This window comes from Mixophyes fleayi, chromosome 10 (assembly GCF_038048845.1).
Source record: "Mixophyes fleayi isolate aMixFle1 chromosome 10, aMixFle1.hap1, whole genome shotgun sequence".
Classification (NCBI taxonomy): Eukaryota; Metazoa; Chordata; class Amphibia; order Anura; family Limnodynastidae; genus Mixophyes; species Mixophyes fleayi.
In genome coordinates, this window is record NC_134411.1 from 39,632,370 (window position 1) to 39,754,265 (window position 121,896).

At 36.5% G+C, this 121,896-nt stretch overlaps 4 protein-coding genes and 1 pseudogene across 4 annotated transcripts; 3 read left to right on the top strand and 2 right to left on the bottom strand.

Annotated features, from left to right (window-relative positions):
* LOC142104175 (vomeronasal type-2 receptor 26-like) overlaps positions 1–3,673 on the top strand; it is a 4,859-nt pseudogene extending 1,186 nt beyond the window's left edge.
* Positions 3,674–13,057: 9,384 nt separating this feature from the next.
* Positions 13,058–23,335, top strand: LOC142104176 (vomeronasal type-2 receptor 26-like). The gene is made up of 6 exons (XM_075188699.1): positions 13,058–13,077; positions 13,702–13,993; positions 16,742–17,303; positions 19,103–19,215; positions 20,843–20,966; positions 22,428–23,335. Exons 1-6 carry the CDS (start codon positions 13,058–13,060, stop codon positions 23,333–23,335), a joined length of 2,019 nt encoding a protein of 672 aa, XP_075044800.1.
* A 14,205-nt stretch (positions 23,336–37,540) lies between these two features.
* On the top strand, positions 37,541–48,726 carry LOC142104178 (vomeronasal type-2 receptor 26-like). The gene is made up of 6 exons (XM_075188702.1): positions 37,541–37,569; positions 38,570–38,861; positions 41,043–41,520; positions 45,835–46,022; positions 46,561–46,684; positions 47,819–48,726. Exons 1-6 carry the CDS (start codon positions 37,541–37,543, stop codon positions 48,724–48,726), a joined length of 2,019 nt encoding a protein of 672 aa, XP_075044803.1.
* An 8,026-nt stretch (positions 48,727–56,752) lies between these two features.
* Positions 56,753–69,699, bottom strand: LOC142104180 (vomeronasal type-2 receptor 26-like). Its single transcript, XM_075188705.1, has 7 exons — positions 69,614–69,699; positions 67,460–67,748; positions 64,836–65,657; positions 62,787–63,014; positions 62,569–62,701; positions 59,640–59,777; positions 56,753–57,660 (listed from the first exon to the last, which is right to left on the bottom strand). The coding sequence occupies exons 1-7, from the start codon at positions 69,697–69,699 to the stop codon at positions 56,753–56,755; spliced, it is 2,604 nt and encodes an 867-aa protein (XP_075044806.1).
* Positions 69,700–83,404: 13,705 nt separating this feature from the next.
* Positions 83,405–105,829, bottom strand: LOC142104181 (vomeronasal type-2 receptor 26-like). Its single transcript, XM_075188706.1, has 8 exons — positions 105,717–105,829; positions 95,637–95,925; positions 93,601–94,059; positions 91,197–91,424; positions 90,942–91,090; positions 89,520–89,688; positions 87,765–87,888; positions 83,405–84,312 (listed from the first exon to the last, which is right to left on the bottom strand). Exons 1-8 carry the CDS (start codon positions 105,827–105,829, stop codon positions 83,405–83,407), a joined length of 2,439 nt encoding a protein of 812 aa, XP_075044807.1.
* Between the last annotated feature and the right edge of the window lie 16,067 nt (positions 105,830–121,896).

The following is a 121,896-nucleotide window of genomic DNA, read 5'->3' on the forward strand; positions in this document are numbered from 1 at the left end:
CCAATTTGCAGTATAGATGATTAGTACGAAGGCGAGACAGAACTTCTTTGACATGATCTCGATGAGAGGTGATGTTCTGGGAGAAGACCAGGATATCATCAAGATAAACGACTGCATATAGATACAAAAGATCTCTGAAGATTTCGTTGATGAATTCTTGAAAAACGGCAGGGGCATTACAAAGCCCAAAGGGCATCACGAGGTACTCATAATGTCCGTCTTTCGTATTAAAAGCGGTTTTCCACTCATCACCTCTAAGATCCAGTTTGGTGAAAATCTGTGCTCCATGAATCCGATCAAAGAGTTCTGATATGAGAGGTAACGGGTAACGGTTCTTCACCATAATAGCATTCAGCTTCCGGTAGTCAATACAGGGTCTAAGAAGTCTTTCTTTTTGACAAAAAAGAACCCTGCACCCGCCGGAGAGGAAGACTAAGTAAACAGAAAACATGAATGAAAAATGTAATAAGGTTTTATTGATGTATTTCCATGGTAAAGGCTGAAGACAATGAGTCATCCTTTGGCTGGAGCTTAAGGATAAGTGAGTATGAGAGTCAAGTATGATGACAGCCCCCCCCTCCACCTTTATGCCTTGACCCTCAGTAACCCTCATTCATTTCTCCATTTTGCAACACAGTGTAGATTTGAATGACCATGAAATGAGTGACATATTATCATGACCTGTTTGAATAGCCAAGCGGAGCATGGTTTCTAAAATGCGCAAATGTAAACATTGGTGGGGGGTGAAGATTTTAAAATAAGGATGAACTTGTTTCTGCCTTCTGCGTCTTTACCTGGCATGGAAAGTTAGGGGGTGCTGCGAACATATTGGCATAGGGTGGCCTGTACCCTTATTAAAGCCTTGCTTGTGACACTATTGTTCATTCATTTGTTTTATTACATTGGTCAAAGATACATGTATAAATTAAATATCTTAAAGTGTGCTTTTCCACTTTTGTAAATGTCCTGTACAGTGTAAATTAAATGTCCATAAAATTTTCAAAAATTTTCATCAAATAAATATATTGTCTCCATCACAGATTCCAGTCTCTCGCTGCTCAGAAATGTGTTTACCTGGGAGCAGAAAGATCCCAAAACCCGGAATACATCCCTGCTGTTATGACTGTGCTCCGTGTTCCGTTGGAGAAATAGCCAATACAACTGGTACTTTTTGTACTATATAAACCTGCAAATAAATATGTATAATGTATATAGCATATAATTACATTAAGTTCAGAAGTTTATAAATAGTGGTTAACCCCTTCAGTGCTAAGAATGAGTGGAACTTGTCTTTGGCAACACAGGTGTTCAAAGAAGTTAAAATTATACTTGCATGCCCCCCCAAAGCTATTTCCTGTTGATGGGGGATGGAATGGGGCTTAATGTTATAGATTTTCAGTCTCCAATGTTTTCTCCCAAATATTTCCATATCTTTCTACTGTAGGTTGTAGCCCATAATAAATGGAGGTGAAAATATTTGTTTTTTTCTTTGAGAGGAGTAAATCTTCTCTTCTGATGTTGGTTACTACAATTAAAGACTTATTTACCTTCTCCCTCCAGATCATATCCATTGTTGATGTCAAATTCCTTCACCTCTGAAACCTGATTTAAAAATAGTTATTGTCAATTCCTTCTAATTTATTATATTCTCATATAATCACTGCTGTAGTCATGTATATAGGCACTGCAATCCATCAGTTTAATATAATTTCAAATGGAATGATTCCCATTATAAAAGGTCAAATCTGAAAAAAAATCATTTTTCCTTACTAATATAAAATGTCAGATCAATCTGCATTTCATTGTTAAGATATGCAGAACTGATCTAATTGCTCCCTATCATCATCCCAGATAAGTATCATGTCTTTAATATAGAGAAACCAGATTACTAGGTTCACCTCATACCCATGACCATTCCATACATGCATGTCCTCCCAATGGCCTATGAATATATTGGCATAATTTGTGGCAAACCTGGTCCCCATCGTAGTTCTGACCTTTTGGGTGTAATATTTATTAAAACAAAAATAATAGTTGTTCAAAATGAAGTATATGCTATCTATAATGAAGTACTTCAAATCCTCACTCATTGTTCCCTTATCTAGAAAACTTCTCACAGCCTGTAAATCCAAATTGTGTCTAATAATGCCATAGCGGGAACTAACATCAGCAATAAGTAAGAAATAACACTTTTCAAACTCTAAGCTTATTTATAATGTCAATGGTGACTTTCAAATAGGCCTTAATTTCCAGATTATATACATGCACATGGTGATCTGTAAAGTGAGATAAATTGGAGGTGGCTGAGTATGTGACTGTCATATGTAGTCTTCCTGGAGGGTTTTCCTTATTTTTAAGTACTTTGCAAAGAATTAATAATATTGGTATAACGCCAAATATTTTCTCTTTATCAGATAAGAACCACTTTTTCGTAATTATTAATAATCTCCATTAATTTATTCTGGATTTTAATGGTTGGATTAAACTTAATCAATTTATAAGTGGTCTTCTCATTAAATTGTGTAAGTGCTTCCTCATTTTATTTGTTGTACATAACTAAAATACCCCTATTTTCTTATTTAAATCTGTTGAGTGGTTGGGGTAGAACTGGGAACATTGAAAGCCAAAATTAATACTTTTCCTTTATTTGTCAAGTTGCTATCCAAACTTTCTGAACTCTTTCTGAAGTTTTGCTATTCTTTTATTGTTGGAAAGTGCACAAAACTGGACCTGAGGTCAATAGTTTGACTTTATTATTTGTCATTTTTCAGACAGTGGAAATTGCATTAAATATGAGGATGATGAATGGCCAAAAGAGGGATTTGTGCATTCTCAAAAGTGTAGATTTTCTGTCCTACACAAATGATGAGATCTTTGCAGTTTTCATTTGTCTCAATTTTCTTCTGTTTTATAACTCGGCTAATACTGGTAATTTTTATATCACATCAGGATACACCTATTGTAAAAGCTTAATAACAAGAACCTCCGCTTCCTTCTCCTGGTCTCCATCATGCTGAGCTTCCTATGTGTGTTTCTGTTCCTCGGTCGTCCTGTAGATATAACCTGCATGCTGCGTCAGATCTCTTTTGGAATCCTCTTCTCCATAGCTGTCTCCTCTGTGTTGGTCAAGACTATCATGGTTTGCATCGCTTTCAAAGCCACCAAACCCAGCAGTGTGTGGAGGAAATGGATGGGAGTGAAACTGCCGAATTGTGTAGTCTTTATCTGCTCATCTGTCCAAGTTATGATCTGTATTAGTTGGTTGTCTATCTCTCCCCCCTTCCAGGAGCTGGACACACACTCTTATCAGGGACAGATCATCGTTCAGTGTAATGAAGGTTCAGTTATTGGGTTGTACTCTGTCCTGGGTTATATGGGGGTTCTGACAGCTGTGAGTTTTATTACAGCCTTTATAGCCCGGACATTACCGGACAGTTTTAATGAGGCCAAATACATCACCTTCAGCATGCTGGTGTTCTGCAGTGTCTGGATTGCAATGATCCCGGCTTATCTGAGCACCAAAGGGAAATACATGGTGGCTGTGGAGATCTTTTCCATATTGACCTCAAACGCTGGACTTTTAGGCTGTATATTTTTTCCCAAATGTTATATTATATTATGTAGACCTGCATTAAATACAAAATTGCATTTGCTTGACAACAGAAAAACATGATGTTCTGCAATAAAACTGCATATGTTTGAAGATATAACATACATACTTTGTGATAATAATTATTGACTGTAATTAACGTAAATACAGAGAAAAATAATATGGTGTTTCACTTTTTCACTTTAAGCAAGAACAAATACAATGGTATGACCAAGCCAACGTTATCAACTCAAATGATAAACATATCAGTGTCTACGGAACAGTAGTTTTAATAGTAGTAGTCAAAGTTTCATGTAGCACACAAATATCAACTTTAAATTTTAGTGTACAAATAAGCTATCAAGTATTTCTGTGCTACATGAAAAAACAGTCAGTATTTAACTTATGTGCAAAACAGAATACTAATTTGCACCCCTTGCATTGTAACATGGTTTTGTCCATGAGACTGAAATAAGAAGTTTCTTAAGTTAAGATCCTTAATGAATCAGGCCCACTGACATTAAATCAGCAATACCTTTGGGTCCGGCGGTTATAAAGATACTGGAGCCACCAGCAGTAGACAGTATAAAAAAATTATGAAAGCTTTGCCCCCACCTTCCCGATCACCAATGGTGACTTTTTTTTATACTCCTTTTCTGTGCTTAGTATAACCAGAATTTATTACATCTCACCTACTGTTTGCATCTAGCTATTCTAATGCAATGTTGTTCATTTAATGAGCTAGAAAACATATAAACTGAACTGGACATTTCAACTGAAGTTAACGTTATGAACTTGCTTAGTTTACTAATTTGCAGTCCTGATCACGTCACTACATCAGAGGTGTGCAAACTGAGGTCATAGCTAAGAAATGGCTGAGCATCACTGCCCTACAACCCTAAAGACTGACAGCACCCATAGTCAGTTGCCAGGCTTTATTTCATTTCAAAATCCTGGATATTGTGGTACTTTTTAGCTCACTATACAATGGTTGAATGTAAGACATTGATATAAAAAATAAGGACTACTGCCTCCCCAGGTTACATCACCACTTAGTGGACCACAGGTCACATATACAACATGTACATGCAATAGAGGTAACAGCTTTGTTTTTGAGAGTAAATTTCTTATAGGGATTTATAAATGTTTGTGTGTGCCATTGAATATAAAATCCTTCAAAATTCAAATAGAAATGTTATTTTGAATCATGTTTTCAAATGTCAGCTTTATCTGCTGTGCATGTGTTTTATTTTAAGAGCAGGACAGAAAAAAGTCAAACACCTGTCACTAAATTCAGGAGATCTGTTATAAAAGGCAGTGAGATGATTCAGCGTCATTACACTAACAGACAGATGCATCAGGTTTCAGAGCCCTGTGTGACATATTTCACCTCTTACATTCATGGTTTGATGATCAACAAAATATTGGAACAATGGCTACAACAACAGTGGTCACTTATTTATTTACAGTGCTGTTGTGTTTAATACTACTGTGTGTGACATTCTCTAGACTTGTTACCCAAAACTCGTTACCAGCATGTCATCTACAATTAAGAAAAACATTTGAAGACTATGAATATTTTCAAGATGGAGACATTATGATTGGAGGAGTGTTCACTGTGAATCAGTATATGCTACAAATTCCACAAAACCCAATAGTCAAACAAATGATGTGTTTAACGTAAGTAATATAGGATTTATACAATTTACACCATTTATTTAAAATTTAAAACTTTGAAAATTTAGCAAATTATTTGCTACATTTGAAAGGGAGCAAATGTTTGCACATTGATAAATAGCACATATGCAAATTATTCTGCCATTCACATGGCAATAGGAGAAAATATCAGAGAAAAAAATGTATCATTGAGTTCACAGCAACCTCATGTCAGTGGAAATAAATTTCAACAAACTGTCACCAAGACAGAGAAAATCTATTTGCACCATTTGCAGAGGAGCCATTAAATTCTACAACATATAGGCAGATGGTGGAAGCACCTAAAGTGCCCTATAGTTGGCAGATTTACCAGTGGCCAGAATGATCAAAATATATCACTAAAACGCTTTCCTGCACATGTGTTACTGCACTGTCTGAATGTGTGTTCAGTGCTGTCGGTTTAATATTACATTGTAAGGAATCGTTTGTAGGAACAGAATTATTTTCAAGTAATTATTAAAGGAGTCTGCTACCTACAACTTTATTTTGTTCTGTTACATATAACCGTCAGTAATTTCACTGTTTAATATCTTCCAGCCATGTATATTTTCTAACGATATAATCAGGGAAAGATGATCAATATTTTTGTTTCAAGTTATTATTCAAACATCGTTCTCTGCTGCAGATTTCCTCCATATGTTAATAAACTAATTTTTATGAAATTATAGTTAAAAAGTGTTATGGAAGGTAAAAGTTATACAATTTGATGGTGGGAGGTGTACAGTACCTGCTAGAAAAACAAATGACATACTACATGCACATCAGTCCCTAATTGATGTCATATCAGCAGTAAGATAGTGTACATTACATTTGTCTTAAAATAAGCATTTTTTTCTATGGATATATAATATTTGTTTATTTGCATTTCATACTTGTAATCTTTACCACCATCTTTAGAAAGAAGATTAACATTGCACTCATACAGTGGTAAGGAGACAGTTGTGGGGTGTTAATTGCAATTTAAATTCTAAGGGGTATATGTACAAAACTGCAGGTTTGAACAAGTGGAGATGTTGCCTATAGCAAGCAAACAGATTCTAGTTATGATTTATTTAGTACATTTTACAAAATGACAGTTAGAATCTGATTGGTTGCTATAGGCAACATCTACACTTTTTTAAACCCACAGTTTAGTAAATATACCACTAAGTGTGATTGTTGTATTTTTCTCCTTACACTAAGTACACACTATACTGGTTCATTATTATCAACTATGCAGTTAATAATTTATGGGTCCTTCAAGAGACATGACAATGTGGTTAAACATACAGTTTTTAGATAATTTACTATAGACACATTATGGAATGATAAATGTAGGTTGTGTCTACAACATAAGTCCCCTGCATATTTTTATAGTTTTATCAAATGAGGCTTACATAGTCAATACACATAACATCATTCATCTGCTCTTTATGTTCATGTGTTTATTTGATCAGATGTTTGTGCTATGTTCAATAGCAGCTTTGTGGACATCTGCATATGCACTCTTTAGGATAGTTGACCCAGAAGTGAAAACCCAGTTCAGGCTCTGGCCTCAGGCCATCCTGGAAATTCTGAAGATTGAGCAGATTGAACATGAGCAATTCCACTGTCGATTAAATTGCTGGCTGTACTACATTTCTGTGCATCAGGGTTATTCCAGACCACAGTAACTGTTGCGGCAGGGATGTCACATACTGCTTTTAGTCATGTACTAAAATATTCCTTTTTTGCGCATCATTTTATTAAATTGGATGAGAACTCTCTTTTGTGGATCAAAGAACAATTGTATCACATTGTTTATTTTTTGCATGTTATAGGGGCAGTGGACACAACATAAGTAGCACTTGTTGCAATTGAAGTTCTTAATTGTGTGTTTCTCATTATATTTGTCCCATTTTTCAAGTGTCTTTTTTCCTGTATACACATGCTTTGCAATTGCTACATCTAAAGGATACAAGGTTCTTAGTTGGTGTCTGTCTTTCGGAAACAAAGTGGCCATTCACTAGTCTATCCTTTAGGTTTTTAGCTCTTCTCCAATGTATGGAGACCTCAAGTTCTAAAATCTCAGACATTTCATCATTCTGTGTTTCTGTAAAATATACTTTACAAGTTTCCATTCATTGCAAAAATACCCAATGAATGTGAATGTATTCTTATTGTTTGATTTTGGCTTTAAATAAATCAGTGTAAAACTTATGTTTAACTTCTATGAGTGTTTTTTTATTAGATGATTACTATATCCTCTGTTTTTTAGTCGTTCACTTAGTTCTTCTTCCTTTCTTTCAGTGTGAAAGGGTTGGTACGGTTTTATTTGGAAATACTTTTTATTTTCTGTTGGGAAAGGTTTTGAATATTGGTGAGAAGTGAAATCTGCTATTATGTAGTAAGCTATTTGTTGTCGAATATATTCCATACATGTCAGTTTCCATGCTTACCCCTATTTTTCACCTTAATTCGGAGGTCAAGGAAATGGATTTTCCATGTATTTCAGCTGTCAATTTTAACTTGATATTCTTGATATTAGGAATTGTATAAATTCCGCCAATAGTTGGGAAGAGAACATACATTGCAAATTGTATAATATATACCCCACACTGTAATCTTCTGCAATTGGCTTAAATCAATACAAGATAGTTTGTTTTAAATTATAGAGACCAGATAATTATTTAGAAATTGTGTATTTATGTTGAGAGTCTAATCCACATAGCATATATTATGTGCCGAGTTTAAAATGGAGAGCAACAAAATTATACTAATATGTGGCTTGGAATTTTCTGAATCATAATATAATAAATAGTTAATAGTCCAAAATAATATTATATACATGTAATAAGGATGTTATAAATTAGGGAGAACAAACATAATAAGTCCCGATTTACAGGGATTATGAATTAATTAATAAGAAAATATGTAATAAAGTTACATGCATTTGGAATTATTCTGCATAATAAAACTTTAGGTAATGAAATCAAATGCGTGCACCCATAAGAGAATACTACTTTTTTCAGTTTTTTGCCGTTATACACGACATTGGTATTAGGATAGCACCCGCCTAACTTAATATGGACTAATGAAGATGAGTAATTTTGAAGGTGTTATGGGAAGATCCCAAACACATGAAGCTTAAGTTTTTCTAGATCTAAGTATTACAAGTACATAATTTATTGTCTAATTCCCACAATGGTCAATTTCATAAATATAATAGACAGATTTTGTGGGATCGAAGGAAATACCAGTGTGGACATTTTTTTTTAGGTTTTGGATTTGAACAACATTATTAGAGAGCAGCTGAACATGAGTGGTTATTAGGTAAGTGTGTAAGTCCATGCTGTCTGTATTGTCTTCTTGTCTTTGTATGTATTAATGTACATAGAGCCCAAATGCTGCAACATTGCACCATGTGTGAAATCAATTTTTTACCTTAAGACAATTGGGCTACATTAGGAGTGCTGGTGATGTTCACAAAAAAAACAATAAAATTAGTCCCAGCACACGGAAGTACAGAAATCGGTAAGATAAATTTAATGTGTTGTTTCAAATCATTCATGCCAGCTGTGTTAAAGGTGAGTGTGCCAAGCACAGAATGTATGTTTTTACAAACACAATGATATCAACATGTGGGTCATAAAAGAATGTTACTTTATATTGCAACCCACTTCACCAAGTATTGATTTTAAAACATTTTTATATTGCACCCATTTGCATTATTAATGGGGGAAGCTTTACAAACATACTTATTAAACAATCTCACAATTTACACATCTAGGATATAAGGAACACACATTGGCCCTTTGTCTCAAAATATGTTATTCTAATTGCAGGAGATAGCAATTACCTCTGCAACCATGACTCCTTACTTCTCTATTACATCTAGTCACAGAGCAAAAATCAACAGTTCCCTTCAATCCTAATGTTATAAAAGTATGATGTAGCCAATTTCTCATTCTTTGGTTGTATGGAAAGAAAAACGTCTCAGTAGAGCTCATTTGCTAACAGCGCATTTAGAAGAAAAATTTGCACTAAACCCCAGGAACCAGTCAGTAATTATCTTCCATATGTCTAGTACTAGTCAAACATTAAATCCATGAGTCTGACTAGCTATTCTGGTTGCAGGGTCTGCTGAACTAAAAGGCCCAGCCACCACATGTACAAGATACAAGAGAGTGATAGAGTGGAGCAGATAGCAGATAGTGGTCACCAGTTCCACAAGTGTTCTAACATTCCGGTAACACCATCTCAGAGACCTGACTAGATTGCGTAATGGCTGGATCTCCAGATGCACCCAAAAATGTCTGCAGCAACCAGAAGCCCCTCATATGAGATATCATTGTTAGGTAAAACTCTGCCGGGTATCTTGTAAATGTTTGATGGACTGTGACTGAGCTCAGTGATTTGAAGTGTGGAAGCTGATATCCCACAGACAGTACAGATTGCTACAATGACAGACTGTGATGGACCCAGCCTGGCAAGAGGTCTGAAGGTAATCCTAGTGTCATTGAGTTCATGTGTACCACCTCGGCCATAATATTGCTGTACTGATCCTGTACTGTTAGCTAATCTTCATGTTGGTGTGTTTTGATGTAATGTTATTGTTAGCTCTTTCTTCACAAATTATATGTTTACATAGGTACCATTATTGAGCTTATCATGTTTGTATATTACACAGCTCTGTTACTCTGTTTCACCACAACATTTACACTGCATTTATTGGTTACTTTTTCTTGCTCCCAAACCTCTTGATTAAAACTAAATAAAAACACCATTTTGCCTTGTTTTTTCCTTACCATTTATATTGTTACTTGGTGTGGTGAGTAGGAGGCACTCGGGTGACTATATGAGAGGTGAAACATACCAGTCAGGTGTGCACCTCCTGTGGAGAGACCATCCAAAGCTGACATCTGAAGTTGTTAAAAATAAATGAACATCACATCACAACCCCTGGGTCCTGTCTTCTTATAGGTTACATAAATACCATAAAAAGTGTGGATCAGATTATTGGGATATACTTAGTACTAATTGTGACATAAAATTATCTCTAATATAAATGCTTCATTTTCACTTTGTTTAAATGTCCTGCAACCACTTTTGCAAAGCATAAATCCCAAAGTACCATAACTTGGTTGGGATGTGAGTATTAGTATATGCTACTTGCACATTGCTGGAATATCATGTGCTTAGCTGAATATTATTACTCATATGTATTTTATATTGAGCAACTAAATGTATTTGGTGCAGACCCAATAATATTGCAGACCAAGAAGTATTGCAAGTAGATAAAAACAGGATGGGAATCCTGAATAACAGTGGGTTTTTACCATCATTATGTTCCTCAATTTCTCAGGAGTCAAGAAACAGACTAAGTTGCCAAGATACATTTTCTTTATGACTTATTAGATGTGCAAAGGGGTGCCAGTGTATAAGTGATAGCAAAAATATTGCCTTACACTTCTCAAGACAATTAATGATGTAGTCAATATACACTGGCTGCAGCCATGAACTAGACATCTCCCATGTTAGTAAGTTATGTTGGGCCTAATGCTCAGTTGAACTTACACAAGTGCATAGCATAAAGGACAAAAACATGCCCACAAGGACAGCATACGCATGCAGAATTAGGGGTGTGCACCGGCCACTTTTGGTGTTTTGGGTTTTGGGTTATGATTAGCTTGAGGTTTTGGGTTCTGATTTGTTTTGCCAAAACACCCCACGAAAGGTTTTGGTTCCGATTTTGGGTTTTGGGTTCTGATTTTTTTTTTAAAAAGCATTGAAAGTGCTACAATCCATATTTTTTGTTTTTTTTCACTCCTACACTATTATTAACCTCAATAACATTCAATAACATTCATTTCCACTCATTTCCAGTCTATTCTGAACACCTCATACCTCACACCTCACAATATTGTTTTTAGGCCAAAAGGTTGCACCGAGGTAGCTGGATGTCTAAGCTGAGCGACACAAGTGGGGGGCACAAACACGTGGCCCATCTAGGAGTGGCACTGCAGTAGCAGACAGGATGGCAGTTTCAAAAGCTAGGCCCCAAAGAGTACATAATGCCAAAAAAAGAGGTGCAAGATGGAATTGTCCTTGGGCCCTCCCACCCACCCTTATGTTGGTGAAATAGGACATGCGCACTTTAACAATTTTTGACTGCAGGAACAGTGAACGTAGTTAAATATTGCAGTACTAATTCTTTTATACTGCAGGAACAGTGAACGTAGTTTAATATTGCAGTAATAATATTTCTGGACAGCAGGAACAGTGAACGTAGTTTAATATCGAAGTAATAATATTTCTGGACTGCAGGAACAGTGAACGTAGTTTAATATCGAAGTAATAATATTTCTGGACTGCAGGAACAGAGAACGTAGTTAAATATTGCAGTACTAATATTTCTGGACTGCAGGAACAGTGAACGTAGTTTAATATTGCAGTAGAAATTCCTTTTTACTGCAGGAACAGTGAACGTAGTTAGATATTGCAGTAGAATTTTTTTTTTACTTTTTTTATAATTCTTTTATAAAAATGTTTTATAATTTTTTTATAATTTTTTATAATTTTTTTATAACAATGGACTTAGCAGGACAGAAATTTCTCAGCATCTAGCAATAAGATACTGGACCAATAGTTTGCACATGTACATTTTACTCTTCCATTCCCTGCTTACTTATGTGCAAAGTTGCATTCATTGCAACACTGATTATCTCCTATTCTTTTTATTTTGTATGGTAGTAATCATCATTAATTCTTAATATATACTGGATAGGTAGATGGCACAATAACACTTCTGGTCTTCAGTTTGCAATTCATAGACTACTGACTTATTGTGTGTGTCTGCGCAAATGGGCATTACGATTTATTTTGCTCAGTACACTGGAGTGCAGTATTTATCTACCTTTTAAATATGAGGGCTCCATCATTAATCTTGCCATGGGCCTCAGCTAGTGTAACAGATAGTGAAGTGTAATGTAATATCTGCAGGATAACATCCAATTAGCAAGACAATATATGCAGTGTAAGGGCAAACTGAGGCTGGGCTGCTGCAAACTATTACAGAAGTATATAATCTATTTGATCCTATGTACAACTGAGTATCGACAAATCTTTTGTTAATAAGACCATAGTGCTCTTTTGACTTGCTCATTTCTCATATATATTCAGCTACCTTTAAGGATTTGCCACTTAACACAAAAAAGTACAACTCTTTTCCCTTTTAATCTACTGCATTAAATTTCATCTTTCAATTTTTAATGACATTCGAATATTCTTAAAATACAAATGACGTTTTAATAAGCATCATTCATACCCATTCTTACCTCCTGACCATTTAGGTCTATTTCAATGATGTATATATAATCAAATTACATTTGTAAAGTGACATTTCATTCCTTGTGGCTGCTGTAGGGCATACTGAGGCATATGTGACTCTTTCAAAACCTATGCATGCACCCTTATATAAATATTCCACACACAATACAAGCAGTCTTTAAAATAAATTTGTGTCATAATAAACCCAACCTCCCTCTTCCCTGATCTGAGCCCGACTGAAGATGGCGGCGGCAGGCGGGGAATTTATAAAATCCGAGTCTCGCGAGAATCCGACGGCGGGATTTGGAGCTCAGCCTCGCTTTCAGTGTTCCTCCCCGCCGGAAATACCCGAACAGTGCTCGGATCGCCCTCGGATCCACACTGTTCGGGTGGGCTCGGATTGCGATAATCCGAGCCCGCTCATCTCTATGCAGAATTGTACACATCTGACACATGCACCACGTTATGACTGGAGAGGCTGATCGGTGAAGGGAAGGGACAGTTTAATGTAAGCTAAGTAGAGTAAGGGCATGTTCATGTAAATGCATCTGAGGTAGACCTGTATGGGGGCACATAAACACCTGTCAAGGGGCGTACCTTTTGCATGTGCAACTACACACTGATGATGGTCACCTGTAGTAGCTAGATGATTGGCTGATTACAAATTACCCCCTGGTAGGTGCTCTCTTCATTATTTGCACAAATATTATAGGATTACATTTGTACTGGAAAAGTGCAACTGTATCTGTTGTATTATATAACCTTATTACTGATTGTATATTTACAAAAAACAAAAAAAATTTACTTTTCTTGTACTTATTACCTGTTTGTGTGTATGACTTATGTAAACCTGGCGCATATTCTACAGGTGGAGAGCACTTATTAGGTGACTCATAAGGGCATAAATACGCCATTTTACAGATGGTTTATTAATGTACCAACATGCGTCCCATTGTGTGAAGTTCTCTCTGGTTTTGTTCCGTGATACGTGTGACTGAAAACAGGGCTACATGTCTTCTTTCTTTGTCTACTGTTTTTACATCAGCTACTTATAAACTATTTAAAAGTAAACATATAATTGGACGATGTATCATGTTTTCATTTCACAGGCCTTCACCTCTATATTACAAAAATTTTCTGACTTTCCGATTTGCCATTGAGCAGTTTAACAAAAATTCTTTAATTTTACCTAATATAACACTAGGATATCATGTGTATGACTCATGTTCTTATGGGATTAAGGCAATAAAAAGCGTATTACAGATATTATCTGGACCAGGACGGATGGTGCCTAATTATTCCTGTACAGAGCGACAAAAGATAATTGGTTTTATTGGAGATCACTATTCGGTAACGACTGTACCAATAGCCCAATTATTAGGAGTATATCGGTACTCACAGGTAAGGAAAATGTGATTTTCATAAAACAACAAAATGTTTCATGAGGTATTGACAGAAATGGAGGAATTTATAAGATTTATAGAAAATAGTAGAAAGACAGTGATTGTGTTTGGAACTAATGTGTGCCACCTTCTTACTAATGTGACTGCAGGATGTCATCCATCAAACTCTCAGACATGGTCATATTTACGAAATAACAATGAGCAGTGTGAGGTCCCTTTTGGCTTTTTAATCACAAGATCTCATAGCAGCACTGGAAACATAAGAAGACCCAGAGATAGTTCTTCAGTTCCCACAGAAAAAGAGAAGCACTTAAATAGTTATGAAATAAAGAGTGGCATTAGGAGAGCGGTTAGAGATCATTAATCCAGCTCTCTGCCTTACGTTCCACATTATCGTATTCTCAGAAGAATAAAGCATCAGAAACTGTTGATAAATGACAAAGTAACGCTGAGGACTGTCTTCACCCCAAAACAAGGCTGTTTCAAGCGTTTACTGGACTACCATCTCTATAGAGATGTTGGACCCACTGAGCCCAGAGCTTATGGCACAGGAGCCTCCATCTCCTTCACTGCTTTGTACTACCTCTATCAATTGTTCCTTCCCACTCTCTCAATGCTTGAGGATATGTGAGTAGGAGAGACAGGGATGGTGACAGGCACAGACATGTTACCCCCCTCCACCTCCACATCATCACCCTCTGTAGCGCTCGTTTATGCCTCGGTTCTGCTATATAGTTCTGATTTTAATGAAAATGACATAAGTGATAAAGATTGCTGTGACCTTTTTAAAAAGCCAAGTAGTGATGTGTTTGAAAACAAGGAAACATAAACATTGTTGGGTGGGTGAAGGGGGATGGATTTTAAATTAAATATGAGTCCATTTTTATCTACCACATTACCTGGCATTTAAGGTAAGGGGGGGCTACGAGCATTTTAGCCTAGGATGGCATGAACACTTAATCATTCAATGTTCACCATACTTTTATCCAAACTTCTCCTTACTTCAAAGAATCCTATTTTTCTTCCCTCTCTATAATTTCTTCTTCACTGCTTCCCACATGGACACAACACTTAAATACTCCTAAACCAATTCCCTTCTCACCTTCACTAACACTAACTGCTCTCTCCCAAATTATCCTGCCCAGTCTTTCTCTCTCTAACTGCCAACCTATTTCTCTCCTCCTCTTTGTCCTCATACTACTTAAGCAACTTCGCAAAACCACCTATCTCACCTTCTTTTCTCCTAATTCTCTCTCAACTCTCAGCAATCAGGTTCCGACTCCAACATTCCACTGAGACAACCCTCACAAAATTGATCAATAATTAGTTTTACAGCAAAGCCTAAAGGTCACTTCTACAAACTCGTCCTCCTGGACATTTTTGCTGCCTTCGACAATGCTGATCACCCTCTACCACTGCACACTACATTGGCGTTATTGACACATCTCTCCTTCAGTGTCTCTACCTCTGACACATCATCCCCTCCACTCCAAGCATTCTAGCTCTCAATTTAAAAATACCTGACTGTATGACTCAGTATATGGGGACTATCATTGTTTAGAGTTAATACCACAATATTAGCAGAAGCGCCTTGACGGAGCGGGTGACTTACCATACATTTGCAGCAAATGTGTGTAATTTAGAATTATGCATTTTATGTACAAGTAGAATAGCAGCTCCATTACTATTACTGGTTCACAACAATGTTGCTGGAGGATTTTTCTCTGTATTTTTCCTTTCTGGATAACCTCACCCTTTCAAGCACCTGCTGACAACCTATAAACCTAACATTTGTACATTTGTACATTACATTATCATAGCGCCGATGAATTCTTTATTTATACTATTGTCTCTAGGGATAGGGGTTTCCCTACTTTCCTCTGGCAGCTCTATCCACATTAGGAGCACTGCACTCTATTCTATATTTTTACCCTTTTTCCATTAGTTTGCAAGATTTTTCATGAGCAAAGCCCTCCCTACCCTTTTTTAATATCTGCATTTATTTTTTTGCATGTCTCTATTTTATGTATAGCCTGCTTTACCCACTGTTAGAACTGCACGGTAGCATCTGGCAAATTAATAATAATAATAATAATATTAATAATAATAATAATAATAATAATAATAATAATACTCTAAGGGACTGCTATACAATTGTTATTATATAAATTAGGTAATGAAAGATTCTTTCAAAAAATAATATCAAACATAATATGGATGCATCAGATTAGAGGGGAACTTGAAGTTGCTATGAAAATCAGTTTTTCATTCCTGGTTAATTAATTCTTGAAAGACTAGCCAGAAAATGTTTTTGGAATTCAGAACAGAATTATCTTTAAGAAATCTTTATTAAACACAATTGTGTTTTAAAATATTGTTTCAAAGCAACACATTTTATAAAAATATCAAACATAGCAACAAATTAAACAAATGCACTAAAACAAATGGCTAAAACTGTTGGAGTTTTAGCCATCTCTAGTAGAGATATTTACAGTTATTATGTAGCAGGACAATTTGTCTTCTAAAATATAATTTTGAGATAAGACTGGTTTTATAATTATTGTCATTAACTTTTAATAAAAGATTTAGTAAATTAATACTGTGACTAATGTGGTCCAATATTATGAATGGCCACATGTGCCTAAGGATATATTCAAAATGTTTAATAAACAGTCTAACTTTAAACTGTTTATACTACTTTATTTATTTTTTGTACTTCTTCAAAGTATTTATTTTGTCCTTGTAGATCAGTTACGGTGCAACAAATTCTATGTTAGGTGACAGACGTTTTTATCCTACTTTTATCCAAACTCTTCAAAATGATCAAAGTATCTATCCAATGCTATATAAAGTTTTAGAATGTTTTGGATGGACATGGATTGGAATTTTAGCCTCAAATGATGACAGCGGAGATACAGAAACTGCCCTACTGAAAAAATACCTAACCACAAGAGGCATCTGTGTCGCATTCACAATAAAAATGAGTTTTGATACATACAATAATAAAGACTGGATAAATGAAATGAATGCTGAAATAGTTAGACAATCGACTGCCAAAGTTATATTATTTTCTGGAACGTTGTCTCAGAGTTTCATACAATGTCTAGGAGAAATGAAGGATGTGCTCAGTGACCGGACCATAGTCCTAAATCCACACTGGGCAAATAACAAGTTTCTAATGGACCAGTTTGTCAATATATTTAATGGCAGTTTAGTACTTGACAATTTACCAATACATTTACCAGATATTTTGAGATTCTTTAATAAAATTAAACCTGAAAATTACCCTGAAGATAAGTTGCTTGAAGGTATTTACATTTTATACCATCAATGCTGCTCAGCAAACCAATCATTGTGTCGCTATTATGGCTCCTTATACAATATACGTCCTCATAAATGCTCCGGAAAAGAGCTGATTATACAAATTCGTAGTTTTCACTACAATGGGATTTTCCCACAAGTATTCTTAGCGGTCTATGCTACTGCTTGTGCTCTAAATACTATGCGCTTATTTCTGTACAATAATCATCAAAAAATGGAAACTAACGTCTATTATTTTAAACAGCAGGTAATAAAATAACATAAAATAATGGTGGCACCAGATTAAGCCATTTATTATAAAGAAATATGCTCCATCTGTACATAGAAAAATCACCTTCAACAGGTGATAAGGGTCTATCTGTATGTCTCTACTCATTGCTCCTCAGTGTAGACTTTTAATTCTGTAATTTTGCTTTCATTTGTGATGATGTTTAATTAGCATGAAGAGTATGGAGGATAGTTTAACATGAGAAGGTCATGCAACAGTGTATTAATTAATATCAATTTAAATCTGTAAATAAAGTCCATAATTGATTGTGATATAAGCGCTGGGAAACTGATTAAGGCCAGATATGTATCTCACAGCCTTCTGTCTTGCACATTTTAAAACCCCAGGGAGATTGCTGTGTTTGGGAAAACTTGCTCAAAGTTTGTTTTCAGCATTAGGAAAAACAGGTCAGGGTCCCTGGGGTTATGAATGGAGAGAGATGGGACGGAGCCTGTCACGTGGTGCGCATCCCATGTGACATATTCTCTTACGAGGATAGGAGGAGGAGGCTGCACATAGGAGATATAAGATGGGAGATAGGGAAAGTTAGATAAGAACCGCGATCAAATGATAGAAGGTCAGCAACAGAAGCAACAGTTGGAAATTTAAGACCCATCATCCCCGTGGCATTGTTGGACTTATTACTGAACATACAAACTTTATTAGCAGGTGACACAAACACATTGGCGATAATATTAGAGGCAGGTTGGTTAGCAAAGTCTTGGGATTCAACTACTTTTGCGATGGGGCTGCCATCAGCTTTCCACCGCTGGGCCAGTGAAGATAAGCTCAGAGTCATTGTAGGGCCTCCTGGTGAGTCCGGGACCATTACATTAGTACTCCCTGTACCCATCTGATGATGGCCCTGTCTGTAAGGTTGACCTAGTTTCACATTTAAAAGGCTTGTGGAAAAAAAATCAGTACAAAGAAAAGAATGGACATCAGCTTGTCTTGATAATTACATATTACTGTACTCCAAATTCCACAGTACTCCACATTCTATAAAGTACAAAAAAATTACTTTATAGAATTATATAGGTAAAAGAGATTTTTGCCAAATTATTTGCTACAAATAATTATAAAATATGTAATAACATACATATTTAAACAACTCAATTATTGTATAGAATATTTTATCCAGATTATGGATAAACATTTATTTCTGCCATTTGGAACAGTGCGTCACTGGTCCACCCCTCTCCCTCACTTCCCCTTATTTCCCCCTTCCCTCTCGGCAGTTCTCTATGTTTGTTATACTATTATTATATACACACTTCATCTGTGACTTTACATTACCTGAATCTACATCCCTGAAATCTTGTTTTATCTATCAGATAGTCTATGTTATCTGTATATTGTACACTATATTATGCTCTAGGTTCACTTACTCTTTTGTTTTAAAGTTACATCGTTATTTGAAGACTATAACACTTACATTTCAAGATGGATCACCTATAAGTTTTGATAAAAATGGCGATTTTGTCAGTTCCTATCGTATTTTAAATTGGATAATGACAGGAGACTTCAATGTGATAACAAGAGATGTTGGTGATTTAAATCCATCAGCTAAAGAAGATCAGCAGCTTTTAATCAATGAAAGTGCAATAATATGGAAGAACGGTGTAAATCAGGTTAGCTGAAGTCAGGGTTTACTTAATATTTATATATCTTATATTTAAAATTCATTGGTCTGTTTGTTTGTTTGTCTGTCTGGTTATGTATTCGGGCACCCCTGAACCAATTTAGATTAAACCAACACAAGGTGGTCCAGTTAGATTCTGGCCAGGTTTTAGGGGGTTCGGGTCCCGATGGGACGGCCCATTGGTGTATGCTGGGCAGAACTTTGACTCGAGCAGCCTGTTCTAAGCCTTCCACTGGGTGGATTTGGACAAAAACTTCATAGACTGGTAACATTGCATCCCAGAAGACATACTAAGGGGTTAAGGTCCCAGGTGGACCACCCATTGGTGTATGCAGGGCAGAATTTTGACCTGGAGTGCCCATCAACTGTGAAACTAAATATTCCAGCATTATTATGATGATTATTATTATTATCATTTATTTATAATGCACCTAGATATTATACAGTGCTGTTCATTGAGGGGATCTTGATAGAAATGAATTACAATCACATCAAAGAGTAAAAATGGACACACAAGCTTACAATTTAAAAGACATGGGGTACACTTGATACAAAATATACCAGGATAACAATTTTAGCAGTTGTGGGTGATACATATTCAGGGATACAGGAACTGTGTTAGTTATACACTCTGAGCAGTTGATAATTATAGTTATAAGGCCAGTCCCTGACTCCAGGCAGTTGGTGATTACAGCTATTGTGCTAGTTCCTGACTCCAGGCAGTTGGTGATTACAGCTATTGTGCTAGTTCCTGACTCCAGGCAGAAGGTGATTACAGCTATTGTGCTAGTTCCTGACTCCAGGCAGTTGGTGATTACAGCTATTGTGCTAGTTCCTGACTCCAGGCAGAAGGTGATTACAGTTATTGTGTTAGTTCCTGGTTCCAGGCAGAAGGTGATTACAGCTATTGTGCTAGTTCCTGGCTCCAGGCAGATGGTGATTACAGTTATTGTGCTAGTTCCTGGCTCCAGGCAGTTGCCGATTATAGCTATTGTGTTTGTTCCTGGCTCCAGGCAATTGGTGATCACAGTTATTGTGCTAGTTCCTGGCTCCAGGCAGATGGTGATTACAGCTATTGTGTTTGTTCCTGGCTCCAGGCAATTGGTGATCACAGCTTTTGTGCTAGTTCCTGGCTCCAGGCATTTGGTGTCTGGAATGTGCAAAATTCATAATACAGTAAAGAAAATGTTCAAACATGCAAACACATAATGAAGACAGTCCACATGTCCCATAATTTTCGTGATGATTTTAGGACATAAATAAGACTAAACAGAATAGAAATGTAGGTAAAAAAGCAGAAAAGCTGAAATTAATGAAGGGGTGAGCAAAAAGTGAGCGTAAGAAGGATTGAATTGAGATTTTCATTTTCCTCCATGTACTTTTCCATTCAAACCAGGAATTCCACAAAATTAGGTGTAAATTGGTTTTCTGGGACATATTCGAACACTAGGATGTGGACTTCAAGTTTTGAATGTGTGGACAATTAGGTACATTTATGCGAATAAAGAGGCTATGCTTTGTCCACTTTGCACTTTTGTTAATGTCCTGTACTGTGCAAATAGGAGAAAATCATTCTCAAAAATGACTATCACATAAACATATTGTCTCCATTTCAGATTCCAGTATCTCGCTGCTCAGAAAAGTGTTTACCTGGGAGCAGAAAAATCCCAAGATCTGGAATCCATTCCTGCTGCTATGACTGTGTTCACTGCTCTGAAGGAGAAATATCCAATACAACTGGTACATTTTATGTGCTGTATAAACATGCAAATAAATAAGGATAGCTATTCCATATAATAATAGATGTTTGAAAATAATAGTGTTTTAGAAATATTTTATTAATGAAATTGAAGTAATAAACATTGAATACTTCTATTAAGTAACTGAAAAATGTAGCTGAAACATAACAGCATATATATTTAAACTTAAGAACTTTTAAGTCATAAACAAGTGCAGAGATAAGTCTTACTTTTGTCTATTGGTCTCAAAAGGCTCAAACAGTCCAATGGTGTTCTCCTCTCTGCCCTACAGCCGACTTGTTGACAATACGCCCATGATGTGAAGGGGCATTGACAACATCTCAAGTAGTAGCAGAGAGAAGATCAGTGCCGAACTGTTGGTGGGCTTTGCAGGGCCCATTAGATCGGAGGAAGAGGGCATCACGGTAGGTCATAACATAATACTACATGCAAAACTACATTTTTGGAAGGAGTTTCCTTTAAGATTAATTTTGTGAATCTCTGATGTTTTATTAGATAGCCTTCATTATCCTTCTACTTTATTTTGTTTTTTAAATGATGATATACCAAACAATCAAATTAGCAAGATGCAAAGATCATCAATACATTTTAAAATAATATTTGTAAATATTTTTTTTACAATATTGCAACAATGTATTAACATGAGTGGAATTACTTAGTAACACCCATTAATATTAAAATCAACTTAGGACTGCTAAATTAACAATTTCAAAATACATCTACCCTAAGCTTTACATTTCCATACAGCCACAGAGCCAGTGTTATGTTCAATAAATCAATTCAACTGAGAATTAAAAAGGACATTTACATGGGGGGACTATTCATGTGTGTTCTTGTAAATTTTGGCATAACTGGGGGTAAATTTGGTTCCAATAGATGTCCTTTGCGTATATAGGTCACATATGTCTTGTAATCTAAAATCAATTGTTATGTAGTAGAATGTATTTATTGCTTTTTATGATGTAATCTATTTGATCTTTGTCAAGCTCTACATCCCCTCCTAGTGCTCTGCAGTTGACTAGTTTTACATTGTTGTGTTAGGATGTTTGTGTACAGTGAGCTATATCTTTTGTGCCCAATAAACATATTGGAACTTCTAATAGCTCCTAATAACTCTAGCAACTGCAGGCACCAAAGCTCCTGCTATTATTGGTCCTTCAGGTAGAATTTCTTTAATTTATGTCTATAGGACTTTACCCTCCTCATTACATTGTGCAGTAGTGCTCTGTATTTTACTAAACACAAATTAAACTTTAATTTTACTCCTATGATGTGTATTTTAATTAATTAATTAGTTAATTTCTACAACTAAAGATTTGCATTGATATAACCTTAGCATATCTGGACATATTAGTTTGGATATATATTTATATATTTGAAAAATGCCCAGACATGTACCTAATATCAAAGATTTCACTTTATAATTTATGTATTTTTGCAGACAGTGAAAAATGCTTTAAATGTCAGGATGATGAATGGCCGAATGAAAAGAGGGATTTGTGCATTCCCAAAAGTGAAGACTTTCTGTCCTACACAAATGATGAGTTCTCTGCAGTTTTCATTTCTGTCTCAATTTTCTTGTGTTTTATAACTCAGCTAATATTGGGAATTTTTATATCACATCGGGATACACCTATTGTGAAAGCTAATAACAAGAACCTCAGCTTTCTTCTCCTGATCTCCATCATGCTGAGCTTCCTCTGTGTGTTCCTGTTCCTCGGTCGTCCTGTGGATATAACCTGCATGCTGCGTCAGATCTCTTTTGGAATCCTCTTCTCCATAGCTGTCTCCTCTGTGTTGGCCAAGACTATCATGGTTTGCATCGCTTTCAGAGCCACCAAACCCGGAAGTGTGTGGAGAAAATGGATGGGAGTGAAACTGCCCAATTGTGTAGTCTGTATCTGCTCATCTGTCCAAGTTGTAATATCTATTAGTTGGTTGTCTATCTCTCCCCCCTTCCAGGAGCTGGACACACACTCTTATCAGGGACAGATCATTGTTCAGTGTAATGAAGGCTCAGTTATTGGGTTCTACTCTGTCCTGGGTTATATGGGGGTTCTGGCAGCTGTGAGTTTTATTACAGCCTTTATAGCCCGGACATTACCGGACAGTTTTAATGAGGCCAAATACATCACCTTCAGCATGCTGGTGTTCTGCAGTGTCTGGATTGCAATGATCCCGGCTTATCTGAGCACCAAAGGGAAATACATGGTGGCTGTAGAGATCTTTTCCATATTGACCTCAAACGCTGGACTTTTAGGCTGTATATTTTTTCCCAAATGTTATATTATATTATGTGGACCTGAACTGAATACAAAATTGCATTTGCTTGACAACAGAAAAACATGATGTTCTGCAATAAAACTGCATATGTTTCCTGATATAATAAACTTGCATTGTGATAATAATTATTGACTGTAATTAATGTAAATACAGGGAAAATAATAATAATGTGTTTCTCTTTTTCACTTTAAACAAAAACAAATACAATGGTATGACCAAGCCAACTTTTTTTAACTCAAATGATAAACATATCAGAATCTACGGGACAGTAGTTTTAATAGTAGTAGTCAAAGATTTTGCACCAGTGGTGGTGATATTGGCTCTACTCATAGTAATAATAATACTTGTAGTGGTGGTGGTAGTAGTAGCAGCAATAATAGTGGTGATGAAAGCAGTAATTATAGTAGTAGTACAAATAGTAATAATAATATTGGTGGTGGTGGTGGTATTACTAGTAATATGAGGATGGTGATATAATTAGTATTTATACATGATACAGATTACACTGCTGTCCAAATATTAGGTGTATCTCTGAACTGCGAGCTGAAATCCAGCGAGTAAATTACTGTATTAACAGTATTTACGCGCAGGATTACCGTGTTAACGGTAATATTCTTTGAGCGCTGGATTTTTGGATATCCCGCCATCAATTGAATACCCCCCTAGGAGTAAGCATTCACTAACGACAGGGCCTATAATTGTGCAAGGTAATCAAACATTCTACAAAGCTTGGTTAGTGTCATACTTAACACTAGGGCTTTAGTGGGGATCGGGGCAAATCCTTCAGTTCTATGCCACCAGTGCTATGAATCCAGTAGCCTCACTGGGTCTGAGTGATTAAGGAAAGTAAGGCAAAAAAAGGAGTATATGTTCTCAGGGACAAACCATGTTACAACAGAAGGGGTGCAAATTAGTTTATTATTTTGCACATAAGCTAAACACTGACTGTTTTTTCATGTAGCACACAAATACTTGATAGCTTTATTATTACACTGAAATTAAAATTGATCTAGAACATGCCCTACCCAAACTATAAATCTGTACCCACATTTTAAATTTACCCCCCCCCCCCTCCAATGCACCATGGTTTTGCCCAGGTGCAAAGTTACTCTTTTTTTAAGTTTTGCTCTCCTTAATGACTCAGGCCCTTTGACTTATGGGTGTTCCAGGAGGCAAATGCTATACTGGAGCTTTGTAGCTTCAGTAAGAACAGGGAGACTGTGGCTCCAGGACCTAACTGACTACTCCCACAAAACTTATCCAGAAAGACTAAAATATATTATTATGTATAGTTTGAAGCAGAGAAGGGAAAGGGGGACATGATAGAAACTTTCAAATATATCAAGGGTCATAACAAGGTGCAGGAGGGAAACATTCTACAAAGGAAGAGAAGTATTAGAACATGAGGACATGTACTGACACTGGGGGGAAGGAGGTTCAGAGGAAATGTGAGGAAAAACTACTTCACAGAGAGGGTAGTGGATTAGTGGAATAGCCTCCCATCAGAGGTGGTAGAGGGTAATACAGTAGAGCAGTTTAAACATGCTTGGAATAAACAAAAGGATAATGAACTAAGAATGATCAAATAGGGTTGGAGGTTACCATAGGTTATAAAATGAGCAGACTAGATGGGCCAAGAGGTTCTTATCTGCCGTCAAACTCTTTGGGCCTGATTCATTAATGAACTTAGGCAAGAAATTTCTTACTTAAGCTTCCTGGACATAACCATGTTAAAATGCAAGTGGTGAAAATTAGTTTTCTGTGTAATATCAAAAAACAGCCAGTATTTAACTTATGTGCAAAATAGAAAACTAATGCATGTTTAACCAAATTTTCTGGTAGTCCACTCTTGGTTTTTAAAAGAACAAAAGGAGTATAGGTGTAATGTGGTAAGATGAGAGTTATTCAACACCTGGGGGCATATTTACTAAACTACGGATTTGAAAAAGGGGAGATGTTGTCTATAGCAACCAATTAGATGCTAGTTATCATTTATTTAGCAAATATACAGAATGACAGCTAGAATCTGATTGGTTGCTATAGGCAACATCTCCATTTTTTCACACTAGCAGTTTAGTAAATATACTCCTTAGAAATGCATTATCAGCACGTACATATATACGTTTCAGTTGATAAGGATGTCAGTGAGTGCCAGTGTACTTAAATAGCTCAGGAAGTAGATCCCCATATTCTATAATGGACCCACTCATGAGATTTGGCTAGAGGAATGCAGAAGTCTGTTTGAGCCACAAACGCTTTCAGTGATTAAACTTAAGTGTTTATATAAACATTGACACCTCAGATTTTTAATGTATGAATTAATGGATTAAAGTGCATACATCTCTTATGCCACAATGAGGATTGCACATATGATGCCATTATGAACAGCTGTTATAATCATAATATAAACTAAAATATGAACATAATTATGTAAGTATTAATGTCCAATAATATCTAAGAAAATATAGCAATCTAACTAGTAGCTCTCCAATAAAAACGAACATATAGCAAATCTGAAATGTCTTAAATATACAGTGCTTATGTAAAACTTGGTATTGTCATTAAGTTACCGCAAATATCACTTTCATCCTGATAGGATCGCAATAATAATATTATGATATGACAATAAACAGTTGTTTGTATCACAATATACATATATAGGAATTATTGTAATCAGGGCCATCTTTACAACATTATGGGCCCCCGGGCAAAGCAATGCACCGGGGCCCCTAGATATAAATATATAGATGTATACAGATACAGATATAGATATAGATATATAGAGATAGATAGTTGTACTTGCTCAGTGGCCCTTGTAGGTTTTTTTCTCAGTAAGAGCCGTGCCTATGGGGCCCCCTTGCCCGTGGGGCCCCCGGGCAGCTGCCCATTGTGCCTAATGAAAAAGATGGCCCTGATTGTAATCTAGTATAGATGAAATGCCCATAAATGAACTAAGTGTAGTCAAAGGGAATCACAAATACAAATGACATTATATGATGATAAACAGCTGTTTATGTCTAAAAGTTATATTAGATATACAATGTACAATCATATTTATTTTACAAATAGCAGTGTCCATAGTTTATAGTCCATAATGATATGTATGGAAACTCCATCTCCGATGTCCAATCGAAAAAGATATAGCTTTCAAACACAGGAAAAAATCATGTTTTTTAGATTAGAAACTTGTGATTAATATTGGACAATCATCTATAGAAACCACCTCAGTTCATAGTCAGAGCTTAAGTCTCTTGGGGTTAGAGTCTTAAATTTATAGATCCAATGCATTTCAGTTTAAGCCGATCTACTTTCAATGGGCCTGAGTCACTAAGGAGAGCAAAGCAAAAAAAAAGGAGCAAGTTTGCTCCATATTACAATACAAGAGGTGCAAATTTGTTTATTATTTTGCACATAAGAAAAATACTGGCTGCTTTTTCATGTAGCACACAAATACTTGGTAGCTTTATTTTTACACTGAAATTTAAATTTCATCTAGGACATGCCAGACTATAAATCTGTCCCCACATTTTAAATTTACCTCTCCATCCGAAGCAACATGGTTTTGCCCAGGTACAAAGTTACTATTTTTTTATGCTTTGCTCTCCTTAATGACTCAGGCCCAATATGTTTATTCCTCCAATGATTCTATATATTTTAAATAGTAAAAAATAAATCCTTATTTGGCTCATATTGCAATCATGTTTATCTTTAAAGTATGCAGATAAAGAATGGGTTTCTAAACATTTCCTAATGTTTCATATGTGTTCCCTAACCCGAACTTTTAATAGACGGGATGTACGTCCAATATGCAAAAAAACTGCAACTGCAAATCAAGTAGATATACAAATGGAAAGAAAGATAGAAGTGAAAATTGAACGGGATTCTAAGGAAATTATAAATAGAAAAAAAAGAAAATTTAATAGAAACCAAATGACCAATAGAGAAGAGAGACCATCCATCAAAAATATTGATTTATATATGAGGAAAGAAACTTATAATAAGAAATTAAACTACCTTGCAAGATGCAATGATGAATTATGATACTAAGAAAAATATTTTACTTCAACTAAAGCATACACTGGTGCAGAGGACTAGTAACCTGGCTCTTTGTTTGCAGAGATGATTGTGTGTCCTAGTTCAGATCCACAAAGAGCTATAGATATTGTACCTTAGATTTTACACCTGGCTTGTTGAAGATATTGAGAAAACTCTCCCTCTTGCTTCCACCAAACATTGGCTCAAATGACTAGTAGTCAGGTGCTCTCCTGTCAATAGATGGCAGTACCATCGTAGTACATTGGTTGGTGCACCTGGTTGACGACATTTAGAAGAGTCTTTCTATTTACTAGAAGGATGTGGTGGTCATATTTCCAATGCAAGAATTAACGATACCTATCCTGCTGACATGGTAAATGGTGATATTTCAATTTGCCCGACACTGATAAAATGCCGACAATGAGAATGCTGACATTAAATCAGCAATACCTGTGGGTCTGGCAGCTATAAAGATACTGGAGCCGCCAGCAGTAGATAGTATAAAAAATTATGAAAAACTTTGCCCCCCCCCTTCCCTATCACCAATGGTGACTTTTTTCATACTCCATTGCTGTGCTTAGTATGACCAGAATTTATTACATCTCACCCTATATGAAATTATGGATGTAAAACTTACATTATCTTCATGCATTAAATGTTTTTGTTCTTTTTTAAAAAAATACTACTGTACTGTGGATATGACTTTAAGAGTCATGGTGGGCTACAGGAGGGCAAATGTGAAATGTTTATTCTCATCTAGTTTTTGCGATAGCAGACTATGCCTACCTTTAGTTTAGAGTACTTAATTGGATGAGTTTTTCACATGACCTACTCTTTGCAGGCAGCTATTCTAATCAAATGTTGTTCAAATAATGAGCTGGAAAACATATAAACTGAACTGAAAATGTCAACTGAAGTTAACGTTATGAACTTGCTTAGTTTACTAATTTGTAGTTCTGATGACTTCCACTACATCAGAGGTGTGCAAACTGAGGTCATAGCTAAGAAATGGCTGAGCATCACTGCCCTACATCCCTAAAGACTGACAGCACCCATAGTCAGTTGCCAGGCTTTATTTCATTTCAAAATCCTGGATATTGTGGTACTTTCTAGCTCACTATACAATGGTTGAATGTAAGACATTAATTTAAAAAATAAGGACTTCTGCCTTTCAGGTTGCATCACCACTTAGTGGACCACAGGTCACATATACAACATGTGCATACAATAGAGGTAATAGCTTTATTTTTGAGAGTACATTTCTTACAGGGATTTATAAACCTTTGTGCCATTGTATACAAAATCTTGAAAAATACAAATAGAATTATTATTTTGAATCATGTTTTCAATTGTCAGCTTTATCTGCTGTGCATGTGTTTTATTTTAAGAGCAGGACAGAAAAAAGTCAAACACCTGTCACTAAATTCAGGAGATCTGTTATAAAAGGCAGTGAGATGATTCAGCGTCATTACACTAACAGACAGATGCATCAGGTTTCAGTGCCCTGTGTGACATATTTCACCTCTTACATTTATGGTTTGATGATCAACAAAATATTGGAACAATGGCTACAACAACAGTGGTCACTTATTTATATAAAGTGCTGTTATGTTTAGTACTACTGTGTGTGACATTCTCTAGACTTGTTACCCAAAACTCGTTACCAGCATGTCATCTACAATTAAGAAAAACATTTGAAGACTATGAATATTTTCAAGATGGAGACATTATAATTGGAGGAGTGTTCACTGTGAATCAGTATATGCTACAAATTCCACAAAACCCAATAGTCAAACAAATGATGTGTTTAACGTAAGTAGTATAGGATTTATACACTCTACACTATTTATTTAAGATTCCAAATATTGGAAAATGAGCAAAATGTTTGCTGCATTTGAAAGGGAACAAATGTTTGCACATTAATAAATAGCACATATGCTTATTATTCAGCCATTCACATAGCAAGAGGAGAAAATATCAGAGAAAAAAAAATGTGTCAGTGAGTTCACAGCAACTTCATGTCAGTGGAAATAAACTTCAACAAACTGTCACCAAGACAGAGAAAATCTATTAGCACCATTTGCAGATGAGCCATTAAATTACTACAATATATAGGCAGATGGTGGAAGCACCTAAAGTGCCCTATAGTTGACAGATTTACCAGTTGCCAGAATGATCAAAATGTATCACTGAAACACTTTCCTGCCCATGTTTAACTGCATTGTCTGAATGTGTGTTCAGTGCTGTCGGTTTAACGTTACATTGTAAGGAATCGTTTGTAGGAACAGAATTATTTTCAAATAATTATTAAAGGAGTCTGCTACCTACAACTTTATTTTGTTCTGTTGCACATGAACTTCAGTAATTTCACTGTTTCATTTATTGCAGTCTTTTATATTTTCTAATATTCTAATCTATTTCTAATCATATAATCAGGGGAAGATGATCAATATTTTTCCTTCAAGTTATTATTCAAACATCGTTCTGTGCTGCAGATTTCCTCCATATGTTAGTAAACTCATATTTATGAAATTATTGTGTTATGGAAGGTGAAAGTTATACAATTTGATGGTGGGAGGTGTACAGTACCTGCTAGAAAAACAAATTACATACTACATGCACATCAGTCCCTGATTGATGTCATATCAGCAGTAAGATAGTGTTTGTGTAAAATAAGCATTTTTTTGTATTGAGGATTTATAATATTTGTCTGTTTGCAATTCATACTTGCAATCTTTACCACCATCTTTAGAAAGAAGATTAACATTGCACTCATACAGTGGTAAGGAGACAGTTGTGGGGTGTTAATTGCAATTTAAATTCTAAGGGGTATATATTTACAAAACTGCAGGTTTGAAAAAGTGGAGATGTTTCCTATAGCAGCCTATCAGATTTTAGTTATCATTTATTTAGTACATTTTACAAAATGACAGCTATAATCTGATTGGTATCTATAGGCAACAACTACACTTTTTCAAACCCACAGTTTAGTAAATATACCCCTAAGTGTGATTGTTGTATTTTTCTCCTAACACTCTAAGTATACACTATACTGGTTCATTATTATCAACTGTGCAGTTAATAATTTATGGATCCTTTAAGAGATATGACATTGCGGTTAAACATACTGTTTTTAGACAATTTATTATAGACACATTATGCAATGATCAATGTAGATTGTGTCGACAATAGTTTTATCCCATGAGGCTTACATAGTAAATACACAAAATATGATTCATCTGTTCTTTATGTTCATATGTAACATAGGTTTATTTGATTAGATGTTTGTGCTATGTTCAAAAGCAGCTTTGTTGACACCAGCATATGCACTTTTTAGGATGGTTGACCCAGAAGTGACCCAGGCTCTGGCCTCAGGTCATCCTGGATACTCTGAAGATTGAACAGATTGAGCATGAGCATTTCTCCTGCTGATTAAATTGTTGGTTGCGCTACATTTCTGTGCATCAAGGTTATTCCAGACCACAGTAACTGTTGCGGCAGGGATGTCACATACTGATTTTAGTCATGTACTAAAATATTCCTATTGCGCATCAGTCATTTATTAAATTGGATGAGAACTCTCTTTTGTGGATCAAAGAACAATTGTGTCACATCGTTTATTTTTTGCATGTTATAGGGGAAGTGAATACAAAATAAGCAGCACTTGTTGCAATTGAAGTTCTTAATTGTGTGTTTCTCATTATATCTGTCCCATATTTCAAGTGTCTATTTCCTATATACACATGCTTTGCAATTGCTACATCTAAGGGATCCAAGCTTCTTAGTTGCTGTATGTCTTTCTGAAACAAAGTGGCTATTCACATGTCTATCCTTTAGGTTTTTAGCTCTTCTCCAATGTATAGAGACCTCAAGTTCTAAAATTTCTGCCTTTTTATCATTCTGTGTTTCTGTAAAATATCCTTTAATGTGAAAGGGTTGGTACAGTTTTATTTGGAAATACTTTTTTTCCGTTGGGAAAGGTTTTGAATATTGGTGGAAAGTGAAAAGTGCTATTATGTAGTAAGTTATTTGTTGTCGAATATATTCTATACATGTCAGTTTCCATCTTACCCTTATTTTTCACCTTAATTCGGAGGTCATGTAAATGTATTTTCATGTTTTTCAACTGTCAATTTTAAGTTGATATTGTTGATACTAAGAATTGCCGCCAATCGTTGGGAAGAGAACATACATTGCAAATTGCATAATATACACCCCACACGGCAATCTTCTGGAATTGGCTTAAATCAATACAAGATAGTTTGTCTTACATTATAGAGACCACTCAGAGGACAGAGAATTATTTAGAAATTGCATATTTATGTTGTGAGTCTAATCCAAATAGCATATATTATAATAATGCCTGGCTTTGGAATTTTCTTAATCATAATATAATAAATGGATAATATAAGAGTCCAAAAGAATATTACATACATGTATTAAGAATGTTATAAATTGGGGAGAACAAACCTAAAAGTCCTGATTTACAGGGATTGTGGATTATTTAATGAGAAAATATGTAATAAAACGTTAAGTGCATTTGGAATTATCCTGCATAATAAAACTTTCATAGGATCTGTCTATAAAAATTAAATAACCAGAGTACAATTTGAAATTATTGTAATGATGCATTAATATGTAAAAGTTGAGCACACAAATTATTTGCTACGATTTTAAGATTTGTTGGTGCTGGTGATGTTGACAAAAAAAAAATCACAAAAAAATTAGTCCCAGCACACGGAAGTACAGAGATCAGTTAGGTAAGTTTAATGTGTTGTTTCAAATCCTTCATGCCAGCTGTCCTAAAGGTCAGTGTGCCAAGCAAAGAATGTATACAGTGATATCAACATGTGGGTCATAACAGAATGTTACTTTATATTGCAACCCACTTGTCTCAGTGTTAAAATCTTTATATTGCATTCATTTCCATTTTTATTGGGGGAAGCTTTACAAACATACTTATTAAAAAATCTCACAATTTACACATTTAGGATATAAGGACCACATACTGGTAAATATACCTTAAAATGACATCAAAGGAAATGTGTATCCAATAAAGATCCAACGTTTTAAAAAACACAACACATTTGCCACATATATGGGCATAACATGATTGTTTAGCAGCATACCTCTAAAATACTAATACATTACTTAATATATAGCACACATATATGACTTAAAAATACAGTTTCACTGTGTCAGCAGTACCCATCACAGCAGAGACCCTTCACTTTCATTCAAATGAGGTCAATTGTGAACTGCTACTAATTAACACTGTGGATTTAGTTTTATCGGGCATCCTGTGCCGCGGCCATGTCCGTATTGTTTGAGATGCTATAATGGTTTTACTGCAATGTTTCTTGAGGTTAATTACAATGTATCTGGAAAAATTTCCTGCATGCTACTATTCTGTCCCATAATGATCTTAATATAATATAACTGTTTGTGGGAAGAGGTAATAATATTTATGGTGGGTAGAGATGAAAAACCGAATAATTTAGCATATTGACCTTGATTTGTATGAGATTTTGCAGATGAAACCAACCCAGTACAATCAACCCATTTACTGGCAAACAAAAGAAAAGGAGCCAATCACTAGTCAACAGTCCCGTTCAACCCTAATGTTATAAAAGTATGATGTAGCCAGTTACTCATTCTTTAGTTGTGTGGAAATATAAACGTCTCATTAGAGCTCATTTACTAACATTGCCTTTAGAATAAAACTTTGCACTGAACCCCAGGAAACAATCAGCAATTATCTTTCATCTGTCTAGTACTAGACAACCAATAAATCCATTTGTCTGGCTGGCTGTTCTGGTTTACTGCAATTTTTTAACCTGAATACAGTGAGAGTTATTCAGCTTTACAGTATATCAGGTGATTTTTTTGTGCATTCTTTTTTTTTGAAGGAGAAAATATCAGTTTACAGAAAATAATTGGCAACATGACAGCCGTAACTATTGATACAGATTAGGCAATGACATAAGATGATGAGCACTCAGCACAGATAGAAATAGCAGTACAGGAAAAAATCGTTCATATCCTAAGGGGCATATTCAATTGTCCGTGTTACTTGCAAAAGTAATGCGGCGTTAAGAGAATTACTGTTATTACGGTAATGCTAAGCCGGATTTCAGCTCGCAGCTCCCTGAGTTGTTTTAAGATATCTTTTGGTCCATCAAGTGATGGACAAGTGTTTTGGAAGGGATGTGTATCACTAAAATCCGACCTACTTGAGTTATGTGTGTGATTAGGACATTGGGAATCAAATGGTGGCTTAAAGAACAAGATATATCTCAGGAAATCATATAACTGCTGAAGGCTTTATGAGCGTCAAGCAGAGTCATCAGAATAAACAGTATAGGTCTGCAGTGGATAAAGTTTTTTGCCATCAGATTCTTTATAGTCTATCCAACCATACCACGTGGCTATGAATTCAGAATATTTGTCAGTGGCCAAGTATGTTAATTCTTCCATAGCCGTATAAAGATTGATTCTTGAACCACTGAGAGATGGTTGGAGGAGATGTAGATTTCAAGTTACATGGGATTATAGCTCTGACTCCATTCATAAGGTGATTTCAAAGTGACTTTTTAAATTTAGAGATAGACGGAGCCATTGAGTTAAAGAGACAGAATTCAGAGGTAAAGGGGGTCGGGAGATCCGTTTTATACTCGGAGATGCGCCTCACGTCCTGACAATAACTCATCAACTTGGAACAGTGCCACCATAGAGAAGGTGTACCATATTGCACAGATCAGAGGTGCCAGGTACCATTTTCTTGAAGAAACTCAGGTATATATAACACCTTGTTAGCACATCTTAAGCTGTGTTTCTAGGACCGCAAACAATGTTGAATTTGAGTAAGCAAATTGAAAGATCTGATGCCATTGATCTATGTCTAAGTTCCCTTCCACTTCCCGGTCAAGGATAAAGCATAGTTGGAGACTCAGGAACAAATCATCTCCAAGCATAGTTTATATATTTATGAAATTAGAATTTTTGGAGGAATATTAGAGAGGCAAACACTCTCAAACAGTGATGGTCCTCTATGGACAATTCAGTTATTATATAATAACTGAATTGTCCTTAGAGGCTTAGATTAAAGTGCCCCAGTTGAAGATAAACCCAGCAAGTTTGGTTTGGCAAATTAAGAGTAGTTTTACTGATGAACAGGCTGTAAGTAGTTTTATGAGCAAACTCCGGGGTAAACTCCAGATTGTGTGTTAATGGGGTGAGTGGAGACATCCTAGGAGCAAACTGTCAGAGAGACCTAAACATTTTCCAGAATTGTAACATAGGTTGAAATGAGGAATGTCGAATCCTTACTATTTTAGAGAGCCAGTGAAGAACGTGGAACCTCAATGAGTATCCATTGTTTAAGAGGTTTCTCCCGGGACATTTCCAAAACTAGTGGTAAATGGACAGAATTATAGTAATATATAAAATGTGTCAAATGGAAACCGCCTTCCACTCTGTTCCTCACCAAAATCTCTTGTTTAAGTCTTGGCCTCCTGCCCCTAGAGACAAATCCCCCATCAGCTTTCTGAAGCTCCCCAAACACAAAGTTTGGGATATATATGGGGGGGGGGCAGGGGGGTCTGAAAAGATATAGAACCTTTGGCAAAATATGCATCATAATAGTGTTTGTTCTCTACAGCCATGATAGTTTTAGGGGCAGCCACTTCTGAAAGAGGAATTTAAATTTATCCAAAAGAATCAAGAAGTTAAGAGCATGTAAGGTGAATTTTGACTCCAACACAGCTCTGCTTTCTACACTCATTGCTTTCTGCTCTTTCCAGTCTGTCCATATGAAGCATAGATTTGCCAGTTGCCAGTATTGTAGTGTAATACTTGTGCTTAATAGGTATATTGTATTGAATGTCTGTGAAAGCATAATTTACTTCTCTCCCTCCTTCCTCTGTGTGGCCTTCCAGCTATTTCCCTTGCCCCTCACTTGTCTAGTGCAAGTCAGACAATGAAAGCATGGGCCTGGTTCGTTGCTATGGTTTATTACAAATTTTGCATATAAATACAATGTTAGTTACATTTATTACTGTCTGCACTGCTTAGTCCTTCTGTACAATGCGTTGTAGTTTAACACCTGTTCTTAATTGAAATATTGCATCAAATAGATTTAAAGGCATCATTTACATAAATGTTAAAGGACAAAGATTTGACTTTCCAATCATCTACTGTTTTAAACATCTTGTTCCACTCTTACAGTGATATAGGAGTGGTTCAAATTTTTGGAATATAATTTATTCCAACTGTGGCTTAAAATGAACAATCTTATCCATGCTTCATTACAACATAGATAAATATCTCAATAGGGGTGTTTAGAATTATTGGAATATTCTTTATTCTTATTGCCATAATATTTCCTGTATGTTTAGTAAGAAAACATACTTTTTGGTAAAAAGTGTGGGAAATTACCACAGTTTTACCATACTTTTTCTAAAAAAGTATGGGGTTCAAATTCTCTTAATTTCTCTGTAGTATAAATACTTTTTTTTCACTCAAACAAAAAATAATGCAGTAGTTCAAATTATTGGAGTATGCTATACAATATATTGTTTTACTAATTTCACCAAAAATTGTTCTTCCATACACATGCTAGCATCAAACAAATCCTGCTTGGTTTCAATATATTTGAATATATTGTATTCAAATTGTAAATGAAATTGTGTCTGTCTTTTAATACCTGTAATGCTGGGGGTTTAAACTCGGACTTTCCACTGGGCAGCCCATGGGTTCCTGAGACACTTTCTAGTTATGGGAAGCACATGTCCAATTAGCTGCAGCAGTAATACATTTTGTGAAAAATTTAGTAAGAAAACTATGTGGACTGGTCATTGTACTGTCTCCCAACCTGACCAGGAATGTGAAAGGATGGCAGGAGAGCTGGGTCTGCTGCACTAAAAGGCCCAACCACCACATGTACAAGATACAAGAGAGTGATAGAGTGGAGCAGATAGAGGTCACCAGTTCCACAAGTGTTCTAACATTCCGGTAACACCATCTCAGAGACCTGACTAGATTGCATAATGACTGGATCTCCAGATGCACCCAAAAAAAATTCAGCAACCAGAAGCCCCTCATATGAGATATCATTGTTAGGTAAAACTCTGCCGGGTATCTTGTAAATGTGTGATGAACTGTGACTGAGCTTAGTGGTTTGAAGTGTGGAAGCTGATATCCCACAGACAGTACAGATTGCTACAATGACAGACTGTGATGGACCCAGCCTGGCAAGAGGTCTGAAGGTAATCCTAGTGTCATTGAGTTCATGTGTACCAGCTCGGCCTGTACTGATCCTGTACTGTTAGCTAATCTTCATGTTGGTGTGTTTTGGTTATAATGTTACTGTTAGCTCTTTCTTTAAATAGGCCACCATTATAAAGCATATTCTGTTTGTACATTGCACAGCTCTGTTACTCTATTTCACCACAACCTACACTGCATTTATTGCTTACTTTTTCTTGCTCCCAAACCACTTGTTTTAAAATGAAAAATACACCATGTCGCCTTGTTTTTTTTCCTTACCATTTATATTGTTACTTGGTGTGGTGAGTAGGAGGCACTCGGGTGACTATATGAGAGGTGAAACATACCAGTCAGGTGTGCACCTCCTGTGGAGAGACCATCCAAAGTTGAAATGTGAAGGTGTTAAAAATAAATGAACTTCACATCACAACCCCTGGGTGCTGTCTTCTTATAGGTTACATAAATGCCACAAAAAGTGTGGACCAGATTATTGGGATATACTTAGTACTAATTGTGACATACAATTATCTGTAATATAAATGCTTTGTTTTAATTGAAATAAATCATTTTAATATAATTAATATAGTCAATATAATTACATCCTTCACGTAAACTGCTATATAAATATAAGGATAGATGCTGATTTTAGTGTCTGTGTTATAGCATGGGCAATTGAAAAGTCCTGTAACCACTTATGCAAGGCATAAACCACAAAGTATCATAACTTTGTTAAGACGTGAGTATTAGTATATGCCACTTGCAAATTGTACTGCAGTATCATGTGCATAGCTGAATATTATTACTCACATGTATTTTATATTGAGAAAATAAATATATTTGGTGCAGACCCAATAATATTGCAGACCAAGAAATACTGCAAGTAGATAAAAACAGGATGGGAATCCTGAATAACATTGTGTTTTTACCATCATTATGTTCCTCAATTTCTCAGGAGTCAAGAAACAGACTATGGTGGCACAAAGCAGTGATATAGGTGGGTATGTACCACTAAGTTGCCAAGATACATTTTCTTTATGACTTTTCAGATGTGCAAGGGGGTGCCAGTGTGAAAGTGATAGCAAAAGATCCTCTTTGCCAGGAATCTTTGCTTAACAAAATTTGCCCTATACTTCTCAAGACAATTAATGATGTAGTCAATAAACACTGGCTGAAGTCATGAACCCATGTTAGTAAGTTATGATGGGCATGATGCTTAGTTCAACTTCCACAAGTTTGTTTAGCATAAAAGACAAAAAATTCCAAGACACATGTCCACAAGATAGAATACGCATGAGAGTTGTACACATCTGACACTTGTGCCACATTATGACTGGAGAGGCGGAACGGGGAAGTGAAGGGACAATTTAAAGTAAGCCAAGTAGAGTAAGGGGCGAGTTCATGCAAATGCATCTGAAGCAGACCAGTATGGGGGCGCATAAACACCTGTCAGGAGTTGAACTTTTGCAGGTGCAACTAATGATGGTTACCTGCAGTAACTAGCTGTTTCCGATTGGCTGATGAAAATTTCTCAACTGAAGCTTCTAGGTGTTTTCTGCTTTGCTTGCACAATTAATATATGTATACATTTGTACTGGAGAAGGAAAGTTATATCTAGTTACATCTGTTGTATTATACAAGACTAACACCAATTGTATCTTTCGCTACAAAAAATAAACTTTTCTTGTACTTGTTACCTGGTTGTGTGTACGACTATGTATACCTGGCGCATATTCTACAGGTGGAGAGCACTTATTAGATGCCTCTGACTCATCAGGGCAGTCAGCTGCATTTTCCAGATGTTTTTTTAATGTACATCACCAACAAAATACATCCCATTGTGTGCAGTTCTCCCTGCTGCAGTTTTGTTCTGTGATACGAGTACCTGAAAACAGGACTACATGGTTTTTATTATGTTTCCACTCTTTTTACTTCAGCTACTTGTAAACTATTTAAAAGTAAACATATAATTGGACGATGTACCGTGTTTTCATTTCACAGGCCTTCACCTCTATATTACAAAAATTTTCTGACTTTCCGATTTGCCATTGAGCAGTTTAACAAAAATTCTTTCATTTTACCTAATATAACACTAGGATATCATGTGTATGACTCATGTTCTTATGGGATTAAGGCAATAAAAAGCGTATTACAGATATTATCTGGACCAGGACGTATGGTGCCTAATTATTCCTGTACAGAGCGACGAAAGATAATTGGTTTTATTGGAGATCACTATTCAGTAACGACTGTACCAATAGCCCAATTATTAGGAGTATATCGGTATTCACAGGTAAGTAAAATGTGATTTTCATAAAACAACAAAATGTTTCATGAGGTATTGACAGAAATGGAGGAATTTATAAGATTTATAGAAAATAGTAGAAAGACAGTGATTGTGTTTGGAACTAATGTGTGCCACCTTCTTAATAATGTGACTGCAGGATGTCATCCATCAAACTCTCAGACATGGTCATATTTACGAAATAACAATGAGCAGTGTGAGGTCCCTTTTGGCTTTTTAATCATAAGATCTCATAGCAGCATTGGAAACATAAGAAGACCCAGAGATAGTTCTTCAGTTCCCACAGAAAAAAAAGAAGCACTTAAATAGTTATGAAATAAAGTGTGGCATGAGGAGAGCGGTTAGAGATCATTAATCCAGCTCTCTGCCTTACGTTCCACATTATCTTATTCTCACAAAAATATATAAAGTAATAAAAACTGTTGATAAATGACACAGTAACGCTGAGGACTGTCATCACCCCAAAACAAGGCTGTTTCAAGCGTCTACTGGACTACCATCTCTATAGATATGTTGGACCCACTGAGCCAGGAACTTATGGCACAGGAGACTCCACCTGCTCCACTGCTTTGTGCTACCTCTATCAATTGCTCCTTTCCACTCTCTCAATACCCATCTCAAATAATCCATATTCATTCACATCGCTCACATCTCTCCACCATTCAGCTACTCAATTTTCTTTCTTTATGTCTCCTACTCACTTACAGGGAGAGGTGTAAACTGAATTTATTTTAAAATATAAATGAATAATTGATCTCCAAAGTAAAAAGAAAACATGAAAGAAAAATAGTAATAATGTTTTAATCTTGACATATTGCCATAGTAAAGGCCGAAGACAATGAGTCATCTTTGGGTGGGTGGGTGCTTGAGGATAAGCGAGTAGGAGAGACAGGGATGGTGACAGGTGCAGACATGCCAGCCCCCTCCCCCTCCACATCATCACCCTCTGTAGCGCTCATTTATGCCTCCATTCTGCTATACAGTTCTGATTTTAATGACAAAGTTTGCCGTGACCCTTTTAAAAAGCCAAGTGGAGTTGAGTTTGAAAACAAGGAAACATAAACATTGTTGGGTGGGTGAACGGGGATGGATTATAAATTAAATATGAGTTAATTTTTATCTACTGCACTTTAGCCTGGCATTTAAGGTAAGGGGGTGCTTCAAGCGATTTAGCCTAGGACAGCCTGAGCCTCTAGTCAATCAATGTTCACCATACTTTTCTCCAAACTTCTCCTTACTTCAAAGAATCCTATTTCTTCCTGCCTCATTATAATTTCCTCTTCACTGTTTCCCTCCTAACTAGTCTACATTCATGAACTGTGTTATCACCATCTCACTTACCCACCTACACAATTAGTAACAAACGTCACACCCTTAAATCATCCATGCATGTCCTCTTTCTTGCTTGATCCTTCTTATAGCTGCTTGCAACATATCAAACATGACCGTAGGCAATTCCTATTGTCTGCCTACTGTCCTCATTTCACTCTAAATCTTCCCATCCAGCTACTACTTCCAATCTCTCCATTCACATTTCTCCTCTGTCCTCCCTCCCTTTCTCTTGAGCAGTCTTGAATGTAAAATCTGTCCCAGTTGACTTCATCTATTACCTTCTCTGTTGGACACTCCCTTAACCTTCGTCTTCCCACACTTTTGCTGCATCTCTAGTTTATTCAACTTAGTCTTCCTGATCTTCGACCACAACCTCCTTTCCTTCAGCCTCACATTACCTCATGCTCCCCCTGTACCCAACTGCACATGGACAGATTCTAGCTGTCATTTATTTAGTGCACTCTACAAAATGACAGCTAGAATCTGATTGGTTGCTATAGGCAACATCTCCAATTTTTCAAACCCGCAGTTTAGTAAATATACCCCTTGGAGTTTTAGCCATCTCTAGTAGAGATATTCACAGTTACTATATAGTAGGACAATTTGTCTTCTAAAATATAAATTTAGATAAGAATGTTTTTTTTAATTATTTTCATTAACTTTTAATAAAAGATTTATTAAATTAATACTATGACTGATGTGGCCCAATACTATGATTGGCCACACATAAGCTAAGGATATATTCAAAATGTATATTAAACAGTCTAACTTTAAACTGTTTTTATTACTTTACTTTTTTTACTGTATTTATTCACAGTATTTATTTTGTCCTTGTAGATCAGCTATGGTGCAACAAATTCTGTGTTAGGTGAAAGACGCTTTTATCCTACTTTTTTCCAAACTCTTCAAAGTGATCATAGTATTTATCCAATGCTATATAAAGTTATAGAATATTTTGGATGGACTTGGATTGGGATTTTAGCCTCAAATGATGACAGCGGAGATACAGAAACTGCCCTACTGATAAAATACTTGACCAGAAGAGGCATCTGTGTCGCATTCACAATAAAAACGAGTCTTGATACAGACAAAAAAAAAGACTGGATAAATAAAATGAATGTTCAAATAATTAGAGAATCGACTGCCAAAGTTATATTACTTTATGGAACGTTTTCTCAGAGTTTCATACAATGTCTAAGAGAAATGAAAGATGTGCTCAGTGACCGGACCATAGTCCTAAATCCGCACTGGGCAAATAACAAGTTTCTAATGGACCAGTTTGTCAATATATTTAATGGCAGTTTAGTTCTTGACAGTTTGCCAATACATTTACCAGATATTTTGAGTTTCTTTAAGAAAATTAAACTTGAAAATTACCCTGAAGATAAGCTGCTCGAACATATATACTTCTTATACCATCAATGCTGCTCAGCAAACCAATCAGGGTGTCATTATTATGGCTCCCTATACAACATACGTCCTCATAAATGCTCTGGAAAAGAGCTGATTACACAAATTCGCAATTTTAAGTACTCTGGTGTTTTCCCACAAGTTTTCTTAGCGGTCTATGTTACTGCTTGTGCTCTAAATACTATGCGCTTATTTCTGTACCATAATCATCAAAAAGTAAAAACTGACATCTATTATTTTAAACAACAGGTAACAAAAAAAAAATAATGGTGGCACCGGATCACGCCATTTATTATAAAGTAATGTGTTCCATCTGTACATAGAAATGTCACCTGCAACAGGTGATAAGTATCTATCTGTATGTCTCTAGTCATTGTACTTCAATGTAGACTTTTAATTCTGTAATTATTTTTTCTTTGTTGATGATTTTTTATTAGCATGAAGAGTATGAATGATAATTTTACATGCAATGGTTCATGCAAAGTTGCATTCTTCCTTTATGTGAATTTAAATATGGAAATATAGTTTAAATCAATGTACAGTACAGTAGGACATATCCATAGCAATGTTTTAGTGCTTTTTGAACACCTTTTGTCCATACTTTAGTAAATATACAGAAGTGTTACATCATTTTATATAGAGCACAACAATTTATCAACAACAACAACAACCTATAGGTAATCATATAATGAAAGTGATCACAGATATGTGATACCCAGAAACTGTTGGGCACTAGGACCCAGTGGACCAGGACTGTCTCACAGCAGGATACTGGAGAGACTTTAAGACCAAGAAAAGTCCAGTCTGTGAGGCTGCTGGAAGGTTCTGTGTTTTGTGTGACAGGAAAAATGATGAGACTATGGAGACAGTGATTCAAGGAAGCAGAGTAACAAAGAGAGGGCTGAGGAGCCTTGTGAAAAGACTATATAGAGGAAAACAGATAAAAAAAGACAGCTCACGGTCTGGAGTGACATCAGCATTGACCAGGAGAACTGATAGAGGGACAGAGGAGCAGCAGTGAGCAGAGGTGGTGAGACACAGTGAGAAAGAAATCTGAGAGAGAGATAGCATTATAAAGAGTCAATGACAAAGAGATAGTAATAGATAACAGAAGATGATGAGACAGTGAGATATATTTGCCTGTTTACAAGTGACAATTTCTCTGACAGGAAAACAACAAATAGTTTTACATATTTATCAGAATATCAGTATTATTTATTCCTCCCAATGTATAAGAAGAAATGTACAGAACATTTGACTGAAAGTTACGTTTAATCACCAGATAAGTGTGATATATGTCCAGTAACAGAGACTCCTCTGTTATAATGGTAACTGTCACCTCAGAGGCATCCTCCCACTTGTGGTTGTCACCTCAGAGACATTATCCATCTTGTGGTTGGCAGCCATATTGCCTAACTACGTTTAGTTCCAAAAACTACTGATTGTTCATATAAAAAGGTAAAGAGTAATTCTTTTATTTGATATCCTGTATGTAGAAATGTAAAAATGTGTTTAAATCCGCTGTGGTATTTCAATAACTGTTGCCAAAACAATCAAAGGCAGTGAATATTGATTTAGATTAAGGGTAAATATTTGTGAGTAGCATTGTCTATAACTATAAAATTGTAATTATATGATATTGGTTGCTAATCATTATTTGCCCAAAAAACATTTTAGTAATATATTGTTCCTGAATAATACATTTGACGTTAGTTAATTTTTATTGTCCTACTTGTATTGGGGACACGAGGGTTCTCTGTCCCACTGCCGCCTCGTGAACTAAAGAAGAACATCCTGAGACCAAGTACAATCCGCACTACACTCTAACAACACCTACCAATAGGAGTGGTCATAGATACACAGGATATTTCATGAGATATGCATGTTGCTCTTTTGGAAAGCAGTAACCTGTATACTGATCTATTTTTGTTAGTGAGGACAGAGCAGCATGTGATATTGAAAACATCATAATGTGAGAAGGAAACTAGACATAAGCAGGAAGACACAGTTGATGAGCAGGGTCCTCCAACAGCACATAATATAAGGAGGCTGCCTTAAAAGTGATACAGGAAGTTTGTGTCAAACACACCTCTATTTTAAAATAAGCTTATAAATTTAACCTGTTTAGGGTCCTGATACATTTTCTAAAAACTAGTGACAACTGTATTACTCCAGTTATTGAAGTGTACAATGCTGTATATTATTGTATTTTATTATTTAGTGATACTCTTTATTTGTACCAACAGTTTATTTTTCAAGAAAACAGTTTGAAAGGTCTTCTCTATTTTTCGTCAATATGTTTTTATCTGAAAAGGATAGAGGTGTCCAATCTGACTCCTGGATGTAAGTTTATCAAGCTCCGGGTTTGAAAAAGTGGAGATTTTGTCTATAGCAACCAATCAAATTCTAGCTGTCATTTTGTAGAATGTACTAAATAAATGATAACTAGTGTCTAATTGGTTGCTTTAGCAACATCTCCACTTTTTCAAACCCACAGCTTGATAAATTTACTCCCTGGGTTGTGGGCCACCTTAACAGCATTAATGACCCCGGGCAAATCCGTGTGCTGGGGATCTAACTACACACCCACTCACAGGAATAAAAATGTAAAATTAAACTTATATTTAATGGTACCTACAACAAAATCAGTGTTTAAACATTAAAAAGCATGCTGCACAGCAGATATTAATCCACACAAACGTTTGGACAATATAAAGTTAAATATGAAATTATTATTTAAGTTATTATTTAACTTTAATATGAAGTTAAAAAACAAGAAATTCAACATAAAAATGGTTACTCGGTTGGTAAGTCATACAGACGGAGATAGCACGGTATGAAATTACCATTAATTATTTATTATTAAACAAGCGTTCAACACAAACATTTGCTAAATTTGTTTGCAAAGAACTGCTCTATAATTGGCTTGAAGTCAATGGTTCTCAGGATGTTATTTTCCATACATGAGTGAGAGCAAAACACTGCGGCCCCATTGTGCAACAAAGCTAATTTTTTTTTTATCAGTTTTAGTCTTGAAAAGGAACGTTCTCCTGCAGAGTTGGGTTTGTAGGTTCTGAATATATTTCTTGGCATAATAAACTGAAAAGTTGGCAAGCCTATGGGGCGCTTATGCCCGTGGGGGCTAGAGGCAACTGCTCAGCTTGCCCATGCATTAGGACGACTCTGCCTGGGTCACACCTGCAGTCTCTTTTGTAGTTGTTTCTTTGGCTGCCTCCATACTTTCCTTAGCCTGCAGTAGGAGCTGATCTAGTACGGCCCCCTCCATCCCTCTCACTGAACTTAATACACTCAAGCAACTGTCAGGTCTTATCCATGTTCAGCTCTGCCCTGGGCTTCTATCAACAACAGAAGCAACAGCTGAAACTACAAGTACCATCATCCCCATGGCATTGCTGGCCTTATTACTGAACATGCAAAATATATTAGCAAGTGACACACACACATTGACGATAATATTAGAGGCAGGTCATTTAGCAAATTTGGGGGATTCAACTACTTTCAAGACAGGGCTGCCATCAGTTTTCCACCAGTGGGCCAGTGAAGAGAAGCTCAGAATCATCGTTGGGCCCCCTGGTGAGTCCAGGCCCCCTACCTTAGTACTCCATGTACCCATCTGATGACGGCCCTGTCTGTAAGGTTGATCGAGTCTCACATTTAAAAGGTTTGTGAAAAAAATTTCAGTACAAAGAAAAGAATGGACTTCAGCTTGTCTTGAAATTAAATGTTATCGCACTCTAAATTTCACAGTACTCAACCTCGCATATGATTGCAACAATTTCCTTTGGAGAATTATACAGGTAAAAGAGGCTTTTGCCAAATTATTTTCTACAAATAATTAAATATGTAATAATAAACATATTTAAACAACTACATTATTGTATAGAATATTTTATCCAGATTATGGATAAACATTTATTTCTGTAATTTGGAGCAGTGGGTCACTGGTCCACCCCTCTCCCTCACTTCCCCATATTTCCTCCTTCCCTCTCGGAAGTTCTGTATTTTCTTATGCTATAATTATATACACACTTCATCTGTGACTTTGCATTACCTGAACATATATCACTGCAATATTATTTTGTCTGTTAGATATTCTAAGTTTTCTGTATATTGTACACAATATTATACTCCAGCTTCACTTAAACTTTTGTTTTAAAGTTACATCATTATTTGAAGAATATAACACTTTCATTTCAAGATGGATCACCTATAGGTTTTGATAAAAATGGAGATTTTGTCAGTTCCTATCGTATTTTAAATTGGATAATGACAGGGGACTTCAATGTGATAACAAGAGATGTTGGTGATTTAAACCCATCAGCTACAGAAGATCAGCAGCTTTTCATCAATGAAAGTGCAATAATATGGAAGAACGGTGTAAATCAGGTTAGCTAAAACCACTGTTTACATAATATTTATATATTACACATCATCATCATCTATTTATATAGCGCCACTAATACCTCAGCGCTGTACAGAGAACTCACTCACATCAGTCCCTGCCCCATTAGAGCTTACAGTCTAAATTCCCTAACATATGTACACACAGACTGAGAGAGATTAAGGTCAGCTTAATAGCAGCGGATTAGCCTACCAGTATGTTTGTGGCGTGTGGGAGGAAACCAGAGCACCCGGAGGAAACCCACGCAAACACGGGGAGAACATAAAAAACTCCACACAGATAAGGACATAAACAGATAGTTGGGGTAGAGCATGTCCTAGATCAACTTTAAATTTCAGTATAAAAACAAAAGCTATCAAGTATTTGTGTGCTACATGAAAAAACAGCCAGTATTTGACTTATGAGCAAAATAAAAAAATAATTTGCACCTTTTGCATTGTAATATGGTTTGTCCAGAAGAAAATTAACTCCTTTATTTGCTTTACTTTCCTTAATGAATCAGGGCCATTGTCTCCATTTCAGATTCCAGTCTCTCGCTGCTCAGAAAAGTGTTTACCTGGGAGCAGGAAGATCCCAAGACCTGGAATACATCCCTGCTGTTATGACTGTGTTCTGTGTTCCGAGGGAGAAGTATCCAATACAACTGGTACATTTTATGTGCTATAAAAACCTGCAAATCCTGCAAATAAATAATAAAATAAGAATTACGTGTAGAGGTGTTTAAAAATTATTTTTTAGAAATAATTTAATAATAAAATTGCAGTAATAAATGTTAAATGTTGAACACTTGCATTTAATAAGTGAATAATGTAGCTGAAACAACACTCTGAATTGTCTCTGTTGGTCCCAGAAGGCTCAAACAGTCCAATGCTGCTCTGCTCTCTGCCCTACAGCTGATTTGTTGACAATACGCCAATGATGGGGAGGGGTATTGACCACACATCTTCCTGTCGGAAACAGGAAAGCAGTAGTAGCAGAAAGAAGATCATTGCTGGATTGTTGGTGGACTTTGCAGGGCCCATAAAATTGGAGGAAGAGGACACCACGGTAGGGTCATAACATAATACTACAAGCAAAACTAAAATTTTTGGTGTAGCTTCCTTTAAGATTAAGCTTGTGAATCTCTGATGTTTTATTAGATAGCCTTCATTATCATGATCCTTCTACTTTATTTTGATTTTTAAATGACGATATATCAAACAATAAAATTAGCAAGAAGCAAAGGTCATTAATAAATTTAAAAAATATATCTTTGTAAGCAGAAAACATTTAGAATATTGCAACAATGTATTAACATGAGTAGTAATATTTAAAAAAGTTCATTAATATTATTTCACTCAACAAATTAGGACTCCTAATTTAACAATTTTAAAATACTTCTAACCAAAACTTTTCTTTTCCATACAGCCACAGAGCCGGTGTTATGTTCAATAAATTGAGTCACCTGTGAATCAAAAAGGGCATTTACACAGGGGAGAGGGGACTATTCAGGTGTATTCTTGTAAGTGTTGGCATAGCCAGGGAGTGAATTTGGTTCCCATAGTTGACCCTTGTGTTTGTAGGGCATACATGTCTTCGAATGTAAAATCATTATGTAGGAGGATATATATTTAGAGCTGTTTATGATGTAATCTATGTGCTCTCTGTAAATGTCCCCTCTATCTCCTTTTTATTTTTATTAAACTAGCCTACAAGTTCTGCTATGTTTCTGTTATTGAAAATTGCCCAGGCATGTGCTTAATATCAATGAGTTCTTTTTTTAATTTATGCAATTTTGCAGACACTGAAAAATGCCTTAAATGTCAGGATGATGAATGGCCGAATGAAAAGAGGGATTTGTGCATTCCTAAAAGTGAAGACTTTCTGTCCTCCACAAATGATGAGATCTCTGCAGTTTTTATTTCTGTCTCAGTTTTCTTCTGTTTCATAACTCAGCTAATATTGGGAATTTTTATATCACATCGGGATACACCTATTGTAAAAGCTAATAACAAAAACCTCAGCTTCCTTCTCCTGGTCTCCATCATGCTGAGCTTCCTCTGTGTGTTCCTCTTCCTCGGTCGTCCTGTGGATATAACCTGCATGCTGCGTCAGATCTCTTTTGGAATCCTCTTCTCCATAGCTGTCTCCTCTGTGTTGGCCAAGACTATCATGGTTTTCATCGCTTTCAATGCCACCAAACCCGGCAGTGTGTGGAGAAAATGGATGGGAGTGAAACTGCCCAATTGTGTAGTCTGTATCTGCTCCTCTGTCCAAGTTCTGATCTCTGTTAGTTGGTTGTCTATCTCTCCCCCCTTCCAGGAGCTGGACACACACTCTTATCAGGGACAGATCATCGTTCAGTGTAATGAAGGTTCAGTTATTGGGTTCTACTCTGTCCTGGGTTATATGGGGGTTCTGGCAGCTGTGAGTTTTATTACAGCCTTTATAGCCCGGACATTACCAGACAGTTTTAATGAGGCCAAATACATCACCTTCAGCATGCTGGTGTTCTGCAGTGTCTGGATTGCAATGATCCCGACTTATCTGAGCACCAAAGGGAAATACATGGTGGCTGTGGAGATCTTTTCCATATTGACCTCAAACGCTGGACTTTTAGGCTGTATATTTTTTCCTAAATGTTATATTATTTTATGTAGACCTGAATGGAATAGTAAATTGCATTTGCTTGATAACAGAAAAACATGATGTTCTGCAATAAAACTGCATATGTTTCCTGATATAATAACCTTACCTTGTGATAATGATTATTGACTATAATTAGCACAGGGAAAATAATCATATTGTGTTTCTCTTTAATAATCATAATGTGTTTCTCTTTTTCACTTCAAACAAGAACAAATACAATGGTATGACCAAACCAATTTTATCAAATCAAATTATAAAATAAGAGAAGTACTAGAACACGAGGACATGCACTGACACTGCGGGGAAGTAGGTTCAGAGGAAATTTGAGGAAAAATTACTTCACAGAAAGGGTAGTGGGTAAGTGGAATAGCCTCCCATAGGAGGTAGTAGAGGCTAATACAGTAGATAAGATTAAACATGCTTGGGATAGACATAAGGATATCCTTACAAAGAACTAATGATCAAATAGTGTTTGAGGTAACCATGGGTTATAAAATGGGCTGGCTAGATGTACCAAGTGGTTCTATTATGCCATCAAATTCTATGTTACTATGTTTCTATTTTTCAGCTTGAAGGTAGCGCTAAACCCTGGAAGAGGGATCATGGAAGTTAATTTGGGTGGGATATTTAAACTTTAAATCTCCCTGCTCAGACTTAGTGGAGCCAGGTTTGAGAAGATGCAGAGCCCCCCTGACCTTGACAAGGAGTGGACAGGGGTTGGGGGATTAAAGCTATGCAAAGTAAACAGTATAGTCCAGCTTGAGTCCTCATTATAGATAAGGAAGTCAGCATGGACTGGTGAATGTTTTAACAATTTTTCTGGTGGTCTGCTCTTGGTTTTTAAAAGAATGAAGCAGGAGAGGTGAAATGTGGTAAGAAGAGATTTATTCAACACTTAGAGATGCATTATCAGCACTTACAAATACATTTCAGTGGGTGCCAGTGTACTTGCTCAGGAAGTAGACCACCGTGTTCTATAACGGACCCACTCATGAGATTTGGCTAGAGGAATGCAGAAGTCTGTTTGAGCCGCAAACGCTTTCAGCGATTAAACTTAAGTGTTTATATAAATAGTGACAGCATATGCACCTCAGATTTTTAATGTATGAATTAATATAGCTTTAAATCAATATATAGACCTGTAGGGAATATTGATATTATTATATAAATCGGCCTGTTTTTAATTTATTTATTGTTCAGGAATAGTCCAATTATATTTTGCATTCTGGATCTCTCTGAGTCTAAGGTTGGAGGTGTCAGAGTTGTGGAGACATTTGAAGTGTTCACTCAAACGATACATTGCCAATCCTTTACTAATGATTTCTATATCTTCTGATAGTCTTATTTTGAAATTGCAAATGGTTCTCTCTACATATTGTAGGCCACATCGTCATTCTAGCAGGTATACTATTCCCATTGTGTTTATTAGATCTTGTAGGTGGAATGTTTCGCTGATTATGTTTGAACGTAATTGTATACGGTAGTTGGTTTGGTGTTAGACTTTGTTATTCATTTTGCAGTCTTTATAGGCATCATAGTAGTGAATTCATCACTGTAGTCAGTTTTCTGGGTGATAATTCTGCAAGTGAATAACTGTTAACAAAATATGGCAATTTTCTATATATTATATCTGAGCTATTGGGAAATATGATCGGTGGCACTTTTAATAGTATGTGCTAATCTTTATGTGTAATTAATTGTATTGTTTGTATTATGTTGTTTAGAACTTTTCTGGTATCTTTGTAAGAGAGAAGTGAGTTATGTTGTCTCATTAATGTCAACTGCTTGATTCATTTTGTTGGCGATGTATCTTTTTTCTTCAAATTTATTTTCAAGGTCTTCCCCTTGTATTACTCCTAAGTCTGTTGAACTGTCCTAGAGGTATATTGTTGAGCAAGTTGGTATTTTAATGTTTTAAACTATGTACTTACCCTTCTAAACAGTTTCAGCCCCTCAAATATAGGCACATAATGTATATGCAAATGTGCTGTAGACCCAAATTTTTGAAAAACACAAAAACTTGAATCATAATGCAAAACTCTCAATCTTCACAAAGGCACCATTTTCCATTCTTTGTAACTTTTTATTTTTATTTTCAAAAGACAACTGATACACATTAAGCATGCAGCAGAATATGGAGAATAGAAATAACGTGGTTAATAGGTCCACAGCTTCCATTTGCGGATGAAATTAAATGAGAACAATAACTTAATTTACACTATATTAATATAGTATGGAGTTGTGGGGGATAGGTGAAATAGGAGGGCGGAGGGGTGGAATGTATACTACAGGACAGGAGGCACAGAGTTTCTTTAATTTTGTAAACCCTATAGAAGAAAGCTGGATGGTCAGGCAATAGTTGGAAGAGATCTTTGATTTTTCGTGCTAGAGCCAGGGAGCCGAGTTATGTGTGAAATGGTTTGGTTTATCATGCAACACGCCAGATCCATTTTGTAAATACAGAAATGGGAAGAGGCTCACACTGTTTGCAGTTGGTTGCTATTACAGAGTTACAGACTATTTACAGCAGTCAAGGTGTGGGAGGTAAGCTTTTCTGATTTGGAGGAAAGGTCCACAGGAGGATAACTTATATAGGTATTGACCATTTACAGCTAAAGCACAAAAAAATTTGCTACTCTCAGTGGTTTGAAGATGAAAGTTTAGGGAACAAGGTTAGAAGTTACCAAGTCCTACAGAGACAGTGGGATAGTAATTGATAGCTCTTACCGGCTTCCTATGGCTCTTGTTGTCAATTATCATTATTTTTTATTGTTTTATGAAATCCATCAAGAAATTCCAGGCAATTTTCTTCATCTGTTTTTGTTCTAGAATCAGGGATTAGCTGCATTATAATTGTTATTATTTTACACTACAGACCTCTGTATATAAAATGTATTTCACCAGTGCAAATTTCAAATGATGGAGGGAGGGCTACTAATAATGCAAATACGTCATGACCATTTAATAATTAATCTCATTAACCATTCACAAATTCAGTTATTATATTATGCACAGGTATACCATAGCAGATATCCTAGACTTGGGTCTTACAATCATATAAACAATGGGCCTGATCTGATTCATTAAGAAATGCAATCTGAACTCAACTTACTTTTAAAAAAAACTGCACGTAATTTGCACACACGACCACTAGTATTCAAGTACAAGTGGATCTGAAGAAATATTTCTATTTCAATACGAGTGTAAGTGCGCTCTGACTCTACGCTACTTGCCATATGCAAACAGATAGAACAGACTTCATGATACATACAATGCATATGTGCAATATAAAGTCCTATCAGAGCGAATGGAAAAAAAGTAATACATGAACACCTCTTAATACTAAGATCAGGATGTTATTAATGCCTACTCTACATAAAATGCAATTTTACATTATGTCTTGATTGCAAACACACCTCCTGTGATGCATACACAACTGTCTTCCTTTTTAATCAACACTTACACCAAGGGGAAGGCTGTAGGGCAAGATTTAACCCAACAGCATATTAGAAACATTTTAAAGGAAAAAAAGAATGCAGGTGGCCCAGTGACCCAGCCCAAAGCAGAACACCATCACTAGACCAGCCCAGGGGGCAGATGTTCCCCTGCCCTCCAGCCCAGCCTGCCCCTGCTTACACCTGCCCTGTAGCTGGAGCAAGTGATAAGGCAGAAAAACACTGACAGATGGCCAGAGCTCGAATTGGCCACATGTCTTTATGCTCTCCCTTACTACAACTTTACTGTCCATTGCCTATGTTAGTCCTCCCCTTCTCAACCCCGTTCTGCCTTTCAATAGGCAGTTGAGGGTGTCTTTTGCGTATGAATATGAATTTCATGCACTTGCGTTCACTGGTGGCAGTCTCGCTTTGGTGCATGCGCAGAGTGATTTTATGTAAGATACGGCATGTAAATGGATTTGTGTTCCTTGATTAATCAGGCCCAGAATGTTAAATTTCCTTTAGCCACTTACATAAAGATCCTGCTGTACATATATACAGTAAGCATAGATATAACTATATAACCTTAGAACACACAACCCATCACATGGACAATGACATTTATATCAGGAAAGATTGCACGCAGATGCAGAGCCTCATATAAGCTGATATATTTTCATTATTAATCTTCAATAACAGTCTTAAACATCATATAAAGCTGTTTTACATATTCGCACAATACATTATAGTTGTTTTCCTGTTTTATAAATAAAATGAGTACCTACCTCATGTGTGTGAGTGTGTGTTCCAGATTTCATAACAATTGCCATGTTAGGATATTACTGCACTATATGAAAATGCTGACGTTATGCTGTTAATATCACAATCTAATGCAGATTCTTTATAACCAGTATTACAATAACGATCCTCTCCTTCTCTGTGTCGTCATACCCAATACTCAACTCCCACGGACCTCAAAACATCAATATCTCATTCCGCTTATGCTCAATCCTCACACCAAACTCAACTCAGCTGAACACAGCTCACTCAGCAGTGGAACTCAGAACTCATCTTCCAATGTCAAATATTCTTACTCAAAAGAAGGCATTTTATGTAATTCTAACTGATTGGTTTTACTAGCGAATGCATAGACTAATAAGCAACTTCAGTTATTAGCTACAAGCAGAAACAGAAGCTTCCATTTCTATCGGAAACCTATCCTATTCCTATCCTATTGCCTAATCTTTTTATGGATCTAGGTTAAGCCTGTAATATCATGTCATCTGCAGGATAGTAGCCATTCCTCTTGATTCCAACACGTCAACGCCAAAGTATTTCTCTCAATCGGGCAGTGTGTGAGACATGTTCATCAAAGTACAGTTAAACTGTTTAGGCAAAACATCTCCTTCTTGATTAAATAGACTTATGTTACTATTATTAATGCTTGGTATATAGTGTTTCTTTTAGGGATGGCTTCGTATCCACACTTATCTAGGCCTGATTCAATCACAAATTAGCTTCCATGTCTCCAGAATTTAGGGAGCTTATTAATCAATATTCAAACATTTCTTATGCCACCATAGTGGCTCCACATTAAAGGTGGAATAAGGTCTGACATGATCTATCTTGATTTCAGGCTTTACATCACAAACGCCTACAATTTCATTACTGGTGTGTATACTTTTTAAACCCACTGTATGTAATTATGCAAGATACATACGTATTACAAAAAAGCTTCAACTAACATTAGTAGGACACATGTGGAAAAGTAGTGTTATCCTTAGATGCCCCTACAAGACAGACGTCTTGCATTTTGCAATATAACATGTTCAATTTGTGCCTTTACAAATAAACATATTAATTAGAAATGGAGATTATAAATGCCTACGATGCACAGAATCAAACATATTGAAAAATTAGAAATAAAATATTGTAATTAACAGACACAAGCTTTTGGAACATGGCTGGAAGAAGTATTTGTGCCGTGTCATAATAAGAAATAATTTCTATGATGTATCATCATCATCATTTATTTATATAGCGCCACTAATTCCACAGCACTGTACAGAGTACTCACTCACATCAGTCCCTGTCCCATTGTGGCTTACAGTCTAAATTCCCTAACACACACACAGACTAGCGAAAATTGGTTAGCAGCCAATTAACCTACCAGTATGTTTTTTGAGTGTGGGAAGAAACCCACGCAAACACGGAGAGAACATACAAACTCCCCACAGATAAAGCCATGGTCGGGAATTGAACTCATGACCCCAGTACTGTAAGGCAGAAGTGCTAACCACTGAGCCACCATGCTGCATGCATGTTTTCAAATTAAATAGCTTAAATCAATTACATTGTTTAGAGAAAAGGATTTACTGGTTAGAAACAACACTAGACGAAGTAAAGCAAAATAAAGTCAAAATTGTTTAAGTAAATGTTGGAGTGTTACATCAACACCGTGCCCATGACCACTCTGTACCTTAACTTGTGACCCTCTCATTCAAATTTGACATCACAATTTCCAGTCGCCTGACCGGGGAGGACTTCCTGTGTGGTGCTTTTCCTTTTTTTCTTTATTCAATATGCAAATAATAAAACAAATTATTCTTAACCTGAGACACCTAACTGAGAATTTAGATGGATTGAATAGTTAGGATAGTGGAGGAACACACAGTTAGTCAACATGTTGGTCACGGACTTGAGATCACTCAATATCTACGGACATACAGTATATATTATAACAAGGTATCAACTGTAAATGCTGATGGTTATTTTACATGATGCATATGGACACCCTCATTGTACTGTAACACACTGCTTCAATAAAAATAAATAAATTAAATTAAATTAAATAATGTCCAAAACTCAGATGCTGTACACATGGAGGTCCTGCAAGAGGAGGAGGCACAACACAGAGAACTCGTCACTGAGCACCTAAATTGCATCCGAAGGCAAGTGGGTGTCATCAGATAAGCTCCGGGGAACATTATGGAATTAATTTACCAACATATTTAGATCTGGTTGCCTTTTTTAAAAATGTAATATTCTAAGTTTATTTTTGTTTAATTAAAGTTATATTATTTGTTAAACGTAATTGGTTTCTTTCACATTTAAACTATTTTAACACACTGATTTGAAATAAAAGGTAGTGTGAATTTAATGTCATTTAATAAAATACAAGGGAGAAAAATGTATATTAAAATGTTTATTTATATAACTGTAAAATTCAGAGTACACAACTTCTACACCCTGTTAGTGTAGTTACAAGCGATAACTGATTTACTCTGATTTGCTTACCCTATTAACCCTATTTAAACACAATTTAATATAATCCAATGAAATGCCAGATACACAATATAATATAGTGATTTTACAGTGTGTGGTCTTTAGTGAGAAATATGGTTTACGCTGACCTGTAAATACCTTGCAGAAATATGCGCCATTGTAAGTCAGTTGTATCTGACCATCGTATATAATCACATCACTATGCTTTATTTTAAGTTGGGCGCAAGTATAAGCCAGATACATTTTTATGTCTGATGTAGAAATAATGCAATATTTTCAGTCGGTTGTATCACAATGCATGTCACTCAGAACGCACACATGAAAACACAATTTTGCAGCCATAGGTTTAAGCCTATGTTTGGGACGCAAAATTGTTTTTAACTGTAGGTGCCTGAGTATTAAAAGAGTGCAAAGCAAAAAAAAAGAGTAACTTTGCACCATGCAAGACCATGTTGCATTAGAGTGGGAGTTAAATTTAAAATGTGGGGACTGATTTATAGTTGGGGTAGGGCATGTCCTAGATTGACTTTAAATTTCGGTGTAAAAATAAAGATATCAAGTATTTGTGTGCTACATGACAAAAAAGTCAGTATTTTCTTTATGTGCAAAACAATAAACTAATTTGCACCCCTTGCACTGTAACATGGATTTGTCAAGGATAAATCTTACTCCTTTTTTTTGCCTTACTCTTCTTAATGACTCAGGCCCTAAGTGAGGGCCTTAATGGCATAAAATGGGAAAGTTATTTCATAGTAGCTACCAGTGATATTAATTCTCTATGCATTGGCTTTGAGACTAGTAAATTGCATTTACATTAAGTTTATATTGTATTCTGAAAGGGCTGGATATCCTTGATATTTGGGCAGTTGTATGTTACATGTTTACATATTTGAATATTAATACTGGGCAACTAAGACTAATACTACCACCACCACTGATACTAGTACTAATACTAAATATACCATCATCATCACTACTAATATTGCTGGTGCTAAAACTACTAAAATTATTATTTCCCTCATGGCTGTTACCACTACTAAAATTAATACCACATCCCCATTATTACTATTACCAGTAAAACCCCAATAACAATCACCACTACTATTATTACTACCACTAGAACTATTACTTCACCACCACTATCACTGGTAATACTAATACCACCACCAGTATTATTACTAATTATTACTAATATTAGTTCCACCATCAACACCACCATTACTATTACTACTATTATAACTACAATTACATAGATATTGATATGCTTTGTCATGAGTAAAAAGTATAGAGAAAATATATTGTGCCTACTATCATTACAAAGTAAAGTTCTATAGCAGGAAACATATGCAGCTTTATGCAGAACATCATGTTTTTTTGTTCTCAAGCAAACACAATTTTGTATTCCGTTCAGGTCTACATAATATAATATAACATTTAGGAAAAAATATACAGCCTAAAAGTCCAGCGTTTGAGGTCAATATGGAAAAGATCTCCACAGCCACCATGTATTTCCCTTTGGTGCTCAGATAAGCCGGGATCATTGCAATCCAGACACTGCAGAACACCAGCATGCTGAAGGTGATGTATTTGGCCTCATTAAAACTGTCCGGTAATGTCCGGGCTATAAAGGCTGTAATAAAACTCACAGCTGCCAGAACCCCCATATAACCCAGGACTGAGTAGAACCCAATAACTGAACCTTCATTACACTGAACGATGATCTGTCCCTGATAAGAGTGTGTGTCCAGCTCCTGGAAGGGAGGAGAGATAGACAACCAACTAATACAGATCATAACTTGGACAGATGAGCAGATAAAGACTACACAATTGGGCAGTTTCACTCCCATCCATTTTCTCCACACACTGCCGGGTTTGGTGGCTTTGAAAGCGATGCAAACCATGATAGTCTTGGCCAACACAGAGGAGACAGCTATGGAGAAGAGGATTCCAAAAGAGATCTGACGTAGCATGCAGGTTATATCCACAGGACGACCGAGGAACAGGAACACACAGAGGAAGCTCAGCATGATGGAGACCAGGAGAAGGAAGCTGAGGTTCTTGTTATTGGCTTTTACAATAGGTGTATCCCGATGTGATATAAAAATTCCCAATATTAGCTGAGTTATGAAACAGAAGAAAACTGAGACAAAAATACAAACCGCAGAGATCTCGTCATTTGTGTAGGACAGAAAGTCTTCACTTTTGGGAATGCACAAATCCCTCTTTTCGTTCGGCCATTCATCATCCTGACATTTAATGCAATTTTCACTATCTGCAACAAGGCATAAATAATGACATAAAATTATTGATATCTGTACCATTTTGGGCCATTTTCAATAACAAAAACATAGCAGAACTTCAGAGAGTTTACATGGCAACCTTATAAATAAAGGAGATAGAGGACATAAATTACTATGATCAGTCTATAATAATGACAATTGGATCCATAGATCTCCAGCGCATTACAAAGCAGTCACTGTATTAGCCATTCTGTGTTGACTACCCTAATTTTGGGATGAACTCCATGCCATATTTGCCATACTGTGTAAGCCTTTTCCACGTAAATGAAGCGACAGCTGTTCTGGGCTTCCTGTCCGGGTGGGGCAATGGGGGTGGTGTAACTGCCATATATGGACTTTCTGCAAAACCTTCTCCCTACATACTGTCATAATTACTGCTAACCAAGTAACAATAATATATTAACATATATTGCAATATGTGGAACTAACATTCCTTGTTTTTAATATAGAAAAGTAGTTAGAAAAGCATTAATTGGTATTTTGTGAGTATCAATTTTTTAGTTATACAATGTGGGCAACCACCTCTTAATTAATACCAGCTTGTGTCAGGTAGGTCTCCAGATATCCCATGGCTGCTTGTGCTTGGGGATAATTTGCCTTTAAAAGCTACATGGTTGGAGTGCATTGAGCTATGATCTACTGGGGTGCAGTGTCCCTCTGGTCGGATGTACTCCCCAAAGTCTCCTATGATCCAGCCTTTTCACTGCTTCTATAGCTTGCCTGTGCTTGTTACAAGCCGGTTAGTAGCAGTGAGGGGAACAGCACTGGACTGGTGGAGTCTTCTGGGACCCACAGAGAAAACTAAGAGAGATCTCTGCAGTGTTTCATGACTTATAAGTTCTTTGTTAGGTCATTTACTGAGGGACGACGGTGGCAAACAAGCCCACGGGGCATCTGATTTAGGTAAGGGTCTTTTGGGGCTGAAATAAATAGATGTTGATTTTCCAGAAAGCCCATAACTGCAACTTTGTTTATAAAATGTTGTACAGAAGGAAGAGTGATTATCACACAAGGAATGGGACTGACCTCATTAGACTGTGGGTCCCAATATTATACTGGCTATATCATTGATGGGGTGCTCTTCCAATATACATCTAACTATATGGACAAAAAGTCCGAAGTACGGTCTAAGTATATAGACAGAAGTCACTCCAGTTCACTAGTTAACAATTAAAAAATAAAATATCTTATTCTTAATCAACATTGAAATTTTCATTATTTGGCAAAATACGCCTTTTTTCCAGAGATCACATGTTGGCGAAATATTAAAAACAATAGAAGGTAAGTGTAAATATGTTTCACTTCTCTACTATGTTATATAGAACATCAATACTGTGAGATAATTATTGAATACACATGGTAATGACCAATATATATACTCGTTCTCCGCATAAACATATGGTCTATTAAACTCCTGTAAGTCATCGTATTTAAATAGGAGAAGGCTCATTTTATACGTCAGATCTATCTTATATGTTCCTTGTTTGCATTTTCATGAATTATAAGAGGTTGGTTCTGGTCCTACACATATATGTGTAATTAGTGCTGGGACTATGGAATTTCGATGAGATCTCTGTATTTAGATGGGTACTATTGAATTTAGTTGAGTGTAGGTGAGATTTGATACCTAACCATCTGACATCTCACATCTCCATATAATATATCCCTATCGGTTTATGCACTGAAAGGTCTGATTTGGTTTTTTAATTAACTTTTCTTTCTATTTACACTTACCTTCTATTGTTTTTAATATTTCGCCAACATGTGATCTCTGGAATAAAGGCGTATTTTGTCAAATAATGGAAATTTCAAAGTTGATTATGAATAGAATATTTTATTTTTCAATTATAAAATATTTGTCAAAGACTAATTATTATATGCAAAGATTCATGAACTTAATTTTATAATTATATGTACCAACTATCCGCATTATATAACACATAAAATGTACCAGTTGTATTGGATATTTCTCCCTCGGAACACGGAGCACAGTCATAACAGCAGGGATGTATTCCGGGTCTTGGGACCTTTCTGCTCCCAGGTAAACACATTTCTGAGCAGCGAGAGTCTGGGATCTGAGATGGAGACACTATATATATATATATATACATATACATATACAAGTTAACCCGTGCATGATACTCATGCATTCTAGTCAAATCAAGCTACTTAAGGTCTTAAAAAGGTTCTTGTCATGCATTTGGGCCTAGCTCAGGCCTCCTCAGGGGAAGAGCGTTACTTCCCAACGCAAGCGCCCTTTTTAATGTGTATTCATGAGGTAAAATTACCTCACGAAAATGAGTTTGACCCCTCAACTCGTAAATTTAGCCTTTACTACCCCTCCCACGGGGGGAAGGGGGCATGATGGAAGTTAACTGACTTCACTATTCTCATTTTTTTGTCAAATAATGTCAGTATACCAAATTTCAGATGAATTGGATGAGTCCTTTCTGAGAAAATAGTTTTTTCCACACACACACACACACACTAACACACGGCTTTTACTTTTATATATTAGACAAGTTAACCCGTGCATTATACTCATGCATTCTAGTCAAATCAAGCTACTTAAGGTGTTAAAAAGGTTCTTGTCATGCATTTGGGCCATAGCCCAGGCCTCCTCAGGGGAAGAGCGTTACTTCCCGACGTAAGCGCCCTTTTTTAACGTGGTTTTGTCCACATGTCACCACCTCATCATTCTTTTCCATCACCTCATCCTTCATTTTCATCGCCACATCTATCCAGATGTCTATCCAGACACAGGGATCTCTCTCAGCGGTCCTGAGTATCACACTCCTCTCACTCTGTCACCCCCGGCAACCACCAACCACTCCCAACTGTCACTTCTCCTTCAAGAAATATATATATATTTTTTTTAAATCTTTATAAACACTTTTAACAATTAACAAATTAAATTAACAAATTAAAAACATCTTAGTATACCAAATTTCAGCCCTTTCTGATTTTTTTTTTCCACACACACTAAGAATTTAGTAGGTCAGTGTATAACTCCGCCCAGCAGGTGGCGCTGCAGCTTGGTTTTATTTTTTCCACACACACACATACAGACAAACACACGCCAATAAGCATTTATATTATAGATAATGCTAAGAATTTAGTAGGTCAGTGTATAACTCCGCCCATAGAAGAATGCAATAGAAGAATGCAGAGCTTCTTTATTTGAGTAAATGCACCTAATTGTCCACCTAACACATTTATAGGGTGGACACCAAAAATGATCACACTTCTCTAAAAAAAAATATTCCTTAGTATACTCTTCAGTTGTCTTCACTTCAATGTAAAAGTGTGCCCCCTAAAAATACGCTCTCCTCTCCTGTACAAGTCCAGTTCCTGACATCTGTTCTGATAAGTTTTGCCAGTGACCTATAAAATGACAATATGTGGCTACCATATTGGGTGTCTATTGATGGTGGCTTTTTTCTTTTACATTTGGAGTCAGTGTCACCAGCTTTCGTGCAGAGACAGGTGAGACCCCCAGCTAGAACAAGATCCCAAAGAACTTGACACTTGTTAAGAAATAACTTTTTTATCACTGGGAAACAGGTGAAGAAGTTAGGGAGGTAAAATTTGACAATATTCACACCAAATTAATTGACACAGAACTTTGAAACATTACTTAAATTACACTAAAAATACCTGCGGTATTAATAAGTTATCAAATAAATTAAGTTACAAATGATAAGTATATCACTAATATATTACTCTTTAATAAAAGCAGTATGATTTCAGCGATGATTCCAACCATTTAAACTATGACAAATTATTTTTTCCAATTTTACAGTAACTCTTCTATCAGTGTAAGTCAGTTATGGGCACCAGGGGCCCTCTGAGCTTTTTTCTGCGGCCTCCAGCTCCTTCCTGCTCTATTGTCAGATTTGTTTGTTATAGCTTGTAACACTTGTTTAAATTGCTGCCGGTATGTTGTTACCGATAGGTGTCTCTTTCTTTCATTAAATGTATTGTTTTACTGTATTACTGAGATTAAGGGTAACGTGCGGCCCTTTTTAGGGTGAAGGTTAACCTAAAGGTGCCCATCACTGGCATAAGTCTAATCATTAAATATATAACACACTTATTTTTTTTACTAACAATACTGAACTATACCTAATTTAGGACATGCTAATTAACTCGTCATTCAGCACATAAGAGGAGGCACCATTACCTTGGGAATTATGGGGCAAGCAGTATTTATTGATTAACAGTGCAAAATTAATTTATAATGAACTAATGGGGGCAATATTATTTTATAATGAAATTAAGGGTTCAATATTATACGACTGCTAACAGGGTGCAATAATTAGTTATGAAGGGGGCACCATTTATACTGTACACTTGTGACCCTACAGTTACTTATATCGCTTCATTTGTTACAAAATATCTTCCAACTCAACCCCTTCACTTGGCACAAGATTCACATCTCTCAACCACGTTCATCAACTACTCCAACTGTCGGTTACAGTAACAGTTTGGTAGGCTGCACCCACTCATGACATACCCTCCTTTACACAAATAGATTTTCGTCTAGTCTCCAAGCATGCTCTAAAAATCACCTCTTCAGGCAATCTTAACTAATTCCTCTGCTACCTTCCTAACTTCTCAAGTCTACTCTACCCGATTACCATCCCTCTACACTATTTCACAAAAAAACTACATACGTTCTCTTTCAGCTTGACACAAAGACTCACACAGTGAATTCTTACAGACCAACCATGGCTCATAGACAAACATTGATAGTCCTCTCCACCACCTTTACCTATCTTACTGCTCTATGTGGGATTGATATCCTCTGCATCTGTTATGGCTGCAGCAATAATTGAGTCTGTAGATGTGCCACATTGATACAACTTCTTGCTTTTTACAACATGTTGTTTCCGTGAACACAGGACCTGCAGCAACCACGAATGAAGCATCAGCGAAGGAATTCAAGTGACATTTCATGACGGGAATAGGTAAGTGAAACATTTTTACATCAGATGTCACAAGGCACCGATTCTACAGAAATTATTAACAGAAACAGCAAGGGATATTCTCCATTTATGTGTAATATATAAATATTGAAAAGTGGTTTCAAGCTAACCTTATTGGCACCGTTCTTCCATATTATTGCGCTTTCATTGATCAAAAGCTGCTGATCATCTGTAGCTGATGGTATTAAATCACCAACATGTTTTGTTTTTACTTTAAATTTCCCTGTCATCATCCAATTCAAAATACGATATGAACTGACAAAATCTCCATTTTCATTAAAACCTATAGATGATCCATCTTGCAATGAAAATGTAAGGTTCTTCAAATAGCGATGTAGCTTTAAGACAAAATATGAAATGTAGCTGAAGCATAATATTGTGCACATGTGGATAAACTAGAATGTCTAATAAACAATACAAGAATATGGATATATAGGTTCAGGTAATGTAAAGTCAGAGATGAAGTGGGGCGTAGGCAAGAATGTGTAGCATGTCTTGCGTGCAATCGATTTGCAGCCGCCTAGAAAGTGGAACACACATATGGTCCTATGCAGACTTGCATGATTATGACATGTATACCCACCTGTGCTTGGAGAGGTGGGACGGGGGACGAAAATGACATGCAATCTGAAGTGTGGGTCATGAAGACCTGCAATAACATAGGGGGAGATTCAATATGGAGGAAGGTGTCTCCAGAGCGTCCACGGAGACACACAGCGCCGATGTTCTGGCAGAAATCTACGCTGATTTTTACTCGCACACCTTAGAGGTGTACAAAAAATGAGCAGAGTTTCCTACCATAATGGTTGGCAATGTGCGCAGCCAGACATCAAGGTGATGTCCGTGTGCCACGTCGCCAGCAATTGATACTCGCCCATAGGCATCTGTTTTACACCTACTATATCATTGGAATATTTCCTTTTTGGGGTAAGGCTCCCTTCAACAAATAATGTAATCTTTAGAGTATATATCGGTGTGGATTTTCACTAAGGCATTTGCTTATACATTATTGGAGGTACTTTTATACAGCTACTCACATCTGGACGTGAGAGATAGTATAGGCCTGTGGAAAAAGAGTAAGGTACTTTACCAGTATAATTACAATTCACTGTGGAAGTGTAATTATGTGTGTGTTTAGCATTAAATATGTTTTATTGAAATTTATAGGAAGACGGACTTGGAATGTGTTTGTTTATAGTGGTATTGTTTGTCTTATATTTTTAAAAGAAGTGACTGTGCAGTGTCTCATAGTGCTCTGCTAGAAACATTAGCACACAGGTAAATTGTACATTACAAACTGGAAAATCACATTACTGAACAGACTGGCTTGCTGAGAGACTAAACGCATGCACATCTGTCAAAAGGAGAAGAGAGTAACAGAGGTGGATGGAAGAAAGGAAGAAAAGAAGTTCAGTGCTGAGCTGAACTCGGCTTGTGTGACAGGTGAATCTCACGCTGTGTATTTTACTCTAATATTGTATTCAGTCCAACCTTTCATAGCTTAGTGCTGAAAGCAGCTTTTTCAGGGCAGCCACAAATTGTTCAACCCCTGCAATTGGCGCTACCAGTCAAAGCTATAAGTTAGTTGACATTGAATGGAGATATGCCATTTAGTTAAGTTATTTTATTATTTTTTTAAATATATATTAAAATACCAGTCATCATCATCAATATGACATGTCATAATGTGCTTAAAGTGTACCGTAAGACGCATTTAGGATACTATGCTGAGTCACTCATATCTAACACATAATTGTATCGTTAGCACTTTTACTTCTGTGTTTTAGAGGTGAATGCGATCAAACTCTGCATCAGCCCTGAAGTTATTAAAGAAGTTCTAAAACATTTCTATGGTTTTGACCTATTATCTTATATACTGATTTACACCTATATTTAGTTGTTTAAATTCACATATATTAATACATCTCAAAAGGAACATCTATTCATTTTATGCAAATAAAAGGTCATCATTTTCATAGAAAAGAAATAAAAAATCCATAATTAAAAGTCTACATTAAGATACTATGTTTACATGCAGATAAATCCTTATCGCTCTTTGCATATAATGTTTTCTTATATAGCTTGACATTTCTTTATGACAAATGGTGTGCTCTGTGCCATCAATTTGAGACAATCATTTTTTAATACAATTTTGTTACCTGTTGTTTAAAATAATAGAGGTCTGTTTCCATTTTTTGATGCTCATTGTACAGTAATAAGCGCATAATATTTAGCGCATAAGCAGTAACGTAGACTGCCAAAAACACTTGCGGGAAATGTCCATTGAAGTAGAAATTGCGAATTTGTATAATCAGCTCTTTCCCAGAGCATTTATGAAGACGGACACGGTACAAGGAGCCGTAATAGTGACACGCTGAATTGATTTTTAAGCAGCAATGATAGTGTAAAATATAGATATGTTCAAGCAACTTATCTTCAGGGTGATTTTCAGGTTTTATTTTCTCAAAGAATATCAAAATATCTGGTAAATTTATTGGTAAATTGTCAAGTACCAAACAACAATTAAATAATTTGGCAAACTTATCAATGATAAACTTATTACTTGCCCAATTAGGATTCAAAACTATGGTCCTGTCACTGAGCACATCATAATTTTCTCCTAGACATTTTATAAAAGTCTCAGAAAAAGTCCCACAAAGCACTATAACTTTGGCAGTTGATTTTCTAATTATTTCAACATTCCTTGTATTTATCCAGCCTTTATTATTGTATTGATCAAAACTAATTTTTATGGTGAAAGCGACACAGATGCCTTTTTTGGTCAAATCATTGGTCAGCAGTTCAGCTTCCGCCTCTCCGCTGTCATCATAGGAGGCTAAAATTCCAATCCACGTCCACCCAAAATATTCTAGAACTTTAGATAACATTGAATACATAGCGCGATCATTTTGTAGAGTTTGGAAAAAAGTTGGATAAAAATGTCTGTTGTCTAATGCAGAACTTGTTGCCCCATAGCTTATCTACAAGGAAAAAATAAATACTAGAAATCATGTAGTTTTTACAATTTAATGTTGGGACAATTCACAATATTGGGCAAAGTTTGTTGCCAGAATGAGTTACCATGGCAGCAGGTGTGAACACTTCGTGGCCCGGGTTCCTGTTGTTTCATGATTAAACCCAAAACAATTTAAAAGATGTCTCTCAAATAATTCCATAAAACCTGCCTAAAAAGAAATATTGCCCAAAAACGCTGATTATAGGATATTTAGTCCATATACAATTATATCCTAAGGCACAATAATAGTATCCAGATGGCATGATGCAATCTTCCCAAATTAATTTATGAAGTTCAGGTAATACTTAGCTGAAATGACTGCCTCAATGAGTGAAGGAACAGACATCCAGCACAGCTGTAAAGGGCCTTTGATCTCCATGTTTTCAATGTCAGCCAGCCTGTTGTTTTCTGTGTCTCTCCAGAAAGCAAAAACACCATCAAAAGTACTTGTATTTATTCGGGCAGGATCATTTTGGCAATATAGCAGCAAAGTAACGATCTATTGGAGCACAGCAGGCAGATCAATCCTCATCAGTACGTTGACGTTCCCTGACGCGTTTCTCTGCCCCATTTGGTAGGCGGTTTCATCAGAGGTAAAGTTATATAAAATTACATTTTATATAACTTGGCCTGCTAAGAAATATCTGGGAAGATGCCTACTTCAGATGAGTAAACCAGCCATTTAAAATGCACATTTGTTAAATTTATTAGAGTGATTGATATTTTTATATAGTTTGATTTTTTTAAACAATATTCCAAATCTTCCAAACATATTTTAGAAGATGATTTTGTTCCAAATTCCAAAACTATTTGTAGACTGTCCTGATTAACTAAAATTAAAACACTGACATCCATAGCCACTTGAAGATCACAGAAATGTTTCCCCTCATCTCTAATCTTAACCCTTAAATTTCTCATTACCTTATTTCTAGTACAATCTGTCAAAGCATTGTAATATAAATATTTTAAAGCTTTTCTCTCTCTCTCTCTCTCTCTCTCTCTCTGCTATGAGATGTTATTAAAAATGAAAGCACCAAACGAAAACTTGCGTTGCTCATTGTTACTTTGTAAATATGAGCATTTGTGGGCAGTTAAATGCTGGCTATGCAAATGTGATAATTTGGCGTGAGATATAATATAATGTCTGTTATTTTCTACAAATTCTTCTGCATCTATTATTACTCCATATACACTCTTCTTGTTACCTATCAAGATATCAGAAGAGACGTAAGCCACATCCCAAGAGACCTCAATACTTTTACTGTTGATAGGAAACCATGTTTCATGCCACAAGACTTTTGATGTAACTGCCCCATCACACCAATAGGATACAAACTATCCACAATCACATCGACAGTTAACATATTCACTATTAACGCTAACATTACACCAGCTATTTTAGAAAACGCATGTATTGCTTATCTCAACTACAGATGTATATTTGTTTAACTCGATATGCTAGACATTTTGTAGAATGTTTTTGGATGTTTTGAAACAATTTTTTAAAAGATAATTTCGTTAACAATATTGCTTATTTAAAGGTCATTTTGTTCTGAAGGCCAAAACATTTTAGAGCTTATGCTTTAACATTTGCCAATAATGAAACAGTGATTTCATAGCAAGTTGAAATTATACATCCATGTCCCCACACATATGTTTATGTAACTGCCACACCACACAAAGAATTCAAACCATCCACAATCACATGAAAAGGTTGAATATTATCACTAGCATATCAGTTATTTCCTGAATTAAGACCTTGCTTACCTGTGAATATCGATATACTCCTAATAATTGGGCTATTGGTACAGTCGTTACTGAATGGTGATCTCCAATAAAACCAATCACCTTGCCTCGCTCTGTACAGGAATAATTAGGCACCATCCGTCCTGGTCCAGATAATATTTGTAATACACTTTTTATTGCCTTATTTCCATGATTACATGAGTCATATACATGATACCCTAGTGTTATATTAGGTAATAATAAAGAATTGTTAAATGTCTCAATGGCAAACTGAAACGTCAGCAGATTTTTGTAATATTGAGGTGCAGGGCTGTGAAGAGAAAATATGGTACATTGTCCAATCATATGTTTATTGAGAAGGAAGCCCTTAAATAATATACAAGTAGCTGAAGTTAAAAGAGGTAATAAAAATAAGAACATGTAGTCCTGGTTGTAGGCACCCATAGAACAGTACAGGACAGGGTATAGTGTCACACAATATTGTGAATATTATGAAGAATGGGGAAGACCTTGAGAAAAGTCTTAATCTAAGGGCAATAGAATTGGTCTCTACATCTCCCCTCTCTGTAAATGCTGATTCCTGCCTTTAAAAAAGATCATCAGCAAAGCTCTGAAATTCTATCCTCTATGGCAATAAAACCCCTCCAACTTTTTCAAGCTCTGCTGCTGATCCCTGTAGAAAGCAGGGATTACCACTTATGGAGAGGGATGGTATGCAACTCATTTAAATAGAATTCCAGATCCCCTGGTACAGGAACTATGAATTAGAAAATATGTTGATCATAGAAATCACTTCCTGTCTAGGGCTACTCAAAATACATTTAATCTTGATTACTTTTCATTTACTTTCATTTGAAACATGAAATCTAATTGACAACCTCTTCCAAAGCAGAACAAAAACACTGGTATCAGCTGCTGAGTATTATTAGGTAACTATAGATGTGAGCTGGAGATTTTACCTAACCTGCTAGAAATGAGACTGAAAAGAAGATAAAAGAGAGTAGTTTTGTCTCTCACATTCCCATTAAGGAACGGTAGTACTTGGCAGGCGTGTACCACTAAAGATGGATCAATCTTTCAAAAATTGCTTTGTGACCAGTTCACTAAATTAGATTATATTTGTGTATCTACAAACTAATTCATTGATCTATTAGTTAAAATAACATTTCCTGTCCAGCTAGGTTCCTCATCGCCCAGAAGATATATTTGTTTACAATGTGACTAATGTAAACTTTAAGAATGGCAGCTTTTTGCGAACATCGCTTGTCAGTGTTTGCTGTTGTAACTTGCATTTTTTTTGTTTTAAAATAAACAGATAAGCTTTAGTAGTTGGTGATAGTTTTTATGCAAATGTTCCTGTAAGTCACAGAGACGTTCACTTACATATTGGCATACCCTGGCACATATTAAACCATGGTAACCTGCATTGAATCTTGCAACAACAAATATGGCAAACAAACATCTGGAAACACTGGTTATATTAAAAAAAATATATAAAAACAATACAAAATAGAACATAAAATATTATTACTACAAACTCTAATAAGGGTGCACTAGTCTATTTGTACAATCAATCTATATCAATTTAATGGTAGTAAATTGCAGTCCTAACCAGGGGCGTAGGAATTAAAATTTTCATGGGGGAGTAAAAGGCCAAGGTCTACTATAGGGCTTGGAGCCACTTTTTGTCACGTTTGGTATCTCGTTTTACGACAGTTGTAGCAGTGACTGTAGATATACAAAGCGACTCCCAATCCTATGTTAATTTTGTTAGTGTTTCAGGGGTTGGCCCCCAGTCTCATTGTTTAAGAACAATATGGGTGCGCCAAACATAACAGATCATATATAAGAAAATACTAAAAAGATAACTTATCTTTGAAAAAGTTTGCTTCTCAGTGGACGAAACAGATGAATCCATTAGTATTGCTCATGTCCGGATAAGCACCTTACTATCAATTGTAATCGCTGGACACTATTGAACTTTTCTACTAGCGGATATTTTATATCATCTCAACCCTCAAAACCATTGTTTATTCCAACTGGGATTAATGTACATTGGACTGTTTACAATCTATAGGTTAGGAGACTTTCCCCATAACAGCCAGATCCTTCGATATACACTGTCCAAGACTACGGGCACTAGAGACGCATGACGTTCACCTAATACTTAAATACTTTTTGGGACCCTCATCTCCAGCATCATACAAAGGTGCAAACAGAGGTGGGGAGATTTTCCCCACAACAGCCAGATTCCTCGGCATACGCTGTTTGCGAATACATGTACCAGTGGCGCATGATGCTTATCTAATATTTTAAGACTTATTTGGGATCCCCGTCTCTAGCATCACACAGAGGTGCAAACAGTGGGGTGAGACATTTTCATTATTACCGCTATCATAATTATTTCAATTCTTCTTTATGTGTGTCCAGGGTTAGAGACATTTATACAAGGTGTACTGGCCACACATCTTGCTACTATTTTCTATTAGGATTATATCCTGTCATAGATGATATACTGCTTCACCGGACATTTCATTATTGAACAGAGGTTGTACACAGAATTGCATTCAGTATATGTGATAAAGTTTAATATTGTGCATATTTTATATTGATTTTTTTTCATATTGTAATAAACTGATCTGGATACAACGAAGCCCGCTATCAGTCACGGTCACTATTAATATTTTCTTATATATGATCTGTTATGTTTGGCGCTCCCATATTGTTCTTTTTCTCTTTGGTTCTTTATAAGGCTGACACCCTTGAGTAGGGTTGCGATGAACTACAGATATTTCCAATGTCTTTTTTATATATACATTTTCTATTTATTTTTAAAAGGAGTGCTCAAGTTGTTGTTGTTTGCCAGTTTCATTATTTAATTTACTATAAAAAATGTTTTATACATTATTAAATAAATAATATTATTAATATTAATTACCAATTAGTACAATAGCTGTTAGAAAGATAGATCATTTTAATTGTTCATCTTAAAAAAATAACATTTTTCATAGTCCTTAATCTAGTTTTTATTCAGATTTTGTTGACCGCATAATCTGATTTGATTGGGAGTATTTTAAAATTAATAGTCACTGCCTCACTGGTTATGGGATGTGCTATAAATTTAAATTGCTTTATCTCGTGTTTGTTACTGGAAGCACCGCACGCAATTCACAGTAAAAGTGAAGTGAATATTTGTTCCTCATCAATACAGGTTATTTATTAAATGTTTATGAATGGAACACTTAGATTTTTTAAATAAACAAATCAAACAATCTGTATTAAATCTATACTAAGGCAATCTATATTAAAGAATATTTGATGTTTATACTAAGAAAATCTATCATTTAAAAAAGTTTCACAAGTTTAGGACAGATACCATAACTTCAGAAAGTAGCATGAAGGCTTTTGTGTAGAAGTTCATGGGGGGGGAAACACAGTCTTTGCCCACTCAACAGAAATTATGGGGGGGCAACTGCCCCCTCTGCCCCCTGGTTCCTAAACCCCTGGTCCTAGTGCATCCTTAGCATAGACAATCTCTAAAGTGTAATATAATCGCTCTTTGGACAGGTATTTCAATTCAAAGTCCAGTTTAGTTCAACATAGATGCTACTTACTACTGTGATGCCAATATGTGATCCAAATAACAGAGCTGATATAGAACAACCAGCACTGTAAAACCAAGTAGTTCTCTAAAACTACTTTTGACAGTCCTAGTTCTGCCCACATACTGCAGGCCACGTGGGCACTGCAGCACGTAAATCACATAAGATGTATCACAATTGATAAACTCTTTATTTGGAAAGACTTCCTTGGCTACAGTAGAGATTAGTTGCAAGGTTTTAATGGAAATATAGCTACAAGCAAGATGTCTCGTTTACAGCATCCTAAAAGCTTTGCTGATAATCACATCTTGCTACTTAGCTCTTGTCCCCCCCCCTTCATAAGAAACTAGGGGCTAATAGATTTTTCAAGCTCTTTTTCTTTCTTTAAATAACATATGGTCCACCTTCAGTATTTTATTTAGCACTGGATCTTGTTTTAGAATCTTACAATTTTCTTTAACAATATTCTTGATTGGTATTGACTTATTGTTATATTAGGAAATACATGGTATAAAGTCATTATTTGTAAACCTCTCATCTGTATTTTTTGTTCAAGGCAATGGTAAGGGCCTCTTCAGGGTATCCCCTCATTGAGAAATCATTCAGCATTATTTCCGTCTGATCTTTGGAAACTTCCTCTATAGTACAGTTTTGTTTTATCCTATTCAATTGGCTTTTATGAATATTAGTAATCCATGGTATATGATGACCATTTTCATAATGAAGAAAATTATTAGAATCTACAGGTTCTCTATGGTTATTAGAAATAATTTTGTAGCCCAGCATGGAGAGAGTAAGATTGAGGAAATTCACCACAGTGGAAATATATGAATGAGAGAAAATTAAATTCCAATCATTAGTGTTTAGTTGTTGAACAGACCTAAGTGCCAAATCATAACCCCCATCCCAAACAATAATCAAATCATCAATACAATGACCATAATATATTAAATTCATTCAAAAAGGGCCATCCCACACAAATTGCTGCTCAAACTAACCCATATGTAAATTAGCAAAGCTAGGTGCAAAACCTGAGCCATTGCCGTCCCCACCACCTGTAGATAGTGCAGTGAGTCAAAGAAAATAATAATTGTATGTATAAATAAAATAGAATCTAAAAGAACATTGCTCCTCTGTAATCTTCGAATCTCCAGTAACAAATTTATTCCCCGCTTCAGTGCCCACATTGTGAGGAAAGTGTGTTTGTAATTCTTGTACATCAAGAATTAAAAATCCATATCAATATTTCCACTCTATGTTCTAGATAATGTTCAGAACATGAATAGTGTCACAGATATGTGATTTCAGAGTAACAACATATTTCTGCAAAAATAAATCTATAATTTGTGAAAGGTTGCCCGTCAATGAACCGATACCAGAAATAGTGGGTCAACCAGGGGTGCCAAAATTATTTCTGAATTTTAGGAAGATGATAAAATATAGGTGTGATAGAGTGATCAAATACATCCTTCAATATCATCTCTCGACACAGGATCAATACCAATAGTTTTTTAGTCTCCAATTGGAAAGCAGAAGTAAAATCCCTCTTTAATGATTGATAAAATGAAGTAGTTGTTTAGGGCTTTATTAACATAATACATACAATCCATAATGAGCACTCCCTCACCTTATCAGCAGGTTTTTATCACAATTGAATAGTTGTTTGTAAGTTCTTAAAGAGTGATTTTTTCCCACATATTCAAATTTCCTTTTTTTGTTATTTAACATAAAAACTTAAAGTCATCCATTGTTTTTTATAACAGTAATTAACAGCAATTTTTTTTACAAGTTGTTTACACATTGGGTTTATTTAATTATTTATTAATTTTTTTGCTAGCAGAAACCTTGCAAAAGCTGTAACAGTTCATTAACTCCTGCTGTCACAGAAACACTAAAATTAGTATCCACTCTTACAAAGCATGAACAATCATCTTTTGGAAACAATGGGGATGTCATTCATATTCATTTGATAATATATTTCAACAATAAATAAATAGCATGAAATCACCTTAAGAATATATTTTACAAATAAATGCCTATAATTTTTATTAACATTTATCTATAAAGTGCCTACATATTACACAGGGCTTTGCAGAGAATATTTAATCATTCATATCAGTTCTTGCCCCAGTGAATGTTACAATCTATATCCCCTACTACATGGACACACACACACTAGGGTTAATTTTTTTGGAAGCCAATTAACACAGCAGTATGTCTTTGGAGTGTGGGAGGAAACCGGAGAATCTGGAGGAAACTCACGCAAACACGGGGAGAACATAGGGAAAAACTGCAAGCTAGGTTCATCCAGCAAATTATCTTTCTCTCTGGTGTGACTAATGTGAATGTCAGCAATGGACAGTGTTATATTTTTTGGAGAAATTCTCAAATTAATTAGTTATAATGTAATTTATAATCCAGGGAAGGGCTGGCAAATTTTAGCCCAGAGGTAAAGACTGGACTCAGCAGCCTATTATGAACATTTTAAAGGAAACAAGGCAGGTAGCCCAATGACCCAGCCCAAGGTATCCCACTATGGAACCGGCCCCCCAGCCCAGCCTGTCCCTGCTATGTTCCCACAGGAAATCCCGTCATAGGTAACCCTCTTTGGTGATCAGTCGGCATAGTCTATTGTGGTTGGTATCCACAATTTTTCTTTCTATATTCCAATCACACTATGGAAAACAACCCCGGAGATGAAAGTAACAAGGTTGAGTTTTGCCTTTGATAAGCACCATAGAGCCTGGGTCTATAGCCACAATCTCTCCCCAATACATAGAAGCTGCCATTTGTTGCTGAGTCTATCCACACCTCCCCTCCCACCTGTAACTGTTCTGTTCAATGTCACAGTATCTCTTTGAATGCCCAAAGTACATAAGGGCTTCACCTAAAATGCCTCCTGACTTCTGGGTCAATTGATTTCAAAGTTATTTCCCATTAAGATTGTGTGGTGTCTACCAACTACATGACATACCATCCTGATTTTTAATATTATTCTGCTAAGGCTAAGACTACCTCATCTCTTCCATGTTATATTTCCCCTGCTGCCTCCCTCTACCCCTGTAATGATATTCTTACCCAAACCTTGCTCCTTCTATAAAAATGTCTCTTGGGGCTAATATTGAAAGTTGACCACCTTTCTAGGCTTCTCGGCAGTCTACTGTATATGACAGTATGACTAGGAATCTGGTATATTTTGCATAAGGAATAGGAATGTGGTATGGTAACAGGCTGTTGTAGACAGAACATATAGCAAATTAGTAGTGTGGTTAGTCAGGTGACACATATCTTATTGATAAAAGGAAAAAAATATATACATATATATTTATTTATTGATACTTAGGAACTGTTGCTGTGTGTGGATAGAGGTGTGCGTGTTTAAAGGTGCAATATAAAACATTTGTTACCAACACTATAAAATAAAGAAAATGAGACAGAGTAACTTGTGGTTATGAATATATTGGATATTTGAACTGTTTGAAACATATACTAAATAAAGGCAAGATGAGCTTGCTAATGTTCCTTAGTATAGGTATTGCATTAGTACATGGTTTTCTCCATTAAATACAAGATACTGCATAAGGAACTTTCCTATTATCTATCTACTTCCAAATTTAGGACTGAATGTTTGTATGTTTGGATCCCATACTAAGGAGTGTAGACAAGCTCAGCTCACATGCCTTTAATGTATTATAAAAGGGTCTCACAATTAGTCCTAGATTCACGGCTTACATCATGTTCTCTTTATCCCCAGATTTGGATTATTAATCGGCTTTCACTTATAGATAATATTTGATACATTAGACATTTCTTATAATAGTTACCCAGGTTAAGTTCTGATCAATGATAGATGCTTTATATTAATTCACACATCCAGACTTTGTTGAATTCCTGCTTTTCTTGGACATATGGTGGATTTTATACACACGTTTTCACATTAGTTAATAAATGTTTCAGATATTTTTATTTCTCTATTGACTGAAACAAATGCATTAACCATTTTTACATGTACATCTACAGTGCTAAATACTGTTCTCTTTCCCACCTGCTCTCACCTATGAAGAAATGAGGTTCAACAGTGTTGCTTCGGCACCAGTATTTATCAGTGCAGTAATATGATAAGGTGATAGGGACATATATCAGTTATCTAACATAACTTAGTGTAATAAAAAAAACACCTCTACTGGAGTATTTAAATCTATTGCTAGAGAGTACAGAAGGAAGACAGGGAGAAATGTGTTAGTATAACTTACTGAAGTTAATCTGCCACAGAAAAAATTTTTTTTGTCTGCAGCAGACTCCTTTAATAATAAAAATTCTGTTTCTACAAATAATTCTTTACAATGTAATGTTAAGCCAGCAGCACTGAGCTCACATACAGACAATACACTGGCCTTCAAGCTCCCCCCAAGAGGTCTTGTTTTGAGGATTTCTTTAATCACACACAGGTGAGTGAATCTATTTGGCTGAGTAAGTAATCTTCCCACCTGTTCTCTCAGACAGAAATGCATAAAACATGGGCTGTTGGGAGGACTGGAGTTGTAAAACACTGGTTCAGTGATACATTTTGAGCATTTTGGCTACTGATTTTAGCAAAGAATGCAGTAGATCAGTGTTTCCCAACCCTAATCCTCAAGTACCCCTAACAGTGCATGTTTTCCATATCTCTTTGCTGGAACACAGGTGTAGTCAATACTGACTGACACATTTTTAAAGATCCACAGGTGGTATAATTATATCACTGGTCACTTGGAAAACCTGCCCTGTTAGGGGTACTTGAGGATTAGGGTTGGGAAACACTGCAGTAGTTTATAACAGGTGGAAATAATGTAATGAGTAAATCAGGTGCTGCCAGCATTTTCTTTCTATAAGTTCCAGAATAATATGCATTCTATTGTAAATAAAACATCAGCAAAATAGGTTATGTTCATGCTAATAGTCTTTCTCCTGCTGTTTTGGGTACAAATTACTGAAGTTTATTACAGTGTTTAATATCTCTGACATGAGATTGCACATTTTCCTCCTCTTGTGTGAATGAATGAACAGTCTGTGTATGGGCTACTCTCAAACTCTCTGTCAAATGAAGCCAATCATTTGCTCATCTTTCATTATGTGGAGTCCTCAATATTGGTGTATAAATCCTATATTACTTACTTTATACACATTATTTGTTTGACAATTTTGTTTTGTGGAACTTCTAAAATATGCTGATTCACGGTGAACACTCCTCCGATTATGATATCTCCATCCTGAAAATATTCATAGTCTTCAAATGCATTTCTTAACTGCAGATGACACGCTGGTAACGGGTTTTGGGTAACAGGTCTGCAGAAGTTCGCACACAGAATCATTAAATACAACACTTTAAATATATAAGCAACCACAGTAGTTGTAGCCATTGTTCCAATAGACAGCAAAATGTATTCCAATATAATGCAAATTATCAAACCATAAATGTAACATTCAGAGGTGAAATGTGTCACACAGGACACTGAAACCTGATGCATCTGTCTGTTAGTGTAATGACGCTGAATCATCTCACTGCCTTTTATAACAGATCTCCTGAATTAAGTGACAGGTGTTTGTCTTTTCTGTCCTGCTCTTAAAATATACTACATGCATAGCAGGTAAATCTGACATATAAATACATGATTTAAAATAATATTTACATTTGCATTTTTTTAGAGTTACTCTTGAAATAAAAATCAAGGGAGTAAATGAATGAAACTCAGGTCTTGTCAAAGTAAGAGCAGTCATTAGCAAATATTTTAAATCATGGTGCAAACAAATGTTTTTACAATCCCTGTAAGGAATGTATTTACAAAAAGTAAAGTCATCTATCCCTGTTGCATGCACTTGGTGAATATGTGACCTGTGGTCCAGTAACTGGTGATGCAATGTGTAGAGGGGTAGTCCCTATTTTGGACATGGATGCCTTAAATTCAACAATAGTATAGTGAGGTCCATAGACCCATTATATCCAGGCTTTTGAAACTCAATGCATCCTGGCAGCTGACTGTGGGTACCGCCAACCTCTAGGCAAGTGGTGTTCAGCAATTGTTAGATGGGAGCACAAAACATGATTCCGAATATGGACCCCAAAAACCAAATTTTTGGACCTTTCATGGGTGAAACATTGACATCATCACCTTGTCTAAAATTACTTATTTTCACTTTTATTTAGAGCTCATTACAAATACATTTTATAGGACTAAATATACTGTATTTCTATGGCCCAGAGTGGCCCCTGAATTCACTTTTTGCTGGGAAGATATTATTAGCTAACTATCACCAAAAATGGGTTTAGTTGTAAAGTATTAAATGGTGACCTGACTGATTACAATCTGGGAATTAAAAATATATATATATATCAAGGTGTTTTTACAGTGCGCCCAGGCTTAGAACAGAAGAACAAACTCCCTCTAAATTCAAAATTGTCCCTGCATTCCCCCTTCTTTGAACATATAATACATCATATTTGTCATCCTGTATTTTGCCATCCTACAAGTTCTGGGCAATTACATTAAAGCTTAGTAAAGGTGAAATATAGTATTTTAATATTTTATAAAGTGAATTACAACCAGCGCTATCTAGCCCCCATGCACGGTGGTTACCTGGGAATTCTACTTATAACTAACAGCTCTATCCAGCAGCCCTATGCAATGCTATAATAATACCTCCCTTTCCCTTGGCTGGTCCTTAAATTTCTACAGGAACTTGCTGTTATATTATTGTCTGTGACCACTGATTTCTATGTTTCTATGTTCAAGCTTTCCAGCTATTTGCAAGGTCTTTGATCCACGAAACTAGATGAGATGTCCTTTATGAAGCAGTGTGGAATATCCCCTCACTAGGTGATTTAGCAGTTAGCCTGGAGTCTTGAATTTCGAATCAGTAATCAATGAAAATACTTAACAAATGTTAGTTCAGAATGGAACTGTAGGGTTGGCTGCAGATGGGAACTACAAACCTTTCCACCTATGATTAAATATTATTGCCCCTAGTCTAATACTAATAATAAGGTGGCACTAGGCCTTTTCCCTTCAGAAGGCAATGGTGGTATCCAAGTATTGGCCCTGTAGGCAGCATTTCAATGTTCTTTGGGGATGAGATAACTGTAGACTGGTTCAGGACTCAACATGACCTCAGATGAGTAAAATATAAATAAAGTGAAAAGAGAACAACACCCATCCTTAAAAACAGTATATTTTTTTACCCCTTTAGTAGTCATTCTATGCATAATAAAGTAATGCCATTGTCCTTAGTTATCATCAGAGGTAATATCTTGATTTAAGTCCAAATACAATATCACGACACATTTGTGAGATTCTCAAGAATGGTTTTTCTCATTATTTTAAACTACCCCAGGATAGATGTAATTTTCCCTCACCTTTTTAAATGTATTGATTTAGTGCCTCAAAGGAGGATGAATAAGAGTGAGGTGGGGACAGTTTATGTGATTTGTGTGGATAGTTGTGTAATGTGCATGTGTGATACACGTGTAGCCTCTTGATGTCTTTCATGTTCTCCCTTAGCCAACCCATGCATCATGGTGGCTGGGAAAAGCTCCTACACCATTCAGCATGGTTACCACTACTACCTCTCACCATTTACTACTCGTCTCACCATTATGTTATTGTAGCCAATATATATTGGGTAGCATAGGGACTAGTGTGTAATCATATGGGTTTTATATTCCTCACCATACGTAGACACACACCAGCCTTTTTCTGTGCTGGAGATTTTGGCTTTTAAAGGAGAGGGTGCTAAGATGTTTTAGTGTCACCCCTACTAAAGATAAGCAGACCTACACGGACAAATCCAAGTTACCTTATCCTAAGTTATCCAAGTTGCTCCTTGCAAACATGATCCCTTCCAGGAGCAGAACACTATGCCCCCAGGCCACAGGCCCCAACACAAAAAAAAATTGGGTACAGGCCATGCAATGCCATTCTCACCTCCTGGGCCCCTCACTCTGCTCTCAGTAGACCAATGTACATTCACTAATCAAAAGTGTCCTCCAACTCTGCTTTCCCCTACTGTTACGCCCCTGGTATCTTCTCTATTAAAGACAACCAACCTCAGAACTGAATGTTGTAGTTACTTTTCTTAGATAACCTGCCTGTGGTTGCTAGGGTAATCATTACTCTTCCAGTGGTGGCAACTATACTACTGTCATAGTGCTCTGCAAAACATTATGTCCACCTAAATCAAAGCAGTCAGAGCAAGGGCTGATGAACTGGTTACTTTAGATTAACAAAGGTCCACATATTTATGGTCCATCTCCATTTTAAAGGCTAAAAGCTCTGAAAAATCTTTGGGATCTACATAGCCACCCTGCTGTTAATATTGGCCCACAGAAACTTAAACATAGAATTAAGATGTCTAATCATGTCAGAATATGAAATAATTTAAACATTTATCAGAAATCTGCATTTGCTTACATACAAATGACTCCAATATTACATGTGAGTAACATTACAGAGATGTATTACTTTTTTTTGTAATACAGTGGCCTAGTGGTTAGCACGTCTACTTCACAGCACTGGGGTCATGAGTTTGATTCCCGACCATGGCCTTATCTGTGTGGAGTTTGTATGTTCTCCCTGTGTTTGCGTGGGTTTCCTCCGGGTGCTCCGGTTTCCTCCTACACTCCAAAAACATACTGGTAGGTTAATTGGCTGCAATCAAAAATTGACTCTAGTCTCTCTCTGTCTGTCTGTCTGTGTGTGAGTGTCAATAGTAGGGAATTTAGACTGTAAGCTCCAATGGGGCAGGGACTGATGTGAATGAGTTCTCTGTACAGCGCTGCGGAATTAGTGGCGCTATATAAATAAATGATGATGATGATGATAATGATGTGAGTAACATGACAGAGATGTATTACTTTTTTTTGTAATAACAAAATTTACATACAGTTACACATCCAGCAATTGCTTTAATGGATAAAATACAGTTGTAAAATGATTAGTTTCTATATTTAAAAAGATATTTTTTTTTCATTCATACAATAATATACATTTTTGGCAAAGTACTCTACAAGTCCAATAATCACATCTAACAACCATGGCCAGACCCTGGACTGATTAATTGTAGTGGAGTATGTGACAGTATGTGAAAGTTAACAGGATATCCTCCTAGACCCCTGCCCATTAGACAACCAAGCAAACCAACAACAACACTCATCGGACCTCTCTCTTTTTCTCATTTTCTTTTCACTTCTCGTATATTTCACTTGTCTTTCATGTCTTCTTTCTTTTGCTGCTTTATTACTTTACTCACTGTCTGGATATCTTCTGTCTTCTGCTATTTTAAAATCTTGTTTCCTCAGAGATGTCCAGGAACACGCGGAGAGATTGTCATGGGAAAGTCTCTTTGTGTTTACAAATATGTAGGTTTGACTTCTCATACTGATATTTCATGATATCATTTATAAATTACCAAAACTGCAGGACAATAAGGCCTAAAGATGACATTTGTGTAACATTCCAATGACTTTTCTCCTTTATATTATTTAACATAATTTGCACATATTTACGAATTTAACACTTGCTTGATTTAAGGGTAAAATTGTTTCATAAGAATCTACATTACTACTTACATGGTAGTAATTATTTCGACCCCCTCTTACACTATTAGTTATCCATCAGGAGGGTATTAAGTGGCTTGTATGTATACTATAAGTAAGATATATTACAGACACCTTAGTCATTAAGGCAGCATACTGAGCACATCATGCCGTTGTTCTCAAATGGGCTCTGCATACGCCCAGAGTCAGCAAGGAGCGGATCTCAAGTTATGTGTCGTGTTGACTATGGGTGTAGGTTCACTCTGCTGTACTAGACCAGACACTGCAGGATGTCTACAATACGTATGTGGAAGATGAAATCTCAAAAGAACGCACAGCAGAAAAAAAATATTAGTCAATTAATGTTACCTGTCAATAACATAGTAATTTATGATCAGAGATGGACATTTACATGTAAGAAAAAAAGAAGTTCTGTAACACATGTTTGTAAAGTAGGTAATGTTTTATGATCTTTTAAAGACTATATGAAGGCTGCCTAATTTTCTAAACTTTTGGACTGTTGTCCATACCCGTTTCACTATATTATTCCTCTTCATCCTATCTTAGTTATACATTCTAAACTCCATATTTATCGTACTACAGTATATAATCAGTGCTATGTTATTGGAATCAATTTAAACTATAATACCCCTATTACTCCTACATCAGATATGATCTATTACATAGCACAGTTCATGTTTCACTATCATCATTAATCTTTTCACATTATCTCTCCAATCGCCAACTCCAGAATCCAAGGGCGAGTCCTTACCACTTCGCTCCAGACACCTAAGTGGACACAAACCAGAGTAACAGAATCAAACACTCCAGACTCTTCAACAGCAGATGAACCCCAGACATCTAACCAAAGGGAAAAACAGCGCTCATTAGTTCTGCCAAGAATTCTTTTTATTTGTCTTACTAGGTGGAGAACCTTTAGCAAACACACAACTTTACATACTAAAGCACACATTTGTATTCTGCTATGGGCTATCTGGTATATTGCAGGGAAATCTGAGAAAGCAGTATGACAAAAGTGAATTGAAGTGTAAAGCTGGGTACATACTACACAGTTTTCATCCAATAATCGGCTAAATCAGCCGACATACGACCGCTCGTTCAAAAGTCGGGTCAGTGTGTGCAGTGACAAGATGGTCGAAAGTCTGCCGTCGTACCGTTTAATATTTTCGTTCCAATCTCGTTTCCGTTGTGTAGTGTGTATAAACTGCCGACCAATCCACTACAGTGAGTACGAAATTACAGTCATTGCTCACGACAACATGGCTGTAAAAAGTCGCTAAAGGGACGTCCGCTCTTCCCTTTATCGTCCTAAACAAGGCTAGTGTGTATGCAGTCCACGGACCGAGCGATCGGACCATCGATCGCATGTAAAATCGCTCGGCTTAAAAAGTTGGTCGAAATTTCTGTAGTGTGTACTCAGCTTAACATTTGTGATGATGGTGGGGATAATGCCCAGATCTTTTTTTTTTTTTGCTTAGGGTCACCAAACCCTAGAGCCATGTGTGTTAGGGCTTGGAGGCAAAACGGGCAGTTATTAGTTTAGGAGAAGTAGTTAAAAGAGACATGGGAAAAAAAATACAGATATTAAGCAAGTGGGCAGTAAGGAAATAGTCATGGGGGAGACCAAAGGGGCCATATTTCTCCCTTTTTACATATCTGCCCTATTTGTCTTTGGGTTGTTTTCCTAAAAACTGTTTTTAGTTTTCTTGATCGTAGGTTCCTTGACCATGACATAATACTGTGTCATGGCATCATATGTCTACTGTGAACATGTATTTGGTTTTATATACAAGCAAGACAATTTACAGTCCAGAGTTGCAGGTGACATCTGTGAATGCAATAGATTTCCCCAGATCATCGGACTTAGTTGGGTGGATAGGGGATCATCTTTTTTAAATATGGATTAGACCTACTCTTGGAACAATACACACAAATCATATTTTGATTTAATTTTGTAGGAAAAATTATTAAAATGAGATGAAGGTGTAAAGACCTTACATTTACAGGGATATTCTCCACTTTGAGGGATGGTGCACGACATTTTCTCCCCACAAAAGGACTTTTTTTTTTAGGTCTCAGTGAACTGGTCCCAATTTATACTTTTAGTGCAAAGCGGGAAGATAAATTTCTAGGCACACGTCAAAAAAGAAATTAAAAAGCTTCAAATACACAAAGTCACATACAAAGACATCCCGATGTTCCCTCGCTCCTACGATTTATTTTAAGCTATACATTTTTTGGGGAAATTTTTGGAGACAAGTGCAAAAGTTAAAATGAATAAAGGGATTGAGTTGAGATTTTTATAATGTTGAATATTTTTCCCCAGGTAATAGCCAACACCTTAATAATGCGATAAATTTGTGCCTACATTTAGGCATTGAAAGCTTAACTGTTGAATTTGTGTTTAGCCTTTTTGAATAACATTGGCCAAGACTTTTTAGAATTGCTTTTGTAAGCAGAAGAACATTTATCCACCTCTTTCTTAAGTGCTGATTTACAAGACAACTGTTGCCCAATAACAATTTTTGTATAGCTTACAAAATTGTTGCATCTGAAGCTTGTTTGCTCATATTATTAAAACTACTAAGCCACAGATATTGATATGTTTATTATTTGACTTTATAACATAGGTTTGGATATGCCAATGCATTTTTAATAAGTAAGAGAAGCAATATAGCTTGCTTATTTTTCCTCATTTACATTAATACATTAAATAATTATTATAATAAGGTAAGGTTTTATATCAGTATACATATGCAGCTTTATTGCAGAGCATCACGATCTTCTGTTGTCAAGCAAATGCAATTTTGTATTCAGTTCAGGTCTACATAATATAATATAACATTTAGGTAAAAATATACAGCCTAAAAGTCCAGCGTTTGAGGTCAATATGGAAAAGATCTCCACAGCCACCATGTATTTTCCTTTGGTGCTCAGATAAGCCGGGATCATTGCAATCCAGACACTGCAAAACACCAGCATGCTGAAGGTGATGTATTTGGCCTCATTAAAACTGTCCGGTAATGTCCGGGCTATAAAGGCTGTAATAAAACTCACAGCTGCCAGAACCCCCATATAACCCAGGACAGAGTAGAACCCAATAACTGAACCTTCATTACACTGAACGATGATCTGTCCCTCATAAGAGTGTGTGTCCAGCTCCTGGAAGGGGGGAGAGATAGACAACCAACTAATAGATATTACAACTTGGACAGATGAGCAGATACAGACTACACAATTGGGCAGTTTCACTCCCATCCATTTTCTCCACACACTTCCGGGTTTGGTGGCTCTAAAAGCGATGCAAACCATGATAGTCTTGGCCAACACAGAGGAGACAGCTATGGAGAAGAGGATTCCAAAGGAGATCTGACGCAGCATGCAGGTTATATCCACAGGACGACCGAGGAACAGGAACACACAGAGGAAGCTCAGCATGATGGAGACCAGGAGAAGGAAGCTGAGGTTCTTGTTATTGGCTTTTACAATAGGTGTATCCCGATGTGATATAAAAATTCCCAATATTAGCTGAGTTATGAAACAGAAGAAAACTGAGACAGAAATAAAAACTGCAGAGATCTCATCATTTGTGTAGGACAGAAAGTCTTCACTTTTGGGAATGCACAAATCCCTCTTTTCGTTCGGCCATTCATCACCCTGACATTTAATGCAAATTTCACTGTCTGCAGAATGACATAAATAATAAAGTGAAACTATTGATACTGGGTACAGTTTTCAGCATTTTTCAATAACAAAAATACAACAGAGCTTAAAGAGTGGATAAATGCATTTGGTTCATTCACGTTAGATACGATACATACCCTAATTAATATGTCCAAATATATTAATGGTCAATATAATACAGTGTGAAGAATAGAGCTGCAGAAGGATATATATATATATATATATATATATATACATAGATAGATATAGATATATACTGATAAGCCATAACATGTAAACCACCTGCCTAATATTGTGTAGGTCCCCTCATGCCGCCAAAATGGCTCTGACCCATCGAGGCATGGACTCTACAACACCTCTGAAGGTGTCCTGTGGGATTTGACACCAAGATTTTAGGAGCAGATCCTTTAAGTACTGTAAGTTACAAGGTGGGGCCTCTATGACATTATTATCATAGATCACATGCCACAGACGCTTGATCAGATTAAGATCTGGGAAATTTGGAGGCCAAGTCAACACCTTGAACTCTTTGTCATGTTCCTCAAACCATTCCTGAATTTTTTTTGCAGTGTGGTAATGCGCATTATCCTGCTGAAAGAGGCCACTGCCATCAGGGAATACCGCTGCCATGAAGGGGTTTACTTAGTCTGCAACAATGTTTAGGTAGTTGTACATGTCTATGTAACATCCACATCAATGCCAGGACCCAAGGTTTTCCAGCAGAACATTCCCCATTGCATCACACTGCCTCTGCCAGCTAGCCTTCATCCCATAATGCATCCTGGTTCTATCTCTTCCACAGGTGAACGACTCACACACACCCGGCCGTTTATGTTATGTAAAAGAAAAACCCCTCTCCTCTGTGACATCACTGAAAAAGGTGTGCTGGTATGCTAACCCATTTTCTAACCAATTTACTGCCTTGCTTGTCCACCAATTCTAATTATGGGTCCCAAAAAATGTATTGTAACTCCCTCTGGAACATAGCAGAAATAGGGCATTAATTTAACAAAACATGATATAATTTTCTTCAGCTATACATATAAAATATGACTTTATTTAGTCACACATTTTACTCCTAAAGTGTAGGGATTATTCATATTCCTGGTGTAGTGTTAGCTAGGAAAGAAAGAAACCCTGCAGAGGTATCAACTATTGTACCTCTCTGTGATACCTGTGTATTGGGCAATATGTCCATAAAATATATGCCCAATACCCAATTAAACACACAGAATATAAATATAGTCGCCCACCCTCATTTTAAAACCTGTTTATTTTTTCCATACTTTATTTTTAATTTGTTTCTTTTTCCACTATCATTTCATCATGTCTCCTCTTCTTCTTTGTTTTTCACTTTTGCCTTTTAAGTTTTGCCTCACACTCAGGATAGTACATCTCATCTTACAACTATATCTTCTTATATGTGGAATACTGATTATTATTAGCTTGCATGTGATGTTTAACTCTTTAACACATATTTACCTCATGGAATATAGGCAATGTTTTATTGGTTAAATCAGAACTGTGGGATTTCAGAGGAACAGTATGATTTTCTTTTGAATTTGATTAATTTTATTTTGACAAATTATTACATTTGACTCACAATATTATTTACAAATACAGGGTACAGCCATGGGCAACAGGTTTGCCCCACTATGCCAGTCTCTATATTTGATGGTTCAATAAAAAAATTGAACCAGTCCCTTTGGGTCAATCTGCTGTGCTATGGCCACTAGATTGTTGAACTTATTTTCATTTGAAAGATTGACCCGACATCCTTTAATAATTTTATATCACATATCAACACTAGCATTTTCAATCTTTTATTGCGTTTTTTATTTCATTCACAATTAACTAATTACTTGGCTGTCAAACTCTCTGCCTTCACAGGGTAAAATGTCATTAATAAAAATGATCAGAAACAGGTTAGTGCAAACAATAATTACACTACAGCAGTCAATATTTTAAACAGTGGATGCAAAAAGTCACATTTCGACAATTTACAAGAATGAGATGCAATTGTTCTTTAGATGTGAATTTTAATAAATAATCACAAATCCTACATGATGTTTATCTTGAGAGGTTATCTGAAGGCTCTACTAGATAGGACCTATGGTAAGGCAAAATCTCTAACTTGGGAAAGCTTACTTAATTTAAATAAGGGTCCTTAGTCAACCACCACCAAAAATATTTATCTTTTCATATTAATATATCATATAATGTAATAAAATCTGGGGAAAAATTCAATTATAATTTCTAAATATTGTATTATTATTACTCAAGATATATAAATTGCCCAATTTATTGCCAGAAAGTACAGATACAGTATTTAAAAAATTCCAAAAATCTCAAAACCTTGTTAGCAGCTACTTCAAGAATTTTCTTTTCGAAAGATGGATACCCCAAAAAAATCTTAGAAACTTTTTGGGTGTTTGCTCAATAAACAAACTGACTGATTTAAATTTCACCATACCATTTATAAAATGTGTAATTTTATTACTAACATAATGTGTGAATTTAGATCTACAATATCATGTGAATCTTTCCTCAACTGTATCAATTGTGACACTGAATTTTTCATTTGTTTATTAGATTGTGGTTGCGGCCTGCAATAGCTGAGCCAAACCACAGGATAATTATTTGTCATTATTTAGAATACCACCAGAAAATAACTGATCAGTGAACAAACCCAAATATAGTAGGATATTTTTCCTGCCATCATGGGGTAACAGTTGATGATTTCATTGTTATCTGCATTGTGAGTACATCCAGGTAGGGAAGGAATATATTTAAATACTTATCCACCAGGGAAGCTTTTCGGATCTTTCAATTGGGAAATATGTACCCGAAGGTTTCAAACAAACAAATGACATGACATGGCAAAATTAAATTAGAACATTCAAATAGGGTTAGTAAATGATAGGGAGAATGTTGGAGAGAGAGAAAAGGTAGGAGAATAGGATCCTGTTAATAACGACTTTATAATGGGAAATCGGAGGTTCACAATATTAATATTAAAGGAAATGTAGTCTTAGGTGGAGTACAATAAGTTGTGTTCCACTGGGGTGCAATTTTCTCCGACCCTATGCCCTCCTGAAGCCTCCAACAAATTTTGATGCTCTTTTCCCTGCTACTACCCTTGCTGTGTTTGTAACAAGCCAAATTCAGAGAAAAGAGCAGCGCTGGACTGTTGGCTTATTGAGGCTAAAATAAATAGAATAGAAGGTTTTATTGTCCTAATTAGCCTCATCATATCAATTATTATTAGTTATAAGTTTATTTGCTATTTTTTTTCCAGCTACGTATTTTTCATTCACTATGTACAAGAGTATTCACTTTTCAAGATTTCAAGTTCATTATTAAAATATTTGTCCAAGACATATTATTATATTCAATGACCTATAGACATAGCAGCTATACATATTTATTTCCATGTATATATAGAATGTACCAGTTGTATTGGATATTTCTCCCTCGGAACACGGAGCACAGTCATAACAGCAGGGATGTATTCCAGGTCTTGGGATCTTCCTGCTCCCAGGTAAACACATTTCTGAGCAGCGAGAGACTGGAATCTGAAAGAGAGACAAATTATTTATGTGACCAGAGTTTGAGAATGCTTTTATGGAAATGTTTAAACTACACACTACAGGGCATTTACCAAAAGTGCACAGTAGAAAAGCAAGTGCACCCAATTGTCCACACATCCATAGGTGGATGCCCACATCCCAGTGACTGAAAATGCCCCAGAAAATTAACCTGGGTCTACTTTTGTGGGATTCATGGTCCAACCGGTAACGCACATGGGGGATTCCTTGGGCTGGGTCACTGGGCTATATGCATTTATTTTACTTTAAAATGTTCCTAATAGACCACTGAGCTGCGTCTCGCCCCACCTGGGCTACAGGTTGCCAGCCCTCCCATGTTTTCCTGCCAGAATTTGAACCAGCAAGAGTTTGCACAGAACATGTTTACAGAGTCCAGAATGTGTGTGCGCTTTGAGCATGCTCTTAGTTATGGGTGAGGTGGGCAATTAGTCACAGAAACATATTAGGTGCCTGCGTATTTTGCCTTTTACAGTAGAAAAAAACCATTTTCCCCTATTAATAAAATGATGGAAATTGCATGTCACTCCCATCAGCAGCAGTAAAAAGCAACAGTGTATGTGACTGATACACCACAATACATTATAAATTAATGGAAGGTGGCTTTTGGGGGGGATATAAACATAATCTGTTGGTAGTAAACCACTTACCAGTCCTTCTACTCTCCCATTTTGTGTCTGCTCATTTCACTTTTTTCTATATTGATATTATTGAGTCTTATGTTTGTACCATGTATTCTTGATTTTATTTTTTTCGAATTTATAAGTACCCACCACAGCTGCTGGGAGACTAATCCATGGATCTTTCACATCTCTTATTTTTAAAACTTTGCATTTCAATGTGCCCATGCACCCATTTTAATAGTCCTTTCTTGAATTTATTTTTATTTTATTTTTGGCTTTTAGGAGATAGAGGGCCTGAGTCAGTTAAGGACCGTATCTGCCTATTTTGTACATATCATCTGCAAAATCAGTCTGCTCATGCTCAGAACCGGACTATATGCAACAGAGGACAGCCTTACCCAAGTCAACTTCGAACGCAAACAACACTTACTACAGACTATGATTTTGGGGAGGGAATGGGTTGGGGATTGGACGAATGCATGTAGGCAGTGCAGAGTAAATGCGTACCAGTGCAGCCACGTCCGAGTCATGCTCAGGCACACATAGAAGTACACTGGTTTCCTGGCGTATCTCTTGCACCAGCTAGAGGTCTAGTCTAAGTCCTGAGACCTAGTTATGTCAGTATCATATCAGTATCATATGAATGCTCTACCATGTGTCTGCTATCAGGTACAACTGTAAAAATGTCTGTTTGTGTACAGTAGACATGAAGTAAACCCTAATAAATGTTTTACAAGAAGAAAACAAAAACATTTGAGATTTTATATTCCACATAGGTGTTGTCCGTATCCTGCAGTGTCTGGTCTAGTAGAGTAGAGTAATCCTACACCCGTAGTCATCACCACTCGTATCTTGAGATCCGTTCCTTGTAGACTCGGAGTGCGCTGAGCCTAGTTATGTGCAGTTTAACACAAACACATGCTACACAGTATGCGTGTCTTAATGACTCAGGCCCAGGGTCTCCAGATGAGGTCTTACCAGTGACCTATGAAATGACAATATGTGGTACTCTTGTTGGGTGACGGTTAATGGTTTCAGTTTCTCTTTTTTTCTGAGACCCCCGGCTAGAAGAAAACCCAAAATAATTGACACTTGTAAAGTGATGAGAACCAGTTGAAGAAGTTGGGGAGGTAGATTATCATAATATCTACAATATAAGAAATGAATTTACACAACACTCTAAAAAGATCTGCAGTATTAAAAAATTATCAAATACATTTTCCTAAAAATGATAATATTATATTATTCCATAAATTAAAAAAAAATCATAGACGCAACCATTCAAAACATGGGGTATATTTACTAAACTGCGGGTTTGAAAAAGTGGAGATGTTGCCTATAGCAACCAATCAGATTATTTTTATCATTTGTTTAGTGCATTCTACAAAATGACAACTAGAATCTGATTGCTATAGGCAACATCTCCACTTTTCCAAACCCGCAGTTTAGTAAATATACCCCTATGAATCTTTTCGCCTTCACAAGACCTCAATGTGAGAGCTATGACCTACAGTAAGTGTAATGTGCAAGTCTTTAAATGTTGTCACTTCACTACACTGCTTGCTGACCTTCCCATCAACTGAAACTATAACTCCATGGTCCCTCAGTTGTTTTTATTTGCTTTTGTATTTGTGTGTTCCATGTGCTTTATATTACATTTTGACGTATTAAATGTAAGATTTCACAGTTTAGTCTTTCATCCTATATTCTGTTAAGCAATGCATTTGTTTTAATCCTTTTAGTCCTGGTACACATTTTGGTATCCTCTACAATAAGAACATACCTTTACTTAAAGTAATATAAATTAATATATATAAATAGTCCTATATTTATAGTAATACTCCCTGAGGAAATCCAATTGTTACCTGCCCATCATTTCAGCTTACACCATTTAATACAGCTTTCTCTCTGTTGGCCTTTAGCCAAAATGTTATCTATTCATTTATAACAATTGTAGTAAATATAAAGGTAACCAAATTGTGAGATATATTAGGAATTAATTATTTTTTTTCAGAGTAGTAAATGTATCACGGTTAGATCAATTGAGGCTTTAATATGTGAAAACACTTTCAAGCCTCATAACTAAATAACAAACCCAATAGGGCAATATATTATAAATAATGGTTTCCTCTTTTCATGTTCCACCGAGCCAATAAGGGAGAAGTACAAGTATATATTTTGCTCGCAGCTCCCTGGGCTGTGAGCAGAAAGCCGGGTTAATATTATCGTAATAACTTTAATACGTTTTACGCAGCGGTACTTTGGGGGGAATTGAATTCCCCCCATAGACAACTCGCTATACTATAGGACGTGATTGTCCTCACTATCACCTATTATTACCTTTCTTACTGCCCTGTATGCTATAGATCCCTCGTTCTCCTGTTAGGGCTGCAGCAATACATGAGTCCGAGTATGCGTCCAACGGGAAGCTGCAATGGGGCAATTTCCTCTTTCTTAAAACAGGTTTCATCCTTGGACTCAGGAGAGCAGGATAAAGACTTGTGATATTTCATGGTAGAAATAGGTAAGTGAAACATTTCCATATCTGACTTTGGAACACATAATTTATACAAATACAACTTCTAGAAATGTAAATGCAAATTGACCATTAATGTGTGTTAAATAAATAGTAAGTAAACAGCCGTTTCAGCTAACCTGATTGACACCGTTCTTCCATATTATTGCACTTTCATTAATCAAAAGCTGCCGATCTTCTTTAGCTGATGGAATTAAATCACCAACATCTCTTGTTATCACTTTCAGTTTTTCTGTCATTACCCAGTTTAAAATACGATATGAACTAACAAAATCTCCATTTTCATCAAAGCCTATGTGTGATCCATCTGGCAATGAAACTATAAAATTCTTCAAATTGCGATGTAACTTTAAAACAAAATATTAAATGAAGCTGGTACACAATATGCAGGTAACGTAAAATGTCTAATAAACAATACATGTTTACGCTTATATATATTTAATAACAGTATGAATGCTGAGAACTGCAAGTAAAACTAAACTAAATCTAAGAAATTGTGAATTTTGCATATGTCTAAAAGGAAGTATAGGTGTTATAATTGTGTATGGGTCTGAAAATACTAAACAAAATCTTGTATAACAAAAAATACAGACTTGGGGGTATATTTACTAAACTGCGGGTTTGAAAAAGTAGAGATGTTGTCTATAGCAACCTAATAAAATAGAAGTGGAAGTTGCTCAATCAATTTATAGGTTCACAGCAGGTGCTTGAAAGGGTGGGGTTATCCAACAAGGAACAAATACAAAGTAGTATCCCCAGCACATAGTTATAACCAGCAAAAGAGTTGCTGTTTCTATTTTCACATAAAAATGAAGAGATCTCAGTTACACACATTTGTAAACGCATGTTAAGCCACCCGCCACTTCATGGCACTTCTGCTAATCGGGTGGTCCTAACTCTAAAGAATGACAGTCCCTAATTTTGGGCCATACATATATGTGTTTTTAAATTGAGAATGGAATGGAATTTGATAGTTTTACAATCAAAGCACTTAGAGAATTGGCAATATGACATTCCACGTTATACTGGTCCACTTCCACCACTAAGCTTAGCAGATAAAAAGAGATGAAGGAAGAACAGAGAAAATCTTTTATTTTGAAAAACAAACTGTTGGTACAAGTAAAAAGCATCATTAAATATTATAATACACAGCACTGTACACTACACCAACTGGACTAGTTCAGATAAATACTTATTGAAAATGCATCAGGAACATAAACTGGATTTAATATAAAGGTGCATTTGACACCACATAGTTCCTGTGTCAGCTTTACAGGAAACTCGTTTAAAAAGTGAGTGCTGTTGGAGGACCCTGCTCATTCCACTATCAAACTCACAATAGGCTTCCACATATCGCCAATGAAAACCTTTTGATGTGTAGAGGGATATAAATTAAAGCCCTTACAATAAAGGGCTTTTTGCGCTTTGATAAACATGCTCCTGTGTCTTCCTGATTACCCCCATTCCCCTCTTCACATATTGATATATCTAATATTATATCTAGCTCTGCCCTCAATGACATAATGACATGAGTGGACAGATTACTGCCTCTGTAGACATCAGCATGCTTATCTCCTGAAATATTATGTTCTGCTGTGGACATTCTGATCATATGATTGGCTATAACTTGTTGACAAGGAGGAGATTAAGAATAATAATATAATAATGTTCTGAACTTAATCAAATATAACTTTTAAAGTGTATTGGAATATTCAGTTGGTGTCTTGATGAAATGTTGACATTAATTCATAATCTAATACAAATTTGCACAACTAGTTTTTGACCTATATACTTGATATTATGAATTATATATCACTCCTGTGTACATATAGTATCATGGACACAACGTGATTAAAGATGCTCTAAAAGCATTATTATGGTTATGGCCTACTGTACCTTGCTTAAGAACTGAATTTAATTATTTAATTCACATAAATGGATCCATCTCTGTATAAATGTTCTCATGTGAATGGAACATCCATATTCTCTATGCTAAAATAGGATCATAAGCTACACACAAAAGTCCAGAATTAAAAGTCACACCAAGGTGCTCTGGGTAAAGACATACAGACCCCTTGTCACCTGTCGCATGTGACATTTGTTTATGATAAATGGCATGATCCAGTAGCCCCACTTGTAGTCAATAACTTTTTAATACATTTTAGTTACCTGTTGTTTAACATAATAGATGTTATTTTCCATCTTTTTATTTTCTTTGTACAGTAATAAGCGCATAAAATGTAACGCACAAGAAGTAAGATAGACAGCTAAAAACACTCGCGGGAAACATCCAACGTAGTTAAAATTGCGAAGTTGCGTAATGCTCTCTCTTCCGGAACATTTATGAAGACTTATGTTGTATACAAAGCCATAATAATGACACGCTAATTGGATTTTTGAGCAGCAACGATAGTGCAAAATATAAATATGTTCAAGCAACTTATCTTCAGGGTAGTTTTCAGGTTTCATATTCTTAAAAAGTCTTAAAATATCCGGTAAATATATTGGTAAATTGTCAAGTACCAAACTACCATTAAATATATTGAGCAACTCATCCATGAGAAACTTGTTACTTGCCCAATTAGGATTCAGAACGATGGTCCGGTCACTGAGCACACTCTTCATTTCTCCCAGACATTTCCTAAAAGTCTGTGAAAACATCCCACAAAGAACTATAACTTTGGCAGTCGACTTTCTAATTACTTCAGCATTTATCCAGTCTTTATTATTGTATTGATCAAAACTAATTTTTATGGTGAAAGCGACACAAATGCCTCTTTTGGTCAAATGATTTGTCAGCAGTTCTGCCTCTGTCTCTCCGCTGTCGTCATTGGAGGCTAGAATTCCAATCCACGTCCATCCAAAATATTCTAGAACTTTAGATAACATTGAATAAACAGTGCGATCATTTTGAATGGTTTGGAAGAAAGTTGGATAAAGTTGTCTGTCACCTAACACAGAAGGTGTTGCACCGTAACTGATCTATAAGGAACACATAAATACAATAAGTGATGTATTCTTACAATTTAAAGTTGGGCTGTTAAATAAACATTGAGAAAATCTCCTTTGGTTCTTGAGACAATTCAAGATATTGGGAGAAGTACCTACTATGGGGCATGAAGGTATAGGAGTGAGAAGGGCAATATCTGTCCACCCTATCCATGCACAGAAGAGCAGAACAGGGGCCCTAGGGGGAAGGACCAACGTTGCCTGTCCCACCCACAAATTAAGGTTATAGACATGTTTTATTTGATGTTATGTGTGCCTTTATTGGAATTTGTTATTTTAAAACAATAATTGGCAAACATTCATTACATTTTAGAAGACACTGGCCTGCTACATATTAACTGAAGATCTCTACCAGACGTGCAAATTTCCATTGGTCATTTATTATGTAAATTTACTTAAGTTGTTGTTATATTTTACAACACAAATTTGTTCCAAAAATATTTCTAAAAGATTTTTTTTTTAAATCCCAAAAACACTTTATAGTCCATCCTTAAATAATTGATTAGTCAGCAGTGAAACAATGATATTCATAGCAACTTAAATAGATCCCCTCATGTCTAGCCTCATACATCCATGTTGCATTCAATATTATTTTTAAAGATAGTCTTTTGTTATCTTATTTATATTACATTCCATTTTAACATTCATTATTATATTGCTATATAAGTGCTTTTTTTCCTGTATTGAAATTGAAGAGTCATCTGTAGAATCTTATGTCTCCGATTCTGCTATGAGATCTTGTGAATAGAATGAGCCGAATGGGTCCTCACACTGCTCATCATTAAATCAGAACTATGAACATGTGAGTGGGTGTGATAACAAATTCAGTACTTAAATTATCAAGATATTGGCACATGTAGGGATACAAATGCATTTTCTGGCAAGGTAACTATGATAATTTGCTGTGATATATACTGTTTTCTACTATATTCTGTAAATTCCTCTGTCATTACTTCATTAACACTTTTCTTGTTTTCCATCAAAATACCCCAAAACAGCATCACCCTTTCAGTCAACTTCATCAGCTATTTATATATTTATATAATTATATAGCGCCACTAATTCCGCAGCACTGTACAGAGAACTCATTCACATCAGTCCCTGCCCTGTTGGAACTTACAGTCTAAGTTCCCTAACATACACACAACACAGACTAGGGTCCATTTGATAACAGTCAATTAACCTACCAGTATGTTTTTGGAGTGTGGGAGGAAACAGGAGCACATGGAGAAAATCCACGCAAACACGAGGAAAACAGGAAAAACATACAAACTTCACACAGATAAGGCCTTGGTTTTGAATCGAACTCATGATCCCAGTGCTGTGAGGCAGAAGTGCTAACCACTGAGCCACCGTGCTGCCCTTATTAACTCCTAGCCCAAGAGACCTCTTTATGCTTACCGTTAATAGACCATGATTCTTGCCACAATAATTTTGATGTCTTAGCATAATCACACGAAAAAATATCCACAATCACATTGATAGGCCAAATATTCATTATTTTTACTTACATTGTATCAGTTATTTTAGAAAAATCATATTTTACTTACTTGTGAATATGGATATACTCCTAATAATTGGGCTATTGGTACAGTTGTTACTGAATGGTGATCTCCAATAAAACCAATCACCTTGCCTCTTTCTGTACAGGAATAATTAGGCACCATCCGTCCTGGTCCAGATAATATCTGTAATACACTTTTTATGGCCTTATTCCCATCAGAACATGAGTCATACACATGATATCCTAGTGTTATATTAGGCAAAACTAAAGAATTGTTAAAATGCTCAATGGCAAATCGAAAAGTCAGAAAGTGTTTGTAATATTGAGGTGAAGGTCTGTGAAAAGAAAATACGGTACATTGTCCATTGTCCGATTTTAAGTAGGGTTCACTCTGATGAATCTATGAGAGATAACATCCAAAGCTGACTGGGTGGAGATACTGAGCATGTTGAAAGTAGGTGAAGTAAACATTTCCATGGGTCCTGTCTCCACAAGGGTTACATAAATAAATACCGCAATAAATGTGTTGGGGTTATTGGACTTTATTCTAGTTTTGGCATGAAAGTGTCTCAAATAAATATTGTACAGTAGTAGGTTTTATTGAAATGATTTTAAAATACTGAGAATACTGAATATAATCATTTTTCTAATAAACTAGTTATTTAATTGAAGGCTAGATGCTGATTTTAGTGTTTCTATAACAGTATGGGTTAATGGTTTTCTGTAACAGCTTTTGCAAGGCATAAACCACAAAGTATCATAACCTTGTTGAGCTGTGCGTGTAAGTGCAAAAAGTCGTGCAGTGTCATGTGAAAAACTAATTTAATCATATGTATTTTATCTTATGTATTTTTACTGCAGAATTAAATATAAATAAAAACAAGGTGAGAGTAATGGACTGAGTGTTAGAGTTGGGTCTGCACCACATGGTTACCAAAGACAGGAAAAGTGACTTCTTATCCCCCCTCAACTCCTTGAATTCTTAAACTAGTGACAGTTTTTAATGTGTCTGGGTGTAAAGTGAAAGTCCCTTCAGTGCCAGGAACCTTTGCATAAAAATATTGCTTTACACTTGGAAAGACTCTAGCTAATAAACCAACTCTTTTAGTTTATAAAAAAAAACCAACAACTGCAAGTTGAAGTAGCAAAAGCTGGAAAATGATGTTGGCAAACACCTGAATTAATAAAATATATTCATTTTTTTGAATAAAAAATCACACCTACTGCAGTAGTTATTTCCATAAAAATGCATGTAAATGGCAGACAATTGTAGGGAACAATTAGTATAAAATACATTGTAGTGCATACTCTAATAACTTGAAAAATTACAATTATTATTTATGAGAGTGAAAAAATTGAGTATTTATATTACTACTTTGTAGTAGAACTCAAATAATAATTTAGTAAAAAAACAAATATATTTGATAGCCTGAGCAACATGAAAGACAAATCAACACCATTATTTTGTTAGTGGTTGTCAAAAACTATATCTGTCCATCATCATCATCACCATGGGTGCATATATGGTGTCAAGATGAATGCATTTCTTAATGTTGCATTTGAGAGTCTTATATTTCATTACTTCCTTTCAAGGATATTACTGTTGAAATAAGTGAAATGTATATTGCTATTTTACTTGCCAAACATACAGAAAATATTCTGGCAAATGGAATAAAGAACATTCCAATAACTGAAAATAGCCCAATCAGCAGGGGGAGGGGGGGATTTAATTGCTGACAATGTGGCATGCGGACATTGCGCAGCGCAAATATGGTAAAAATCTCCGCTCATTTATTCTTGCACCGCTATGGGGTGCGAGGAAAAATGAGCGAAGATTTTACAGAAATCTCCATCATGAAATGTCTCAAGTACGATACGGAGACACTCTGCGCCTAATTGAATTCCCCCAAAGATATTCATTGGCATGGAAAATAAGCATTTTTAAGAGAGACGCTTTTCAGCCACAGTGGGTATAAATCTGTCCCCACATTTTAAATTTATCTCTTCCTACCAATGCAACATGGTTTTGTCAAGGTACAAAGTCACTCCTTTTTTTTTGCTTTGCTCTCATTACTGGCTCAGGCCTATAATGTTTTGCCAATTCACATAGTGAAAGATGTTATCAAACAACTACCATTAATATTAGTGGCCAGATATCTGGCAAGTAGCACTTATACAGTAGCCCCTAGAGGAGAGTTCATACTGGCCACACAAGCGGCAGTACATCATTTTAAGTTGTAGAACTACAGCCGGTTTGGTTTTATGGTAGAAGAGGGGACAAGGCAATTATCAAACATGGAGCCACTCTTGCGGCTAAAATTCTACGTAAAAAAAATATGCAGAGAAGACACAGACCAATGGAAACGCACTTATCCACACATGACGGCTGCTGAAAATAACATAGAGAGAAGTGGTATGGTGTAAGAGTCCATACATAGAAAAACAATTCAAAATTACACGCAGAACAAAAAAAATGCAGTAGTACAGTGGTCAGATGTAAAAACTAGAAGTATTAAAAGAAATAGATTTAAATATTAACTGAAAAAAGTATTGAAGCTGTACATTAATATAACGCTGCCCATTTTAGCAAATTAATATCAATTAAAATTAGTATGGATCACCCCTCACACCAAATTAAAGTAAATAAAAATATTAAAATGATGGTACTCACATAGTGCTTCACATCAAGAAACTACTGAGTAGCACATGTCATTTTTTTCTACACATGCTTTTTATGTATATACTTAAAACATTACAGTACACAGCTAACACAAGACAACAACCCACTGACCAACTTTGCCACACACACACACAGCCCACTCAATACTTTTACCTTTGCATTCTAGCTGGTCCATTGTGCAATATTTTGCCCTTGTGTTTCAAACTCCCATTGTCCTATAGATTGTAAGCTTGCGAGCAGGGCCCTCTTACCTCTCTGTCTGTATGTATTACCCAGTATTGTCTTATTAATGTTTGTTCCCAATTGTAAAGCGCTACGGAATTTGCTGGCACTATATAATAAATGTTGATTATGATTGATGATGAGAGTACTATTTTTACTTTAATAGAAATAATACACTAGAGCTAAAAAATAATAGCAGTGCAGGTCATTTCGTTGAGGCCAAAGTTCATTAAAACATAGCTAGATACTCACAACAATGATTCTTAGACAGTAAGCAATTTGTTTTAGCTAATTTAATGCAGCACTAACTGGGAGCATTGTAGAAGCTGGCAAATCACATCAGGATCTAGCTGGCAAATGTTTGCTGGGGGGCAAGACTTGGCCCAGCAGCCTACTAGCAACATTTTAAAAAGAAGAAAAATGCAGGTAGCCCAGTGATCCAGCCCAAGGTAGCCCACTATGACACCAGGCCAGCCAGGCCCCTGGATCACATGTGTGTTCACCTGATGGCAGTAAATATTGCATTAGCTGCTGCTCTACACACTGCAGCCTCATTCTGTATAATATATCCCATTCATTTATAAGTCGCTCATTAAAACTCTTAAAATACAAACTGCGTTTATAGCAAATGTATCCATAAAATTTATTATTTTGTAACACATTACCTGGAAAAGGTTTCAACACAAAGAAAAATATACTGTACACTGTAGTTGTTCCCATTTCAGTACAATTATATTTCGAGTATGAGATTTTCTGGGTGTAATATGCTTATTTCTGGGCACTCGCTGGCATATGGTTTGCATTAACAAGAAGTTGCAGAATTCAGCTCTTCATTCTCATTTTACATTTTTTTTTGCAAAAGTGATTTCATTTTTTGTTTATAGATTTTTTTCTTTCACCAGGGGAGGGGGTGAGGGGGTTACAGTTTTCTGTAGGTTATTATTATAATTATTAGTATTGGCATAAGGTTGTTGTAAACTCACTGAAAAATTATTTACTCAAATTTCCTTCTTTTGCTGAGTGAATGAATGAAGAGTGTGAGTATGTGTTACTTATCAATGATGATACATTCACATCCTTTTAAGTGCAGAAAATCATTTACTAACTTTACAATATGTAGAAACTTAACTCTTGGCGTATAAATCCTATATTACTTACTTTAAGCACATTATTTGTTTGACAATTTTGTTTTGTTGAATTTCTACCACATACTGATTCACGGTGAACACTCCTCCTATTATGATGTCTCCATCTTGAAAATATTCATAGTCTTCAAATGTATTTCTTAACTGCAGATGACACGCTGGTAATGGGTTGTGGATAACAGGTTTGCAGAATGTCGCACACAGGATCATTAAATACAACACTTTAAATAAATATGTGACCGCTGTAGTTGTAGCCATTGTTCCAATAGACAGCACAATGTATTCCAATATAATGCAGATTATCAAACCATAAATGTAACACTCAGAGGTGAAATGTGTCACACAGGACACTGAAACCTGATGCATCTGTCTGTTAGTGTAATGACGCTGGATCATCTCACTGCCTTTTATAAGAAATATCCTGAAGTTAGTGGCAGGTGTTTGACTATTCTGTCCTGCCCTTAAAATATACTACAGACACAGCAGATAAATCTGACACATAAACTTATGATTGAAATATTATTTCTATTTGTATTTTTCAGGGTTGTTGTTGTTCATAAGTTACTCTTGAAATAAAAGACAGGGAATAGATATGTGCAGTCAGTAGCAAAATATTTAAATCATGGTGCAAACAAATGTTTATAACATCCCTATAAGGAATGTACTCACAAGTAAAGTCATCTATCCCTATTGAATGCACTTGGTGAATATGAGACATGTGGACCAGTAAGAGGTGATACAACCTGGAAATAGGGTAGTCCCTATTTTGGATATAAATGCCTTAAATTCAACAATGGAGCTAGAAATTCCCATTATGTCCAGGATTTGATGTTTAATAAATTCTGACAGTGGGTGCTGTTAGTCTTTAGACCTGTGGTGCTCTCTCCAGTCTCTTTGGGGCAAATTTGTGTGAAAAGGTAAAAAACATAGACTTAACAGGTTCTGTCTGGCTAAATCTAAACACAATGGGGGCTTAGGCCTTCCTTTATTTGATAAATACTACCATGCCACACAACTGAGCCACCTTATCTCTTGGCTGACACCTTTAGGAGTTAAAAATGGGTGAATAGTGAATAAGCATTGTCCACAGACTTGGGGATGAGATTTTTACCTTGTATTCCTAAGAGACCAACCTCAGTTTACACTACCCCCTCCATTCGCTTCACCTTAGAGATGTGGGACAAACTGAACAAACAATGTGAACTGGCCCCACATACCCTGCTCTGGATTTATCCCAAATCAAAAATGCACAAGTAGACTAATAGATTTTATGACCCTAAAATCTGAACCATAGCACTAAAAATATGCAGTATGTTGTCAGAGTCAGAAACATTTCTGAAAAGAAAAAAAATTAAAAAAATTACATGGATCAGCAATTTACAAATATCAATTGAAAAATAACTAAAACATAACAGTTCAGTAACATACACAATATAACAAGTCTTGAAGTGATGTGTGATATGGCAGCCATTTATTGTTTTATTTATATCCTCTCTGTCCACCCTCAATATCTAACACTTTCTTCCTCTTTCAAGTCTCCTTCTCTCCCACTCTTGAAGGTTAATAAATGATCAGGCTAAGGTAGTATAAATACATTTATTGAAAAAAACCCAGTAAGGACTTACATCAAAGTAGTAAAATAACATCTTAGAGGTAGGACATATATGGTCCTTGTCTCTCTAAAGTATAATTTGTCTTTGATACCACTGAGGAATGCATGAGGCTTCCAGGCACAGAAAAAGTCCAAAGATATTTTGTTGCACCTCGTAGATATAAGATAAATAGAACAATTAATATAATAAAAAAATATAAATATAATATTGTGTTTCTCATTCTAACTTGCTTGTTGAAGTAAGCTAAAGTCATAGCTTTTTTGTCATAATATTTGTGTTGCAGACCATCCATCTTAGCAAATTATCCTTCTATGTATATTAGATATTGGGTTGTGACCCATATTAACACATCTCAAACTCAAAGTTCTTGAAATCATAGATCCACCTAGTTTCTACTGACCGCCATTATTCCCCCTCTCTGTTTCCTTTCTGTATTTCTGTGAATTGTAGACGCTTTAGATGAATTCTTAATATTGAAAGATGATGTAATTCAAACCCTTTGTGAATATTACATAAATGTTTACTTATTCTGATTGTAATTTTCCTTCTTCTGTAATGGAGTCTCTATAAGGTATATAACGAGTACTATTGTATGTCATATAATCCTTAATCACACACATTGCTCTTGTTGTTTTTGGCAGAATCTGATGAAATACTGCATAATGTTAGTATTACGGTTGAGATTTGATGCATTTCTATCGATCTAATGGCATTTAGCTTTCAGGTCCAGTAGGTATGGAAAATATTTATATATAATCGGACGGCATGGATGGTAAAAGACTAGAATTTGTAATTGATCAAGCTCATTTATTAATTGGGATCGATAAAATTTAACTTACAAGACTAGTATTATATATCGCATCAAAACACTACAGGCTGCTCCTCCACCAGGGTGAGATGATTATATATTATATATAAGTGGTAATAGTGTGTTTCCAGGAAATTATTTCAATAGACTCGGCTATCATCATCAATCATATGGAAACCATGGGCGTAAAATACATGGGTAAAATGTGTGATACACATATTATATCAGTGCTCTCATACTGGGCACAGTATGAGGAACAGGAACACACAGAGGAAGCTCAGCATGATGGAGACCAGGAGAAGGAAGCTGAGGTTCTTGTTATTAACTTTTACAATAGGTGTATCCTGATTTGATATAAAAATTCCCAATATTAGCTGAGTTGTGAAACAGAAGAAAACTGAGACAGAAATAAAAACTGCAGAGCTCTCATCATTTGTGTAGGACAGAAAGTCTTCATATTTGGGAATGCACAAATCCCTCTTTATATTCGGCCATTCATCATCCTGACATTTGATGCAATTTTCATTATCTGCAAAAATACATAAATAATGAAGTCAAATTAATGATAATGGGCACGGTTTTTGGCACTTTTATTAAGAAAGCAAAACTTCAAAAGGTTCTGAGGGCAACTGTATAAAATAGAGGTGATAACTTATGAAGAGCGGGTAAGTAAATTTGGTTTACACACTGTAGACAAATATATACCCTCATTAATATTGATAAATATTAAAGATTAATAGAAAGCTTTATTTCTAGAAATAAATTGCTTGCAAAACTAAGTGGTAGAATAAAATACATCTCTAATTTGTGAAATCATCTGCCAGGAGTTTAGTGACAGCAGTTTATAGATAACAGAGTTGCTTTAAGACATCAAAATAGCAAATTGTGTTCTGCTAACTTGTACGAGGTTCGGCTTGATGGTCTTTGTGGAGAGCTATGCTCGTCTGTCTACTTGGTAAGGATATGGTGCCGACCAGTCTTATCTACTTGGCGCTCGTAGGACCACTGAGCCCTCTGCAGAGCTTGGAGTATTGATATATATATATTCAGCAATTTATTATTACTTTAAATTAATTCTTAGCATTTTGCACATTTAGTGTTTATGAATTATCTGCGTTTTAAGTTTGTAAAAGAATCAGGAATACTAAGGACAATAAACATAGACAACATCATAACTGATATCTCTGTAACATGGTGACTGATGATGTGGGGGGTGTAGGGAGGAAGAATTCTGTCTCACCTGCTCTTAATACAACTCACTGCATCCTGATGAAGCATGACCAAGGCATTAGGAAGGTGGTGGAATAATACTGATAATAATATAAATTTTTAGTATACATGAAGAATTGAGTGTGATATAAAGAGTCACCACTCATATTATTACCGTGTTCTGTAGGCAGATACACCAGCAATAGTAGCTGATTAATGTTTCTTACTAATTTTATATATGTATTATGTGTTATAGTGACATTTTCTAAAAATAAATTATTTTAATATTATTTCTTTCTATTATAAAAAAAAAGAGATTCACAAAATTAATTTTAAAGGAAACTCTACTCTACACTTTAGTTTTGGGTAGAGTACACACTTATTATTATTATTATCATTATTTTTATTATTATTATTATTGTCGTAGATTTGTAAGGAGTCACAGTGCTCCGCAGCGCCATACAGTCGGGAAAACAGAACATGCATAAAACAGGGACATAAAACACATGCAAAATAAATGCAGACATGAAAACAAAAGGTATGGAGGACCCTGCTCATCTGTAAATCTTTCTCTTCAGACTTCTCTCGTTTTCTTGTCTCACTCTTATCTCTATAAATGAGTTATTTCTAGGGGATTCAAAGTAAACCTTCTTACCCTTGACACACCAGTTGTTAATCTAATTGCAACTCCTTTAGCTATGAAGATCTGTACCTTAAACATTTTTTTACTTATTGGCTCCTACATAAACTATTTCTATTCAAGCTATACATTGCTTAATTACAAAAGATCATAACTTCTTTTACAGGTGCAGAGTTCCAAAGATCTGATGGATAGCTCGAAGCATTAATCCAGTGCCACTCTCTTCTCTGCTGTTGCTGCTGTCCTGTGTGAAACAGGGAGTGGGGTTGTCAATGTCCCTCCCCCATTAACTGGAAATCAGACGTTAAAGAGGGATATTGCCAACACTACTGTGCTTCTAACAAGCCGGCTTTAGTATAAGGGAGGAGAGCAGCACTAGACTGAAAAATAAAGGCAGATTTTTGTAGTTTTTGATGACTTAGTAAAACTTCACTAAAGCTACAATTTAAGCTTTTAATGAGGTCCTTCATAAGGTTATATTTTACTTACTGACAGTAGAAGAGATTATGGATGACATACCTGCCTCCAAGGCCATCTGCTGTAGGTGAGGGTAAGCTAAGAATACAATAACTGTTATAATTATATATAACAGCTATAGTTATTTTATAGCACATAAAATGTACCAGTTGTACTGAATATTTCTCCCTCAGAACACGGAGCACAGTCGTAGCAGCAGGGATGGATTCCAGGTCTTGAGATCTTCCTGCTCCCAGGTAAACACATTTCTGAACAACGAGAGTCTGGGATCTGTGATGGAGACAATATATTTGTGTGATGTTCTTCTGGAAATGTTATTTTTAATATTTTAGATGTAAATCTTCACAATAGCCATTTTTGAATTATTTTACTGGATGACTCCCCAGCACAACTCTTGGGAGACTATTCTATGGATCCATCGTTTATTCTTTAAATACATTCTTTGTTACTTTTTAGTTGTTCTCCCTTCAATTTCAAAGTGTGCTCCTCTGTTCTAGAATTCCTCTAATTTTTTAAAATTCTATCTCTTCTAAGCTGGACATTTTCAACTCCTGAAGTCTTTCCATATAAGTTTAGTTATGCAGCAAATGCACCATTTTAGTCGCCCTTCTCTAAATTATTTTCAATTGTATTTTTTTTATCGCAATTGAGGTGAGGTCTTATCAGTGACCTATATAGTGGAGATATAACCTACTCATGCTACTAATATCTCTTCCTATATAACCAAGTAGTCTACTGCTTTTCCCACTCCCTGACTACACTGCTTTGAAACATTATATCCTTTTTTTGCATAGGCCCTATATAATGTTATTCAGGATAAGATGGCCCTTTGTATCTGACTGATTGTATAATTGTGTAAAGTATTATTTGTGTATTGCTTCCAGTTACTTTTAAACTGTCTTTTATATGTGTTAATTTCACCTGGACGGACTTGGTGAAGTATTACGTTGTGATGTGTATTTGTATTCATTTATCTGTGTCCCACTATTAGGTGTATGCCTTATAAATGAACACACATGTAGAAACTATAGTACAGAGCACATGATGGCTGCAAACCAGTAAACCGCAGGAAACTCCGAAGCGCAGCCTTGGGATCTGGCATCAGCTGGATTTAGTGTCAGTCGGCTCAGACTATCCTTTATGTCAGTAAACAACATGTGTTATGTAGTCATTAGGAGGCAAACTTTATATCTGTTTATATACTATAAATTATTATAGCTTAACTATAACCAGTGTAATATGATTACAATCCTAATAATAATTAAGGTCATTCAGAAACATCAAATTAATATTGTCCATTGATTTGTAATATATAACTATTAACGGTTTCACCTAACCTTATTGACACCGTTCTTCCATGTAATTGCTCTTTCATTGATCAAAAGCTGCCGATCTTCACTAACCGATGGTCTGAATTCACCGACTCGCCATGATATCACTTCCATTGTTTCTGTAATTATCCAATTCAGAATATAATATGAAGTGACAAAATCTCCATTTTCTCCGAAAACTAGAGGTGAGTCATCTTCAGAAGAATATCTGAGATTCTTCAAATAGTGATGTAACTTTAAAATAAAAAATGAAATGTAGCGAGAGCATAATATTGTGCGGATAACTTAAAATGTCTAAAAAACAATAGACGATTGTGGTTATTTAAATTCAGGTAATGTCCACTGAAAAATTAGAGATAAAGGCTCATTCCGACTTTGCCAGATTTATGCCAAAAGCGCTGGTGTAAAATATGCGATATGTGTAATCCTAAATAAACCCATAAGTGCGTCCGCATAACGTTACATTTACAGCGTGTCAATGTTGCAGCATAGTGGAGGAGACAGCATTCTCCATCATAAACTCATTGATGATGAATGGTGTTTTAGTTGTTAAAAAATAAATAAATAGATTTAAAAAAAAAATGTCATGGCCCAGTGTTGTCTGGTAGGGGCAATTGTGTGTGTGGGGCCATGTGACGTTAAACACACATTGTTTGCACTACAATTCTTTGCACTTTCATAAAAGCCCTTAATGGGATACAATGTGACATCTCAGTAAGTGATTACATGCACTACATTTTCAAACAGCTTATGCTAAGTGTCATTAATTGTTCATTCAATATACAGTATTCAGAAATAACACAACAAAAAAATAACATCAAAGGAAAACACTAATCACCAATGATGTTATAGTATTGTGACAAAGGGAGTGGTTTGCCACTGGCCTCTAACAGAAAAGGTAGGTATTCAGCTCACAGTCTGCAGGGCAAGGCTGCAGCCATAGTTACACATTTGTACAGCAGTGCACATTGGTTAAAGACATACAGGTGGAGGACATATATGTGACAAAGTAAAAGTATAGCGTGTGATTTAAGTTATATGATTTTAGGTGGTTTGGATGTATGTTTCTTTCACGGCTAACAGCAGCTGCCAGACTGTGTGTGCAGTGAGGCTAATCAAACAGAGCACCTGTAGAGAACTCCTTTATAAAGACCAAGTTGGAGTGTCAGTCAAGCTGGGGGGGGGGGTGTAAAGTATTTAAAAATGTATTGGGTTTTTTTGTGCAGTGCGACAGATGCCAGCTAGTTGGCCAGTGACTAGGCCGGAGGTTTAAGTCTAGCCAGAGCTAGGGTCTGACAAGAGTGTTCTGTGTTATTGGTGATGTGTACAATAAAAGCATGGTTATTCAAGAAAGAAGTTGCTGTGTCTGTTATCTGCCAGGTGTCAGTGTCACAGTATATAATTAGAGAGTTGCTCCAAGGATTTAAGATCTTAGACAAATGTTGCATTTTGAAACATACAAGTAAAACATTTATTTGAAAATTAAATTCTTCCATAGTTACCTATATTTATACTCAGAGCCGGATTTAGACCTCATGGGGACCTAGGCAAGATACTGGTTTGGGGCCCCCCGACCTAAAACAATCCATAGCACTATACATTTTGTAGCATACCATATACCCCTATAGTTGAGTAGAAGGGAAGCTATGTGCCGCAAAAGGAGGGGTGGCCATACCATTGGGGGTGTGACTTGCATCATTGGGGGCGTACCTAACATGTGAAGAGCTAGGCCACCCTCCTACAGAAAAAGACACCTCTAAATAATTATAGAGCAGTCCCATTTTTTTAAGTAGTTGGGTCAAAACAACCTAATAAGTAATTAAGAGGACAGAAATACTTATTAAGTTGTTTGCAAGAATAATACGCATAAATTCAAGGATGTGCCCCTTGTAACTTTTGTCCCTCTATCATCACACTGTGCCTCTTCACAATAACACATTTGCCCCTTCATTGTCACTTTTGTCCCTCCATCATAACACTATGCCCCTTCATAATTGTGTTTGAAACAACTTGTTTACCCTTTATCATAGTGTGCCACTGTGCCTCCGTTAGTTTGCATAACTTTGTATTGCTTTCTTCTTTTCTGTTTTCTTCTTTCTGTTTTCTCATCTTCTGTTCTGTTTTGTGGTCTTTCTTGCCCCGCCGTGTGCACTGCTCCTCTCCACTCCACAATGAGTCTTCTCTGAATATGATATTGAGCGTGTGATGTCACACGGCGTGACTCACGCCCGACATCCAGTGGAACACAACGGAGCAGGAAGGAGGGGAGGAGGCTGCCGGGGGTCGCTGCAATCATGTGATTGTTTTTTTTATTTGTATTTTTCTCCCTCGGACAAAATATTTTTTTTATTGGCTGGCATATCCCACCACCTGCCTTGCTGCCGGGCCCCCTGGGGACCGCTGGGCCCTAGGCGAGTGCCTAGGTTGCTAGTGGTAAATCCAGCCCTGTTTATACTATGTGATATCTATTTAATGGTATCATACATATAGAAGCTATTTTTTAAAATAATTTACTAAATGGAAACCAGTTATAGACCATTATAATGTAATATATTTTGTTACCTGCTGTTTAAAATAATAGACGTTAGTTTCCATTTTTTGGTGTTCATGATACAGGAATAAGTGCATATTATGTAGAGCACGAGCAATAACGCTGACTGCTAAATACACTTGTGTGAAAATCCTACAGTAGTGATAATTTTGGGGGTGTATAATCAGCTCTTTTCCAGAGCATTCATTGAGACTTATGTTATATATGGAACCATAATAACAACATGCTGGGTTTGGGGAGCAGCAACCATAGTATAAAGCATAAATGTGCTCCAGCAACTTATCCTCAGGGTAATTTTCAGGTTTAATTTTCTTAAGGAAGGTCAACATATCTGGTATCATTATTGGTACATTGTCAACTACCACACTAGCATTAAATACACTGACAAAGTTGTGCATGAGAAATTTGTTATTTGCCCAATTAGGACTAAGGACAATGGTCCTGTCACTGAGAACATCAGACATTTCTTTTAGACATTTTATGATAAGATCAGAAAATGTCCCACAAAATATTATAACATTGGCAGTCACAAATTTATAGAAATATACCGTGGACATTCTACCTCAGAAATTACCATATTTAAATCATTGTTTCTTGTACATCTCCGGTGTATATTTCAAATATTAATATGAAACAGGTGAGATTTTATAGTATACCCTTATGCCAATGTTATCCCGTCTCTGGGATCCTTAACGCAATATTATCCAAAATGTATGCATTTCACTGCAATATGATTAGTAATTATGTAACAATTATATTGTTAATTAGTAGTACTAAGTTACATAACATTTAAGGCCTGATTCACCAAGGTACGCATACTGAGGGCAACGTGCATTTGTTTCAGAACGCACATAATTTGGGTCAGCGCACACCCGAATTCAACAAACAATGGGTGTAGGCCTGCTCTGCCCTATTTCACAGGACACTGCAGGATACTCCCAGGGGTGTAGGAACGAAGATTTTATGGGGGGGGGGGGGGAAGGCTAAGGACTGCTATTGGGCTTTGAGGCCTTTTATCTCACATTTGGTATCTCGCTTTGCAATAGTTGTAAGAGTGACTGTAGATATGCAAAAGACTCCCAATCCTATGTTAATTTTTGTCAGTGTTTCAGGGGTTGGCCAGTTTCATTGTTTATTTTAGTATATGTATTTGTTAAATAAATATTATTAATATTAACTACCAATTTATTACAATAGATGTTAGAAAGATAGATAAATTCAATTGTTTAGCTTAAAAAATTTCATTTTTCATAGTCCTTAACCTAGTTTTTATTCAGATTTCTTTGACAGCCTAATCTCGTCATTTGATTGGGAGTATTTATAAATCTATAGTCACTGCCTCACTGGTTATGGTCTGTGCTATAGATGCAAATTGCTGTATCTCATGTTTGTTACTGGACGCACCTCACGAAATTCAGAGTAAAAGGAAAGTGAATAGTTGCTCATTATCAATACAGGTTATTTATTAAATGTTTATGAACGGAACACTTAAGAGTCTTTTATATATACAAAACAATAAATCTGTATGAAATCTATACTAATGCAATCTATATCAAAGAACATTTGGTAGTTATACTAAGACAATCTATGATTTAAAAAAAATTCACAAATTTAGAACAGATACCATAACTTCAGAAAGTAGCATGAAGGGTTTTGCGCAGAAGTTCATGGGGGGGGGAGCAAAACGCAGTCTTTGCCTACCCAGCAGAAATCATGGGGGGGCAGCAGCCCTCTCTATGCCCCCCCCCCCACCCCCTGCAGTTCCTACACCCCTGGATATGTCCAATACCTATGTGAAATATAAATTGTCAAAAGAGCACACAGGAAAGAAAAGTACTGAATTAATGTCACCTGTTAATAATGTAGGCATTAATGACAAAATATGAAGAAAAAATTCACATGAAATACATTTATTAGGATGTCATTAATGTCTAATGTACATAAAATAAATGTTCACAGTTGCTACTGACTGCATACACCTGTTATTGTATGCATACACAGTCATCATCATTAGTAATTGGCACTTAAACTAGCCCTGTAGCTGGAGCAAAAGATACAGCTGGATCGGATGCTGCTGTGTGTGCTGGAGTTTGGCACGCGCTTACTGTACATTGGCTACGGCCAAACGACATTCCTCACCTTGATACCTCCCTGATATTGTAGGCTGTAGTAAGTGTCCTTTGTCTTTGAAGATGAATTGAATGTGGCTGTGTTCTGTGGCGTACGGTCCGGTTCTGGGCATGCGCAGAGTGATCTTTGCGGATAATACGCACAAAATCGCTGTTTACGTCCCTTGATAAATCAGGCCCATAGCAATTAATAACAAATTCATTGAATATCAGTGCTTATTACAGCCATCCGCCCTAGCTATGTTCTAACTTACGTACTAAAAGAACAGTTGCAGATTGCGTTCCAAACTATCTTAAAATATAGATATATATATAATGCTAAGAAATTGTTTACCAATATGTTTTACTGACATATTAAACTTATTTACTAACATTTTTTTTTCAAATTAATTATGATTGTGAATTTAATTGAATGAATGATGAATTAATTTAACCGAATTGTCTACATTCATGCAATCTTTATTTAACAATTGGTTAGCTTATATGCTCGCTTACTATTGTACTATGATTATTTGTTTAACCATTGGAATTATTTAGTCTTGCATTGATGTTAGTTAGTAGATTAATTGCTTCCCTCATTTTCCTGAATATAAAATATCTCCCTGATTGAGGGCTTGTTCTGTTTACTATGAATGAATTGCATCATATGATGATATAATTTATAAGAGTCTGGTTTAAATACATAAAACTAATGATTTGTTTTAACACATGTATGCTTTTGTTTTTCTGTGTTTTGTTTTATGTTCTTTGTACTTAATGTTTTTCTTGTAAATAAACTTCCGGCCTTTATATACTGCTGTTTCGCCTCTGGCACACACTTGTGCACTAAAGGAAAAAGAGAACTGGTGGTTTTGGCTTAGTAATTGACTAAAACAAAATCAATACACAAACATCTGCTAGTCAAATCTGCAATCTCTATCAAACAAAAATCAATAGTATTAAAACATACAATAACAAAAATAATATAATCAAAGTAATTCCACCAACTGAATCACAGATGGGGCACATATTTAGAATAAGTGGAACATAGATCTCCATGCTGGCAGTCGTTAGGAGAGACCCAGGGTTTAATAAGATGACACTCGAGTGGCCATCTTATTATAAATGTTTATTAAACATTTTCAATTAGATTCTGGTCTACTGATTTAAGATAATTTTTAGATTATCCTTTATATTGTGCCTAGATATTACACAGAGCAGGGAATCAAAAGACAATGATAAAGTTAATCTGTATGTACATAACTGTCGGTACACCACTAACTGAATTATGTAAAAAAGAATATCTTTAGAAAAATAGTCAAAACAGGCACCTACATTTGAGGTTGATCATAAACAAGTCACATATTTTTTAAAATAGAACCCATATTATATATATATATATATATATATATATATATATATATATATATATATATATATATATATATATTTATATATATATGCTGGATATGAGTTCATTATAAAAAAAAGCAAGATAATTGTCTAACAACAGTGTTATAATAGAAAATTATTGAATCTGACAATCTTGAATAAGCACATAATAATTAAAGCTTTGTAAATCTGGGACACTTTATAAATGTAGAACACGAGTTTTGTTCTAAACTTATATCATCTAAATTGTCATTTACAGATTATGAATGTTTAGGAATTTGTAATTGTCAGGTATTAATGAGACCAAAACAAGGTTATGTTTCACTCAAAGGGAAGTTATTAATTAAACACCCCCTCCTCCTTCACACCCTCCAGTCTTTCGGCCTCTCCGGCCCAGTCCTGTCCTGGTTCACCTCTTACCTTACTCACCGTTCCTTCTCTGTCACCACCTCTGGGTCTCTCTCCCCCCCATCCACCCTTCCAGTCGGGGTCCCTCAGGGCTCTGTTCTGGGACCCTTACTCTTCTCTCTATACACCTCCTCCCTGGGTGAACTCATCAGCTCCTTCGGCTTCAGCTACCACCTTTACGCTGACGACACTCAACTATACCTCTCCTCTCCTAATCTCTCTCCCTCCCTCCTCTCTAGGGTGTCCGCCTGCCTCTCTGCCATCTCCTCCTGGATGTCCTCTCGATTCCTCAAACTTAACCTTGCCAAAACTGAGCTCATAGTTTTTCCTCCCTCTCATACCCCATCCCCTTCTGACCTCTCCATCACTGTCAACAACACCTCTATCTCCCCTGTCCCCCAACTTCGCTGCCTTGGTGTCATCCTCGACTCCTCTCTCTCCTTTGGCCCCCACATCCTCTCTCTTGCTAAATCCTGCCGCTTCCAGCTGCGCAACATCGCTCGCATCCGGCCCTTCCTCTCCCAAGATGCCACCAAATGCCTTATCCACTCTCTGATCATCTCCCGCCTGGACTACTGCAACCTCCTCCTCACTGGCCTCCCCCACTCTCATCTCGATCCCCTTCGATCCGTCCTTAACGCTGCAGCTAGGCTTATTTTCCTCTCTCGCCGCTCCTCTTTTGCCTCCCCCCTCTACCTAGCCCTTCACTGGCTCCCATTCCCCTTCAGAATCCTCTTTAAGCTCCTCACACTCACCTACAAGGCCCTCGCCAACTCCACTGCGCCCTACATCTCCACCCTCCTCTCTATTCATGCTCCATCCCGCCCTCTCCGTTCTGCCTCTGACCATCGCCTCTCTTCCCCCCTTATAACCTCCTCCCACGCGCGTATCCAAGACTTCGCCCGCGCTGCCCCCCTCCACTGGAACAAGCTCCCTCCCTCCATCAGAATTTCCCCTAATCTATCCAGCTTCAAACGGGCCCTAAAAACCCACCTTTTTCTTAAAGCCTTTCTGTCTCCCACTTAACTTCCTACCTTATCTTCTGCCTCTGTCCCCCTACTCTCCCTCTCTCCCCTGCGTCTCTCTGTCTGTCCACCCCTCCCCTTAGATTGTACGCTCCTCTGAGCAGGGCCATCTCTCCTCCTGTTTCCACCACTTCTAACTCTGCTCTCCAGCTACTTAGCCCTCCTCCTCAAAGGTCCTCCACCCCACATCCACTTTCGCTCCCTCCTCCCCCCTGGGGGTCTCCCTGTCTTCCACGCCCCCCTTCTTGGGCCCCGTCATTTTCGGATCCTCCCTCCCCCTTCCCCGCCCTCTCTAGCTGTGCATTGAGCGTACTGAGTTGCTGTGTTTACTGTACTGTGCTGTCTCCCATTGTATTGTGATTTTGTTTGTCTCTGTACGGCGCTGCGGATGCCTTGTAGCGCCTTATAAATAAATATTAATAATAATAATTAATAAAACTAAAATCAGCAGTAGAATGCTAGGCAGTGATTATGTTGGTATTTTTTAAGTTAATTATGTCATATTATTCCATTAAAAAGATAATACAGTGAATGAAAATATATATGTGATTATAGTATTATATTAAAATTAAGTAAATACTAGTGATCCCTAGGGAGGTTGTAGTACTATTAATAAACAGCAACAGACTAATACGACTGTCTGTGAAATATGTAAAAAGTTGTGAAATCTAAATAGATATTTAAACCTTGTGGGTGAAACATTTTCAGCGTCAAAATCAAAAGTCCCAATAGCATTACATTTACTTCTCCTCTACAATATAAATATATTTAATCAATAACTCATACTGTAAGGCCTTGTGGATCTTAATGATGTACCTCCAAAAACTGCTTCCACAATCTAAGCAGCATATTTTATATTTTACACATGTTCTTTTACTCTTCTGATAATTTTTTTGTTGTATGTTCTACATTTTGTAGATTGTGATTACATTTTAATAGATATACCACCCACATAGTTTTACACTTTTTGAAATACTCTTTGTGATATTTAATAATATTCATTTTCTGTTATATTTGATATCTTAAGGATTGGAAATTCATTGTCCTTAATTTATAAAGTGCCAGCATAATCTGTAGTATTTTACAATTGGAAACAAACACAATTATAAAACAATACTGGGTAATACAGATAGACAGAGGTAACAGGGCCTTTTTTGCAAGCTTACAAGCTATAGGTCATGGGAGTTTGATACATAAGGTTAAGTGCTACTTATTGCACATTGGTCCAGCCAGATTGCAACGGTAAAAAGTGTTTAGTGGGTTGTATGATCCAGTCACACAGCAATGCTGGTCAGAAGGTTGCTGTCTTGTGTGAACTGTGTAATGGGTGATAAATGGGTACCCTTGGGGTGTTAAAAGGACTATTAAGGAATTTTATAAGCTTGCCTCAAGATATGGATTTTCAGAGAACACTTGAAGGTTTGAAGACTAGAGGAAAGTCTTATTGTGTGAGGGAGGGAATTCCACAAAGTGGGTGCTGCCTGAAAATAGTCAGAGAGATCCAGGAGAATTAGAAGCAAGTACAGAAATTTTGATATAACAGTAATCAAATCATTGACCACCTTGGTCAACGCAGTCACTGTGGAGTTTTGGGAAGGAAAGGCTGACTGAAGAGGATCCAATAGTCTATGTGAGGAAAGAAAGCCTGTGAGGTGAGTGTAGGAAATCTTCTCAAAAAGCTTGAATTGCCATTGGAGCTGAGAGATGGGGCAGTAATTTGAGAAAGAGTTTGGATCAGAATTATTTTTTTTCAGACTAGGAGTAATCACTGCATACTTGAATAATGATGGAAAGATATCAATAGAGAGAAAGACAGACTACCGATTTTAATTAGGGTTGGGATGAGCACAGTAGACAGGGAGCTACTGCTTTATAAGGGTATCGAATCAAGAGGACAGGTAGTAGAGTAAGAAGATAACAAATGTAGAGAGGGTGTTAGAGGAAGCAGGGAAGGAATTGAGCTGGTTGTTTGTCTAGGAAGAAGATTTCAATTCAAGTTGGATCTTTTAATCTTGTTCTTGAAGTAGGAAGCAAGATGTTGGGCACTGATAGCAGTGAAAGGGTTTGGGATGGGAGGGTTGAGAAGAGATTTTTAAACTATCAAATTCCATTCACTTACATTTTACATACCGCCACTTCTAAATTTCCACTTCAACCATTGATGTTGACGATAATATTTTATAGTAACCTTACCAGTGTGAAGTCTTCCCTGACGATCTCTAATGGTTAGTATCCGATATGTAGCTATTATTAGGAATTAGGCTTCTGTCTTAAGTGATCTGTCCATTTATTTGCCAACAATTTGTTATAACCATTATTATACATATGTCTGCTAGACATTTTAATTTTTGTTGAATCCAAATCTTTTGCTTATTTATTAATAAGTATGTTATGCCACTGGCTAACCTGGTCTTAATTTAATAAAACATTCATTAATTCTAATGAAGGCGAGTATAAAATTATAGCCCATTCCACAGAAAATATTTTATTATCTAGTCCCAGAGCTCTTTTTTCATTATTCTTAAAATAGTTGGCATTCTACATTTTTTTGTGTATTTTTTTTATGTAATTAAGTATATCACAAATGTTTTTTCTGCTTTGGCTGTTACTCTCTTGCACAGAGTTCGACATTGTGGCTGCTGGAACCCAGCTCACATGTGAAAAGTACTTAGGTGTCCTTAACACATTTATATCAGAATGTTTTCACAAGGTTATTCCTTAAACTGAAAGTGAGAGCGCTCCTTGTTATGTTCTCAAAAAAGTAGACCGTGCAAAAACACTGCACATCTGCATTACTGCTCTTTTGCAAATAACCATTACAATGTTTCAAGCGTGAATGTATAACAGTGTTACTGGAGCAATTGAATATGGAACCAGCAATTGCCAAGGCGACTGCTGTTTGGATAACCCTTAAAGTTATCCAGAAATTAATATTTTATTGTAATGTTACAACATAGAAGTCATAAAATAAATTTCCACTGTATCTGTGTGCTGTAAATTATATATTAACATTACTAGATGAATTAATATTCATGTATGTACCAAATACATTATGACAAGGTCAGATTGTACATTTGCAAGAAAGAATAGAAGATAAGAATCTAATTCCTGAGGGAACCCAGCAGAATTTTAAACCTAACACAGCTAAGCAAAATAACTGGCAACATTCTGTCAAATGTAGTTAAAATAATTATACGGTTCACCCACTGTTATTATGTGCCATGACAATAATCCCTAAGAGATGTTAGTGTGATAGTTTCAGTTTCTTGATCTGAATTTTATAATCATAGGAGGGAAGAGACAGGAAAGAAAGCGGAGATAAAATAGATCAAGTTGTCTGAGCTGGTTTCAGTTTAACCCACAAGCAACCAAACACTTGTAGCCACACACTGAGTGGATCAATGAGACTACAGTGGTAGCCATGCATAAAATCTCTTTTAGTTACAGATAAAAACCTATTGCTCTCTGTTTCACTTGTTATTTCAGTGCAGACAATTAATGCAGAAGCTTCTGTACTTTATACCTATTTGATAATCATCTACGAGGTTGTAATCACACAATACTAAACCTAGAGACAAGTGCATGTAACAGTTTTCAAAATGCACAAATATCAATATTTTAAGAAGCAAGAGACAGCCCTGCAATACTGACAGCAAACCGGTATATCCCCTGTTTGATCCCTACATCATACTTGCCTACTTTTGATGGCACCCCTCTGGGAGGTCCTGGAGAGGCCACAATTCATGGCATTGTGAGGTGGGGATATGATCATGCAATGTGCAATAAATCAGGCCACATGCCACTCACTTCAATAGAGCTTGGGTGGGATCTGGGAGGGTTTCCTACTCTCCCAGAAGCCGGGCACAACTGCCAGAAACTCCCAGGCATTCCGACAGAGTAGGCAATTATGCCCTACATGAGATTACCTTGCTAGGGGAAACTCACGTATATGCTTTGGACTAGAATGAGTCCTTTTTATTTATTTATATCTTTCAAAGATTGATCCATATAGCGAGATAATCGTATGTAGACAATAGCTCCCTCCCATGTTCAGGATTGAACAACATTGAACACAAGCAGGATATGGCTGGATCCAATAGAAAGATTTTATTGTAGAAATTTATTTGAATTAGTGGCGCAGGCGCCAATTTATATCATTGCAAATGTACTGACTTTGATTCTGTGTTATGTTTCTGTATTAGCAATCCACTGATTTCTGAGGCCATGCCAGGGGAGGAAATGTGTTTTCTGTGACTGTCTGAAGGCAGGTAATATCATGTTAATTAGACCTTTTCCTCTCATTGTCCAACACATGCCTTAGCCTGCTTGGCAACTACTACCTGTTGTAATTTCTGTAACCTGCAGATTAGACCCAAACTTAATTTGCTATCTGGATGTTCTGAGGTTTGGACCCAGCATCTAGTACCACCGCTCTGCCCGTTACCCAGCAGCTCTGGCTAGTGTGATAGGCCAGGGGGGTACCATTCACAGCAACCCTGATCTACAGTAACGGGGTACGGGAACATTGGCGAGGTAAGCCCAGCCAGTCCCCAGCAACACAACAGACAGAGTGGCATAGGAGATCCATCTTGTCACAGATTTCTGGTGGCAAGTGATGGGTTAACCCCAGGCAGCTATTCGTGAACCAGTCAAGAGAGCCCAGATATTCAGGAGAGGAATAACTGCAGCTAGGAGAACGCACAGGATGTCTGATTACACCAATGTATCCAGGGCGGACCTTGAGACTCTATGCAGTGCCAAGAGCATTGATATCAGTCATTAAGCAAACAGGGAGGAGTAGAGAGCGGCACTGAGAGAATGGCACCTACAGCATGATAGTGGAGGAAACAGATGGCAGCAGTGGCCAAGGTGGTGGCCCAGTTAAACACCGGGATCAAGGTGGACTAGACCCCCAGACAGCAGCAAACTCTTCTCAACATACTGTACCCACAGAACCAGTCCCTATGATGAACACAGGGTAGGCGGGCTAAAGATCCAGCTGGCAGACTTAAGAGATAAGGCAATGGAAGTTGAGTAGGTACAGGTCATTGAGGCATGGTACCAAGAGGGAAGGGCTCCAGCCATGCAGCCCAGGGGGAGCCACCCTCAAGAGAATCAGGACTGTCATCTTTACCTTGCCGTAAATTTCAGGACTGTGTTGTGAATATTGATGAGCACCTGCAGGTGTTTGAAACAACCTGCAGGGTACATTCTGTACCCAGTGAGGAATTGGTAAAGTAATTGGTGCCCACAATGTAAGGAGGTGCAGTGAAGGTCTTCCGTGGAGTGCCCTCAAAGAACTGTGCGGACTATGATATTGTGATAAAGGTACTCCTTAGACGGTACCAGAGAGAGCTATCACCAGAACTTCTGGGACCTTGCCAAGAACCTCTACACCACCCATGAGGAGTTTGCCAACCTGCTGCGGGAGTCGGTCAGAAAGTGGGTGCGTGGAGCTGGTGTCCAGACCGTGGAGTAGGTAATAGACCTAGTGTGCCAAGAGCAGTTTCACTGCCAGGGCACACCAGAGGTGAAAAAATAGGTGCTGGACAGGAATCCAGCCACCTTGGAAGAAGCCACCCAGTTGGCGGATCAGTATGTGGTCACACTGGCAGAAGTGCCATGTAAAGAGCCATCCCCAAAGGACTGTACAATAAGTGGGAAACCATTCTTCTACTCACCACCTTCAGGTACCTTTCTCCAGCCACAGCCCCACTCTGTCCCTGGGAGATATCAGAGACCACCAGAGCCTAGACTGGAGAAGAAGTGCTACAGCTGCGTGAAAACCGGTCACCTAAGGATGGACTGTCCAATAGCCCCAGCACCCCAGACTCATGCCACTAATCAGAGTCCTGAGGCCTGGCTGTCTTTTTGAACTGGTGAAGGTGAGTCAGTAAAGACTGTTTCCACCCCTGCAAGCCCAATGGGGTTTGGCATGTCTGAAGGTGACTCAGCAGAGAGAGTAACTTATTTGTCCAAAAGACAAAATACCCCCCCCCCCCAACATGTGGAGAAACCTGCTGCCTGTCCAAGTGGGACACCTGCAGAGAGAATGACTGAGAGATTCGGTTGTCTCAATAACTGTAGAGAGCCCCATCTTATTGACCATTATTGATCATGCTTCAGTATTGCAGGGTCGCATTGCCAAAGTGACTGTGGCAGATGGACTGGAGAAGGAAGTGCCTGTAGCAAGGGTGTATCTGGACTGGGGAGATGGCCAGGACCTGCAAGATGTTGCCGATATGGATGTGATCCTGGGTAATGATGTTCGGGGTGGAATTGTGACGGCATTTCTCAACTCTATTACCCAGAGCCAAGCTACACTCTTCAGGATCTACATCTGCACAACCCAGCCCAAAGGAACAGACCTCAACTGCTAGACGACAGTCATCACCTGCAACCACAACATCAGCAAGCCCAGAGGAAAAGATTCAAGCTGCTATTTCTTCAGGAACCAGCCAGCTCTTTGCTTCTGGAAAGACTAAGTCCCCTAGCAATGCAGAGGATGTTGTCTCCGGCCTATCTATCTTGTGTGGGTGCCTGGTGATGCTCTTGTCCCTAGCAGTATGCCAGCTCCAGCGGTGAGTATAGCTGACCACAGTGACCTCCCTTTGATTGACCCCACTTTGAATAACCCTAGTAACCCCAACATAGACCCCCTGGAGCGTGTCCTGACTTAGACGATATTGAGGGCCACAGGAAAGAATTCTAGGCAGCTCAGCTCTCTGATCGCTCACTGGAAGGCATGAGGCACCAAGCTGGCAGGGATGGAGGTGGAGAGTGTAACCTGGCGTAAAGAGTTGTTGTACTGTGTAGCTAAGAAAGTAGATGGGGATAGACCAGTTCAGGAACAAGTTCAACTGGTGGTACCACGGAGGCAAGGCAGGAGGGGCGCTCCCCTCCACCTGCCACCCCCCTCTGTCCGCCAGCATAGTAATATCACGGCCGATTTAATAAAGATAAAAAACAGCCACCTGATCACGCGGCGGCCCCAGCAGTCTCGTCTCCTCCTCACTCCCACTGAATGTCGGGCGTGATGTCATCACGCTCGACTTCATTTTCAGATTCGGCTAGGAGCAGTGCTGGAGCAGACAGGAGCAGCGGCAACGCAACATAAAAGAAAACAGAACAGAAAAGAAGAGAAGAGAAAAAGACAATAGAAAGGTAAATAAAATTGTTATATTATGTACATATTCTGTGTGTGGGCAGGCAGAGACTAATGAAAAGTTGAGAAATATCAGAAAGGTGGCTCTCCAAATTCTCTTTTTGGATAAAATATCCTAAGATTAAGTGGTAGGGAAGAAAAAGTTTTGTTCAGTATAATATACAGTAACTTGAGTCATGGACATTGAAAGCAAAAAGGAAAAGCATTATTTCAGGAGCTTAGTTCCATTTTTGCTGAGAGCTCCATGCATAATCATCAACATTCTTTATTCTATGAAGTTTGAAGCAATATAACTGCAATATTAAACAGCAAAAGCTGAACTAAGTTTTCCCTAACTCACATTCACAATATTCTAGACAGACAGAAGGCTCTGGATAGAGAGGAACCTAGTTGGGTAGGGACATTATTTTGGAAACACTGTTTTAACAGCATTTATGAATATTGTGATGGAATTTGTCAATTTGATCAAAAATCATACTAGAAGATTCCTGTCTCTAATCATATCAGCCAGACACAGGACTTGTCTATGTAGGATTCTGTACTTTTACTTTAGGAGGGGCAAAACATTCTTAACACATCCTTCCATAAAAGCAATCATCTCCAGCACACAAAAGAACCAATGTGTTAGATGGGGTAATATATAGATTCCCAGAGTGGTGTATAAGTACCGAACTATAACATAGGGTTCCGCTAATTATAATGACTAAACTCAGACAACTCAGTGGATGTAGAAACTCGTGCTAGCCATAATGATGGGGCAGCAAGGGGAAAAAAGCAGGACCCCAAGAGGTTACAAGCCCATGACACAACTAAGCACATATAATACAAAAACCTTTCTAAGCTCAATCTCATTAAGCACCTTTTTGTCTTTTATCTTATACATGTTGATTTAAGGCTCCTTTCCATTGCTCTTTTTCTCCTTTTCATATCTTCTTAATGCCCTTTGAGGGGGGTAACCACTGAAATGCGTAGTTATAGAGCACCTCTTCTGATCAAGTTATCCAGGTCTATGATATCTCCAGCAATTGTATCACTCACTGTCCCCGATTGTGATCAGTCAGGTCACCATATAATACATTCACACCTCTTCATTCTTCATTCATACAAGTTAATAATATCTAACAGTAAGAATAGTATTGATGCCACCCCAGGCCCAGGGAATATGTTGACTATATATGGTTATATACAATGTATCTATGGAGAAAGGAAACAACTTTTACACATTTTAGAAAAATTTAATGATAGAAATTTTATGAACTTCCTTTACTCACATCTGCTTCTTATCACTTACATTGCATCAGAGGGTGCAAACTGTGGGTCAGGGTCTCAAGTGAGGTTCCAGAATTTGGTTTTGGGGACATCTTTATGTCAGAGATGCTGTATGTTGTATTTGAAACCACATTTTTTGGAGTGCCACAACAATGAGATACTAATACTTAGTCCTAGCACAATGACACCATAACTTTGGGTCCCACCGACAGCTGCCAAGATTTTTGCATTGAAAATTATAATGTAATGGGACTTTCTAGCTC

What these genes read in the sequence shown, in the direction of transcription:
- LOC142104180 (XM_075188705.1), bottom strand. Translation starts at nt 69,699, where the DNA reads ATGCCGAGGAATCTGGCTGTTGTGGGGAAAATCTCCCCACCTCTGTTT. An exon ending in GGAAGAACGGTGCCAATAAG is followed by an intron (nt 62,702 to 62,786) that starts GTTAGCTTGAAA and finishes TAATTTCTGTAG; the next exon opens with AATCGGTGCCTTGTGACATC. An exon ending in GTTCACGGAAACAACATGTT is followed by an intron (nt 59,778 to 62,568) that starts GTAAAAAGCAAG and finishes ATATATATATAG; the next exon opens with TGTCTCCATCTCAGATCCCA.
- LOC142104178 (XM_075188702.1), top strand. Translation starts at nt 37,541, where the DNA reads ATGGTGGCACAAAGCAGTGATATAGGTGG. An exon ending in CAAAGCAGTGATATAGGTGG is followed by an intron (nt 37,570 to 38,569) that starts GTATGTACCACT and finishes TTCATTTCACAG; the next exon opens with GCCTTCACCTCTATATTACA. An exon ending in TGGCAGTTTAGTTCTTGACA is followed by an intron (nt 41,521 to 45,834) that starts GTTTGCCAATAC and finishes TTTCATTTCAAG; the next exon opens with ATGGATCACCTATAGGTTTT.
- LOC142104176 (XM_075188699.1), top strand. Translation starts at nt 13,058, where the DNA reads ATGACTGGAGAGGCTGATCG. An exon ending in ATGACTGGAGAGGCTGATCG is followed by an intron (nt 13,078 to 13,701) that starts GTGAAGGGAAGG and finishes TTCATTTCACAG; the next exon opens with GCCTTCACCTCTATATTACA. An exon ending in GAGTATATCGGTACTCACAG is followed by an intron (nt 13,994 to 16,741) that starts GTAAGGAAAATG and finishes TTGTCCTTGTAG; the next exon opens with ATCAGTTACGGTGCAACAAA.
- LOC142104181 (XM_075188706.1), bottom strand. Translation starts at nt 105,829, where the DNA reads ATGGAAGTGATATCATGGCGAGTCGGTGAATTCAGACCATCGGTTAGT. An exon ending in ATATATTTAATGGTAGTTTG is followed by an intron (nt 91,425 to 93,600) that starts GTACTTGACAAT and finishes TTTGTTTTAAAG; the next exon opens with TTACATCGCAATTTGAAGAA. An exon ending in AGAAATATCCAATACAACTG is followed by an intron (nt 84,313 to 87,764) that starts GTACATTCTATA and finishes GTCATTCTGCAG; the next exon opens with ACAGTGAAATTTGCATTAAA.